General features: G+C 38.0%; 2 protein-coding genes across 2 annotated transcripts; both read right to left on the bottom strand.

Annotated features, from left to right (window-relative positions):
- Window positions 1-3,035: 3,035 nt before the first annotated feature.
- LOC140232857 (bactericidal permeability-increasing protein-like) lies at window positions 3,036-26,041 on the bottom strand. The gene is made up of 16 exons (XM_072312970.1): window positions 25,847-26,041; window positions 21,774-21,885; window positions 21,384-21,515; window positions 20,564-20,637; window positions 16,453-16,549; window positions 15,648-15,711; window positions 13,903-13,966; window positions 13,245-13,333; window positions 12,087-12,263; window positions 11,521-11,586; window positions 10,167-10,334; window positions 8,915-8,982; window positions 8,309-8,351; window positions 6,401-6,464; window positions 5,603-5,679; window positions 3,036-4,447 (listed from the first exon to the last, which is right to left on the bottom strand). Exons 1-16 carry the CDS (start codon window positions 25,995-25,997, stop codon window positions 4,406-4,408), a joined length of 1,488 nt encoding a protein of 495 aa, XP_072169071.1. The 5' UTR covers window positions 25,998-26,041; the 3' UTR covers window positions 3,036-4,405.
- Window positions 26,042-34,426: 8,385 nt separating this feature from the next.
- On the bottom strand, window positions 34,427-97,101 carry LOC140232767 (O-acyltransferase like protein-like). Its single transcript, XM_072312881.1, has 18 exons — window positions 96,474-97,101; window positions 94,675-94,813; window positions 93,509-93,566; window positions 57,231-57,462; window positions 54,625-54,767; window positions 53,738-53,825; window positions 51,294-51,393; window positions 50,499-50,722; window positions 46,773-46,946; window positions 45,714-45,807; window positions 43,991-44,083; window positions 42,498-42,666; window positions 41,506-41,585; window positions 40,600-40,701; window positions 40,163-40,310; window positions 36,394-36,568; window positions 35,450-35,592; window positions 34,427-34,565 (listed from the first exon to the last, which is right to left on the bottom strand). Exons 1-18 carry the CDS (start codon window positions 97,099-97,101, stop codon window positions 34,452-34,454), a joined length of 2,904 nt encoding a protein of 967 aa, XP_072168982.1. The 3' UTR covers window positions 34,427-34,451.
- Window positions 97,102-144,179: the final 47,078 nt, after the last annotated feature.

The following is a 144,179-nucleotide window of genomic DNA, read 5'->3' on the forward strand; positions in this document are numbered from 1 at the left end:
TATAGGAAATGCCATTTTTGCTTTTTTTTTCATTATTCTTGACCATTTGCAGTTTATCATGCAGCAACAGCACAACATCAATGCAAACAAAAACAAAAACATGATAGATACAAATTCACACATACATAAACACCCATACACATACACATACACATACACACCCACCCACCCACACACAAAATCACAAAATATAACCATAATATCTTTCTGAGCGATGCACCTCCTTAAAATTTTTTTCACTTTGTGCACAAAAAAGCCAAAACAAAAAACAAACAAACAAACAAACAACAACAAACAAACAACAAACAAAAAACAAACAACAAATAAACAAACAAAAAACACTTTCCTTTATCAAGCACAGTTCCAAATGTGATGTCTGAAAATTCTCTCATATGCTTTCATAATGAGTACATCGCACCTTCGACTCTACTCACCATTACCCCGCTCACTCTTAGCCACTTCTGTTGACTCAAGAATCTCACCTTGTTTTCATCTCAACCTCAACTTAACAATCCCCATCTCAACGTTTCAACAATATCTAACAATGTTCATTTCACCAATTTACTGGTTCTCCACTTCCTAATCTATACACCTCGATTTTGTCTTTAACTCATCAATCCTACTCTTTCGTCTATCTTTTGTCTAATCTCAACTCACAAAATCTACATCTCAGTCTTACCTACACTCCACTCACAAGAATGAAATTGGAATGATGTGATTGTAAAACAATAACCGGCAAAAACACATAAAAAGTGTTATCAAATAACTTGAAATATCTACATTTAAACGTGATTGATATTGTTTGTTTATCCGTCCTTCATATCAAGTCTGCTAGTGCACTGATTATCCAGTAAATTCTTTGTCTCGAGGTATGCGATCTTGCTCTACACATATCCAGAGGCATGTGGTAATACTGGAGCTGTTTATCAAAAGAATAGCGAACAACACATTGCAAAATGAACACAGCTTGATACCTATCAGATACATGATGTCAGCCTGCCGAACAATGGTACAGTGGACCGTAAATGCTATGCATATTGATCAACAGACCATGATGTGCCAGTTTACTAGCGCATTCAAATCCATGGTCCTTTTCCATTCCAAACTATTCGATACATCTGTACATACTTAAAGGGATAATTTACCATTTGCAGATGAAACAAAAACCTAGCATTAGCAATTAGTGCTTCAAAATAGATCTAGAATGTGAGTGGGATAGAAACAACCAATTATGTAAAAATTTGAACCAGTAGAATCAATGCTAAGTATATACAAAATGTGAACAATGGTTATGATAAAAATGTCTCCAGACTAAACCATCTACAGTTATGGTCTAATGAGAAAAATAGTGATATATAGGCTTTATTGCAAAAATTTTACATAGTAGGGTTTTTTATGATACAACTGACGTACACATAATGCATCAAAAGTGATATCTTGAATTTTTTTTTATAATCACTGTTCCCAAAGGTAAACAGGACCTTTAATACAGATTCATAGGCTCTATGCTTAGAACGCACTTTAAACATGCATTCCTTGCTGCCACAAGGGGTAACCTCAGACAAGCATTCTTCTTTCTTTCAATAGACTGTTATAAAATAGAGGTCATAAGTATAAGATTGGAATATGTTAGTAAAGTGGTCTCTTCAGGCTTGGTAATCTCTCGAACACTTGGGTGCCCAATAACTTGAATATCACAATACACGTGTATTTTGGTTTTGTAAGATACAGATCTTCCATGAGCAAACATACATAGACTCACATTGACAATTTTCAAACGTTAAAAACAGGCATAATAATAGTTTCATCAACTTTCATCAACTCTCTAAATATGTTTTTTCTTTCTTTTTTTTTTAAAGTGAGTGTATGCGTTTTCTGTTTTTGTGTACATCTATTCTATGTGAGACCCCAAAGTGTCTGTGTGGACCACTTGTTATTCTGATCAAAAACTTCCGAGAAGGCTATCATTTTTATTTGTATCCGGTATTTATATGGTATCCCATAAAATAGTGATGATTTTGTGTTCCTTCTCTTTCTCCTGAAATTGCACTTTCAGAAAATGCAGATTATTTCTAGCGCAAGAAATGTGTGCATAAAACCGAACCAGTGTAAGTAAGAACATTATCAATGACCTCGAACTCCGAGTTCAGAGATCGCAGTAGAATACCATTGTGGCTTAATTGACAGGTAGGCAACCATCCCATTAAAGTAATCCAGGATATGTATGATTATGATCGATAATGATCATGACTATGGAGGCATAATAATATCTGCATTTGATACAGTGAGGGGCTGAGAGGGAGTGAGATTGTCCCCTGCTGAAAAAGAAAAAAAGGTTTTAATTCTTTTAAATCTCAAAATAATAACGTTTCAGTAGTACTAAACCATGTTGTAAACATACCTGGGCCCCGTTTTATCAAAAGATAAACTCGATTATAAATTTCTTTACCTCACAGGCTGCCATAAACTTCCAGTTGAAATCAACTATATAATCAATTTTAACTCTTCATTAAACAGGGCCTGGGATTTATGTCAATGAATAAGACATGCAGACATACGTAACATAAAGAGAGAGAGAAAGAGAGAGAGAGAGAGAGAGAAAGAGAGAGAGACATACGCAAGTATATAATATATATATATATATATATATATATATATATATATATATATACATATATACACACACACATAGTGCTGTCCGAAACGTACGCGATGCCTCATTGTGAGTAGCATATAGTGAAAGGAATTACACTTGAGGCGGACGTTGCTCTCTTGTTCTCCCTTTTAATCCCTTTATGTGTTCTGTTAGTAGATCCTGATGAAGGCCTGATGACAGGCCAAAAGCTCAATTAAATGGGAGAACAAGAGAGTAACGTCCGCCTCAAGTCTAATTTCTTTCACTAATATGTATGTATTTTATAGGCATATAAATATATATATATATATATATATATATAATTATATATATATATATATATAACGACACCTGCATATTCAACAAAACAATCAAGTGTATAGTTATGTTCAAAAGGCATTTTATTCCAGCGATAGACTATAAACGTGAATCAATCATTACAAGATACTCGACTGTATAGACTTTGTTGTGAAAGAGTGCTGGTGCAGTTGTCACTATTATCACCCAAAAGGACTTTTCAAAGTTTAGATATTATACATATGCGCAAAGAATGCATTCCATAATTTTCTAGGATTTTTATTATTACGTATACATTACAGATCAGCTATACGTTTATATGATTCCGATCTTACAGATAATTAAATAGCCCATCGATTCTGATCTTTTGTAGGAAAACATCAAAAGTTGAAAATAAGACAGTGTACACCTGCGGTCAGACAAGCCAGAGGATGTGAATTCTGTCGAACATCGTACTTCTTATCACTACTCATTATTTCGTTTTGATGGAATGTCTGCAACGAAACAAGTCGAAGAAGTCGGCATAATATAATGACTTTGAACAATTTTGTTTTCAGCCAAGCCTACAAACATCAATATGAACATCTTGCAACCCTGTCATTTCAGTCTAAATGCCGTAAATTCAGAGGTATATAGGCATACCTATATCACCATATAGTATTTATAATGGACCATACAAAAATACAAAATCCAGCTGTTTACTGCAGTAAAGTTAGAAAAATACATGTGTATTACAACTATCATCAGTGATCTACATAAAGAGTATACACACACACCCAGCCAAACATGCTGTACACGTTTTTATCACGCAGTCAGTCATTATCTCCATCTTTTGTTTATACCTGTACATTTGTGAAAGACGGTGAAGAAAGTACAAAAAGTCAGCCTAATTTATCGCAAAGGAGCGACCTAAACATAACATTATCTACAACGTGAACAGTGCATCTTCCTTTATCAATATATTTTGGATTTAGAAGAGCGCAGAAAGTTATTTTTGTGATTACATGATAAAAGTACACTGAGACCAACTTAACTGCATAGAAGACAACCGTAACAGCGGATAACGAGAATTCGCACACACCACCTCAACCTCAACCCTCAAGAGCCACTGATTGAAGTAGCACAAACGGTCTTCTATTTCTAGCACATGATTGTCATGAATAATCCTACATTTCTGATTGTTTTTAGATCAGTAAGAAACAAACAGCAAAACTCTCTCAATTTGGAGAGATTTGCTTTCTTCTTTTTAGAACGAAAGTGTGAATTGAAGATAGCTTTGTCGAGTGAACCCTGTGCAATAGATTACACACAAAAAAAAAAAGAAAAAAGAAAAGCCTAGCTGTGGAAACAATGTGGAAAATGACGTTTTTTTGTTTTGTTTTTCGTTGCTAGTCGTGATCGCTGTGTTTAGACTCGGAATGGGTGACATCACTGTGACGTCATTTATAGTCGTCATCCTTTCCGGGAAGTGGGTCACTCCTTAAAGATCAGGTCCGTCCCAATCTTGATGAAATTCTGGAGTAAAGAAAAAAAAAAGAAGGTATACCATATTATGTATACAAACATAATTATACATACGATTATAGATATAATCATTGTGATGGTTACGTTTTGTTAAGTATGGAAATCGTTTTTCATTTCTTGTTCGAGAAAATTGCAAATGTCAAACAAAACAATAAACAGCATGAAATGAAATCACAGAATCATAGAAAATGATGTGAGAGTGTATGTTGTTATTAAGTCAGAAACATATCATAATATACAAATGTACGTGCGTTATACACATGCAATGTGGTCTTATATCATTTAGGCCTCTCATGTTGCAGAAAACAGATGCATTATTACAATATTCATAGAAACACTCAACTGAGGTTGTCATTGTAACCCGGACCAACCAATGAAAGTCGAGCCAATTGTGTTCTCGCTTACAATGGTTTTAAGTGGTCGCAAACGGACATTCACAGAAGACGCAATCAGATTGAAAACAACCATTAAAGGGGATGGCTAGTAACTGATCAGTGGGGATCAGTGGGAATGCTGGGGGATGATTGTTCCAATCCTTGTGGGATTCATTTAAGAGTATATTATGTATCTATTGTTGTGTGGAAATTATTTGCTTCAGAATGGTCTCATATTCAGGTAATGTGCAGTTTAATGTTTCCAAGTTAACATGCCTGTACAGTGACGGGGCTATTAAACTGCACATTACTTGAAAATGAAACCATGAAGCAAATATTTTTAACAACAATAGATATATAATGTACTCTTAAATGAATCCCACAAGGATTGGAACAATCATCCCCCAGCATTCCCACTGATTCCCACTGATCAGTTACTAGCCATCCCCTTTAAAGCGAGGCTATCATTACTCTAGATAATAATGACATGATGGTGATAAGAACCTTAAGATCCACCGTCACGGAGGTTGAGAGACTGAGAGAGGTTGAGAGGAGTAAAGCTTTTAAACGCACTTCAAATGACTTTGTTGTACATGTATTGGATTTTGAAAAGCGAAGATGAAAAGAGTCCTTTGTAGATAATATTTCTCCCTGTGTTTGTTGTCGTTGTTGTCGTCGATGTTGCATTTTTTCTACATCAAAAGGCTAACCACATGCTATGAAAAAAAGGCGGAAGATAACACTTGCACTGAAGAACGTGAATGATTCGTACCTGACCATGGGTCACAACCGGGTTGCTGAAATCAAGATCATCTATCTGTGGCAACGGCACCCCAACTCCGCCAATTTCTGTACAGATGAAGGAGTAGAAACATACCATGAAGTGTTTGAAAAAACAACAACATATTTTTGTTGATATTTCGGCAATTGCTGAGAAGCCATCTCTTGGTTATTACATCAATACAGTAATGATAATCATGCAATGATTTCATGTTAAAGTATAATCTATATTTTGTTATATTTAAGTGAATAAGAAGATGATCAAGGTTTGAGTACAATCCAATGTGAAACTTGAACGGTGATACATCTCATTAGTGCAGCTGAGGCAACTTTTTAATAGAATTTGAGAGTTGAAATGTCACATCTTTCTAAACTTACGTCTCCGACGTTACTAAAAGTTCTATCTTTGTATTTACGCCTATTTCATATTCTCTATTCATCAAAGTCATGGAGCGCCATTGCATATTACGGCCTGTATAAGAGGTTGTCACGTCTTTCAAAAAGGTTTGATAACTTAGTAATCATTCGGGGGTTATATTTTACAGTAAAACACAAGTTAAGAAGGGACATGCAGTTCGAGAGATGCTGAAAAACACTGTTATGCAATGCTGATAGTGCCCCACTATTTGGCGTTCTTTTTTTCTTTTAGGTAATACACCTATTTCATTTTTGAAATGTCTCTCAAAGCAGCGCTAAATGAAAGTGATTGGACAATATTACGCTATATACAATGATAAGGATACGGAGAAAAGGCTTTTGGTCGGTTATACGAATGGCGTGGGCGACTTACGGTTCATGAGAGGCAGGAAGTAGAGTGTGATGGCCGAATTTACTGCAACCTCAAGTAGGGTACTCTGTCGCAATCATAAACATATAGATAGACATAAACAAAATGTTAGAATGATGAATATACAGCTGTACATGATTACGAATAAATGAATAGGCAGTCAGTCGGTAACAAACTAAAATATGAATATATATATATATATGATCAATAAATGGATGAAAAATAATTTTCTCCCACACAAGATTATCTCTAGTGTTGGTTTGATCTGTTTATTTGGTCCCGGGTACAACATTCTCAGGTATCATGTTTCATACAAAATATCAGAATGACTTCAAGTGTATGCATGATCCTGATACCAAATGAAGAAAATATGTGCACCAGAGGCAATTACACACATCCAGATGGAACTTGGAAGCAGGGTGTGAGTGATTGCTTGCTATGCCATTTATCTTGAGGAATCCTCATTTTGCGAGCATTGCTTTCTATAGTTGCCGCTCCCTCCCTCCATTTTATTTTCCCGCAGAACATAATTAGTTTGTCATCAGACTTGCAAAATGAATGGCATAAAACTTGATTCATAAATATCATTAACATTTTGAGTATTGGCAAAATACTGTTTTCATGATGATATTGTGTTTGAAATTAAATTCTCAGTTGAAGTAAATATTTTGTTTCCCTTACAGTTTTGGCTGCAAGTGCAATCATCTCCTCAAGTTTGCGAATAGACACGATAGCCAATGCATACAAATTTGACGTTATTTCTGATGACATAGCCATTTCAAGACCAATTTTCATCAAATAAACTGTAAATTTCGCTATGAATTGCATGTTCTTTCAAATTAAGAGGTTTCTCATTATCTCACAAACACACACACAATACAAACTTGGAAACTTGCATCCCTATCTGAACCAAAACTATGTACATACCAAGCCTTTAAGCTGAAGAGCAACCCCGAGTATTTCAATGTGATAGCTGCATATCACACTTCGAAAATTTTATTAATTTCCTTCTCGGAATTGCTAAGATATCAAAATTGAGCAAATTGTAATGACTGCTAGGGATGTGAACGGCGAATATTTCTCAGTGTTGTAATTTCTCTTTGTATAAATTCCCTTTCCGTAGTCACTCCGCATACTCTGAAAAGCCAGCAAGATGTCACATGTGATAACTACCTGTAATACACTCCGATGCGTATCATTCAGATTGTGTGGAGAGATGTAATTCATGATTCTTTGTCAAAAGTTTTGTCTAGAAGAGCAACAGTATTTAACAATGTTTTGATTTTCATATCACTGAATTAATTTGTGAACACTCAAATATTTTTTTTTCTCCAGAAAGTCATGTAGTATTCACAAAGGGTATCCCTCTTTGATTATTTGTATTGTGTATATGTGCAGCAGGCATTTTACCAAAATATATGCAGACTGTTAGGTCACGGTTTTGTAAACAAAGTGTGTCAGGTGATGCCTAATTATGGATACCAGATAAGTCTAGCTGGCGCTAGAATTTTCTGGAAGACTATATAGATAAGGCTGGCATAGTGCAGAATCTTCTGGAAGCCTGGGCTTAAGACTAATATCATATTAGCTGAGTTGTCAAGAAAAGTAAGGTCTTGGAGGACTTGCTCGTGAAAGGTTTATCATCGCCTGCTATCTGGATATTCTGCTTGGATGCTACCATATTTTTTAATATCAACTGGTATTTGGAAGCCTATGTTTACAGCTTTATTCTGGCACTTGGTGGAGATAGAGTACCCTGGAGATACCCTGGCAAAGTGTCGCCATGTAAAGCGTGCCATTTTCGTATGGCCTGAAAGAGGAAACACCTGGAAAAGAGTGTCGCCATATGATATGAAGCGCGCCACTTTTGTATGAAGTGAAAGAGGAAACCTGATAAATGAAAATACTCACACTGAACCAGCCTATTTCCGTCTTCACCCGGGAAATATCAGTGCTGCATAAAAATGTACATAAAATATCATATATTCATCTGTACATTCATTGACATACACAGAGATTACACTTCTCAAATTATGTTTCTACATAATACAGATAAGTACTCGTATGTGAATACAATGCTTTATACATGTATAGCTATAAAACTCGCTCATCTGTAGAGAAGGATTTCTCATACTAATACATGCATTGAAATAGATATCATGGGCCAAATAGGTGAACTGGGAGATTACTTTGATAAAGTGAAAATTTTGCTTTTTTAACGTTGATGGAGACACATAGTATTTGCATTTTTTTTTTTTTGTGAGGGTTGAACAAAGTGTAATATTACAGCCAACACCAGTGCGGTGTATAGGGTTGCAAAACCTAGATCATACTTATTTTAACAGGCAAACACGGGGAGATTTCGGTGTGATTTGCAAATGACAGTACTGTGTACTTTTCATTTGTCTCAATCCCAAAATCAAAGGTTAGGAGAAATATTTAGACCTCAGAAGTTCAATCGTACGTTTCAATCAACGGCCATTACCGTATTGTCATTAAAATGCCTATGGGACCTACCTAAGTGAAGACAGTGACCACGTGATGTTGTTGTCTTTGAAACTCACACTAACCTCGGCAGCGATCGACTGCAAGACGTTTGAAAATAGAACGGTAATAATGTCAAAAAGAAAAATAAGTGGTCAACAGTCACGTGATGAATAAGGCACGTCATGGAGAAAGAGAACAGTGGGGGTGGGGTGAGAGGAGACAAGAACAAGACCATTACTATGTTACATCATCTGAACTGATTGCCTACGGGAGATAATGGAGCTTTAGATTTGCAACGCGGACATTTAAGACGACGATTCTCCTCTCTCCCTGAGTTATGTTGCCAAGTAGCTTATTAAGATTACGCGAGGACGCAACCTACATTCCTCTAACAGAGTAAAATGGCGCCCCCATAGAATCATTGCAACGAGTTGCTCTCTGCAGTGTGAATTTGAGTGCATGGACGGAAAAAATGGGCTAAAACTATAAAGCTCCCTGTTTAATATGTTGAATGCCGGCAAATAGATAAGACATGTTGAATGTACAGTTACGCTTGGGCGATGAAGGATCAAGAAACAAACCAGAGAGAATGGTTGTTACAAATTTATTACAGAGTCATTGATTATTAAAAGATCAAATGCACATTTAAGTCCATGCAATGAAATTCTCTAGAAAGTGGAAACATATCGTTCATGGCCATTAACGTCAAAAGACTGCTGTGTGTTACCAAGAATACTTTTTTCTTTCTCTATATGTGTCTATCTACAAATTAAATATCATTCATTTATTACGTATCATACAGAGATGTTTGTATCTAATAATCCATTTAGACATAAATTATGATATCGGAAAAGATGAACATTCACAATCAATTTTGTCTCCTTATGATTACGTGTGTATGTGTGTGTGTTTCGCTGCTGTGTTTGTTTGCTGGGTGTTAAAGGGGTATAAAAATCAAGGTTTTTATTCAAAACATCTGTGATATAACGTGCTGATATCGTTCATAATAAATTCATACCAAGTTACGGAAACAAATTATGATATGAAAGAATGTATGTTTTGTTGTTGTTGTTGTTGTTGTTGTTGTTTATCCACCAAGAATAATTATGTAGTTTTTCAAATATTGTGTGATTTGTGTCTATGGACTCTATTTTCATGAAGTGCACATACCGTGAATCTCGCTGTGTGATGATAACATTATGACCTGGATGAAATCTTGATAAACATTAAAGATTTAAGCAATCTCACATAATTCACCAATTATAGTTAGTTTGTCACTTACCACTTTGAGTGTGAAGAGGTATGCCAGGGTCTTGTTGGGCAGGATGGCGTACGGGGAGAACTCCCCCACCAAGTTGGCGGAGATCCCGTTCTCTTTCATCGTTATCACGGGTGGTTTCGTGCTTTTGATGTTGATCTGCATATCCATACTCGGGTACATGAAGTTCAGCTGAAAGCAAACATTGATATTAGGATAACCATGCCATTGATTTTATTCTCACATCTATAACACATATGTCATTTCTGAGGGTTAAATTGAATAATGAAACAACTAGAAATGTAGCTCATGGCGACTGGTATGCCTCCGCAATAATGCATGGTTCACCTAATAGGTCTGCAGCAAGTCTTGACAATGTATTATGACATTTTAGCATAATTGGCAAAATATTAAAATGTAATGTTCGTCTTAAATGTGTTAAATGTTTCCTTTCCTTGATTTAGATTCAATTGGATGAATGGCTATATGATTTTTTTTTTTCCAAGAGAGCATGCATTTGGGGATTTTAGGATTTTTACTTGACTTTTGACTCTTTTAATTCTTTTAATGCATTGAGTAATTTTCAAGGTTTTGAGAAAAAGTGTAATTTCAGTTTCAAATAGTAAATTGTTAGTATTCTAACTTGGCTTTTTACCCTTGACCTTTGACTCTAAAATTCCCAAGAGTATCACGGCCAAATACAAATATGTACTAAGTTTCATGACGATACTTTGAGCCACTTCCTGGAATGGAAGAAGAAATGAAATTTAGCACTTTCACTTGACCTTTGACTTTGGCAAAAAAAAAAAAAAATTCCCAGAGAATCTCTGTTGTCTACTACATGCATACACTAAGTTTCGAGAAAAATCCTGCAGAAATTGCATATACAGTGTACGAGGGAATAAGTGAAATTTTGAGGAGTTAACTTTGACCTTTGACCCATGGCCCCCAAATTTTCTAGATGATCACGGGCAATCAGACCATGTATAATATTCTATGTACCAAGTTCCATGAAGATACCCTGAACCATTTCCGAGATATGGAGAAAAATATTTGTGAACACGCATGAAATCTTGAATAAATAAATAAATAATTAAATAAATTTTGAGCAATCGACCTTGACCTTTTACCTTTGACCTTGAGCATGAGCACCCCAAAATTAATAGATACAATTTTAATTTCGCCCACCCATACATAGCAAATGGCAAGTTTCATCAGGATACTTCAAACGTTTTTTTTTCTTCTTTTTTTGTTTGTTACGCTGTCCACAGAATTGACGAACGGAAGGACGGACAACCCGAGAACATGATGCCTCAGGCGACACGTGACGGAGGCATAAAAGCAATCAAATAACCAAAATATTCAACCTGTTGCTCACCTGTGGAATAGCGAATTTGTATGCAAAATTGCCTGTGTTCAAGTAATCCTTCTCGGCTTCGGGAACCTGGATGAAGAAAAAAAAAAGATAATGCATAGTAAACATTTTGGAGCAGGAAGATCTGTCAAGAACATTATGTTTGTTTGTTTGTTTGTTTTTCATACTTAGACCATTTTTTTTCACACAGCAACATACATACACACACAAACACACAATGTATCGATAACCTGTCAACACTATGGTGAGAGATTCTAACACGTGCTCAAAGAATTGCGGGTATTATTGAAATACAGAGCGGGACAAGATGGAAATTATTGCATACGGATAGCTGCACAAAAGTACCCAACATTCCCAGAACAATGGGATATAGCCATTCAAGCTGTTGATAACTGTAAAATACGGATAAATTGAAATGATTATTGCCTGATTCTTGTTTCTTCCAATCGTACCCTCATAATACTATGACTCCCGACTATAGTTATCGATAATGAAATACAAAAATAATAAGTGTGTAGATATACAGCCTTGCAAAATTATTCAAAAACACCATCTGTTAGTACACTCACGTTGTCCTTAGTCACGTTGTACTGCAGGTATCCGACTTCCTGGAGCACATAACCGGCCGAATTGGGCAGGTAGTCGGTTATCCATAGAAACACCATGCGCGACGTATCCGAATCAGCCCGGACTCCGGGCACGGGAAGGGGACACTCCGTCTTACTGCCATGGGCATACACTTCCCCCTGATGACGTCAGTGTATGTTTAACAACAACAATATATATATATATATATATATATATATATATATATATATATATATTCAATTATTATCATTTTTTTTTTTTTACAATATGCTCCTTCTACCGGCAATGATTATGAAAGTCAAAATAACAGTTATCACAGTAAAATAACGGTAATCATTAGTATTTCTACGGTCACGGACATCATAAACATCATCACTTTCTAGTGCTTTTTGTAGAATGACACAAACCTCCCTCCTTCGACCTCACTGAAGGAGGAGATACTGATCAAATTCAGGGATATTCATACTCACTCAGATAAATTGCTAATTATAATTTTTATAGGCACCAGAGGTCATTTTGTGACATAGTTTTCGATCACAGACTAAAAGTGGGATAATGCTATCCTGGATCACGGCAAACGATGAAGATGTGATATGTCATGATATACGTCATAATGTGTTATTGAAAATAAAATTTTATATACATTTCAATTTGAATAATGTAATTCTTTTCATTCATTGTTGGCAGTGCAAGTAGGCCTACCTATTCAATTTCAATTTCAATTTCAATGTTTAGGGACAACATAGAAGTAATTCTGCAAAGATATTCATTAAAATTCGAACAATGTGGTAGCAAACTGTGCTCAGCATCTCTTTTATAATCTGGTATATGCACATAGTAAACTGTACAGACTCCTTTTCCGTTCAGCAAAAAAAAAAAAAAATCTGAAGCGTATAGCGTGGAAGTTTTTTTTTTTTTTTAAAATGTGATATCAACATCTGTTCATGAATTCAATTATTATCAGGGTATTTTTGTTGTTGTTGTTGTTGTTGTTGTTGTTGTTGCTGTTGTTGTTGTTGTTGTTGTTGTTGTTGTTGTTGTTGTTGTTGTTGTTGTTAAGGCAGATGAAGCAATTTGACGGGAGATAATCAGTGCCTGCAGTATATCATTATGTGCAAGCACGTCTTCGGGCTGTATACCTTGTGAGCAGTGTTCACCGACCCATTGAAGACTGGAGGAGCCACCAAGGTGTAGTCTATGTCTGCCACATGCAAGAACCGAGCTTCCACTGTGTGCAACCACAATAAATGAATGAATGAATGAATAAATAAATAGATAGATAGATAAATAAATAAATAGATGAATAAATAAATAAATAAATAAACCACAAAAGAGTCACAACGTAATTGTGTTTGACATTGTTATTAATATCCTAGATGTCGTTATCGAAAGAACAAAGCTAATCGACGCTACTACACATCGTAAAAATCCAACAAAATCAAACATGTAACAGGAAAGTTTATTAATTCAGATCATTTCATAGTTTCGGGTGTTTCTTCTGGAGTGTGTACGGTCATGACTATTCGTATGTGACAGCTTGACGATTTGCTTGAGTTTCTTATTGAACTCATAAATTAAATCTAACTCATATTCATTTTTAGCATGTGTGTAATAAATGACATGGAAAGGAGATGATCTTTCAAATAAGATATTAACAAATATGATAGCAAGTATTTGCGCGGATACGTAGATTTTTCAGTCACACAGAGAGATAGAAAGACATTGCGAAAAAGAGAGTGAACAAAGGCTGAACATGAAGTGTACAAACGACCCTAGATACAGAAATGATGGACTTACTCTTCAATGTTTTCAATTTGTTCTCCAGCTGGATGTTGACAGCATCCAAAACTTCTGGACACACCTGGGTGTGAGAGGAAAAAATACAGTGATATTCAAACGTCTCTCCTAAAAACGGTAATACATAAAGAATCACTCTAGCTGAAAACATTTGTTGTTGCTGTTGTTGTTGTTGTTGTTGTTGTTGTTGTTGTTGTTGTTGTTGTTGTTGTTGTTGTTGTTGTTGTTGTAGAGGTGAGGGGAGTGGAGAACACGAAAGTGGTGATGAAGTCGAATAGCTGTCACCATGAGAATGATAAGATGTTGCGTTTTGAAGGGAAATGCCGAAAGTGCATAATAATGCCGATAATGTACTTTGGTAATGTAATTATCGCAACATGTCATCTATATATAGGCATGCAACAAAACGTTTCACCCTCAACTAAACAGATGCAGACTTGAAATTTGTGTTCATGTGGAGTCTCTTTACACGCATGTAACAAGTAACAATTGTGGTATCCTGAACATGACACTGACGACTAAAACACATACGCAGATGATAATATTATGATACTGACGACTGACACACAAACGCAGACATATTACCCACAAACCAGGGTATATTGAATACAGAGTGACAGACATAGCTGTCTGTGATGTCTTTAGACTGCACCATACCAGCACAAAGAATATCTAATTCAAAGGAAATTCGACGCCTCTGTGATGGACCCACTTTTTAACTCCACTCCATATTCCGGTTGACTTTAAAAGAGCAAGGGAAAATGAGTAAAGTAAAAAAAAAAAATAGGTAAAACAGACGAAAAATCTCCATCAAAATCGGTCATCGGATGGATATCTATGGAATTATAAAATTTTAGAGTGTTTTTACGAAACAACAATGTTCGTCTCCAATCGGCCGTTACACAATGTCACCAAAAACAGAATAGCAGCCGCGTCTAATCTACATAATGGATAGCTGTGAACGATCTGCCATTTCGTAATGACTTCAAGTAACATCTACAAATTCCATAACCTTTTATTGTCATCTTTTCTCCGACATTTTTTTCTTCGCAGTGTAACTTTTACAATTTCGTTCTTTTGATATTTCTCTATTAATCAAAGTCAACTTGAACGTGAAGTGATATTTGACCTCTCGTCTCGCACCAGAGATGGACAGCGAATCTATGTAGGTTTTCAAACCCGTGGGCAAATTTGCTCCTCACTAACATAGGGTATCACCTTTGGTCATCATGGCATCTCGCCCAAACATGCTGGTACAGAAAAATGGACATTTTCATCAGTGGAATCTAACATAACTACTTTGGCGCAGTGGCTTGAGTAACTTTGATAATATGAACACGTTTTACCCACTCCGACTGGAAATTTACTACCGAGGGAGCCGTTTAATATGCAACAAGGATGAGAGTGTCAGCCGTGTACGCCATCAACATTTTGACACGTTATACGTTTGCCCAGTCCCAGAGCGCCCCGATGTCAATAAACCTCCTACCAATACATGTATCTTCTTTTTTTTGGCCCGATATAAAAGATTTGTGGATAGTTGTTTATCAAGCGTCTTGGAAGCACTCAAACTTGTACCTTGTGGATAAACCAAGTTATGTGTTCAATGATTTATATGTCATGTATAATTTGAGTATCATGGCACATATATTATATTCTTTCTTATGATTTAAAAACGCAGAAATAAAACAAACAAACAAAAAATGTAAATCCATTATCCATCGAGCAGAACCACTTTCACTTACCTTCTTATTGACAGAATCCTTTAAAGAATCGGCGATTTTATGATCGAACAGGTTGTAGAGCCAACTGTGAAAAGCAGCGACAGATAGAGGGATCTTAATGAAGGCTTCTAACCCTACCCCCACCTTTTGTCACTGTCGGTAACATGTTCTCACAATTTCACCAAATCTCCAACAAAACGAGTGTGTTCTTCCCAACAACACTATCTCAGCAACAATTTTGATTATTTAGTACACAGCTCCTAGGAACTGTTTAAAAGATGCAGTTTATACTTTAACTTGCCTCATCAAGTGTCACTATCGTGGATCCTTCATAATATATAAACGCATATAATTCATAGTAAATTGTGTATTTACCACAAAATTTATGATTGGTCGAATTGCTGCCACTTGGCATTTATTGATTTCGTTCTAGCTAAACAAACAGTTTGTTATAAATCTGTGTTGTAAATACATTTCATCTTGTTTAATATAGCAAATTGAAACTGCTCTTTTTATGCACTATTCTAGTCAACATACACTCCAATTAAGGCATAATAAATCCTCGCGCAATTCAATTTCATCCCGGCATTCAACCTCGGTGAAATAAATCTGTACATGAGGTAATTATGCTTTAACGTAGTACATAATCTATTTATTATATTTATTCAAGATCACGCACTATTCACAATATATACATATTTAATGGACAGTACCCATATTTTGTTCTTAGTCACCTGTTATTATATTTCTAAATAAAAAGAAGACGATAAATCAGATTTTCTCACTTCCACAGCCAATAAAAACTTAATTACACAATGTTACAAACCTTGCCCCTCCATGAAGATCGACATTCATCCCCGACACATGAAAGGAACAATCTGAGCGCGCGGAAGAAATCGTGGGACGACCAGTAGAGTCCACGCCTATACGATATAATGATATCCCGCATTGTTTGAAAATACTGAAAACAAAGAACTTCAGATAGTCTTATTTTCTAATCGTTTTTTCTTACTGTATTTTTATCAACGTCATCTTCAATATCATTATCATCATCCCCATTATCTTTATTATCATCATTATTATCATCATCATCATTATCACTATCATCACATTTCTCAACAATGCTACTAATGGCCAAATGCATGGTACCCAGAAAAAAAAATAGAAGAATAATTTGTTTCTTGTCATGAAAACGGGGAGATAACGACATGCTTGCGGCCTATGAAGATAACAAAAAAGTGACAGAGAGAGCGAGAGAGGGATGGTGGGAAGAGACGGGAGAAGAGAGATCTACATAATATAGCTCCCCGTATAAACCATTCAAACACGGTAAACCACATTTGACAAACGTCTCATGGATGAGTAAGTGAAAGTGAAGGCAGTTTTATGTATAACAAAGACATGTATATGTATATATTAACATGTATATACTCAGTATTAACATGTATATATTAACATATATTAATATGTATATATTAACATGTATATACTCAGTATTAACATGTATATATTAACATATATTAATATGTATTTATTAACATGTATATACTCAGTATTAACATGTATATATTAACATATATTAATATGTATATATTAACATGTTTTATGTATATATTAACAAAGACATAATTGCGTTTTTTTTTTCATCTGCTTCTCATTTTCATATGTATTTTGTCAAATCATATTCTGCAATTATTACAAATATCCTGTACATAATTATGCAATGTATATAATTTCTTTGTTTATTTGATGGAAGTGAAAATAAATTTGAATCTTTAAAGGGGCCCTGAAATCCAAATGCATGTTGATCTGTGTTGATTTATAATACCTTCAACGTCACTTTTGCGGTGAAACGAATATCTAGAAACATTCCATATATTTTTAATGATTTTTCTTTTATTTTTCTTCAGATTACTTGGGAACGCCCACAAAAAATCCTTCCAGACCAATCGATATTCATATTCTTGAGATGACATCAGCTGTCAATCATTGCTAAAGTGCTGAAATGTTTAACAAAAGACATTGGAATGCACCTTCCCCTCGACTCAGCATAACTTGCATGTTCCCTCGCCATGTCTTTTGTTAGTCACATTAATATGACAGAAACATGCAAGTTATGCTGAGTCGAGGGGAAGGTGCATTCCAATGTCTTTTGTTAAACATTTCAGCACTTTAGCAATGATTGACAGATGATGTCATCTCAAGAATATGAATATTGATTGGTTTGGAAGGATTTTTTTGTGGGCGTTCCCAAGTATTCTGAAGAAAAATAGAAGAAAAAATCATTAAGAATATATGGAATGTTTCTAGATATTCGTTTCACCGCAAAAGTGACGTTGAAGGTATTATAAATCAACACAGATCAACATGCATTTGGATTTCAGGGCCCCTTTAATCTTGAATCTTGAATGATAGTAAATGCCCTGTGAAAATTTCTGTTTAAAATTAGCCACTTAAAGTGACAATCCACTCCTTAAAGATGACTTTGATAAAGAAAGAGCAAGCATACAGAGAATGGTATAGAAGGTTGATTGACTTTAAACTTTGTGTACATAAGAGTTACATAACTTTTAGTTTCTCAGTATTTTCATGAAACAGCGACACGGAGGATACGTTAGCACCACTATGATGTATGCGAATTCGATATGGCGATGAAGGCATCAATTCATTACTTTTCCCGTTTTCTTGTGGATAAAAACAAAAACTGTAAAAGAAAAAAATGTAACCTAGAAATTTTAACGTTAAAAACATTAAAATTCCGTTATACTCGAAGATATGAATCTAATCATATTCCAAATCAACTTGAATATTAAGTTCAATTCACTTTATCCTTAAAGGTCTTGTTTACCTTTGGGAGCAGTGATTTTAAAGATGTTAAAGAGATCACATTTGATGCATAGGTCTGGTGTATCAGAAAACATCCTACCATATAAAATTTTTGCAGTAAAGCCTAAAATATAAGGAGATATCAGTATTTTTCTCATTAAACCGCAACTGCAGACGGTTAAGTCTGGAAACATTGATATTATGACTATTGTTCAGATTTTGTGAATTTAACAATACTTAACATCGATTATACGGATTCAATTTTTTACAGTTGTTGTTTCTATCCCTAACTCACATATTAGAACTATTTTAAAGCACTAATGCTCGGTTTTTGTTTCTTCTGCAAATGGTAGAATATGCCTTTAAGCGCTGGAGATGTGAAGTTTCAAAAATAACACTTAAAGGTGATTGACGTTTGAAAAGAGTGGCATGTATTATACCATAATGGTAAGTTTTACTTCTGCTATGGACAATAAGGCATTTATAATCGTATCATAAATCGCTGCTTTCGATACAAATAAGAATAGCCTGTATGGGAAGTTCTTCTTTTGACTGATTTGATGCTCACACGCAAGGAGGTCAGCAAGACCTTCGTCTGTACTCGTAATACTTTATTTTCAGAGCCATTTATAGTTCAAAATGGCGACAAAAGGGTTTATTCGCGAGAATTGATGTCGGAAAAGAGTGGCATGCATTGCGCCACAACGGTAGGTTTTACTTCTATTATGGATTATATACGGCATTTATAATCGTATCATAAATCGCTGCTTTCGATAAGGGAGTAAGAATAGCCTGTATGGAAAGTTCCTCTTTTACTATAGTAACTGATTTGATGCTCACACGAAGGACGGTCAGCACAACTTATGTCTACTTGGGTTTAGTCAGAGGCATAGTTCAAAATGGCGACAAAATGGTTTATTCCCTAGAAGAAATCAAAGTGGTACAGATTGGGCTCCAGTCTTTTGCAAAACACCGCATCAATCATTTATATTGCATCAGAGTTTCGAGTCAAAACCATGTGTTTGTTGAATCTGAAATGTCAACTATAGGCCTGCTAGTACTTTATTTGTCGCAATACATGTAGTAAGGGAGCTGACCATCCAGGTCAATAATTGACCAGAGAGAAGTCGTGTTAATATTCAATCTATCCAGCAATCATTAATAAACCATAAAACTTAAACATGATGAAAACTTAATAAACGGAAGAAAGATAAATAGGCCTATTTGAAAAAAGAGTCAGGATTCTCAAATACTATAATGAGGTGTCATTAATCGAAAGCAAAACATAAACTTTTGTTATGTATCGGCGTTCCGTTATCGTTGGGACAGCATATCATCGCCCTTGTGACTTTTCTGTACACACTGTTCCAGGTTTTTACGATATGAAATGATATTATTCTTTGCCGGAGTATAACCTTTATAACCAACTTCAAAACTGTCTAAATATGGAAGAAATGAAATGAAACATGAAACGTTAATGCAAGCATAACAGAGTAAACTGGCCGTCTTCATTTATCGGACTGCAATGAATGACGAAATAAAATAGGTATGCAATGATATGTCTTGATTATATAGCAATCAGCGACAGATATCAATGGAGTCATTATAACCACTATAAGTTCATGACATCGTAAGATTTCCCATTGCCATTCCACAATCCCAAAGTGAGTTGACGATTCACGATTTTACTATAAATCTCTCTGAAAAAAAAATCGAGTGAAAATATTCACTCATGAAGGAGTGAATAACAGAAAAGAGTGAGTTTAGAGTAAAATTGAAGGGAATTTTGAGTGAAAATGTTTATTTGCACTCATTTTGGAGTGACCTCAGGGATCACTCTAAAAATGTTCGAGTGATCCCTGAGGTCACTCAAAAATGAGTGTAAACGAACATTTTCACTCAAAAATTCCCTCCAATTTCACTCAAAACTCACTCTTTTCTGTTATTCACTCCTTCAGGAGTAAATATTTTTACTCTATTATTTTTTGTTATTTATTTATTTATTTTATTATTATTATTATTATTTTTTTTTTGAGAGAGAGAGAGAGAGAGAGAGATAGTTCATTCTGGGCTTCCCTCGTCCTGCTTGGAATAAAATTGATTTCGCTTACCGACTCTAATAGAGAGTGCCATACTGATGGATGAGGCGCGAGCATCGAAAGATCCGGAGTCAGAAACGTGGATGCTTGAGAGATAAGAATATATCAAAAGAAAATTGGGATACAGACGGCAGATAAGATTCCAAAACTGTACACATCAAGGATGAAAAGAACTATTTAGTTATCATGTTTATGTTCGCGTATCTTGTTAGGTCACTGTCACACACTGACATTGTGAAGTTCTAATTGTGAAGCCTGCATAGGAAAAAAAAAACAACAACTTTAGAATGAAGCTGATGTTGCCTATTACAGTATTGTTAAATCCTCATATCCCTTTACCAATATTTTTACTATTAGTACAGATGTGTATTAGGCCTACTATGCTCTTTACGTCTCAGCTCCTGTAGAACGCGCGCAGAAATGGTACGGACCATGGTGACCAGGATACCGCAAAATATTCATGATAGTGGGCGACAATAAAGAGCGATCTGAACTCCTATTGACTTCATCGTTTTGCTTTGCTCTCTCTGGTTGTTGTTGTTGTTGTTGTTGTTGTTGTGTTTTTTTTTACTGAATAAGTTTACAGCAGGCGTATTTTGTGTAGTTATCATTGTTGAATCAAGTGATAGAGAGATAAACTGCAGAAATTAGTGAACGAAAAATGCTTGTGCGTGAACTCTGCGTCTTCTTAATATCCTGATTGACAATTCATCATCTTCATCTTCATCAAGGATCGCCATCATTCTTGACAGGCCTTCAAACAGTAAGGTCCATGGAAACGAATGAAAAAATAAGGTACGGTTCACTTTATGTACAATGGAAAATAACTTACAAGCCAGTCGACTTGTAGTGCCAGTTCCCGTGTACGGAGAGGGAGATTCCGCTGGTCGTTAGGCGGAGCCCTCCGGCTGATGGGTTGGTTGTCAAGAAGGCGGTCGGAATGTTGAATGACGTAATTCGTATGCTGGTATGAGCGAGGAAAATAAGGGGGACCATTTTGATATAGTGCTATAATATGACGTAGTTATTCGTAAAGATAAATTATACTAAAATCATCGCTATAATCACGTTAGGCTTTTTCCCGGTTACAGCATATACTTTCATCACACTCATGTTGAGAATCAAATAGACTTGTGTGGTATATAACACACACACAAACGCACACACACACACACACACACACACACACACATTATATTTAAACATTTACTGTCTTACGTACTTCTTGACCTCATAGTTGATGTGGCCGACTTTGACACTGGCACGGCCACTGACATCGGGAATGGTCAAGTGCTGAATCTTGTCCCGGAGTGTCTCCAATCCCAAATCCCGCACTACGGATAGGAGAGAAACGAGGAGTACATGCACTATAGATACTAGAAAACTGTTCATTCAGCATCCACGTGGTTTTTGAGCCACAGCAAAATGAAGGATATACAGGCAGTAAAATGCGTTGAAATCAACGCATGTTTTAGTCAAATGCGTTTTAGTGTCAAATGTGTTTTAGTCAAACACCGGGACCATGTACCTTTAACACCTCACTGTTAATATCACTGTGAAAATTCATTAGCACTTTCATCCCTGACGAAGGGGGAGGCCCCCGAAAATTCGGATTTTGAATTAAAATCAAGGCAACTGGCATTTAATGCATTCCTCTATTGTGACATAATTATTATTGCTATTTCTAGTACTGCCAATACGCGGAGCAATTACAATGTTTGGAATATCTATATATATATATATATATATATATATATATATATATATATATATATATATATATATATGTGTGTGTGTGTGTGTGTGTGTGTGTGTGTGTGTGTTTGGCAATTTACATTTGTTTCCTTCCTTTTGCTGCACATGAATGTGCGAATAGATCCCTGATGTGCAACGCATTAACGAATAAACTGAAACACACAAACAAAGTGCGATTTCTTCCATATTATTTCTTTATGAATGATTACTGCAGCATGAGGTCCTTGCTTCACTTCAGAAGTGAAAATCATTTGAGCTTTCATTGTTATTATAAAATCGGTCTTTGTGTATAAAATAAGCCCACTGACTAAAATGTGGAAGAGTCTGTGAATGAAAATAGCTAACTGTTGTGTTGAAATACGTTTTCCTGAGGCACACCAACGAGCATATCAATCAAAAAAAAAAAAAAAATGTCGCATCAAGAATACTCACTGGAATATACATGTATATTATAGTCTGTTGTTTGCGTCCCTTTGACGATGTACAGACAGACATTCATATACCCGCAGAGATGAGGAGTGAATGTAACGAGCGAGCTGACAATGGTCTTGGCAGTGTTTCACTATATGAACGTCCCCGACTCTCATAATGAAAACGTGTTCTGCTCTTGCGATATGAAACGTTGACTACATGGCCAACTCTAGTAACAGACAAAACTATAGCTATATGCGCCTGGTATTTGCGAATGACGTCACTAATCGTCCGATTTTGTACAATTTTGATTAGGCCTTAGGCCTCTTAACTGTTCTCCCTTGTGTCAGTAGGCCTACTTAGCATCCGATAGCGATCATTGGGGTGTTGGGCGCATGTCACCATGGATCAAAAGTAAATCATGTTTCAAAAATGAAATACACAATTACGCCGATTGAGCTTATACTTCGGTATGTGCTTCCCTCAGGTCAGTTTGACGGATTTCAATGAATCGCTTTGCAGTCATTTTCACTTTTGCTCTCTTTTCAGATTTACACAGTCAAGCATCCATTCATATAGGGGCCTACTCAAAATACAATGACCAAATACATTTCTTTTATACCTCACAGTGCTGTAGATGATATAGATTTGTGCCAACTATATTATTAGTGCAAGATACTTGCCCGTGTTTAGGGCGTGCAAAGTCACCCTCACTGTACGCGGATTAATCAACTCAAAAGTATCCGTGTTCATGCGCCATTAACTCCATGGACCATGTTGATTCTTTTATTGTTTGGTTATTGGACACTTTATGTGAATTTGATTCGTTGTTATTCTTTGGCAGTACACCTGTGAAAACACACGGTTACACACACATACACACACATATGTACATATATATGTATATATATATATATATATATATATATATATATATATATATATATATATATATATATATATATATAATCACATATTCTTAGCTGTAAAACAGCTAATATGGAACAGGAAGAATTATTCTGAAAATACATTCCATATCACACTTTTCTGTAATATCAATACATGATATCCTGTAATGGGAGACGTGGAAATTTCTCCAAAACCCTCATGAGCATTTCCCTGATAATACCAACCATTTTGCGCAGTTTATCTATCACAAAATTGCAAATGATATCATAATAATGAACTCCGTGTATGCTCTGGTATCATCTCTCCGGGCCCAAACACAGATGTAACGGAGCTGTCCCCTATATACATAATTTATGACCTTAAAGAAAAGTTAACCTAAGAAAAACACTCCGTATAAACATAAAGATTTAACGATTTTCCCCCTATATTTCTTAATTTCATAAAATACAAAATGACATTTTTTCCATGTTTCAAATCTGTCAATATTATTCTATTCATATAGGACAAGACTGTTGGCACTATAGTACAGGTAAAAGCGGATAATCGGGCTAGCCGAAGTTCCTCCACATTATCTACTTTGCATTTTATTGGCCATATCTTTTCGAAATTCATTAATTTCGTACTCATTTTGTTAATCACTTAACTGATGTTGCTTGCAGCATTCATATTTTCCACTTTGCCCCTATGGATCCATTAATTTTGTACCAAAACACAAGTGAAAAGGAACATGTAGGAATCGTGCATGTGGTGGGGAAATACATGGGTTATTGTACATGTAAAATTTTATACAACAGTCTGTAACACACACACACACACACACACACACAAATCACATTGAATTCAGAAAATATCTCTGGTATGGTAAGTGTGGGACATCATAATATCCCTTCGTTGATTCTAGTTCATCATCGATTTGATACTTCACTGCACTTTTACATGTGCCCATCAGCTTGTTATCCATTTGACTATATGTGTATGTCTGTCTGTCTCTCAACTGACTATACACATAAATTCAAGGTTAGGATATTTCCATTTTCGTTTCTTTTCATAGCATGTAATATGTGCATGGCTGTATATTGTGACGTCACCTAAACACCTGTACACTCTCGTTCGATTTTCGTACATGTGATCGACTATATGAAAGACGATTTTAATCATAGTCATAACATGACAGCGTATATTAGTGTCTGAGTGCAGCGAGGAACCAATTATGTGTGTGTGTGTGTGTGTGTGTGTGTGTGTGTGTGTTTCCATCTGCATCCTTGCTAAGCAACAGTGTGTGCTAAAACAGACAATTCATGCACAGACAGGTCATATCAAGCGTTACCAGGGCGATAGCAACGTTGCGCTTTTTTTTTTAGTCGTCTGCATGTGCATTGTATTGGAGAGTAACGGAGACTGCATGGTGTACAATCAGACGTATCATTACCACTTTAAGCTATACAGTCATGACTGAATTAAAGAGCAAATGAAGGACAATGTTAGCTGTACATTATACTGTACTCAAACGCTACTAACGGGTTTTGTTTTGTTGTTTTCCCCCTTTTTTCTTTGACCTTTCCCCAGTTCGAACTGTATAACCAGTTTACACTTTTGGTTAATGCATTTGGCGACTAAATTCAAGTTATAACAAAATCTATCTCTACATGCAGTACAAATACATAGTTAGGGCCTACCACGGAAGTAAGGTTGACAGATATATCCATATGGATACGTACATATGGATATACAGAGAGCTATACAGGATACATAACGTATGTATATTCATATAGATTATAGTAACATTACGTGCAAATTGTTACTATGAATTCAGTCCATTCCATGATTTCTGCAGTACAAATCTATACGCACTCTTCTATAGTTTTTGTTACTGGTATCCAATCATTAATCGCTATAATGACGAATTATGCTAAAAACAAAACAAAAAGTGACATTGGCACATACAAATGATGTAAAAGTAAACAAAGATAGAGGCTATATGTTTGAAATACCCTTAATTTTGAAATATCCCATAGAGGACGGTTTAACAGTATATTGTATTGCTCTTCTACTTACAGAATCGTATAAGTTTCCGATACGCACATATATTTCTCGAAATTAACGATTGAATAAGCTATCAAATATTCTTGAAGGCCATTGTGGTTTCGCAAATTTTTAACGACAGCTTTGTCAACGACGCTGATTATTGGGCCCTATATTTTCAACTATCTTCATACTCACGGAAATTAAGGCCTTTCTGAGTGATGCGAGCTTTGAACCCAGGATTCTTGTTCCAGTCCGTACCGGCCAGTCCGGAGGCGACCCTCGGGAAGCCACTGGCCTGGAGGATCGCGAGGGACAGCAGCAAGAAGGCACATCCCACCCGCATCATGCTGATATACCCAACGGAGTTTTGAGTATCAATGAATCCTACACACTGCGTGATCTACACGAGATCTATACACTCCGACCGTTTGGCACTCAGAAAGTGTGCAATACATGTACGTATGCTGAATGGATACAGCAAATGAGCAACGCAGTGTGTGAAGCGGAGATAGAGTCGGAGACGTGCCCTCAGCGCTTTTCTTTCAAAGTTATTCCCGCCCACAGAAATACAGTACTAGTATCTGCATTTTCTGCGCACGGAAGTGTTTTTGCATGGCAGTGAGACCCTATCTTCCTACATTTCGAGGAGGTACAATAGGAATGAGGAAGTGCTAATCGCGAATATAACGAGAACTGAAGGGGGAAAAAAATAATGTTTACGGGATACTCTTCGATCGCGACGCCTGTTTACTTTGCCTCGAGTTCTTTCGTAATGGGGGTTCCCCTTTCTACATCCCTCATTACACAATGTAGATAACGGGTCTTTAGACACTGGCGGCAGGGGGTTATTCTACACCTCAATGTTTTGACGAAGAGAAAGGGCGAGATTATGTTATTCGAATTGACATAAGACAAAACTTCTATTTTCGACACTGATGTGAAGATTTGACCCCTCTCCCAGTCAACTATAAGAGTAACACGCAATCAAGCAATGAGACAGTTCCATTTATTAAAGCGAAATACACGATATCAGACGAAATGAATGAACTAAAGATGATTGATAATTGCGTGAAGATTCGTGTATGGTTTGCTCAGCACAATGAAGCATTTCCAGTCCTCATCAAAGATGTAGCTCAGGTGCAGAGCTGAGATTGAAAGTTTTATTGAGAACATACGACACTTATATAAGAACTTTGATAAACGTAAATTACTTATATGTCACTGTCATTATCTGCAATTCTTTCTGGAGAATCAAAATCTCAGGATATTCATCATGGTCTTACACTAGCTCATAATCATTCGTACATGGAAATCCCCCTTCTTATAAGTGAATTTCAACGTGCATTCCATGGTTTATTATCTTAATTGTGTTTATCAAATGCATCATCTTCACCATTTTCGCCACCAAACACTTACAGTAGGCCTACAATGTGTGATTACGATGAAAACGTATCATGTTCTTTTTTCCTTTCATTGTTCTCCTTCAGCAGCCTATCAAACACAAACAGCGGCAGTGATAAATATACACTTTCCCTCACAAGTATCCATACACACACACACACACACAAACAAACAAACAAACAAATCTCAAATACAAACTACGTAATATTCAATAGTATAATAGGCCTACTTCTATTACTGTTAACCTTTTAGAGACTATTATAAGTACCATCTTGGAATGCTATTCACTTTGAGCACAAAATTTGGGCACAAAGTTTGAGCACTTTGAGTTGCCGGCGGCACTGACTGGTTTAATCATGCCAAATAACACATTCATTAGTCGAACGCATTTCTCGATGTAATAATAATAAAAAAAAAATGCTCTTAACCCTATTCTAACTGGGGGGGGGGGGGGGGGGGGGTCAAATTGACCCCCCCCCCTCGACGTTTCGCGCCACGATTTCGCAACGCGCAAAGCTTTTGCCGCGTCTTTTCACAACTTTTTTCATTGAAGTTACGTAATGTTTTGCATATGCATGTCAACCAAAAAACAGCTCAAATTCATGATATCGTGTGCAAATCCAATGCAAATTGTGTTTTTTGGTTAAATTGATACAAATTAGATTATTTCAACTTTTAACCATTGAAATTAATCAATTCTACTGTAGAAAAGCCTGAAAAAGTGCCTGCAACAAGTTTTGGCAAAAAAACAATAGAAAACAAAAGGTTGAAAAAACAATAGAATACATAAGAAATTAACAAAACAATAAAAAACAAAAGAAATTAATTTCAATTGAGCTATTTTTTTACACAAAAATTGTTTGATGTGTCTTGAGGAATTCTGACACAAAAATTTAGCAATCCTCCAGTCTTTTTAATGGAGTTATAGGTGAAAATATGATTTCATGCACAAATTTGCATAATGAATTTATTAAAAATAGAAAGGCAATATTTTTCTATTGTACGACAATGTAATCTTGTAGTTGACATCCAGCTCTATCTTCAGGCAAAATTTCACGGCGATCGCGCTATCGGCGGCTGAGATCTGAAGGGGGGGGGGTCAAATTGACCCCCCCCCCCCCCCCCCTCAGTAAAAACTTGGTCTCAAATAGCCCAGTTAGAATAGGGTTAAACTGAAAGGGGCTCAAATACATGTATATCCGAGCTGGGCCAGCCTTTCCCTCTCCATGGCATCCCAACGCTACTGGGTCCTCAACTCATCAATTCCTAATTCGATCTCTCATCTAATCTCCTTTAACTCATCATCTCTATCTCAATCTTATTTACACTCCATTCACAAATCTGTCCACCAGTCTCGATTAGTACCACCCACTCCTCAAACCACACCCAAATAAAGGGATGGATAGTTTTTGTTGAGAAGGGGATTCAAAACCTAACTTTTTGTAAGATACAATGTACTTAATGTTCTACATAAATTATCAAACAGCATACAACTCTACGAGAAATGAAAAGTTTATTTGATGAAAATCGGTTTCAAAATGGCTGAGATATCCAAAAACAAAGTAAAACAAAGTGGTCCTAATAAAAAGTGTGTGTGTTTTTTTTATAATCTCAGTAATTTCAAAACCGATTTTTATCAAATAAACTTTTAATTCCTCTTAGAAGTGTATGCACTTTTAACATTTTTTATATGAGGTCCTTGCGAAAAGTTAAAATCTGAATCCCCATCTCAACAAAAACTATACCATCCCTTTAAATTTATCAAGCCCTTCATTTGCAAATTGGGAGATATTATACCTCTTTCTGTGTCGAAGGTTTTCATACATATCATGGCACTGGGTGACATATTCTCACTTCAAGACTCAAGATGGACTAAATTACTACAAACTTTCCTATATTGGTATAAATTGAATATAATTTCATTCTTTTCAAGACTGTAATATCATCTCATTAACAGACAAGTCACGGTACAAATGATTCAAGATCATGCATAAAAAAATGAATGAGATTTAACTGTAAAACAACTATTGGTAAATAAGCAATCATTATATTCATAAATAGAGTCATATCTACATTTAAACATAATTGGTGTTGTTTATTTGTCTTCTATACCAACTCTGATAGTGCACTGCTTACCCAATAAATTCATGGTCTCGAGGTCCAACATCCCGACACATATTCAGGAGAGGCACATGGTTATCCTTCAGCTGTTTGATTAAATAACAGAGAACAGTGCACTGCAGAATGAACACAGCTTGATTCCTATTGGACACAAATGTTATCATCTAAGTGAACACTCAGTGGACTGTAGAAGGTATACAAACTGCAAAAAAAAAACCACAGTGTATTGTAAGGGTTAAGCATAAAATTTGAATGTGTTGGTAAAACTGGTCTGTTCAGGCTTGACAATTACTCTTTAGTACTGATAGGTGCACAATAACTTGCATATCACATCGTTCTTGTATCATCAAAATCCAGATCAATGTATATGACATTTGCTATGAACAAACACCATACAAAGACTCACTTTTACAAATTTCAAATATTAAAATCTGCATTTATATGTTCAGATACATCACAACTTTGAGGGCGGTAGAAGAAATCTTGATATGTATTTTTTACTACTTATGAATATTTGAAATGATGGGGGGGGGGGACAAGAAAATAAAAAATAACCCCCTAAAATAAGCAAAAAAGCAAATAGAAAACTCCCAAATAACACAAATAAATATCATGAAAATATGTCCTTGATGTCCCCTATTCAAAGCTTAATTCAGAACAGCCCAGGTTTCAAACTTGAGAACTGGAATTGATGCTCTGCTCATCTTTAAAGACTCTTTGAGAGCTGAATGTTATACTGTGATGTTGTTAATCGTAATGTACAATAGCATTATCGTAAGTGCGAACCAATACCTTTGTACCCCTTCCCCAATAACAAACAAACACAAAATGACGCTCTAAACTGAAAAAAACAAAACAAAACTGAAAGTCATAAACAGGGTGATATGAAGTGCCTCAAAGCTCCTTGCTTATTAACATACTTTGGACGAATTGTGAATACATGAAAATGTAGGCATCATAACTGAATTGCCAGCTGACATTTGATTTTCATCTACATATCAATGGTAATTAAACATGTGAAACATCTTGAATCCTGAGATTCAAATGCCAATATCAGCAGCAACTCTTTCAAACCATATACTGTACAACATGATATATTCGCGACACGAAATTTTCGCGAATTGGAGCCGGCTGCCTCTTTTGTGGCATGAAATTTTAGCGAATTGCCACTGGCGTGCAATGCATACAGTTCAGACACAAACTTTCACATACATTTTATTTTCGCGAATCTTGGCGCTTGTGAAATTAAAATGCACGCAAACATTCCTCGTTTTACAGCACAATGTATTATAATGAAATCATCCATGTTTTTCTCTTTTTTTTAAAAGCTCACACTGTATATGATTGTAAAACCTTCTAATTCCTGAAAATACACTTACTCTGATAGTTTGCAACATGCTACTTGCATGTAGTATGCATATTTTCTTTTTTCAGTCACATGATTAAAATGCTAACAAAACAAGCAATGAAAGACTAGGTATCACTGGGCAGTACAATTGGTTATTCAAAGACTTATAAGCAACTATTCTTCACTATTATGCTAGCTTTACACGATGTTTCCATTGGCCATAGCAATTCATATTTAAGGCTACTGTGAATTGAATGGGACGGATGTGAGTCAGAGCGGGGGGACCGTCCCTACATTTAAATGCAACGAGCTGTAATTGCAGTGGATGTTGTCACAGATTTTTAAACCGCTTCAAAATTTGCCACTGCAGTCACAGTGTGGATGAGAAACATAGTATGCAATAGTAAAACAAGGTAAATGACACATTACCACACCAGGGCCCCGTTGCAAGAAAGTTGCAATCAATTGCAAATAATTGCTAATTTTGAAACAACCATTCTGATTGGCTCAGGGTCTGCCCTATTAAGAAGACATGCATGCAACAATGATTTTGATTGGCCAGTGACAATCAGTTGCAAGTTGCGTTTAAACGCAAAGTTTCTAGCAACGGGGCCCAGGACCCATAATATCAAGAAAGAAGATCAAGCTGTGAATCAGACATTCTGCTATACAATGTATCAGTCATCATTATGACACGTAATCTGCAGCATAAGGTACAATGACTGAAAGTCACACTATAATTTCTAATACAAGTACATCTCTTCAAAATGATTGCAAGTCACATTATAATTTGTAATACATATACATCTCTTAAAAAGTAGACTCCCACATTTGGGAAGTTACACAGCTTATCATATAAAAAGAGGAATTTGAAACTGCCCCATTGTGCAGTAACTATTAAAAAAGGAAGGAAGAATCAGAGCAGTTTGCATGGAGATTTAGCTACGTAGTTTCCTTTGTGGCCCTAATTTGCTTGCATGAGCTTGTTACTTGCTTGGTATTAACCCTATTCTAACTGGGCTATTTGAGACCAAGTTTTTACTGGGGGGGTCAATTTGACCCCCCCTTCAGATCTCGGCCGCCGATCGCGCGATCGCCGCGAAATTTTGCCTGAACATAGAGCCGGATGTCAACTACAAGATTACATGGTCATACAATAGAAAAATGTTGATTTCATATTTTTTAATAAATTAATCATGCAAATTGATGCATGAAATCATATTTTCACCTATAACTCCATCAAAAAGACTGAAGGATTATTAAATTTTTGTGTCAGAGTTCCTCAAGACACATCAAACAATTTTCTTGTAAAAAAATAGTGCAATCAAAATCATTTTCTTTTGTTTTTTATTGTTTTGTTAATTTCTTATGTATTTTATTGTTTTTTCAATCTTTTGTTTTCTATTGTTTTTTTGCCAAAATTTGTTGGAGGCACTTTTTCAAGCTTATCTACATTAGAATTGATTTATTTCAATGGTTAAAAGTTGAAATAATCTAATTTATATCAATTAAACAAAAAAACACAGTTTGCATTGGATTTGCACACGAAATCATGAATTCGAGCAGTTTTCGAGTTGACATGCATATGCAAAACATTGCATAACTTCAGAACGGTGTACCCGGATGTCGCAAATTTGGTCTCAAAATATGCGGGAGACTTCAGTGAAAAAAGTCAAGAAACGACGCGGCAAAATCTTTGCGCGTTGCGGAATCGTGGCGCGAAACGTCGAGGGGGGGGGGTCAATTTGACCCCCCCCCCCCCCAGTTAGAATAGGGTTAAACAATGGGAGGACTTCACAATTATAGACTTCCTTGTTTGCATCTGTTAGTTAATGACTGTGGAAAAACAGTATACAAGACATGGGAAAAAAATAAACTAAAGCTGCTCAGACTGACTTACCACTTAATGAATCTTCAGAACTTAGAATAAGCAGAAAAAAACACAAACAACAGTGTGAAAAAAAAAGATTGTCTAACTTACAACCATCTTTGGTTTGAATACCAGCTATGCCATTTGGTGATCTCTATGTGAATTATAAGAATTTGGTGTAGCAAATTATTTTCAACACAAAATCTGACACTTTGGTTCTCCGTGAGTACTAGCTAGGTATAATTATATTCTCTTTGGGGAGTGGCTCGAGCAGGACTTAAAAAATACTCTTCCCTGGTTGCCAATCAAAAGAGACATGTCTCAGCAGGCTGGCTTTTGGTACACAAGTTATGCATTTTTCTGACAGTATACGTTGATAAAATTGTGATAGTGGTGTAAGGAGCAGTGTTTACACTTGAGCAAAATTAAGTTCTATTAGGCTGGTTGCCAGGGAATTGCTCTCCTTCTGAAAATTCCCTCTCCTTCATTTCCTAAAACTCAACTCATCCCGACTCCCCCACCCCCCCCCCCCCAAAAAAAAAAAGGAGGGGGGGGGGGGAAATGATAGGTAATATTCTGTCACACACTCATGTGCTTCCATGGTCTACAGTAACATGGAACGGATATATATAAGTGATAAAAATTACATGAATGCAATTAAATGAAAGATTAAATGCTATATGTACACAAACTTTGGCTTTAGAATTTGTATCTTGGGCTGTGACTTCGTTTGCACACATATTTGTTGCTGTGCGGTTTAATGAAGGCAAAGCCCAGAGCAACCAGCAGCAAGAGTGTGGTTTGCCATGGCGGGTGACCTTTGACACTTCAAGAATGATGGCTTTACAGGAATACTAGGACAAACCAGTCTCTTCAAGCAGAAGAGAACAAGGAATTAGAGGTGAAATCAACTCTGTTTTTTCTCTCTCCCTGATGATCTGACAATGATGTCCTGAATATCACTACCATCATCAAATTATAAAATGCACTGCACAGTACATTACAATGTACAAGTTACTTTATCACAAACTTAGCTCAGTGTACATAGCAAATCAAAATTTACAGGTATACCACTAAATACTGTTGATCAAGAATCATTTTAAACAGCCCAATTGCACCTATTGCTATTCTTCCACTATGTAATTTGAGCATACAGCTAAATATGAAAATATATATGTATATAATTACAGTCAGCTGATGTTTCATTCCAACACCACACACTCCTAGTGAATCAAGTAACTCAACATATTAACTTTTCAGTTTACATTCACACATCTTTCACATCTTTCTTTCTCTCTGTTTCTCTCTCTTTTTCTCAATGTCACTAATCTAACAAGTTCCTACCTCAAATTTTAAAATTCAAGTCAATCTTATGCAAGACCCACAGGCGTCCAGTAGACCTATAAAAATGAGAGGCACACGAAAGCCAGATAAACTTGCCTGATATCAATACTCTGACTTGGTACACGACCCTCAACTTCAGTTTTGGCACTAACATGATTTGATATATTCCTATTCAGGTTAAGTTACAATTTCCCCAATGGGAAAAAACTACCAACTCCCCTACTGGTTCATAGGTTAAAATATGTTTTAAAAACATTTCTTTTGTCAATAATGTTATAACTACAAACAACCCCATTCCCTCTAAAAAGGAAGTCATCACTGTATAATTTGGATAGCTCTAGGGTGATGTTTATATTCATTTTGAATACAGAAATTCAGCAAAGCTTATGAGTGCACATAAATGGGAGGGTCATGAAGCATAGTAATATAATCAACTTGTCTATTGTGGTTGACTGATTGTGTTTTGTCCTCCATAAAAAGCATTTTGTTAAAACACTGCGATATTTCTCTGATATGATACAGCTACATTTTAAAACTCCTCTGACATCTAGGAAATGACATCTCATGTTAAAAACTGGTACGTGATTCATACACCCAAGATCATTCCAGACGAAAGAATCGATGTGTGTGGAATGCCTCAAAGATTTAAAAAGAAACAATCACACATGAATTTGGTCATACATCCAGTGCTTAACCGTGCTTGCGACCTCACATGCTCAGCGGGAAGGCATGAAGAGCTTCTCCATGTTGGCAAAAGGGAATTCTATGAAGAGTGCCATCACGACGGCTGCAGCATACGCCAGGGCGAAGAATCCCACAAAGTATGTCGGCTACACAAAGGGCATAAAGAGAATGTGAAAGAAAAAGTCATCTCACGTGCGTTTCATTACTGAATATTGTCATTAAGTCAGTGCTTGCCATTTTCAGTTACGACGTTACACACATGAATTCATACACTTTCATCATCAAGTTTAGGAATCACAAAATCAGAAGTTGGAACACTTTTTGGGAGGGTAAAAAACGTGTGCAAAAGTGCCTGTAACTACATGTAATGTGAAGTCCCTTCAACCAGGGTCCATGGTCTGCTTGTAATGGCTCTGGACGCTCGGGGGTTCTAGATGCTCTGAGCGTCTATAACTCATTTAGATAACTGTGTCAGAAGTAATAACACTCCATGAGTATGTTGATTTTTTGTAAATGGTGTCCACAATTTTTCACCTAATCACAAACAATGAATTTGTCTTTCCAATTTGAAACTGCTAAGAAAGCCAAATGTAGTTGGGGTGTGGGGATAAGATATTTAGATGAGAAAATTCCTTTTTTTTTAAACTGCTACATTCTTACAGCATTCAGTATCATATCATTATACAGCATTACTGTATAAGCTGTTATTTTCATGCACAGGTATTTTCGCAAATGAGGAGGTCACAGACATTCCCATGAGTTGTTTTCGCAAATTGACGCCAAGGCTATTGTAAATGCTCTATTACCCTATTGCAAGGTAACATTTTTGCGTCTTGTTGAATTTGCAGTCCAAAAGTGATTTGCGAAATTTGAGAAAAAAAAACACCCTGGCGAAAATGCCAGTTTATACAGTTGTATCAGAATAATGTAGCAATGTACCTCAGCTCCAATGTACCACCCAGTGCATTGCCATCGTATTCCCCCCCCCCCCCCCCCCCGTTTCATTCCCTTCAGATGGCATTGTACTCACCATGATCCACAGAGATGCCATAAACGATGTCTTCAGGTTGCCGTAGAAGATGTAGATGACGATCGGATGGAGGAGGTAGGCAGAGTATGTCACTCTGCTCAGAGGGAGCCAGGCGCTCCACGAGAGGATGTCGTTTACCCAACCTGTCAACAAGAGACATGTGGAATCCAGCTGAAACATTTCCCTTCTGAAGGTACATGGAATGAGGAATGAGGTACATTGCTTATCAGACAGTCAGGAAAACATTTAGTTACACACTCACTGAAACAAAATTCTGTTAGACAAATTTTGGACATGCCATTTGCATCCATTGGATGACATCCCATTTCAAGCTCCACTTATGATGATTTTTTTTTCCTCCCATTTATGTGTGTGGACATGCTTATTCAAAGGTAGATTGTACTTTTTGTTTTCTCTGTAACATGTTAGTGATGCAAAATTACAACACACTTTTATGGAATGGACTACTTTCAAGTTATTTGTGTCACACAATGTGTTCAAATACTTTTTAATATTGCTACTGTACATGAGGAGAATGCAGCAATAACTGAAGTATTGACTGAAGAAAGGCAAATATCATAATGCTCTCTTTATGAAATTCTGTCCTAAATCTCCATATAATTCATCCAATTAAGATATATTTCTAGCAACATTTTGCAATGTACAAATCATTCATGTACATGATCCCTGTGTAAATTAAATACATTCCAGACTGTGCTGATTACCAACGAGAGAGAGAGAGAAAAAAATCACATTAAACAAACATCTGAGTTATCATCATAATGGCGCTTTAAATTACCTGGGTGTACTTTGCCCACCACTTACTCATAATCTGCCGTCATATATTATGACATCACTTGATGAACATCTCTGGCAACCACATACTATTCAAATATTGTTACATCTTGGTGGCATAGGTTATATAATTTCAAAATATGGTATACCTCCATAGCCTTCTTTGCAGGCAAACACCACCCAGGAGAGTGCCACTGCCCAGGCAAAGCGGCTGAGCATCTGATAGAGGACTGATCCAGCAAGCGTGACCTTAGCGTGAAACAGACCGTACACACAGCTCATTCCGACAGCGGTGGCTATAGTCCAGCCCAATGCTACCAAGACCTGTAAATACACCAAAATGAGAAAAACAAAATATTGAAAACATATAACAAATATATATGTAAACTGCAAAAGCACTCTGAGAGTGCAGACCTCTACCAGACCAGATTTTCTCAGGTTTCTCCATCACTGATTTTGTTCTTCCCTTGAGATCATTGATTTCCACTCATACGTGCATGCTGAAAGTAGCCCACTTTCCCAATGTAGACGCCTTTTGTTATGTCACCAACTTTCAGCTGCCAGGCACCTTGCCCTAGCAGAAACTAGAACATGCACTTTAGTACGCGCATGCAAACCTAAAATATGCGCAGCTTGAACTCTAAGTTCATTGACCCTACCTGCCAAAATGTCAAAAAACCTTCATAAAATCCATGAAAATTCCCAGATCACTACCAAAATATTATCATCTGTTACTTGTGTCATTCTCAACCTTTTCTGTAATTTTCATCCAAATCTGTGTACTACTTTTTGAGTTATTTTGCACACAAATAAACAAACAAACCAATGTGATGAAAACTTTTGCAGTGGTAATAGAACAACCACCCCCCCCCCCCCCAATTGAGAAAACTGTTATGTCCATTATGTTGTTTATGTATTTAAAAAAAAAAAGCATACTCTTCCACTAAAGCAGCGTGCTCCTTCCTAAAAGAAAGCCTGCCTACATTTGCATTAAACAGCAATTACTAGTTCATGCAAGAAGAATCAGGACAGAAAATATTGAATGGGAGTAGGCTGCAGTAGGTGAATGGACTAGCTTGTTCTTAGATTACCACAGAGGAAAATCCCTTTATTTTAGGATAACTTCCCACTGCCTTGAGGTAGGAAACCCAGAAATCAAAAGTATAGTAGCTTTCTCATTATTTGTTTGTGCTCATTTTGCACTCAGGAATATGGGATAAGACCCATTCCACTGGCAGAGGAAGAAAGTAGATGAAAATTCATCAAAATAAAGGTTAGATATCCTCTACAATGACTAGCTGGCAAGTACACAAAGAAGCAATCCTTCAAATCAGTGAAATTTCACCCTGAGTAGCAGCAATAAAGCTCTATTAAAAGCAGAAGCGACCTTATCACTACTTCATAGCAAGATATAAGTGTTCTTGATTTAGATATTTACAACCTCTACAATATCTAAAGATGGCTTTCATACATTCAACGATCATGCCAGGGCTCTACAGGGATTGTTGTTATTTTGTGTTCTTTCCTGTTTCACCATGCCTTTGCTGGCCAAGCCTATGGCATGATCCTTGGTGTACAGGCATAGTAGAGACAATCCAGAGGAAGATATATGCACACAATTTTATAAACAGTACTGATGAAAATAATCTGGATTTATTCAAATTCATGAAATTCTTCCATTGAGATGTTTTCATTGCAACTTATTGACAAATTGCCCTACGTTGATGTAATTGTTATTTTCTTCGATATAGGGCAATTTGTCAATCAGTTGCAAATAATCTGGATTTAATGCAACGGAATGTGTATTGCTCAGTAAAAGGACCAGAAAAGGAATGGGGGATACTGTGCTCTTCTGTCTAATCTGGTTTTGTTCTTTATGTTTCTCTTGACATAAGACATTGCTACATGAACTCGATCATCTGTATAGGTAACCATGCTTACACCTCTCTGTATTTGTAGCCTATTCACGCTACTGTAAAAGTGGATATTTTTGCACAAGTATTAAATTTCTGGCGCTCGGCCGGGTAAGGTGAATTTTGCGTGTTCTTAATTACGCGGAATCATGACATTACCCACTGGAACATACAGCATGCAAAAATATTTGCATGCTTTTATTTTCACTCTAGCTTCTGGTTGCGCAAAATGCATGAAAATTTCCACACCGCAAAAAATTCCACTTTTACAGTATCACATGACTGCCCCCCCACGGAAGAAAGCAGTAACTGCATAACTGCTGAGCTGAGATAAATGCGATTTTGTGTTTTTTTGCAGATTCTTTAAAAACACAGAAACATTCAAAAATAATTTTGTGGTATGATTATGCACCATACCTAGTTGTCTAAAAATACCTAGAAAAAAAATATGTTTCCATTATTTTTTAAATGTTATTTAGGAAAATGCAGTTACTGCGGTGGCTCACCCTTGTTTCTGGGTAGTTTCCCCACGGAAAAAAGCAGTAACTGCAGACGGCCAGGAGTCTGCTGTTTTCCCCATGGAAAAAAGCAGTAACTGCACATGTCACATGACCATAGGAGGAGAATTGTTACCACCACCAGGTTATAAAGTTCTTCTACTTTCTGGTTAGTCTAGATCTATAAGATCTAGGACCTAACGCTAGACCTAGACTAGGTCTTGTCGATTGAATGGCATTCTGTGTAAAAATAAGGCCTAGGGCCTACCCTAATTGAACTTTGAAGTGCCCGGCCTTGCCCCTGACACATGACCCTGGACTAGACAATAAAATATCAAGTCTCTTCGTCTTAGATCCTAGTCGAACTCTGACATTACACTTAAGCTAGACTACAGATCTATGCCCAATGTTAGTGCTAGACCTAGATCTATTACGTTAGATTAGGCCTAGGCCTACTGACATTTTATCTAACACTAAACAGTTAACAATACTAGGCCTAGATCTACTCTGTAACGTTAGATCTGGTACGCGGTAGACCTATAGGGCCTACATCTAACGTTAGACTAACGTTAGTGTATTAATACTAGTGCTCATCTCCCTTCAATATATTTTCAGCTCACCTAGATTTTCTGGTTCTGGCCAAAGCCATGGCTACCATGACTTTTCTTCTGCCATTCATGATAGATTTACAGGCATGCCTGGACCGCAGAAACTGTGTGACAGCATGGTTAGCACTGGCATGATCACTCAGACTGTACCAGACCTGAATACTGTGCAAGTGATGACTGTGATGTGATGCAGTGTTTAGCTAGTTACTGTGCAGTATGCTGCAGAATTTACGCGCATGCAGCTAGCTGCACGCGTATTCTACACTCTGAGCGCGCTGAGTCTGCCAGGTTTGCTAGTCTCCAGAAAGAAGCTTTTTCTACAACTTGTCATATGATTCCCTGCGGGCAGAGTCAAGTTACTGGTGAAACAATCTTTTTTATATCTACTCCCCTAAATTATGGAAGAAACTGCTGTTTACATTGTTAAAAAAAAATTAGTAGAAAAAATAAATGGTATTAGGGAAAAAATATACAGGAAGGACTATACAGAGTCTGAATGATTAGACTAAATTGTTAGTTACTGCTTTCTTCCGTGGGCTTTGTTAGTTACTGCTTTCTTCCGTGGGGAAACTTGCAAAGTTGAATCAACTGGATGCAGTTACTGCTTTTTGCAAAAGTGAAAAATTGCATTTTTGGTCACTTTCATTTTTTTTGTGTGCAAAACTGACCTGTTAACATTGGAGAGCATTGGGTAAACTATTCATTTTTGCAAAAAAGTAAACATTCATAAAATGTCAGTTACTGCGTTTTTCCGTGGGGGGGCAGATGATGAGACAGAGTTGGGTGCTCAACTTGAGCAGCACGGATCAATGTCTACCTGGATCCATTTTGTGATCCTTGAATGTGTGAAAGCTACTTTTAAAACAAATGAACTGACACAGAGACACTGGTCCTACCTACCGGTTTAAGGCGGATTTTCCTGTCACCTTGGCGATACATCAGGAACCCTAGGAGCATGCCCACCAGGTAGGGAGGTATCCGACAGTACGGCTTGCTGTAGATTACCGACGAGAAGTCCATGGTAGGCTTGTCATAGCCCGGAATTTGTCTGTATGCAACAACATGACAGGTGTGACAAATGCCTTTCAAATCTCAAAGAATAAGAGGATTGGAGGGTGGGTGCTTGGGTAGGGGCATGGGATAGAGCTTACCTGAGCTTCAAGATAAATTTGAAATTGGTGCAAGTATGAGGAATGAAAATGAAAGAATGGATTACAATATGAAATAGATTTCAAATGGGGAAGAACAGACTTTAGAATATGCAAGAAGAAAGGAGAAAGGAAAAATAGTTTCCCCCACTTGTACCAAAAGTGCGCGAAAGGGTGATGAGTACTTACGCTCCACTTGGGCCAAACTTGTAAATTCCAGTCAGGGCACCGGTCACGCCAAAGCTTGCGAAGAGAAGGAACCCAATGAGGGACAATCCTAGTGGGGGGAAGCTGGAGGAAAAATGCACAAAATAACATCGTGGTCAGATTATATGCATTGATAGCTCTTCATGCCAAGGCTTGGCAATCTCCATAAAGATTTGGTCTCTATGCACTGATCAGCTTCACATGAAAAGCGTAGTTCACACCATATCCTAGCCCACATGCCTTAATTATCTGACGTTCAATATCAACAAATGTGCAAATAAGATGTAAATATTTGTTGGTGTTGTCTGCTTATTTTATTGGTATCAGGCTGTTTCAAGTTATATTGCCCCATCTTGACCTGGTCCAAGAAGTGTGTGGGTATGTCGGTCGACAGGAAACTCTACAAGTGTACATTATCATATTTTTTGTGCATCCTATGGGGTAACATAAAATATATCCCATGAACATTACAAGCTGGATGATCACTCAGGTACCTATGACGATGTAATACTTGAGTAATGGGGTTGATGGTGATGGAGCACAAACAAAAACAAATCACACATATACATACAAACACATTATACTCTTGGACACAAACACTTTAATGTGCATAATATGTATACCCACTCTAACATACATATATGCAGGCATTCGTATGCACATATGTTCACAAGTATACTCTGGCAAAGCCCTTATAAGGGGACATTCCCGGACTGAGATTTCATATGCACACACACACTCTAATGGGCATAAAATATATACCCACTCTAACATTCACATACGAAGGCACTCATATGCAAATATGTGTCACAAACACACTTAGGCAAGCTCCCTTTATAAGGAGATATTTGTTGACCGAGATTTCACAAAATAACCATGGCTACTTACTAGTACAGGGGTAAGATTATCAAAGGACTGATGACAAAGAACTGCATATCATTTGCCAGATACCACACCCAGCCGATGCACTGTAAAGTAGGAAAAAAAAAAATCAGAAAAGAGAACATTTGACTCTAGAAACAATCAAGATATCTAGTAAAATATTCTGTAAGAAGTGACAATGATAATAAATCTACTACTACAACTGTCATTAACACCATTAACTACTACTACCACTACCACCACCATCACCACCACTACTGCTGATAATATTGATTAAAAAAAAATCAACAAGAACAAATTTTAGCATGTATGCTAAAATCCAACCACATTAATCTTCAGCTTCCTACAAATTTTGCAGTGCTATACAAATTTGTTGAGCAAAGTGCAGTTGATAAAGCATGTCCCTGAAGGACAAATTAATAAAACATTACCAGGCTCAAACTCTAGTACTAGTCTCCTCATCAAAAGTGCAGTGTGTAATCCACTTGGCCATGTATTCACACTGAACAGTTTTGCACATGCATTATGTGGGCATGTGGAGGTGTCAGTGACTGCACTTTCTGCTACATGAATATCAGCAATCTAAAATTTCTGCTTATCCCCAAAAGATGTACAAATCCTTCTAAGGATCAGTGGCCCCCCTAGTTTCAGGCATCATGGCTGACAAAAGAAATGTGCCAATACTGCGGGGGTTTTTTTCCGGGAATGTGTCCTCATTTCATGTACTTTTCACAAAGCAATAACAAACATGCTAAAATAGCAAACAGAATGAAAAATAAGTAGCACTAAAAGAAATATGGCACTTCTTAAATCTATTGAACCCTTTTCTTTTTCCTTTTTAACTCTGAAGCATCTCAAATTGAAATCTAATTCTTCTTCTTTAGAGCACAGGCACTCTGCACTCTAAAAATTTCTTGCTGAAGCATGAATGAGTGTTGTGAGGTACCCAACAGAACACACTTATTATGACTCTTTGATTTTTACTCTCGTAAACATACCTCATTCATGAACATTCTGGGGTAAAAATTGTTGATGTACAAAATGTTGGTCCACCAGTAGTTGATGCAGCTGTCCACATTCTGGTACATGTTCCACAGTGGTGCATCACCCATTACTGGTTTGATGTACATCCATATAAGTATTGTTGTAAGGACTGCTGGAGTAAGCCTGCATAATCATGCATACAAAAAAATGAGACAAAAACAAAAACAAAAATCTCTACATTTGGTTGCAAATTCCTGATTTTTCTCATATTTTGATTGTGTGGGTTGGAGGTGGGGGAAGAGGGTAGCAAAAGCTAGCCATATGTACAATCAGATCAACAACAGAATTTTAAGCAAAGAGCAATGCATAACCGATTTTGTACTTTAGCAGTCTGTCAGTACATTCAGGTACTAGTTACACAAATAATATGCTCTGGTTACTAGATCCAGACAATCCTGCTGCACGGTAACTCCAAATTACAAGAAGTGCACAAGTAAACACCACAAACGTGATCCTGCTTGCCCTCCGCATGTTATGCATAGGTGTGTGAGATCACCTCATTCATTTTCAAGTTGCATGCGGTCAAGTTTGACCACTAGTGACAAAATGTCTACATTTATATGCGATAGGGAGGATTACCACAGCCTGTGTGTATCAAGTATGCATACAGTTGGCAGCAAAATTATTCAACCCCTCTCTTACATTTTGGACACTCTGGCATACTGAATTACATCATAACTGCAGATTATTACTAAATCATACAAGTGGTGATCAGATAGTTTGTTACAAGTAAATAACAGATCAGTAGCCTTTGATTTGCATATAGTTACAAACTTTGATCATTCATGCATAAAGAGATATGGTCCAGTGAGCACATTTATGGTCATTTTCAGTCCTTTCGGTGATCACTGAAGCGTAACGTGAAATGCTTCATTAAACATGGTTTGTTCATTCAATGTTTTGATAGGCGACACACTATGACTGAATTTGATATAGGATTCTTAATATTTCAATTGGTATTTTTCATTGTACAAAAATATCTAAATGAACCAATTTCTAGTGAAAGTTGCCACCATAGAGTTTGTACAGAGGTTTAGCCATGATATTAATAATTCAAAGTTTAAGTCATGTCAAAATGAATATAACCCATTGAAATGCTAAGAGTTGTGTATAGAATGGCAAGATATTATTTAAAATTCCATAAAAACAAAACAAATTTATCATGATCATCAGACCATAACGAGTCATGCTTCAGTGATCACAGAAAGGTCTGAAATGACCATAATGTGCTCACTGGACCATATCTCTTCACGCATGAACGATCAAAGTTTTTAACTAGTACATATGCAAATCACAGACTATTGATCGGGTGAGCATTTGTTATAAACTATCTGTTCACCACTTGTATGATTTAGTAATTGCATGATGTTATTCAATTTGCCAGAGTGTCCATAATGCAAGGGGGTGGAATAATTCTGCTGCCAACTGTAGATACTACAAGTCTCACCTCCAATATCTGTGAAAGTAGAAGAAGCCCCAGGGGATACGTCCATCTCTCTCACTCATCTTCCTCAGAGTGATGAAGGTCAAGAGGAAGCCACTGCAGGTGCAAATCATTGACATATAAAAATTCTCTGTGCCGTTCAGAGGTTGGTTAGAACAGGCTGAACTGGTTTGCTTGCATTTAACTTTGCTCTGCAGCAACACTGACATGACTACAGGTCATCAATGAGCACATTTGGACCCTCCTAGGAAATGCATTGCAGTTTGTAGGGGAGGCATATTTCATTCTTCTCCTTTGTGACATCGCGATGGCAGAGTCTCCGTCTTTGCTCTATTGATTATATACTTGTGACTGCCAGCATTCATATCATATTCAATGATGACTGCCAGTATTCATATCATATTCACAATCTTGCTCCGTTTAGATATGACATGTGAATTACTGTAGTGCCCACACACTCCATTCTGTGTGGTTTGTTTCATACAACTCAAACTTGATTCCCACTGAATGAAACCGTTACTTCAAAGAGCAAGTTTTCCCAGTGTGTCCTGGTAATTCTAAGAATGGAGCTACTAGATTCCTTCCTTTCTATGCATCAGAGAAATTTGCCCAGAAGCATCCCAACTGTAGCTTGATAAGGGCTTGATGCGATGATTGCCTTGAAATAATACATCAGTGGTCATAGGTGACAGTTTTCATAAATTCAACTGAACAGTATTACTCTGGTCTACGTAAATTGATTTGAAAATATTTTCAGCCCACCATAAAACAGAAGGAAACTTGAAGGCTGCCTCGCTTAAAGATCACAACACACACACAAAAAGAAAAGCCATTGCCATGGCAATGCATTAAGCGATATTAACAAAAAAGGTGTCTGGCACATCTACCTTTGATAGTGGTCACACATTGCCATGGCAATGCATTATGCGATATTAACAAAAAAAGGTGTCTAGCGCATCTACCTTTGATAGCGGTCACACATGCCAAATTTGGGGTCAATTGCTCAAAAAATGAGAGAGTACTGTAAAGTGGAAATTTTCACGGTGTTGAAATTTTTGCGCATTTCGCGCAACCAGAAGCTAGCACGAAAATAAACGCATGCAAATATTTTTGTGTGCCATATGTTTCAGTAGCTAATGTCTTGATTCTGCGGAATTAAAGACATGCGAAATTCTTCTTACCCAGCCAAGCGCGATAAATTAGTCACATGAAAATATCCACTTTTACAGTAGTTCGTTCCACAACATTTTGTAAGATTTTTAAAAAAATTGCCGTTGCCATGGCAACTCATTATGCAATATGAACAAAAAAGGTGTCTGGCACATCTACCTTTGATAGTGGTCACACATTGCCATGGCAATGCATTATGCGATATTAACAAAAAAAGGTGTCTAGCGCATCTACCTTTGATAGCGGTCACACATGCCAAATTTGGGATCAATTGCTACAAAAATGAGAGTAGTTCGATCTACAAGACTTTGCAATGGACCGACCGCCCGCTTCCCGACCCCCCAACCGCTCGCCCCCCTGGCCACCTGACCTCAGAGTGACTCCTATATACCCCCATACACACTATGTGTGGGTGGGGGTATTAAAAAAAAAAAAATGACAGTATACTATTCTGATTCAAGTGTCGTCTCCCCTTGCACTGATCAAATTTGTGGGAAATTATGACAGAATATGAACAAGCTGATAATACTCGTTTTTTGAGGAATGAAGATCTCACCTAAGAAAGAAGAAGCTATCCACAGAGAAGAAAGCGTTGCTTATGACCTGAAAGCCGAAGTTTTGATACCAGCCATAGGCAAATAAAAAGTTGCCTGTGTATAGGACACAAAGGGAGAAAATGAAAAAAAAAAGGGGGAAAACAATAAAAATACATAAAACATACAAAGCCCCAAAACTGAGATCACACTGTTAACTGATATTCCTCCCACCACTTACCTGAGGTTTCCAAGTAGATCTCATTGTAAGGTTTTAATTTTGTTTCTTTATAATGAAATTACATGGCTGGAGATATACCGTCTATATATACGAAAATATTGACCACGATCCCGACATAATGCAACATGCACTCATACCTGTCTCCACTGATTACTGACGGCCCTTAGTACACGATCGCGAATTTCACCACTCGCAAAATCATCGCGAAGTTCTGATTTGCAAAAAATTAGACTGTCTCACTATATGGCTCATACAGGTATAATAGCGTACAGCAACAGATTACTGATTGGTGCATGTAGTAGTGTTTTATTTTCACACTTTTCTTTAGTCCATGGACTTCATTTAAACCATGGTCTATTGTACCTTTTTGAGTTAGGGTTAAAAAGGCTGAACAAAAAAGGGTAAAATGGAGAGATGCTTGTGAATACTGTGTGGCACTGAACTCTGTGATTATGACACGTGTGATAGTTATGTTGATATTTTTTATGACCTTAGTGATCAAAAAATGTTTCAAAAGCAAGTGAAAATCTATTCTGGAAGGATATTACATTCCATTCCACCTACAGATGGTAGAATGCTCTTGTTTTTTTGTTACATTCTGCATTCGTATTGAACATTTCCATTTCAGTAGGGGCCATTTTGTTCGTTTCAACTTCCAACTTGTATTTCAAACTGTACCACATGTTACACAACTTTTAATACAAGTGCAGATTCAATCTTGGTATAAAATTGATATTCATGTTGGTCAACATTTTGTTTTATGCCGTGTTGCCTTGGCTTTTATGGGTCCGTGGAGCAAGAAGTTCAGTGGCAAAGATAAACAGCCTTCTTGCTGACTGACCTGTGATCTCCATCTCCATAGCGAAGAAAAAGGTGTGGCCAAGGATTACCCAGGCCATGCTGAGCACGCGGATTCCGTTCAGACAGGCGATGCTGCGGTCCGACCCTTTGGTGCTCATCAACTTTGCCAGGTTGCGGTTGAAGGCGAACCCGAGGAGGAACTGCTCCCACTTGGCTGCACGGAGGACAAAGTGATGTAGTCATCCATTACAGCACCCGTAACTCTAACCATCTTTAAACAACACCTAAAACGAATGTAGCTTTCCCATTGGTTGATTGCCCATCACGTGACATTTAGTTAAAAGTTCCATCGCACGCTGTGACTGTCAGCCATGCAATTTTTTGCTCGCATCGCACGCTGGGGCTGTCAGCCATGCTTGTGTGAGCAAGAATGGATAGCGCATGGCTGATGTCACCAATTTCCATTGACGCCTGTGTTGAACTCACGTTTAACTCGAAATTTTTTGTGCCAATACACGGCTCTGATGTCACAATAAACAATTATTATTTGCCGCCCACACTAAACAATTACAAGTGCGCTTACAAGTGCGTATTTGGCCCTCAGTTTTGTAAACAACTTCAACTGATCAGTTTCATGAATGTACGTGTGCACGGCCGACTGTGACTTGCTACTCAGTCGCCTTTCAAGGAAATGGTTGCCATTTCTATGCTAAGTTCAAGGATCAGACAACATTTGTTGATGTCCAAGATGTTGTACGTATGTGTTTACTAGTGCAATGGAACAAGATTTTGCACACGGTGAAAGATGAGGCACACTATTCAACTTGGCGTCGCTTCAGTGAATAGAGCACTTCAATCTTTCACCTCATGCGAAATCTTGAACCATTGCACTCTTGACCATTCACTATATGTATACTGATGTATGGAAACTGTCACTGTTGCTACACACAACTTGTGGTTATCTTAAAATTACTGACTGCAATAACGAGTCTAAATCAAGCCTAACAACAATGATCGCACCCCACTTTGTGTTGAAGGCACCCTTTGCATTTGTTTATGTGGCATTTCTCTTTATTTTGTTGAAAAAGAGAACTTTAAACAAAATCTCTTGTTGTAATATCAAAGGACAAATCATATCATCTCATTAATCATACGGCACTCACGTAACAAAATACACCTGCATAACATCATGTGCCCTAGTTTTAGTTTTAGAGTGAAAGCCCATTCACACTACTAGCATGAGGGTATTGTAAAAACCATTTGGTGGAAAGAGTTGCATTGCGATATGTAATTGACCACTCTTTCATCATATGACAAGGAACAAAACCATAATTTGAAGGTATGAATGTTTTCTTCCCAAATAAATTGCAGATTGAAACAATGCATTTAGAATTTCTCTAGCTCTGACACGGAGTCAGACATGTGAGAGAAGTTTCAGTTTCAGCAGAAATAGGAAGAGTGGTGGTGGTGGTGGTGGTAATTATCCACAGTCAGATTGAACTTGATACCGAGTTCTCTACAGCTTTGCAGTGTCATGATGACCACGTTTAGAATATCAGTTTCCTGTGGCTTTCAAGGTGTCATAACGGTGTCTCTGCATTGATTTGTTTTGAGTATATAGTGGACTCCCATTATAACTAAGTGCTCGAGACCAGCATTTTTCTTTTGTTATATCGAAATTTCATCATAACCCAAGAAATTAACACTAGAAAAACATAGAGCTGATAATGTTGGAGCCTAAATTTTTGCTTTGTTGTAACCAGAATTCTGTTATAACCTTGTTCATTAGAGCGGGAGTGCACTGTATCTAGAAATGTAGAACTTGGCTCCATGGAGATATTCAATTCAAGTGTAATTGATCCAACTCAAGGAGACACAGTTTCACAATCATGAAAACTCCAGCGACTGTCTTCAGTTTCCCCTTGCCTTAATGGGCACCAAATATGAATCTTAAAGGGGATGGCTGGTAACTCAACAATGGGAATCAGTGGGAATGCTGGGGGATGATTGTTCAAATCCTTGTGGGATTCATTTAAGAGTACATTATATATATCTATTGTTGTGTGAAAATTATTTGCTTCAGAATGGTCTCATATTCAAGTAATGTGCAGTTTAATGTTTCCAGGTTAGCATGCCGGTACAGTGACGGGGCGTTAAACTGCACATTACTTGAATATGAGACCGTTCTGAAGCAAATAATTTTCACACAACAATAAATACATAATGTACTCTTAAATGAATCTCACATGGATTGGAACAATCATCCCCCAGCATTCCCACTGATCAGTTACTAGCCATCCCCTTTAAAACAAAACTCTTTGGGACAGGCATCTATGGTGAAGACATTGGAGCACTGAAAGTGCAATCCCATAGCACGTTCAAGTTGCCTAGAGTACAAGGCCAGAGCACAATCAAACAGATAATTTCACATGAATAAGCCACAATCCTATTGGTATAGCAGACACAATGGCATCACTTTCTATGGCATGGGAAAAATGGATGAGAATAAATGGCATATCACTTCTTCTACAGAAATAATACACATGTATCAAGGATAATAACCTCCTTTCAACTGAGAATGCCTCATTACGAGATGACAGTGGAGATTCCTTAGAGGCGGAAACTGCAATTAGCGAATCGTTACATGTAATACAATACTCTGCTGGTGATTTTCTTTGAAGTAGAGACTAAGATTTATGAGCCTATCACTCAACCTGATTACGGCTATCCAATTCAGAAGAATAGTAGGGCAAGAATGAGTTATCTGCACACCAAAGCTAACTTTCATGGTCATAAAAGATAGTGTTGACATAAGACATTTTTCATGTGTATTGCACATGTACCCAGTAAGTGACTTCTTTTATTTTCATTATTTGTTTTTCTATTTATTCATTCATCTTCTTCTCATTATCATTATCATAATTATGAACATTATTATCTTTATTTAATTTATTTGATCATTTTTATTTATTCATTATTAGTATTATTTTGCCATTATTTTTATTTTTTTCTTTTGCAGAGCTACCAAGATTAAAAGGCAACAGTCAGGGAGATTCATGGAATTTGAATCAGAAATCCTTGAGATATTTATCAAATGCACACAGCCAGGTGGAAATATTTTTTTTTTAGCATTTACACAATCAGCAAGATTCTTTCAAGTGATGTGCTTTCAAACCAGTTAGTGCTTGATAGTGCATTTACAGAGAGTCTCCGGTCAAATCAGAGAGATTTGTCAACCCGGCAGACACATACAAACTGCAGCTCTCTGACATCTGAGAAATGACAACTGTACAGGAGTTGTCGTCGCTAACAGACTGTCATAGTCTCATCAAAGCCACATTGTCACTGACACCATGAACCTTTGGAAGGCAATGGTTTCTGATGCAGTGTAATTCATAGGTAGGAGATAGTTTGGGCATGGTCATGTGGTATGTGCACAGCACTTTCAATGAGAAGGTCTAGGGTTCAACCCCTGCCTTGACACTTGTGTGTGTGCTGGACCAGGGCAAATATTGCCCACATTGCTTCTCTCTAGGTAGGGTGCGAATGATAACCAAGTAAGGAAAAAAAAGACCTTTTTGTGGGAGGATCTAGTAAGTATGTATCAGTCAGTTATTGATATTCTGCTTGGAAAGTTTCCATGGCAGTGGAGTGGAGGGATTGTACTCTGGGACTGACTCCAGCAACAAAGGTGGCACTAATTTGTCAGACACCCTGAGCGCCATGATGTCGTAGTAGGGAAGGTGCAAACTTAAATCAATACTACCTGGTTTTGGTGGTATGGGAGCTGATATGAGGGTCACATTATCTGCGCTGGACTCTGGCTCTTTGTCGTCCAGTGGAGCCTCGGCCACTCCATTCCTCTCCCTGTTAATAGACGTCACACTGGTGCTGACCAAAGGCCTGGTGCTCTTCTTTTTGTTGTAGCGCACCACCAAGTCGTACAGCGCTCCCAGCAGCATGAGGGCAAAAATGAAGCTAAACAAAAATCTGTATGACGAACAAAAACAGGGACAAATGGGAACAGAGATCATTTTGGGTAGACTTTGTGTGCATTCATGCCAAGATCGCTGAGCAACAATTCTGCTAGATCAATAGTCCCGTGTATCATTGTAACGATGATAACTTGCTGAAACTATTATGATAATTTCCTACAGTTTTGCTGCAATTTTTGACATTCCATAGGTCTACATACAACTAGAAAAATAGGACTCTTTCATATAAGAACTAGAACCTAATAGCTGGATAGAATTTCATTTGGAAGAACCTCAAACTTTTGTGGCTATAAAGCATTTTACATAGAGAGAGAAACCACTGTAAAACAATTTTCGCGGCATGAAATTTTCGCGAATTGGAGCTGACGGCCTTTTCGTGGCATGAAAATTTCACGAGTTGCCTCCAACATTCAATGTGTATAGTGTAGACAAGAACTTTCACATGCATTTTAATCTTGGCTCTCGCGAAATTCACGAAATTAAAATGCACAGGAACATTCCTCGTTTTGCAGTTTTCGGTTTCTAGTCAAAGGTGATCACGGCCAACCCTTATCACAGGTACTTACATTGTTCCAATAAAGCCAGCACTGAATGGCTTGTGACTTTTCTCAGTGCAAATGACTGCGGACTCATTGCTTGATGGTTTCACAGGTATGCCAGCACCGTCTGTATGAACAAGATCAAATAAGACTTGATCATTCTTTCTCTGCATATACTGAATCCACAGCTTCATACCGGAACAGCTTCTACAATTTTTTTTTTTAAACAGTTGCATTTAATTTCAAGAAGCATTATACTGTGGGCGTGGTGTTAGACCTGCATAACATTTAAAAAAAACTAGAAATGTCGCTGTGGCGACTGATGCCTCCGCCATAATGCATGATTCTGCCAATAGGTGTATAGTACAATGTCTTCACAATGTGTGATGACAGTTTCACATAACTGGCAAAATATTGAAATAACAGGTTTGTCAGAAATATCTTGAATGTTCACTTTCCACGAACTGGGTTTGCTATAATTGTCTATTAAAGAGTGCAGGTACACATATTTGGGAAATTTTTACTTGACTTCTGACCGACCTTATTATAAGTTTATGCATTGAGTATAATTTTCAAGGTATGAAGAAAGAGTGTAATTACAGTACAAAATATATCTTTTTTTTTTCATTTAAACCTGACCTTTGACCCTTAACCTTTGACCTTTGACCTTCTGGCTGGAAATTTCCAAGAGAATCTCCATTAAGTAATACATGTACATATACATGTATTAAATTTTAAAACTAATAATGCAATCATTGCATATCCTAGTATATGAGGGAAATAGTAACATTTTGAGGAGTTGACCTTGACCTTTGACCCCCTGACTATTGACCCATAACCCCTAAATTCCCTAGATAATCCCTGCTAGTCAGTACATGCATATGTACCAAGTTCCATGAAGATACATTGAACCATTTGCGAGAAAAGTGATATTGCAACATTTTCACCTAACCTTTGACTTTTTGACCTTTGACCTTATGACATGAAACTCTCTCTGGAGAATCCTTACGCAGTAGTACATGTCTACACTAAGTTTCAAGAAAATAACTGCGGGCATTGCATAGATATGGGGGAAATAGCAACATTTTTAGCATTTGACCTTGACCATTTGACCTTTGACCTCTTGTCAATGTCACTAGAATCTACTCAACTAATTGTCCCATCATACATCATCCTTGGACCAAGTTTGGTGAAAGCTGCTTCATTCAGTTTTGAGTTATCACATAAACAGATAAATTTTAGGATTTGACCTTGATCTTTGACCTTTGACCTCTGTCCGATTTCACTGAGAAACTAATCAAGTAATTGTCCCATCATACATCATCCTCCAACAAAGTTTGGTGAAATTTGCTCCGTACAGTCTTGAGTTATCGCGTAAACAGATACAATTTCATGATTTGACCTTGACCTTTGACCTTTAGCCGATTTTACCCAAAATCTTATCAAATCGTTGCCCCATCATACTTCATACTTGGACCAAGTTTGGTAAAATTCCAGTAAATATTACTCAAGTTATCGCGTAAACGAAAGCGGACGGACGTACGTACGGACGGACGGACAACCCGAAAACATAATGCCTCCGGCACCACTTCGTGGAGGAGGCATAAAAAGCTCAAAAGAATTGAATTACAAACATCAATCACATCAACATGTCACTTATTTTCTTTGTCCTATTTTTGTTGTCCTTCTGGAAAAAACAAAAGAACAAACAATTGAAATGTGATGTCAAATGGGCAGGTGAAGTGACCATAAATCCATGGCCACCTTCAAAGTTCTGACCTATCAATATGATGGGCATTGTTGTACTTCACTTTAGATCGAGATACTGTTAATCCTCCAAATTTGGGAAATTCCTCTCTTTAACTTGTACAAAACACTCCATCCACACATCATCATGGATCATGGCCCATTACACTAGGAACCCATACGTAGCTCCTTTTTTTTCTTTTTTTTTTTTCAAAACATAACAGATAATATACAGTGGCTTATCACTACAGAAAACTCACACATTTCTCTATTCAAATGTATATCTCATCGATTGTCAAACTTCAATCGTACCGTACTGACATTTTCACTTCCATGACAATGAAATTCTACGGTACACACAAGTAAATCAGAGAGCAGAACGCAACAAGCCCAGAAGGACAGGTGTGGTGATTTTACAATCTACAGTAACATACTCTCGGTTGCTAACCTTTGCAGAAACAAAAACAAACAAACAAACAAACAAACAAACAAAACAACAACATGCTGATGCAGAGTTGGAATATATTTTGAGGGCAAAAGTTATATATATATATTTTTTTTAAAGGAAAACTTGCTTATGACAAGCGTGCTTTATCTATTTTTGGAAAAGATTTCCTTTTCCCTACCATGTATAAAATTTTTTTCTCATTTTCATGAGAACAAAAACAAGCACAATAAATACTATATGAACATAATAATCAGTAGCTTTGCATACTAGATCTTACCTAGTAAAGTGTTCAGGTAGGTCTGGACATCACTTTGTGAACACTGCTCAGGTACACACACTCCCAAGGTCAGAGTTAGATTCACTGGCTGTTGATGAACAGAAAGAAGAAGAGTACTTTACAATTCATAATCTCTTGAATATGCAATCAATTTTACACAGTCCCTGTTTATTTGTGTCTCCCCCCCCCCCCCCCCACCACCACCACCATATTAAGCCCTCCTCCCCAAGATTAAATTGACTGAATGGAAATTTCGAAGGATAGTGAAATAGTCTCCTCACAGATAAGCCAAAGCATACATTTCAAGCACACTACTTCATGCACCACTGTCTACTGTAAATGCAATATAGTTTTTCTTTTTGTGGATTTTACGAGTCAAGTGCTATTTGTGAATTTTAAAAAACACATTAAAATAATATCTCTGATCCTGGCATGAATGTGACATGCGCACATACATTTCTCTGTTCAGTACTGTGCCCCACGATCACAAATTTAACCACTCGTGAAATTGTCAGGAAGTCCTGACTAGCAAAGAATTAGACTCGCTAAATATTTGGCATATACAGTATGTTTCCAGTTAACTAAAGACAGGAGGGGAAACCATTCATACAGAAGTTAACAAACAAAGTAAGGATGTTTAGATGGAGGGGAAAAAAAAAACCCCAACTACTCTGAGTAGTAGACTCCGCTTATTTATAGCGTCATGAAATAAACAGACTGATTTCCAAACACGTTCACCATTTATGAATGTCTCTATATAACAAACGAAGCTTCTCCCGACAACCGAAAAAACTTGCCTGAGGCTTGCTCGAGGCTTGCCTTACATTTACTTAATGTACTCAATGTACAGTGTACAGATGCATGTCATATCAACTCCTTGTTCTCACCAAAGAGAGGGCACTCAGGTCGCCTGTGAAAATGGTGGCACAGTATCTGTAGGAGGGGATACCCTGACACTCGTCATAGTGGCCGAGCCATCGCCAGTTCATTTCTAGGAAACCCGCCTGTGGTTTTCCATAGGAATCAAACACTGTTGAAAGAAGAGAGTGCAGAGCTATCATTGCAAGATTTTCAGTTACGCAGGCAGTAGTAGAGAAGAATGGAAAATTGCATGGAATTTTACAAGAATACATGGTATCAGGCATGAGACTACCTGATAATTGAACAAACCTAATTTAGACAGCAAAGTTAATATACAGTGCTTATCAAAAGAGGTAATCCAAATTTGGAGGGCTGCTGTTTCATAATGGTCAATTATGAAAAGCACAATGTTGGTTGTGAGGAAAGAAGAACTCTTCTTCTTTCCATTGATACCTGATTATGTTGACAAATGCCGTGCATGACTGACCACATGAACTTTAAAGACAACAATGACAAACTGTACTTTTTCCACGTTTGAGTGTTACCATGAAGGAAAATGAATGTTTCACTGAATAAATGAGATCTGTCAATGAAGGCAGCCAAATATTTAGGCCAGCCTTTATGAATGCAGGTTTGTGTTTAGGGTTTGTGTTAAGGGTTTCTTCTAACATGCTATGGTCCATATCCTTTAACATGGCCACCAGTCTGATAACTTTGTCACTCTCACAAATATCAACCCAAAAGTCCATTTTCTCTGTTCATATTCAACACATAGCTCACAGCAACAAACCACGTTTTGAACATAAAGAGAAAAATATGGATAATGGGTAAGCCTTTTTTTTTTTTTTGAGTGACCATGTTATCAACAATGTGGCCATGTTGAAGGTAATGGACCATAAAAGGTTAGAAGAAACACAAACCCTGCAGTTGTGCAGGCTGGCCTGATAATTTGATCACTTTCAAAGATGTCACCCATTCACCGAGACATTCACTGTTCCTTCACGGTAACACTCAAACTTGAAACAAGTGCAATTTGTCACTGTTGTCTTTAAAGTTCATGTGCTCAGTCATATATGACATTTATCAATATTATTAGGTATCAACGGAAAGAGGAAGAGTTTTTCTTTCCTCACAACCACCATTGCACTCTCCATTGCTGCAAGTTATGAAATAGTAGCCCTCTGAAAGTTGAATTAATGTATCAAAAAGTATCAAAAATGTATCAAAAAGTTTATACTCACACATCACATAAAACTGAAATAAGGTAAAATCCAGGAAGCAAGTTATTATCAATATATTGTACCCACAGAGTTTGAGTATTCCACTTCTTGTACAAGTTAACTTTAGTTCACAGAGTCAAATAAACTCAGGAGAGATAAAGAAAGATAGAGAGAAAATGGTAGGAATTTTATCAAAGCATATTTGAACTATATCAACAGAATTTTTGTGTCTTTTATCATAATGATAAACTGGTCACTTATTGACAAGCACATATCTATTTTCTTTATTTTCTCTTTTTTAGTGAAAGTTAAGTAAATTCATTGTATTTTTTGCAGCACTTTTTTGTTACGATGGAATATATTTAAGCACCCGTGACATTAAAAAGAGTATTAAAGGGGTTGTAGTAACCAACCCATTAAAAAAGAAGAAGAAGAAGACATGTCATCTTAATCATCCCTGATGCAATCTGACAGAAGGTCAGTCAGGTCAAGACATCAAAGTCCCATCTAATTTGCATACATCTTGAGCAATACTGATGCCTTGTGAATGACACTATAAGATTTGTTACTTTGTGTCCAATTCTGATGAAAACATCTACTGATCTATTCATTTGAGTTTTGCATAGTAATCATCGTCAATTTGGACATGAGCAGCATTTCTTTTCAAGTGAGTGGTATCACAAAGTTTGCACTGATACAGGGGCGGATCTAGCTTTTTATAAAGGAGGGGGTTGGGGGTGGTATGCAAGGGAGCGTAGCGACCGAGCCCGAGCGAGCGGAGCGAGCGAGGGGGGGGGGGGGGGGGCGGGAGGGTGATAGGGGGGACACCCCCATCCCAAAGTAGGGAGAATTTTTGAAAATCTGTGTGTGAAAATGGCGTTTTCTTGCATCTAAAACACCACTATTTTTGGTATAGAGGTCATTGCCATAAATAGAAAAAGATAAAATTACAAGTTAAAAAAAAAATAAGATTTTAAAAAAAATGGTCCCCGGATTTTTTTTTTTTTTTTTTTTTTTTTGGGGGGGGGGGGGGGTTTGCAACCCCCCCCCCCCCCTCTACATCCGCTTCTGTGATAACAATTCAGGCAAACACCAGTGCATAAATTAAAGTATTAGTATACTACATCATGAAAAGTTGACACTGTTGATTGAATAAACACTGATTATTTAAATGACCTCCAACCCCCAGTGATGTTTAAATGTGATATATTACCCTCCTCGGGGAGCAAGAGGGCAAATTTCCTGCCATCACATATCAAGGCAGATCCTTGCCTTTTGAACGCAACTGCAACTAATCTGTAGTCATTTTAGTACTTGGTTTCTTATATTTTTATATTCAAATGAATAATTCATCTCTTAGCATGACATGCTTCAAAAAAGGAAAAGATATTTTAAAAAGGAATGTCCTATACCATATTCCTTCAGCTTTGCTGGACTATGGAACAGCAGGTAGTCTATAGCATCACTGCAGGCTTTGGACACGTTATTGAGAGACTTGGCTGCAGTCCGAACTTGACCTTGGGCTACAACCTGCTTGATGACGTCCGGAGTGATGGCTTGGCTGCATGGAACCAACATGACCACCACAAGGAGGATGAGCAGGGACACCTGTATCCCGTGTTTTTCTGGCTGCGCTGAAGTCATCTGAAAGACAAGTGTATGGATGAGCATAGCTATACAATTTAACAGGAGGTTCATCTCCAGGACTGTCTAATCTCTGCATTCCCGAAAAATACACTTATGCACAGCAACTATATACAGGTTATATATCAATAAAAAAGCTTCAATAAAAGCTGGCTCTCATAAATGGAGTGTTTACATCAAATTTTACACAGTGTACCCATGCAAATCTGCCATTTGTTTTGCATGCAACGGTGGACCTGGCCATGTTCCATTCACACTGCTTTTAACTTGAATACAGTCATGATTAAACAATGCAATTCAGGTGAATTTTTATCCAGTGCTTCTCCTATAAACACTGGATGCATCAGGGCCCAGTTTTGCACTTCTGGTCAGTCTTGCATGATTCACAGCTTGGCATCAACTCTTCCCTACAGTAGTGATCTTTCACTTGGTCTACTCGCATTTTGTCTTATAGCCATTTAGTCTCGACCCACATGGTCTAATCCTGTTTCGCCTACAACCAGTTCGTCAAATGACCATTTCATCTAATTGCCACTTTCTTAGGCAGTTGGTCTACTTCCAGATGAGCTATGCCCATTTCATCTAATACCCACAGTTTCTTCGACAAAATGGGGAAAAAAATCCAAGGAGACAAAATTGCAATTAGACCATCTGGTCATTAGACAAAACGATAATTAGCCAAACTGGGCATTAGGCCAAGTGAGAATTGGACCAGACAGGCATTGGACAAAATTGATAGAAGACCAAATGTGTTTAGCTATAGTGGTGTTAGACGAACTGGGAAGTAGACCATCTGATATCAAAGCAAGTGGCAATAAACCCCCTACAGTGTATAAATGCACTAGCTTGCAAGCACCAACAAAACATACTTGTATATAGGCACGCACAAGGATTATCTGTTTTTGGATCATGATGCAAGAGGTAATTCTTTAAAATTCCTGCAGCCTCTACACACACACTGCACAATGCCTATCATTGCAAAGGATTTCTTTAAACGATAATAACAATAATGAGATGGATTGATTTTCTCGTAATGATGTCAGTTGTGCACTCATTTTCAGGTCTGTGTGGACAGGTCCATAGTTCTATGTCTACAAAACACAGCCTGGAACCGCCCACTGGCAACCTACATGTATTTACATTGAACACCTTGATAAGCTCAGTCTGCAATTACAAAATCACTATGAGCATATTGACCTCTTTCTTTTTTTCTTTCTTTTTTTTTCTTTCTTTCTCCCTCTTTGAATTGTCATTCTCAATATTCGTGTCCTGTAAAATCTGCTCTTTTCCTCATCACTCTTGGCAATTTCTTGAACTCATTCTACATGTATATACAATGTACAATTCTCATTTTATAATCACTCTGTTGTCAACACAAACCACCAGATTTTCTCAGAATATGCCAGTACAAATAATTTTCCAGTAAATGAAAACTGCTCTGACTTGAATGCTTTAAAGTCTTTCTGGCTAAAAGTAATCGGCTAATGCACTCTCCTGCGTTTATGAGTTAGCATTTTACATACATTGTACATACATTGTACATACATGTACATTTTTCTACCGATTTTTGTCTCTCCTGTTCTCTGCACAAAAACTACTGTAAAACACGATATTTTCGCGGCATGAAATTTTCACGAATTGGAGCCAACGGCCTTTTTCGTGACATGAAATTTTCGCGAGTTGCCTCTAACAGTCAATGCGTATAGTGTAGACAAGAACTTTCACATGCATTTTAATTTCGCAAATCTTGGCTCTCGCGAAATTAAAAGCATGCGAACATTCCTCGTTTTACACTACAGTAATTGCTGCGAAAAATATTAGAAGGGACAGCGAACTGCTGCTCACTCGGTTTGTTGTGATTAAGGAATGACGCATCCACAAACAGAAGTGTTCTCTTTGGACATTTTTTATTAACACCTGCAATACAGTGCATTATAACTTCTCTGCAGCAGGGAAAAAAAAAATATTGAATTGTGGGATTTACTAGATTTGATGTACATTGTACTCTGTATCATTTGGCATTCATTTATTGTTGTGCTAAGATCGCTAGCACAATAAAATCTTCTTGCATAATGACAAGAAATGTCCTATAAATTACCTTCACTCATTCTTTGCAACCCAGAGTACACTGCTGTACAAAATACAGTTGTTACATAATTCAACAAAATGGTAAATTTCTAGTTGGTGCCCCAGTATACATGTGTACAGTGTACAACAATGCTTATCAATGCGAATATATTCATATCTACATTGCATTTATTGTAAAGATGTTACATTCCACACACTACACAAAACAAACAGAACAATGAAATGATAATGCCGAAGCATCTACCGTGTATATACTGTACACTGTATTACCAGGTACAGTCATATCTCAATCTCTATGCACAGCAATCTGCATACAAAAGCTACAGAGATTGATACAAATGGTATGCCATATCCTTCTCCTGAAATTACAGAAAGTATGTTTATGACATATCCTTAACCACCTCATCTCATTAAAGGGGACCTCCAGGCTAAGGGAAACTTTTGTTTACCTCGATAGAACTATTTTGGGCTTTAAATGACGATATAAACATACAGCATGAAATTACAAGTTCAATCTTAATGATTTCCTGCAATCAGCTGTAGTACATGTGTATTTTGGACTGCAAGCCTCTTTCTACCTCCTTTGACTATTTGCCAAATAGTGATATGTGATGCGCTCCGTCGGAATGAGTCAAAAGTCGCAAAAAATGAAATCGTAGTTATGCCTATATGTGAATTCTACAGACTCTAAGCTTTACACTGATATATAATACAACTCATTTCGACATCCCTATAGATCATAAAAACGAATATTAACTACGCTTATGATGTCAGTCCATTTTCTAAATAACGGAGAAAATCGCTCTCAAAGTTCAGGCTATGTTCAAGCTCACGACCTGTTTCTTTCACGGGACGAAACAATACAACAGTCCTGCCTAGCGACGGCGTTTACGCTCCATCGCACGCACTTCCATATAAGGCGATTGCTTGGGTGTGTAAGATAATTAACCAATCGCAGGACAGGTCTATCATTAACGATTCTGACCAATACGGCAGCCCGAATGTAAACTTCGGTGCGTTTGTGTCCGTGCCGCTGCCGCCGCATGAATGAGTCGGTACGCGTTGTGTGTCGGCTGCGGTGTAGTTTGCCGCAAGTTTTGAACTCACAAACAATAGGAAACAGTAGAAAGAAAAAAAGGCACGCAATGCGTATTACGAGAAGCGTCTTTTAGTGAGGGCGTTGATCGCTTCCATTCTCCTCCCATGGTGTTGTCAATGGAAACGTTTAGCAAGTACTAATAGCTAAATAGAACCTGTGAACCCATTGTAGGTGGGAGTTCAAAAGACAGCATCGGTAGAGAAAATCAATGAAGTTAATTAACGATAGTCGTCTTTTGAGATCGTGTTCTTTGCATGTACTAAAAACCCTCAAATTATGCACATGGTCGTAATGTTGCAGAGCATCAAAGACTGCTTTCGCGTCTGTTCTGCTGCAGCTGTATACAGTCGTAACATTCTGAATTCCCGCCATATTAGGCACATTCCTTTATAGACGTTGCGTCCACAGTAATTATCGCTTATCACACTTGCCAATGCTGCACATACTATACGTATCAGAAGCAAAGGTTGATGTAGGCCTGAGAGCTTCACGTTGGGTTTATATGATTGTATCATAAATATACTTCTTATTCTCGGTCACTTTTGTAATACCATAGCATATAAAGAACCATTAACTTGTGGCTTAAGCTTAATGTTTTTTACATCACATTTACAGTTACAATCTTTCTGCATTTGAGATAGATAATTATACTGACAAATATTCGGAATTAATAATTAGGCCTTCCTCACTTCGTTTTGTATTCACAAACCTTACTAAAATAAAAATGATTGCTTGATTACTTTCGGGTAAAGGAACCACCGGAAAAGGAACCGCATTTGATTTTCTTGTTAACGAACCTAAGCTAATAGCGAACCATATTTCATTGTGTGATTAACGAACCTTCAGAACAAGCAATTGTATTACCCCCCCCCCCCCCAAAAAAAAAAGCATTTCAATGTCATGCGTTGTCAATAGTGATAGGCCCGTTTTTATTTCGTAGTGTGTCTCAGTACTCCTGTGTTTATCTTTAAGGATGTGCCTCTCTTTATGATTGCGATTGATGTTCAACTATTTCTTTCCCGCAAGCTTGAAAAGGAAGAAGCTAAAATTGAGGCAAGGAGACGAGTTTTCTTCCATGAGATACAATCATTAAGACATACATTTATTCCCGAAAGTTGTGTGTTTGCTTATGCGCTAAAGAATTATGTCCATTACATATATCAGGCACTATACAAAACGGTTGAAATGTGCTGAAAGTCGAACTTCGTTTTTGTTTTTTTTTTTCTATTTCCATTTCAAGCGGGGATAGACTAGAAATTTGTTTGTCTATACTGGCAGCAGCCATTAGTTTTCCAGTACATACTCCGCATTTAAACAGTCGCCATATTTTCGTGGTCAGAATCGGATAATGGACACGTTATATATTATAAAAATGAAAATACAAAACAACGAACATGTCATATGTACAAACATTATGAATTTATACTTACCTGTAATATTCTGCGTAAAAAACAAGCACGCCAATTAAATAATAGAATTAATAGAACACACTGTACACAGCGATATCATGCATGGCAGATCAAATCAAGTTCAATTGGTGAGAAAGCTAAATGAAGTTAAAAAGTTGACTTCTTTACGTTTCTCTTTCAATTTATGAAAACAGAATTACATTGTATGAAGCGGATTGTCTCTGTTGCGAACGATCGTCATACATGTATATAGCATTGTTAGTCTTCTGAGCAAATCCGAAACCCTAAATACTTTAATTTTTGCTTGATAATGTAATAACCCTTATAACTTTATAAAGGACTCGCAAATTCAAAGTTTCAAACCGTACACTAAAACATTACATTGTACACGATGTATTTTAATGCGTTGATCGTTAGCATGTTAATAGCATCAATCTGCCTTTTAATTTCCGTACGTAAAGCGCACAGAAACGTAACCAAACGTTACCAAATACAGTGGAATGCATTGTACGGCGTGGTAATATTACAAGTATATCCCATTCCTTTTTACTTTTATTTGCTTGAAGCAGTAGTCAAACCATGTGTCATTTTCGTAGCGACACCACTTAGGAATTAGAATGTATGAAGATAATCGTTACTTAATTATTTTGCGCTAATAGCATTTACATTTTCCAAATGTTATTGACAGGATTATGTTACTGTGACGGTTACGATTACGAATGTTGGTTATGAATTCAAAAGACCGGTTCATTAATCGAACTATAAAGGTGATAGCCGTTTTGAAAGTAGTTCGGTACAAGTTCAAAACGCAATCGAAGTCATCGTCATAGGGGGAACTGATAGCTCTAGAAAACTTGTTTAGGCCAGTAAAGATTGCCGTATGCAATCTTTGTAGAAAGTTTTGACTTAGGCCATCTTTTGAGTATTTTGAGAAATTATATAAAGAACTATTAATTTTGTTTTGATTATGTCAAGAATTAGTTTGAACTATGAGAATAAAAAGGCGCGGTTACCTCAACATGTCGTAGTGCGATTAGACATGATGGGTAAAGTGAATTCATGACTTGTTGACTTATCCTTACTGAATTGATGATCACTTCTGTAAACCATCAGTTAAGTCTTGTAGATGATACCTCTGTAATCGTAGTCAAAATTCTTTTGAGCGATGAGACGAAAACCAACAAACAAAATGTCATGTATCATCGCTCGAGTTTCCAACACTTGGCGTGACCCGACCAACAATAAGTGCCGAATCAAATGGAACATTATATTGTGGGATAGCAGACTGTGTTACGATTTTTAAATATTGTGAGCAATTGTTAAAAAAAAGAAAGAGAAAATGAGGCAAAGTTCAAGAAATTCGAAAAAGCATGTAAATGCAGGCAATCATGTTTAATATTCAAAGTAAGAGATTACAATCGGCCATGCGGATGTATATGATTGCCTTATTTACATGTCTGATTTTTGTAAACTATGTTATATTCAAATTTAAGTTCCCTTCCCTCGATAAAAGTTGTGTTGGGTTTTCGCTAAAGGCATTTATTAGGAAACGCTATAAAAAAACGACAACAAATGCCTACTATACATCAAGAGATGACCTATACATACATGAAACACACAAATTCTGTACGTTCTGATATAATGCAACTGCTTGTTTGTTTCTTTGTTTTGAATTACCATGGTCTTTGTCGGGGTAAAGATGAAGAAAAATAGTAGAGTGTATCACTCTCAATTCCGGATTATTGCGATAAGTGTGTATTCCCGCCCTTTCTATACAGGTAAACGATTTAAGCTTGGTATGTTTTTACAAAAGCCTGGTGTCACGCAGAAGAACTGATTCCGCGATCGCTTTTAACCTTTCATAAAATTCACGTTTTAAGATATAGTAACGATAGCTTGTAAGAGATAAAGTAAGTTAGCGTCCCTGACTGTGGTTCTGAACACAAAAGGGGACTGAAAAATTCTTTTACAAATTAGCAGACATAATGCCGATCCTCCAACACTGTTGCTCTATTAGAGTATGTCACTGATTCTGCTATCAATGGCGAAGAAAGAATACTGGTTGCGTGATTATCCACCCCTTGATAGCAGGAAGTTTACCTTTCATTGTTCGAGGCTTCGTTGATGCGGAGTTTACTCGGATAAAAGGCGTGAACAGTGTCGCCCGAGTTCTTTCATTCGAATTCCTCACAATACACAATTCAATAGGCAATTAGCGCTGCTACTTCGCAAAGTTGTTAGCCAAATTCTTTGCAGACTTAACCTCTCACATGTCAGCTACACGTAATACACGACAAACAGCTATCATTGCAAACATTCTGATAAAAAAAAAAAGAAAATGAAAAAGCACACTTTTGAGTAGCGACACAGCTTTCTGTCACTTTCTCAAATAGGTCTTACTTCTAAAAAATACACAGATGACAAGAGTCAGAATATCCTCCAAAGGGAACACGAGCTATTTGGGCATAATAATAATGTTTGTCTTCCGATTTCTCTACATGCCGTCACGGCCCAAACCATCATAAGTAAATAGGGCAATAATTTTTATTAACCAGGGAAATAATATTACGCATTACATACGTTTGGCTAATTATCACACGAATTTTCGACTTTATACACACGAGAATAATTGAAAACTTAGGCCCTACTATATCTCCAAAGATGAACTTTAAACAGCAAGTCACATACCAGGGAACGAAAGTTATAATCATTTGAATGAATTCATTAATGAGGCCAATAACCGTTGTAAAAGTACACACACGCATCACTAGAGAGGTTTCAAGTTCGATATGTGATCATTTTAGCTCATTGATAAAGTATCATAAATTTTGCGTGATCGTCGTTGGAATAAAAATTTTCAGCGCCATTTGTGCGTCACATCAAGCACCACTTCATGAATGTGGTGCATGTATCAAACGCAACTCGCTGGTCATGCAATTGATAGCCTTGGTCAGCTCACTGTTATTGCGTAATTCTAAAGCCCTCGCCGCCGCCGCCGCACGCACCATGCTTTGTTTTGTCTTCAATGGGGTCAAGAGCAATGCTTCATTAGCATACGCCCTAGCAACGGAGGCGGAGTCTTGATCGGGCGAGAACAATAGGTGCGAAACGCAACGCAAAGGCGAGCGTTCGAAAAAAATGTAACCGAAAAAAATGGTCTCAGAAAAACTGTGATTTGGGACACTTGTACTCATTTTTACACGCTGAAATTTTCTGTACAAATAGATAAAACATCAAGGAATCAAAATCCGTCATAAAAAAATTTCGACCCGAGCAGTGCTTCCCCTTCATTTTCGGCTCATTACGGGAAAACTCCCCGTGCGACTTATGACTCATTTTGTTGGAGCGTCACACATATTCACACGGAAGCTGGTTCATCTTTGGATCAATGCAAAGTTTGCCAACTTTGACAACAGTCGAGCCAAAAGAGAGTTTTACAATGTAACTATTCTATACAAAGGGCCATTCATTTATATTGTCTATGTCACTCTTTCATTAACTTGACATTTTCAACCACATTATTTCTTCTGGTTAGGGTAATGAACAGCCTGATAATAAAAGGTAGCACCCTTGCAGAGTGTACAATTGTAGTTTGTGGGCCAGTGAAAACATTCACAAGCAAGCTGGTGGTAATATTCTATATCCCTGCAAGCACTGCTACACTTCTAACACTGTTACACATACAATCTGTATGAATACCACATTGGAATGAATTCTTAGTTTTGTTTGTATTACTTTGATTCCATTCTTGGTATATCAGTGGTTTTATCATCAATGACAAGGTAACTGTGTGAAAATATCCAATATCTTATTGGAATACAGTTTCAGTAACATACACAAAGAGCAAAGACTTTTCTTTGCCTTCATTCTTTTAGTATTTATCTTGATTTTTTTTTTTTTTTTTTTTGGGTAGTGTTGTTGGGACAATTGAGTTACTCTAAAGTGCATGGGCAAAATTGATTTTGATCAAGAGGACTACACACAAGTTTCATGACAGATCTACATTATGTCCCCCAAAGATTACAATCGGGTTTTTGCATTGATATTAAACTTCCAGTGTAACTAAACTGTCTGAATGCTTTATTAGAATCTAAAAATATACTTACTATTTTGCAGAAAACCCCATTCAATTTGGTTAAGGGGTCACAGAGAAATATGGATCATTGCAAGGCATGTCATGGGTCTAATTTTTCCAGGTTTAGCACTTGGATGCACTTGGAACTGCATACTAACGTGTGAACACAATGTACAAACTTGGAGGGAAGGGATTCCTGACATGCTCTATACAAAAATCCCCATTTCTCTTCAACCACTGAAGTAAATCAGATGGGGTTTTCTGTAAGATGTGGGTAATAAGTTTATAGTTTCATATCCTGAAATTGTATTTGGATTGATTCACTATTTTTAAAGTTATCATTGTGGAGGGTCCCACTGTAATCTTTTTGGAACATACATTTAACATAAAAGATATAAACTTACTTCCTTATATATATTCAAAAGGCACTGAGGGAACACACACTGAATTGGAAGATGCACCATTTTCTGTTTCAAACATGTGTGTGTGTGTGTGTGCATGTATTCATTATGTGCATGGGGGGGGGGGGGGTGAAGAAGAAAGAGACTGGTGAGACTGGTCTCATGACAGTTAGTCATACAGTCTACGTCAAATGCTCCTAGCAGCATCTTGCACCATAATGATCACAGTGCAAACAGGAAGATTTTATCGTCCTGCACTCGACAAACATAGGAGTAAATTCACTATGCAAATAAGTGGCATATATGCTCTTCTGTACAATATCCTTTGAACTTGAAATGGTACTCTCGGAGGCGGAAGAGTACATGCTATGAGTGACTGCAAGGTGAAAGTCCATTCTTTATTCAGCTGGTATTAACAACACTTTTTAGCCCTTTTTAACTTGAGGCCCACTTTGGCTCCTATCAGAGCATTTTTTTCAAGGCTCAGTTAGATAGAATAGAATAGTATACAAATAGTGAATGGTCACGAGTGCAATGGTATGAGATTTCGCACTAGATGAAAGATAGAGGCGCTCTATTCAAGGAGGCGACGCTGAGTTGAATAGTACGCCTCATCTTTCACCGAGTGCGAAATCTCGTTCCATTGCACGAGTAAAGACCATACACTATTTGTTTTATACAACACCTCGAACGTCAACGAATTTGGTGCTCACAGATTCTTGAATTTAGCACAGAAATGGCAACCATTTTCCGTGAAAGATGAATGTGGAGTAGCCTCACAGTCGCAGTCACCGTGTATGTACATGTTAACGTGTACAGTACATACGTACGTATACATGCGAAACGTTGTGTACAAACAATAGTGACAAAAGTATGCGCTTGTAAGCGCGCTTGTAGTTGTTGAGTGCGCGCGGCACATGTTTGTTTATTGTGACATCAGAGCGCGTGCAATAGAACATTTTGATCGAACCAAAATAGCACGCTAAGCCAGCCAGAGCGTGCAATAGAACCTTTCACTAAATGTCACGTGATGGGCAATCGACCAATCGGATAGCTACATTCTAAATAGGTGTTGTATAAAATAGAATAGAGTATACTTCACCCAGAGTGTGTCAGATTGTTAAATTTCAGTTCTGAAAATGCAATAGTCTATCTTGCTTGGGACTAGTTGGGAGGGGGAATACTCCCCCCCCCCCATACCCTCCCCCTTTGTGCCCTTTTTCCCTAGCCTCAGTACACTTTTCAGATTGACAAAATATTCTGAATAATTCTGAGTGCAAAAGACTTGTCACCTCAATTACAAAAACAAAAACAAAAACTCAAGTTCCCTCATGTACAAGGGGAATATCCTCTTTTAATTTAATAATCTTTTCCTTAGTCAGTTCCCCTCCATCAGATTTAGTCCATTTTTCTTTGACAAATTCCCAAACATTCCATGCGTACGTATGCTAGATCTTTGTATTTCAGTTTCAAAATTGCAATTCATCCCTCATATGGGAAGGGTGGGAATAGCCCCCGCTCCTTGTAGAGGATAAAGTTTTGATCCAACAATACGTATAAATATCAAGAATTTTGATAGCATCAAACCACAGAAACGACAGAAATATGGTTTCTCGGACTTAGGGGAATTTAAGGGCAGTGTTACACCATGTTGAGCCCGGCCATTTTCTGACTTTACTCAATGAATATGAAATGCTGGTCGACTTGAACATGCTCTGGAAATGCTCTTTAAACATATGGCATTATAGCGTAGAATGGTTTCTGAATTTGTATTGCACTATGAAACCCACAGACGTATTTCATGGTTGTTTAGATTCTCCATTACAACATACACATACAATATCATAAAACGTCTACTCGATATGACAGAGTGCACTGTGATAGTCAGAGTCAGAGGTAACATAAGTAAAGCATTCATAATCATACATGTTTGATAAATGATGTTGCAGGGTCCTACTGGTGGAACTTGGTTTCTATTAGAGTTGTGTACATCATGTGAATATACGGCCTAAGGTACACTGTAAATGAGCGTATAAAATCCATGAGGTAACTAGGTACTAGACCGATAAATCTGCCTCTTGTTCGGTGGCCTCTTGTTAACTGTATGGTGGGTAATATGGTGAGTCCCTCAAAAGAGACAGATATCTTCCATTCACTCTGCTGTGCAGACTTACACTTCATGAAGGATAACAAGTAGGAAATGGGGTTTAAAAATTAAAATTTCCTGTTTATCTCCTTTTTTCTGTTATAAAATAAGAGATAAAGAAATTGGCATACATTCCTCTATATACTCAAGGAACAAAAGTCAAGCTCACAAATTTCACTACTTATTCCTCTTATGACACTATTTCATGTGCTTTATCGGGTAACAAGACTTTCAAGTTCTACTCTCCATAGCCGCACTCGAATCGCTGAACGCGTGTGCACAAATGAAACACAGTCTGCACAGCAGAGTGAATAGAAGATATTCTGTCTGTTGTGTGGGGGTGACCGTATTATGACCATGCAATTAACAAGGCCACTGAACAAGAGGCAGATTTATTGGTCTATCTAGGCACCAGTGTACATGTATGCTCTCTCATTCATCAGCTGGCTGGTCTTATGAGTGTTAATTGATGATGTACATCGATGTCTCTCCCAATGAAAATCAATTCTTTTATATTCTGCGATAAAACTCCAGATCACATTCTGTAGAGTTTCTAGTCTACTGACTATGATACTCATACTACAATACATGTATGTAGCCAGCTGAGGTTTGAGCATTCATTTAAAGCATTTCTTCTTTTTTTCTCTATGCACCATATATCACCAATATGAAGTGGCTATAAATTCAAAATGAGTCATGTTCTACATCACACACAAACATTTAATTAAACTTTCATACCATTGGCATAACATAGAATAAAATTTACATAGCCTATAGTATAGGCGGTCTACAGAAACACTATAGTATCATCTTTTTTTTTCTTCTAAAGATGTCCTAGTCCTACTTGCCTTCATGAGATCCCTAAGCCCCTTTTACACTTTCATGTCCAGATCACATCACGGATGACCACAGATCGTCATCTGTGGTGTTCTAGCATGCAAAATATTGCTTTTCCTCTCAATGCCGGTGTGAACACGATTCCAACTGGGTGTCCACACGGACAAGTACAGGGTCTACATGATCAAGTACAGTGCCTACACGGACAGAAGACAAGCAATGAACGTGGACCACAGTGCAAACGATATGGAGCTATAACACGAATATCAAGGAAGAGCATGGATGAAACTGCGTCCCTTTGCGGTCCTTAAAAGGATATCCCCAAAATATCGACAGATGACTTTTGCTTAAAACTGCTTTTGATACTTTATCATTCTCGGGCGATATGCCTCCAGATCTAAGCATAACAAGCATATCAGAAAATCTACAGCAGCCTACATGAACGCCTCTACTTGTCGATATCATAAAGGCAAATCTCCTTGTTGCAAACTCTTATTTTGCGGGAACATCATGACATAAAGAAAGTGAAACAAAACATAGCATATCAAATCACACACACAAAAAAAAAAAGAGCAAGGAGATGTATGACTATGTGGGTCACTGAAGCTTCTGAGGCGACCACTATACGAACATTATGAGTGGTTGATGGCTGTACTGATGGGGGAAGATGTGAGCAAATTTCATGGACTTTTGACATGAGCTTGTATTGGCAAAATACACAAATTTTTTCATCCCCGATGGAGCTGATGCTAATACGGATGTCCTGATGTCTTCACAGATTGTCACGGAATAAGTACGGCGGCAACATGGAGTAGCCAGTGCCTACAAGGAATACGGAGCGGAGGCAAAATGAAGTAGATGGTGCCAACACGGAAGAGTTCATATTGATTTTCATCCGTGATGTCTGGGATGAAAAATTAAGCAAGCTCAATTTTTTCCGCGGATACGCCAGATGACTTCACGGACTTGACATGGACATGCCGGAAACAGTACGGATGGTCCCGGATTGACGATCTACATACATGGTCATCCGTGATGCCATCCGTGAAAGTGTTTTGTAAAAGGGGCTTTACTTTAAAGAGTATTTTTAAAGTCAGTTGAAAGGGGCATATCTTAGGCCAGTTAGGGCAGGCCTGTATGGGGGCAGACCCACAGGTACTTGACCGAAAGATCGGTCTGTATCTGATCGTCGGGTATACGTTCCGCAGAGACTGCATCTGGCTTCACACAATCCCCTCCTAGTCCTATACAGAGAGCGATAACATCAAAAAAAAAAAATAAAAGATCGCTCCTCCGGACAGACCAGACGGATCTTTACGTCTACATGGGTAACATTAGCAGGGTGCCATGTTGGGCTCTAACGTTACAAGTAGCGTACTTGCCAACTCTACCGCATTTGGCTGTAGACTACATACTGCCTTTGAAAGATTTCATTAGCATTCAAGCTAGCGCTGCTCGCATAACCCGCGCATATAGGCATCCTGGATTCTACCGCTTTCTCAAATGAAAATGTTGGCAAGTATGATATATTAAACAGTTAGACAGCAATCAGCATTTCGTGACCAACGACAACGTGAGGGTTATTGCGCATGTGGAAAGACTTCCTCTTGCTTGTCCGCCCCATCCATACCCCCCCCCCCTCCATAATTTGGTCGTGGCTAGTATAGGGTAGCCTAACTATACACAGCCCAGTCGCTGTACATGGTACGTCGCGACAGGGCTGTACGCGCGCGACCACCAATCACTAGGAGAGCGACGTAATCGTATCACGATAGCTTTGACTTTTGATACTTACGATCATTTTTGTCACCTCAAACTCATCGAGTATACTCTTCAATATTTACTCTACATCTGATGCTATATATATTCAAATGTACGTAATGAAACTTACCGAAATTGATCATCATATCCAGCATGTCCACACCGTACACAATCTTTCACACCAGGCCAAGCTTAGATATCGGGTGGTCACGTGATGTGAATGCCCTTTCAAGCAGCGTACGCACGGTTACTAGTATACCGTACAGCTATAAACTGTACTGGTTTGTTCGACACTTTCAACGCACACGCGCTCGCTCTGGAGCACATCCGGTCACGCATGCGCATAAGTCAAGGCGCCATTTTGAATCCTGCAACGACGAAGCCCGACGGTCAGGAATTGCGCTAGAAAGTGTCATTTATTTGTTCACGGACTTATCGCAAGTGGTCTCCATGGACCCAGTGTGGCGAACTATTCTTCTGTAATAGAAACATGCATTTAACGTGAGTAAAGTATTTTGTTTAAAGGAGAAAAGTATACATGTTCCTAAGTTTTGTAGTTGTGTTGAGGTTCCTCACTTCGAGGCTGCATGCCGTGCGCGTCAGACGCTGTTTTCGCATAGCGTAACAGTGTCTGGTCGGGCTAAGGGTAGCCCAACCAGATGTCGCGCGCTACGTACGTACAGCGACTGGGCTTATGACGCTGAAGCAAGGATAGATCTAGAGATACTTGTCAGTGAAACATCTAAGCTGTTCTTCATTTATATTCATAGACGTACACTAAAGTCTCAAACGCTATCCGAGGTATCAGCATGCAGCAGTTAAAGCTGCATGCCCTACCGTTCCCCTAACCCCTTTGACCATGTTGACAGACACTGTGCATATTAAAGGGAACGCAAACCCAAAGAGCAATGTGGATTGAGTGAAAGCAGTAACACTAGTAGAACACATCAGTGAAAGTTTGAGGAAAATCGGGCAATCGATGCAAAAGTTATGAATTTTTAAAGTTTTGGTGTTGGAACTGCTGGGTAAGGAGACTACTAGAGGTTATGACGTATGAGTGGACTACAATATAAAGAAAAAATAAAGGGAATTAAATAAAAATTCATTTTTTCATGAAAATTACACATTCCATCAACTTGATACTGACATATGTTAGGGGTAGCACTTATTCCCCCTGCTTTCTGAAAGCGGTTAGTCAAGTACTCTTTCATTTTGCCAGAAAAGTGAATTTTTTGTGGAATTTCTTTCATATTTTCTTTATATTGTTGTCCACTCATACGTCATATTTGAAACCTCTAGTCTCCTCATCCAGCGGTTCCAACACCAAAACTTTTAAAAGTCATAACGTTTGCATCGATTGTCCGATTTTCCTCAAACTTTCACTGATGTGTTCTACTTATGTTGCTGCTTTTACTCAATCCACATTGTTCTTTGGTTTGTGTCCCCTTTAATGGCAGTGCAATGATGTATGATCGCGTACTCTCTCTGGCCTGTCCGGCCTCCGACGACAGTACGCGATACGCCTACCTGGCCACTCGCACTGTACTGGTCCCTGTTTACACTTGTTTACTGTGGACGTTTCAAAGTAGGCCTAAGCCTACAAGAAGAAAACATGATATCAATTCACACAAAAACACTGAAAACACTTACCATCAGCGTATTCTTTTATTTTCTGAGCAGGCAAATGCCGTCAACAGAGCATGAGAGGTTAGTCGCAGTAGCAGTCAGTCACAGTCTCTCACCTCAGAGCGCTTAGACGACCGCAGCGCATAGCTACTAGCGGCGGGCGGTGATGGTACCGATTCGAAGCCTTGCGGTGCGCAGCTCGACAAGCTGCTAAGTGTAATGCCCAGCAGGAATCCTATAGAACCTCTTTGGATCCTATTCAGTGCATGTGCGTCAGCCGCTCGCTTTCATAACAGTCACATGATATGATGTCAACAGTAAGTCTGTACAACCGCAGGTCACTGAGGGGTGCAGCGCGCGCGCACAGCAAGGAGGTTCGACCACTTTATTATTTCGTTGGATTTAGTTTATTTTATATACCCTTTGCGTGATTATTTTGCATCAGGCAGTGCCTGCATTGTGCGTAATTCATGTGATAGTTTTACATTTTATTTTGTATAGTATATTATTTATAACATACTTTTATGCAAATTTTATTTGAAAAGTATGTTGATATCTTGTATATATTTGTATTATATTTGTATATATGTTCATTCTTGTTTGAAATTTTCTATTTTGTGTATTTTCAATTGACATTGTACTCCCATAGCCCATGAGGGTCGTTGAGTAATAAATCAAACTTCAAACTTCAAACTTCAAACCAAAGAGGTTCTATATGTATAGAGCGCGCGCTCGCATATAGAAGCGGGGCCAATTGAACGACCCGCCGCCATTAGCAAAGAGGTCGACTCCCAGAAGACTGAACCCGGAAGTGCCTATAGTAATACACGTAAAGTACAGCTTCGAAGGTGGGGTTGGGTTGGAAAAATCATTCTAATTTTAAGGAAAATCAATATTTGTCCATATGCCTCCGGATTTTATAAGAGAGATACATTCTCAACACAGTATACGTGTTTTGATGAAAAAAGGACTTGCTCTAACGTGTCAAATATGTGCCTTAACATGAAGCCAAAATTGCCAAACAGGCATTCATGCATTCATACTACGTATAAAGATTGCAGAAAGGTAAAGTGTATACTCTTTGGTATGGGAGTACTGATTTCACATAATATATGTCACTTAGAAACATCAGACACACATACAACACACACTCGCACACACACCCACAACAAACACATATACTCACAACAAACACACACATACGCATTGTTGTTGTTGTTGTTGTTGTGTGTGTGTGCGCGTGTTGAAATTGAAAAACAAAAAAGTGTTTGTGTATGTGTGTGTTGTGTGTGTATGTTGAAATTGAAAAAATGTGGTTTGGTGTGTACGTGTGTGTGCGCGTGTGTGTGTTTGTTGTGAGTGTGTGTGTTTGTTGTGGGTGTGTGGGTGTGTGTGGGAGTGTGTGTTGTATGTGTTGTATGTGTGTCTGATGTTTCTAAGTGACATATATTATGTGAAATCAGTACTCGCCATATCAAAGAGTATACACTTTACCTTTCTGCAATACACTTGTACAGATGTAGCATGAATGCATGAATGCCTGTTTGGCAATTTTGGCTTCATGTTAAGGCACATATTTGACACATTAGAGCAAGTCCTTTTTCATCAAAACACGTGTACTGTGTTGACAATGTATCTCTCTTATAAAATCCGGAGGCATATTGACAAATATTGATTTTCCTTAAAATTAGAATGATTTTTCCAACCCAACCCCATCTTCGAAGCTGTACTTTACGTGTATTACTATAGGCACTTCCGGGTTCAGGCTTCTGGGAGTCGACCTCTTTCGTGCGCGCACGCCAATTGGCCCCGTTTTTATTTGTACGCACTGAATGGTGAGCGCTTACTCTATTACATACTTATACAGAACCTCTTTGGGTTCGACAAAACATTCTACAAGTGGAACTTCTGTGGATTCTGAACCTCTGAACAATACTGTACCCACAAATTAAAAAACGCCAACACAGATATTTTTACCGAGAGATCGTGACAGATGCTGTGATTCCACGTCAAAGGGTTCTGTTGAATATTAGTATCTTTGGCAACGGCGTAGCCAGGATTTGATCTTGGGGGGGGGGGCGGTTAGTCTGCGAGCGGAGCGAGCGAGGGGGGAGGGTGTTGGAGGGGGTGTCCCCCCTCCCACGGGAATAAATTTTTGCATTTTGATGTTGTAAATGGTGCAATTTGATGCATGTATTTGCGCGTTTTATCGACGTGAAACAGTCCCACTTGTTTAAGGTAGCAGTATATTTTAGAATAAATTATTATTGAACAATTTGCCTATAAAATGGTCTAATTTAAATACACTTCTTGTATTAATTCTTTTCACTGAATCATGAACGCGACTGAACCCGAGCGAGCGGAGCGGGCGAGGGGGGAGGGGAGGGTGTGGGAGGGGGGTGTCTCCCCTCCCACAGTAAGAACATTTTGCATTTTGATGTTGCAAATGGTGCAATTTGATGCATGTTTTTGCGTGTTTTAACGAGTTGAAACAGTCCCACTTGTTTAAGGTTGCAGTATATTTTAGTGTAGATTATTATTGAACAATTTGCCTATAAAATGGTATAACTTAAACACACTTCTTATATCAATTCTTTTCACTGAATGTCATGAACGCGACTGAACCCGAGCGAGCGGAGCGAGCGAGGGGGGAGGGGAGGGTGTGGGAGGGGGTGTCCCCCCCCCCCTCCCACGGTAAGAACTTTTTGCATTTTGATGTTGTAAATGGTGCAATTTGATGCATGTTTTTGCGCGTTTTATCAACGTGAAACAGTCGCACTTGTTTAAGGTAGCAGTATAGTTTAGTGTAAAGTATTATTGAACAATTTGCCTATAAAATGGTCTAATTTAAATACACTTCTTGTATTAATTCTTTTCACTGAATATCATGAACGCGACTGAACCCGAGCGAGCGGAGCGAGCGAGGGGGAGGGGAGGGTGTGGGAGGGGGGTGTCCCCCCTCCCACGGTAAGAACTTTTTGCATTTTGATGTTGCAAATGGTGCAATTTGATGCATGTTTTTGCGTGTTTTAACGAGTTGAAACAGTCCCACTTGTTTAAGGTTGCAGTATATTTTAGTGTAGATTATTATTGAACAATTTGCCTATAAAATGGTATATCATTTAAATAATCTTCTTGTATTAATTCTTACACTGAATATCATGAACGCTGTCTGCAGTTCAGCAATCAAACAGAAAAAGCATGCACACGAGGGTGTAGATAGGGGCATATCCCCTCCCACACGAAGGTGATTTTGCGTTTTCTGACCTAAAATTCAGCGATCTGGTGCAAATTCTTGGTGCAATACTTTTTCATCGAAGTGTTAAAATCACGGAAATTAGCTCTTATTCCGAATGTGCACCATCTCTGTGTATGTATAAAGTCTAGTGAGGTAGAGCTTAGGGGAAGGGGGATTCCCCCCCCCCCCCCCCGCTCGCGGAGCTTTTGCGTTTTTAGAATTGAAATAAAGCGATCTGGGTATAGCCACAGTCTACTTCTGTGCATGGCGGAAGGGGGGGGGGGGGTGCGGGCGAGCAGGGAGAAGGCGCGGGTGAGTGTTATCTCCACCATTCCCTTCCGATGGAGCTTTTGCCTTTTTAAAGGTTGAAATTGAGATATCTCGTATACGCATATCTGATGGAATCAACATTTGGGAAATCACAAAAAAAAAAAAATGATGGGGGGGGGGGGCTGAGGGAGGAAAGGGTCGATTAAAAGGGGCAATTCCCCTTATACATGAGGGAACCTTGAGTTTTCGGAATATAAGTGATAAGTCTTGTGCACTGAGAATTATTCATATTTTTTTGTAAATCTAAAAAGTGTAGTAAGCTAGGGAAAGAGGCACAGAGGGGGAGGGTTTGGGAGGGGGATACCCCCTCCCAAGCACGAGAGATTTTGCATATTTTGAATTGAAATTCAACGATCTGGTGCACACTTTGAGTGAAATATTCAAAAAAAAAAATCTTATTTGATGAAAGGTTGCAAAGGAGACCCGCTTCATGTGCATGCATACAGTATACACGCATTTTTTTTTTCTCAAATCCCCGGTCCAAATCTTAAGGGGGCGACCGCCCCCATCGCCCCCCCCCCCCGGCTACGCCAGTGATCTTTGGTCCTCCCCGTCAGTTGATTGATAACCTGTATACCTGTTTTATAACCTGTTTTATACCCACCCAGATCTTTCAATATATTTCAATTCAAATTTTACTTCATTTTTTGAAAAGAACATTAGGGACACAATATTTCACTTTAAATTTCTTTGGTAACAGAGAATAAGGTTACGTAATCAAAACAAAGTAAATTGAGAAAAATGTAATTGTGGAACCTTGGAGTAGGCCTATCAATACATGAAAGACTGACTGAAGTGATAAAGACAATAAATAAAAACAAAACGCAAAACATCGAAAAATGGAGAGAAGGAGAGACCCACTAAAAAGACAAAGCTTGTAGAATTTTGACCCCTCAGGTACAGAATGTCAAATAGAAAAAAGAACTGATGCAAAAAGGGGAAAAAGGCTGGGAAAAAGTCAGGGAAAAGTTTGGAAGCCCACTAACAAGACAGAGTAGCAAAGAGACACACCACACACGCCTATAAACATTAAACGAGACTGGGACGACGAAACTAATAAAGGGAGACTATGAGACAAGATAAAATAAGACAGACTACATACAACTGCAATAGGAAGACAATACAACGGACAGAAAGGCAACAGATCCAGCGATCCTCGACACAATTATATCGACAAAATAATGGGATGCGTGAAAAAGATACGGAGAAATAGAGGGAAATACAGTAGATGCAAAGGTAATATAGATAAAATCAATATACTCTGTAAGTGTTTCAAGACAACAGGGACGAGGACATATCGAAAATGAAAAGCCCTCTATTACCGCTCGCACCTGTAAATAAATTTCTTTATAGAAGGGAGTTTGAAATTAGAAAAGCATGCATTTATTAACAGTTACTCAATAGATGTAGGGCCTAAATATCTTTTGTGTTTCACACTTGCACGATCAAGACTAACTTTCAGTTTTCAGTTTCAGTTTTTATTCACCATTCAGCAGTACTCATGCAATAAAAAGACACACAAAGATACAATATAGTGAATACAAAGTAAACTTAAATCAAAACAAATCAAAACAAAAACAATTGAACTTGATGGTGGGAACTTGTTACACTTTAACCTTGAAATTTGAAAAAAAAATGATATATATTCAGCGGATCGTATTTTTTTTTTTGACGTTGCCATCGACCGCTTATATCTCGTTTTGGGGTTTTTCTTTTTTAATAAGGAAAACCATGCAAAGAGATTAATAAAATGGCATCAGTAGGTCTGTACATATCCGTAGATAAAACACAACAGTGAAGGTTAAGAAGATAAGAAAATATGATAAAGTCATGTTTTTATGCCTCCGCCACAAAGTGTTGACGGAAGCATTATGTTTTCGAGATATGTCCGTTCGCCGTCCTTCCGTCCGTAATAACTGTGGACAGCGTAACTATCTAACTAACTAACTAACTAACTAACTAACTAACTAACTAACTAACTAACTAACTAACTATCCTCTATATCTCTATAAAATGATGGGATCTTGTATTTCTTACATAAACAAAACATATCTTTTGTGGAACAATTTATCACAAAACATGTGGGAGGTGTTGCAACTTTTTGAAGCCAGAAGCTAGCAATATCAATGACAATAATATTGATTACAGTAATGATGATAGTAATTGTATTGGTATCCTCAAACATATCTTTGGAAACAAAATTACAAGACATTTTCACTCAAAAAAAAAAATTCCAGTGGACGTGATTGTAGGCTACATAATAGTCTATGATGCCCGGATACCGATAGCATTTTACACACGCGATCGATGATAATACCATGATGAATATGACGTCATATTCATGGTGTAGTGCACTATACCATGAATTTGAGGTCAAGATCATCTTGGCTTTAACATAGCTATGTTATGTTTTGTCACATGACGCTATGTAGACCAATCGTCGAACAGGATTTATTTAATGAAGGATAATCATCATTTATTATAATTATCATAATTTGCTGGCATTTGCGGTTTAACGAACTATGAAAATGAGACCCTACATATTATGCACAAGACCGACAAAGTAAAGTCGTACTGGTTGATATTCCTATTGACCTGAAAAAAAAAGAGTACATTCAGGTATACATTATTGTATATATTTTTTTCTGTTTTCCGACAGTGTTTTCCTATCCCTTTGAAGTTTGAAATCATAAGATTCAATCATAATCTTTTTATATCAAGTAATTAAGTGTATACAAATCCAGGCTGGCTTTGTTATTTATTTTCACCCATTAGGAATGTGGTGCACAAAACCCTCAAAAAAGAAAGCAGTCAGCAATACCTTTTATACACGCATACGTTGTTATGATTGGTGTACCAACTTTTAAACCCGGTTTTTTGTTTTTTTTTTTGTTTTTTTTTTCAACACATGCTTTCGTGGATTAAGAACACACTGCAGTTTGATAAGACAAACATTTGAAGACCTGAATATAAGAACGACCCAAGTCCAATTTTTGGCCAAATTCAGTTTGACATGGGAAATTGTAGCTTATGCATGGACTCATCTTGTTTATAAATGATAAATCCTAATTACCCCCCGGAAGTGGCTTAAATGAATGAGTTAAATCTTATATGAATGTAAAAATGAAGGACTTGGGTCATTCTTACATTCATAGCGCCCTCTCTCATCCTTCTCTCATCTCTATAGCAGAATATCATGTATATGAATCAAAGAACGACCCAAGTCCATATGATTCAAAGAACGACCCAAGTCCGTCAACCAAAATGGCCTCTCCACAATTATGTAAATGTTAATTGTCATAATAATATATGTTCTAATTTGTATATACAATGTTGCCTTCCCATCACAGTTAAATGGAATATTATTGGACAAATAAAAAAGATATTAAGTTTTTTAAAGTTTACTCGAAATGGTCTTCCATGGACTTGGGTCGTTCTCATATTCAGATACTCATTTCATTTGAAGCTGAGAGTCTCCTCTTTCATTGAACGCAATAAAATTTGTCGTTGGCGACATGGTGGGTCACAAAAAGTCCTTAAACGGAGGGGATGTTTCGTGCGAATTTCTTTCCAACAGAAAAGTACCAGTTGAGAATGTTCTGCTAATTATCAGGATCCTAAAAGATAGCAAAGATATACTTTGACTTACGAATAAATATTTGATTTCTTTTTGGAAATGTTTATATATCTGTATATAGAGAGTTACTTCCAGCAAATAAAGTCTTTCATGTTGTGTTTGTACATTTCCTACTATATTGTAATACATGTTCTTTTCTAGACAGGGGATTTTTGTCTTGTTTTCATTCCATATTTGGGCCAGAACAGGTACGCCTTTCAAACAAATTCAAAAAAGTTGTGGCCGTTGATACGAACAGGGTGTTTACCCGGTGTTTACCCGGTGTCTACCCGGTGAAGTGGTCAAGCCTCACATTCAACTGGGCCCGTAGAAGACCAGTTTAGTCTAGCTGAATATGGGATATCCAGCCATCTTCTCAGATGGAAATGAACAAACAAACAAACAAACAATGTTGACGCGACTATCTATATATGGAAAATTCCTCACGATAGACCAGCCGCTTTTTATTGCTATACAATATATACGTCACACAATATTTTGTACTTGTGTAAGCCTTGGTAAGCCCTTCGGCACACACGGTCTCACAAAAGGTTACAGGTATATTGTATACGGTTGTTGAAGTTCGTTATTCCGAAGGTTCGTTATTCCATGTAGGACCTAGGTCCATTGTCTGATTGTTAATCCGAATATGGGGGGAGGGGGAGGGAGGGGAAGAGAAAAAAAAAACCGCAATCAAAAACGTTCTTTAGGACCATCGATATTTTTCCGGTTTTTTTTTCTTTTTTTGTGAAAATGTAGAGAAACATGGAAAACTGTAATTATGTAGTATAAGATCACACTGAAATGCTGTTAGTGTTGTAATATTTCCCTTTTTCGACATTATTGATAACTGAAAGAATGGTTTCAGGATTGAATTCACTTATTGTCAAGCAGTTATAAAAGATACTGAAAGGCAGACAAAAAAAAAAAAAACACCACTCAACCGGTTGGCAACGACTTCAAGATATATTATTCATGCAATTAAACATGCCATGTTAAAAGCTCTGGCTTCTCCAGCTAATAGTCGACTGTTATTCTGAAATGTATCATTTGCTAAACAGCAGTTACTGTTAATAACAATTTGCACTTGAGATAAGCAGTCTGCTTTTATACCACTTGACATTGGGAAAAAGTATATTAATGATCATTTACGATCAATCATCCCTCCCGCAGATCACAATACGTGTTTTGTACTGAATTTCATGAAAAAAAAGAAGTAGGAAGATAGACACAGAAAAAGAAAGAAAATGTCGACAGACTGAGACAAAAGTAGTATAGTAGTATAGTTGGTATAGCAATAAGCCTTCTCAAGCCTTCTATACCTTTCGCATGAAAGTTATTAATTCTTTGAAGCCAGTCAGATGAGTACAAGCCACTTTGACATGAAGGGGGCCATCTTGATAATTGTCACGTTCTGTGATCTTGCTGGTGAGTCTTGTTATGTTTCTTGGATGAATATTTGGTTATAGTAGGGCCTATACATAGTTGGAAATTCTATCAAAGACACAAATTGATGGGGGGCATCCCACGAGACCGACACCCACGAGTCATACGGTCCACGAGACCGACATCATAAGTAGGTTCATGAGTCATACAGCCCACGAGTTATACGGCTCAGGAGTCATACAGCCCATGAGTTCGACACTACGCACAAAAGGCTCGTGAGACCGACACTAAGCGAACATAGCCCACGAGACCGACACTAAGCAATAAAGGCTCATGAGACCGACACTAAGCAAAGAAAGCCCAAGAGACCGACAGTAGGCAAAATAGGCCCATGAGACCGACACTAAGCTAAAAAGGCTCACGAGACCGACATTAAGCAAAGAAAGCCCACGAGACCGACAGTAGGCAAAGAAGGCCCACGAGACCGACAGGACAAACAGCGCCATCTACATGTCAATCACCTGTACAGGGTGTTCCATGAACGGAAAAATAACATACTGGCGGGTGTAATTTCGTAACACTATTAATTGAAAGATGGTGACCATCTACATAATTATGAACGTCATCAAATATGTATTTCTACATACTTCTGGGGAGGGAGGGGGGGCAAGTGTGTCAGGGAGCGACATTGTTATCAGTAGAAAAATTGAATTGTACTCTTCATGCCCCCGCCCCCCCCCCCAAAAAAAAAAAAAATAGAAGAATTAGTATTCTTCATCACCCCAAAAAAGAGACAAAAAACACAAATGAATTTTAAAGAGGACAATAACGATGGATGGATTAATTTTAGAGCTTTGATAATGCCATCGTGCTATTTTTGATAGGCTTTCCCAGTTTTAATTTAGCTAGAAGATGGACAAGACATAAATTTTACCTCTTCTGTTTCCCGATTCACTAGTTACTTATTCTATTTTAGATAGTCTACCCTCCTGCTTTGACGTTTTGCAGTAAGATCTATTTGTAATTTTCTCTGTAACTATAATGTAATTCTACTGATTAAAACGTTTTATATCGCAGGGATTCACCTCAATTTTGTGGCTTGTGTTATTCTCCTCCGAACAGTACATTTTATCGTGAAATACAATAGCTGTTTTTATGGATGCATCTGGTTTTTTCTGAATCCCTAACGCTACTTAATAGACGATTACGTTATTTTTTATTTTTATTAATACTAAATCAACACCCTCGCTGGTTTATTGTGGAAAGATCTGTTACACACTTTTACTGTACTTTGATTATTTTTTTTCACAAACACACACCCATGCAAACACAATTAAAGATCCTGATCATTTCAGGGGGGGGGGGGGGGGGCAACTGATGGGGTAACACCCTGCCGGAGATGGCAACTCTGCTTTTCCATCTCTCATATCTTCCTATGCTATTATCAGAACACCCTATACAATTTATTGGTCTATAGGTGGCGCTGTTCATCCTGTCGGTCTCGTGGGCCTTCTTTGCTTAGTGTCGGTCTGGGGAACCTCTTTTGCGTAATGTCGGTCTCGTGAGCCTTGTATGCGTAGCGTCGGTCTCGTGGACCTTTTAAGTGTAGTGTCGGTCTCGTGGGGCTTTGTTTGCTTACTGTCGGTCTCATGAGCCTTTTGTGCGTAGTGTCGGTCTCGTGAGCCGTATAACTCCTGGGCTTATTTTACTTGATGTCGAACTGGGGGCTGTATAACTGGTGGGCTGTATGACTTGTGAGCTGTATGACTCGTGGGCTGTATGACTTGTGAGCTGTATAACTTGTGAGCTGTATGACTCGTGGGTGTCGGTCTCGTGACGTGCACCCAATTGATGTGAATATTACGCTTTGAATGCATAAGATATATTCTTCGTAATTATATCGTCAGTCATGGAGTCAGTCGTAGTCCATTCGAAAGTATAGGTCCTAAGTTTGAAGTCAAGGCTAACAACGGACTGCGTTAACCCTTAGCATGCTATAATACTATAAGACTTGTTTATGAGATTTTGGACAAACGAAATGACTATAATATTAATATGTGAGAAAAGAAAAAGTTAAGGTATTTGTTATTCATGGAAATGACGCCAGCATTCGATGACCCAATAGTATAGGATCCTGCTTTCTGTTTGATTTCTTTTAAAGGGAAAGTCTCAATCAGTTCAAAGTTATTTTGAAAAAAAAAACCGTACTATTTTAGAGGTAAACAAGTGAAAGGAAAAAAATAATCACAATCGGATAACAATATAGCGAAATGAAAAAAAAAAACTCGAAACAATTATTGATATGGATATACGAAATGAATGAGCTTATGATGTTTATGTTACTTTAACATGGTACATGTGAGGTGATGAAATCATCAAGTCACTTATTTGCATTTTCATATTATACTGAATGTTAACAAAGTTTTAGTGAAACTTGGCGAATCTTCACCTTTTCACATAACTTCCTTGATTATTATCCGATTTTGATCAAATTTCTCAAGTTGTCCTTATTAAACTTTCACTCTTTTCTATCATACTGATTGTCCGGAATTGCCTTTCTCAAAGTCGCGTAGCCTCGCAGCAGTGCGATGAGATAACAACGATCTGCGACAAGAGAAAAATGGTTGATGGAAGCACCGTACAGCTTTTGGCGAAACGCTCATCCTCACAGCCAGCAGGTAACGCAGCCACACCGGCATCGCCTGGAAAACAGTTGATCCTCTGCGAGGAGAAAGGTAACATGTTTATTTCTTCGACTGACGTTCGGTATTTGATAGATAATAATGATTATTAAAAAAAAAAAATATATATATATATATATTTTACCCAAAACCCATGTGCTTGTTAATAACCGTGGGAGATACAGGTTACAGGGGGACGACTATCTTGGAGGGATTAATGAACAGCAACCAAGTTGTGAGAGTAAAATAAAAAATACCTTTGTATAAACAACAACAACAAAAAAAAAAACTTGTTTATGAAACGTTTCCTCGGCTTTGCAGCCTTTTTTTTTGCAACAACAACAAAAAAATCTTCGTAATCACAAAAGAATTAGAACCAAAATCAGGACTGTGTTTGGGACCATGCAGTGGCAAACAGTGGATCTTAATATATCTTGTATGTCACCGAAAAAAAAAATCCCATATAAATTATAGGTCTACAAACGTTTCCTCGGCTTTGCAGCCTGCTTGCGGAAAGAAAAATTTCGTAATCACAAAAGAATGAGAACCAAAATCAGGACTGTGTTTGGGACCATGCAGGGGCAAACAATGGATCTTAATATATCTTGTATGTCACCCAAAAAAAAAAAAAAAAAATCCCATACAAACTTGTTTACGAAACGTTTCCTCGGCTTTGCAGCCTGCTTGTGAGGAAAAAAAATCTTCGTAATCACAAAAGAATGAGAACCAAAATCAAGACTGTGTTTGGGACCATGCAGTGGCAAACAATATTCTTCTATGTCACCATCGCGTTCTGAGTATTAGGTTTCCCGGCCTAATGTGTTTGTCGGTATAATGAACATATACTCTAGTAAAAATTCGATTTCAAGCCGAACGTCGATGGCTCCTCCATTTCAGACCAAATATTTTATGACTCTAGTTCCCTTCTCTTTGCACGTCAAGTTTGGAAGGCTTTAGCATATCAATTCCGAGAACTTCGAATCCCCTTGAAAAAAAGATTGCATCGTGTTTTCAGTTTTTTCAGCGGGCGTCCACTTTAACGCAATTTGATCACTCATGGAGAAGGTATTATACATGTATTAGCGATACTTGGTAAATTCCTTTACTATACGTTCTTGATACATATTCCTAGTTTTTCTTTCCTTACCAGCTTCCGTGGATCGAACATGCTTCGCCTATTGATGTCAGATATCCAGGAATGCCTATAATTCGAAGTTATCCTTCGAGACTGACACATACGAGTAATACGGTCCACGAGTTCGACATCTTTTTTTTTTTAAGTCCATGAATCATACAGCTCACGAGTTATACAGCCCACGAGTCATACAGCTCATGAGTTTGACAGTATTTTATAGGCAGACAAGGCCCACGAGTCCGACACTGGGGAAATAAGACTCACGAGTTCGACACTATACGCACAAAAAAAAGGGGGGAAGGCTTTTGAATCTGGCACTACGTTTAAAGAATAAAAAAAAAAAAAAAAAAGGGCTCACGAGACCGACACCAAAGGCAAGTTGATAAGGCCCACGAGTTCGACACTAAGTAAAATAGGCCCAAGAACTCAAAATGAAAGATGAACAGCGCCGTCTTTATCAACATAGTATGTCTGCACAGATGTTGCATAATGATGACAGAAGAGGGAAATGATGAAAAGGGGCAGTTAATCTGTGGCGCTATATGCCGAGAACAATGTTACCAATAAAAATATTACCTAGGCCAATATGAGGTAGTTTTGCGGGGCAATTGTAGTTGGTATTTTGATCGGTCGTCGAGGTCAGCGAGCGATATGTTAGTGCATATGACCCTTCATCCGGGTCTCACCATTCACTTTACATGTAAACATCTCGGTCAATCACAAAGAGGCGACATTCAGAAATCCGGGTCACGCGCACTTCAGAAGAACGCCAATAAATCAACTCATAGAAGGTCGACCGCTTCCAGCAGCACTACGCCCCAAACAATGACCGAGTCCATTTGTGCTTAAAGGACAAGTTCACCTTCATTCACATAAGGATTAAGAGAATGTAGCAATATTTGTAGAACACATCATTGAAAATTTGAGGAAAATTGGACAATCCATTCAAAAGTTATGAATTTTTGAAGTTTTTGTGCAGTCACCGCTGGATGAGAAGACTACTGCAGTGTATGATGTCACATGCGTACAACAATATAAGGAAAATACAAAGAGAATTTCACAAAATTTCATCTTTTGAAAAAAGTACACATTCCCTTGACTCGTTACTGACTTATGTTATGGGTAATATTATTCCCATTGCCTTTAGAAAGAGGCAAGTCAATTGCTCTTTTATTATGCGAAAAAAGTTAAAATATGTTGAATTTTCTTTACTTTTTCTTTATACTGTTGTACTCATAACATCACGAGCCTTAGTAGTCTCCTCATCCAGTGGTTCCAACACAAAAATTTTAAAAATTTATAACTTTTGCATCGATTGTCCAATTTTCCTCAAACTTTCACTGATGTGTTCTACTAATATTGCTGCATTCTCTCAATCCTTATGTTTATGAAGGTGAACTTGTCCTTTTTAATAACTGCACAGTGACCATCAGTTAATATTACAACTCTCCAAATTGAAACAGAAGCAAAAACAAAGTGTAAATACGTTCAGATGTTTAAAGTTCGCCTGTTACACCTGCATATGAATCTTGGAAGTTGGAGTTGAATGATGTACATTGATGAACAATTTTGCAATTATTCGACATGTTGGTGATAATCTACAGGAAAGTCAAATGTGGCTTGATCTATATCATAGTGTATAGCCGTATTCACATATTTTCCTAATTTACCTAGGGGATAGGTAATAATTATGATCAGTTGATAAAAACATTTCATATTCATTCTCGACTTGTTATTTTTGTTTATAATCATTATTATCAATTCGGTAAATTTTAAAGAAGAAATAAATAGTTGTTTACACGGATGCATTTTCTTTTCCTTTATAATTACAGATACCTTGATAGACCCTTTCGTTATTTGCTGTGTATCGATCATTGAGAAATAAGGGTTTTGGGGACGAACACTGAAGTAGGGCTTTCTATAGCTCAGTCGGTAGAGCACCGGGCTAGCATCTGGAGGTCTCGGGTTCGAATCCCGATGGAATCCCATTTTCTCTAGTCAATTTTCCACTAATATATTAAATTCACACCTTTGATGAGGATTACACGCACTCAAGATCCTTATAAACATATGGGCACTTTCACATGGACCATTTTGTGAAATATTTCATTGTAAAGTTAATTTCACAATTTGACCTGTTTCGAGCATAGACTGATCTCGATATACACGTAAAATACACTTCTCCCCCCCCCCCCTCTCTCTCTCTCTCTGAGTAGTTGATGTTCTTCTGCTGGGAGGGAGGGGACGTCTTCGGGGGGTAAGAACGCCACCAGTGACTTGGTTTTATGGTAGGCCTATATTATAGTAGATATGTGAGATATGATGAAGGAGAAAAGAGTGCTTATAGCTTCGAATTATTATTTCTCTCACTGTTCCTCTTTGTTGTTGTTGGTTGTTGTTGTTTTTTTTTTGTTTTTTTTTGGGGGGGGGGGGGGTGGAAAAAAGAGCACGAGTTTAAAACTCGGTCTCCGCCGGTAATCGAACACGGGCCTTTGGCATGGAACGCCACCGCCTTAACCGCTCGGCCAAGGAGACTTCATAGCGGTTCAGGCAGCCCCGGAAGGTGAGTCACCTCGGACTACTCGGAGCTCTCCGCAGTTGGTCCGCACCTGACACTACCTCGCCAGTAGTTGCCAGGAGGTGCGCACGCAAGTCCAATTTAACCGCAGCCGAGTTTTGAGCATGACTAAAACTTTTTCCGGGTGAGTCCGGGGATGCCCGGAGAGGTTCACGCAGAACGCTAGTAGGAGGCCCTTAGCGGCAGCGCCTTGCAGGTAACTCCAACGCAGGTATACTTCGCAGTCCCCGTATGCAGCCAAGATAATGACATTCTGTGGGACTTCTGCCAGCCTTCAGAAGAATTCCTTCACTGAGTTGTCAGCCCCCAAGCGCCTGGCACACAGGTCACACAGTGTACCCGCAAGTAGAATTTAAGTAGAACGCGTCCAGCAAGTAAAAGACACATGCACTGACTCGCCCAGATCCTTGTCCTCCCTCAGATATTGTCCGGTATGCTGGAAAATACCTACAGGCAACAAGCCCGCGTAGCTTGCCCGGAAAGGTGTGACAGGGCCTAAACATGGTTGCGGGGAAGATTTGCGTGCGCACCTCCGGGCGACTACGAGTGAGATACGTGCTAGGTACTGTCATGTGCTGGTCATCTGCGGGGACCTCCGGGTAGTAAAAATTGTTCTTCGCAAGTCGCATGCAAGGCTTGCCCGGAAAGGTGTGACACTGCCTTTTAGGCCGCACTAATTTTCACAGAAAAGAAGTAATAAACTCGGGATGCGGCCTACACGCCAGCACAACCATGGTTCAACCTAGAGCATAACTGCTGAACCAACGCACGTAATCATACAGTAAGGCCCCATTTAACGTGTCAATGTTAAAGCAACTAAATATCACTAATGAATCAATCAATCTTAATAGACAACGCTATGTTCCGCAATTTTTTTGTCATCACCTACCAAATGCTGTTGTTCCCGTGCCGATTTTTGGGCAGCGCGAACACGTTGCTTCGCAGAGCCGTCCTAGGGACTGCATTACAATAACCTGTCCTGCACGCATAACTGTCATCATACAATGATCATAGCTCTGCAACTTATATCTCATCACCATGCAGCACAATGCTTCGCTATTGTACAATAAACTGTGTGAATAAATACACAAACGTGCATGCTCTTTTTCATATAAGTTTTCTTCCGCAGTTTGATACATGAACGGGGCACGGAGCTTGCATCATTCAGTGTTCATACCGTCAAAACTTAGATTGACACACACACACACACACACACACACACACACACACACACACACACACAAAGGAACTAGGAAACATGCAAAACCAGGTGGAAATACATAGGCATACGAAGTTTGTCTTCGAAATTCAGAAAAAAAAGTGAAAGTTTTGAAAAGAATAAAATCCTTCCTCATATATTTTGGGGTTTTTTTTTTTCTTCTTTTTGTCGCCAAAGTCGGGGTGCGGCCTATGCGGAGGTGCGGCCTTATCGCCGGAGAATACGTTACAGCTTTTATCTTCTGCTGAATATAATTTAGATATGTCGAATATGATGAAGGAGAAAAGTGTGCTTAGCTTCGAATCAGTATTCCTTTTACTGTTCCTCCTTTTTTGGAAAAGGGGTACGAGTTGAAAAACTCGGTCTCCGCCGGGAATCGAATCCAGATCTTTGGCATGGAACGCCAACGCCTTAACACTAGCTGCTCGGCCACGGAAACGTCATAGTGATTCAGCCTCAGGCCGCCCCGGGAGGTGAGTCACCTCCCTGGGCAGACCCAAGCTCAATTACCCAGCGGACCAATTATTCTTCAACCCTTTATGTGCGTATTCCTTTTGGGGGCGGAGACATTTTTATGAATAATAACCAGCCGCGTGCCTAAGCTGGATCTGGTGCACACTTTTTTTGTGAATTTTGTTATCTTTCACACACACACACACACACGCACCCACACGCACGCCCACACTCACACACACTCTCTCACACACACACACGCACACACGCACATAAATAATGGGTTTGAAAATGTGAGGGAGGGCAACTGCTGCTGCGTGCGGCCATGGTAAAATCCTGGCGACAGAGAGTAACGAAGCTCCCCTCTCCCGTCCCTTCTATATGCTTCAGTTTGACACACTGTGTTACTTACCACAGTCTATTACAGTATGATATTTCTGTGGGCAGTACTGTGGGGGATTATGTGAATGTGACACACTGTGACAGTTTCAGATATGTATGTGGTAATGACACACGTTACCGCGGTATCCACCCTGTGATTTTCCACAGTGTGATAATTACACAGCATTACCACATGTTCTAATTTCACAGGTAACCACAGTGTGACATAACTCACTGTGTTTCACACTGTGAATCACAGTGTGTTTTACTATGTGGCAACACTATGACTGTTCCATAAGGGTTATGTCTCTCTTATGTCATTAGGACAGTCTGTACAACTAATTAACTTTGAATTAATATATGAATGGTAATGTTCATCGGCTCGTGGGCCTCTTTTTCTTTTTTGCCTCGTGTTGAATTCATGGGCCTTGTTTGCCTTGTGTCGAATTCATTTGCCTTATTTGCCTATATTTCGACGTTCTCGTGGGCCTATTTTACCCGATGGCGAACTCATTATGTGCCTTGTTCTTAAGTGTCTATAACTCGTGGGCTGTATAACTACTGGGCAGTATGACTCGTGGGCTATATGACTATTGGGTGTCTCATGACATGCACCCCCTGATTGGCCATTGTGGGTGCATACATGGATTAGGAGTGAAACTAATACCTAAACTGACGACGACGAAGGCGAAATGAAGGCTACAAGCTATGAATTTCATTAAACACTTTGTTGAAGTGAAAACTGCAAAGTTTTTAATGCTATGATACCCCCCCCCCCCCAGATTTGCCTCTGGAAGAGGATATATTTGCAGTAATCGCAAAGAACGTTTCGTTTCTCGTCATTCACATTGACATGATACCACGTCCACAACATGCAACAATTGGCGCGGTCGAAGTATACGAGTGGATACCGCCTTCAGCAACACCCGGAGTTCTGTGATGTCATCCTGTTGAGAAGACTGTGTACTGGGTTCATAGTGAAACAAACTCAGTGTTGCGGACTTCTCTGCTGGACACAGCAACAACAAGTATCACTGCAAGTAAGGAAAGAGTTTGCATTTGTATTGCAGAGCTGTAGTGTTCATGGCATTTTCTCTTTTCCCATTTCTTTTTCGTTTATTCTTTTTGTCTGTGTTTTTATACACAGATGTGTCCTACAGGATAATTGTTGTAAGGGGAAAAAGATTTGTAAACACTCATTGTAACTTTCATTTGCTGTCTATGAATTGTTGATTTAGATGGATGCTTGTATAATTTCATATGCAGATGGTGAATCTAGTGAATCGCACATTGTAGGCTTTTACTGTAAACTGAATGTATTTTGGCCTCTGGGCTGCTTTTTCAGTTAATAAACCACATCAAATCAATTCAATTATCTCTCCCTTCTTTTCGAAATTGAATATAATGTGCATCCCTGCATCAAGAAGTACGTGTATAATGGTATATGGGTACTTGTATTTCCCTTTTCAGTTCCATTATCAACAGCTATTGCCAATACTATCAAATAGATATAAGTTTCTTTATTTCGCAGTGATGATTACCGAGATTTCATGAAGTTACAGTAGTCAACTGAATTGCTGCATTCCATAAGTATTTCTACAGCCCTAAATATTGCTCTGTAGCTAGTAATATCGTATACCCATTTACCCAATAATTTGAAGATACTATGTTTTCGTATATTCGCATTTAATTTTGGCAACGAGCATCGGTGTAAAAGCAAGAAAGAAACAAACAAGCGACAAATGTCATACTTCTCATGAAATCAAATTGCCTTGATTGTAAATTCCCTTTACGAGTACATGCAGATGCAAAATATCTAAAGTGGATTTCGGATGTTTCTTTGCATCAGCTACTCTCCCCTTTTCTGCTCTTTCCTTCCCGGAAGTGAGCATGCGTAAAATGGAGTTTTTATGAACTTTTCTTTGGAGGTCTGCCTGGTAAGGTAATCTCGTTGTCTTTGGATCATTCGGATAGGAAACTTTACTTGCTCAGCCACAATGAAATCGCAGATACCCTGGTAGTGATTCGAACTGGAATGGACAGGGGTCCAATACGTGTCATCGTAAGGCTTCGCAATCCAAGTACGCTCCGTAGAATGGAGCTTGACGTTAAGAACAGGTAATTTCATGAACTGGAATCCTAATCTAATAATCACGACCGGTCGTGTGTGATGCAGTGTCAAAACGATGATGTTAGCAAATATTGTTATTTCATAAAATCATTCCGAACACCTTCAGAATCTTTATCAATCATTGATTCGAGTGAGATTGTCTCATCTTGTTTAAAAAGATTGAAAGAGTTTGAATTGTCCTCATGGATATCATCGATCCCCCATCAATTGCGTGTGAGTACTAGTATAAGAATGATACCATCTTATGTAACTGAATTGATATAAAATACAATCTTATTCTGTTATCTTGTGTGTAATTTTGGTCGTTTGTTTGTTTGTTTTTCCTATTTCTAATTTCCTTTTCAACAGGAAACTACGTAGTTTTTGTGTTCACGGTTATCGAAATATCATTTGACGGATGCAGCAAGACTGTGATTAATTCAGAAAAGTCGCATCTACCCAATGAACGCATTGCATTTGAAGGTAGGCGCAGTTTACATAATTGTGTATTTTGGGTACTTTATCAGATTTTTCAATCTGAAACTGAGCGAAGGTTTACCGATACGTTACTCTCTCATGCTAGAGACAACACTGTTCTCTCTATTCATGCTATTACTTCAACTGCGTATGAGGCACATCTGAACTCTCTTTTGGAGTTACGAAATATTTTTCTCTACTTATTGACAATCACATGAAGTTCACTATTCAGTAGCACTCCTGCTTAAATGATGAGAAAAATGACAGTTCAGAGAAGTAGTAGATGAATGTCTGCATTAGAGAGGTAAGATTCCCAAGCAGTATCGGCTATGGTGAATGATCGCTAATTGCTGGGACATAACCCTACCAAGTATGGTGCATGAAGCCAGGAGGTGGCTTCAACCATTGCATTGTCATCCAGGACTGCATTGGGTATTTTGGTTCCTGTTCATAATCATGTTAAAGCTGCAGCACAAAACAAACAATACACACACTGCGCATGCAAGAACGGTCTAGGATCATTTGAAGCTGCGTTCACGCTATCCCGAAATATACCAAATGAGACACTCTGAATGATTATTGTTATGAAATTAAAATTTCGTGCGCAGTGGCGCCGAACATCGGCAATAGCCAATCCTTCAATACATAGATATGCTAAACGATGGCACCAAACCACATGCGAGGCCACATGAATATGTGAACTTTTATCAAGAAGTTTACCCGAACTACTGTGGAGCCGGGAAATGTACAAACAACGGGAAATGTTCAAACGTCTCGCAGGAAAATGTACAAATCTATAAAACTGCATGAACAGGAAATGTGAAAATATGACGCCGGAAAATGTACATACGTTCAAATTTGATGGAAAATGTACAAACGCATCCGGCATAATGCGCAAATAATTTGCTATATTACTATAATTTGTATTCAAAACTGCGCGTGAACTTTTGCCATATTAAAAAAAAAGGAAAAAAAAAAAAAACCCGGATTCTCACCTTACTTGGTAGATAGCCTCATTAGGGTAATCGTAGCACTCCTCCCCCACCATGGTCCCTAATCTATGGATTTTTTAAAGATAAATTTCTTCTTTAGAAAAAGAATATAGATATACAGTAATAGGTTTGTGATATGAAGACATATAATGAATGCAGTTCAGTTTCACGTTGCTCAGGGTGGAACCAGGTGTGCGGGGGGGGGGGTTGGATGGGGCAAAACTTTTATATTTTCAGCTCCTTCTTGAAAACCATATGACAGATATTCACCAAACGTGGCAGGTAGCATCTCTGCAATAGGGTACACGTAGTAGAACACCATTTGGTCGAAGAGGAACCATTGAATAAGATAAAAACGTGAGATTTTAACCTCAATTAATAATAAAATAAATAATAAATATCATTTATAAAGCGCTTATTACAATGTTTCTAAGCGCTGAAGAAAATTAGGAAAGATAAATTCAGTTATGGAATATAATTATACAAATTGAGTTACGATGAAACGCAATACAAAATACATAAAATAAACATTGTAAGTTATAACTTATAGAACGAACTTAAGATTATACAGACTGTCACTATAATAAATCAATACAAATTACATGACATGAGAGAACAGATGAGTTTTCAGTGATGATTTGAAGGAGTCTACTGTTGGAGCTTCACGGACGTGGATGGGCAAGTTGTTCCATAGTGGAGGTGCAATAACACTGAAGGCACGGTTGCCATAAGGCTGCGTTCACATAGAAGTATTCGGTATTCGGTATTCGCTATTCGCTATTCGGTATTCGGGCACCAAATACACCATCACCCGCACCGTCAACTCACCATCCCATGCAGTGAGGATTTCTTCCTCCTACATCCCAGCAAATCTTATTAACAATTTCTAAACTGCATCAGAATGTCAGTCTACATGCTTATTTTTGCTAAAGGGCAAATCCAGACCAAAAGTGTCATTATTTCATAAACGAGAGACGGTATACGCTGCAAGAAAATCGAACAAGCTCGATTCCCACTTTGCTATACTTTTCGCAGCTATTCGTACTTTCGAATAGTGCCCTCTTATGTGAACCGGTGTGAGGAAATCCTATCGTTCGATTCAAGCTATTCGCGTGCCCTCGAAAAACGAGCCCGAATACCCGAATAGTATACTTCTATGTGAACGCAGCCTAACGGGTACGGGTGCGCGGTGCCGATGTGAGTTGAAGGTGTGCAGTGGAGTGAGAACGAAGGCGTCTGGTTGTTGAGGAAGTAGATATAGTCCGGAGGGAAACCAGATGATGAAGATAGGATGGTGCTAAGTTGTGGACAGTCTTGTAGGTGAGGAGTAGAACTTTGAAGATAATGTGGTCATGAATTTGTAGCCAGTGCAGTGATCTGATGACAGGTGTGATATGTTCATGCTTCTTCGTGCGTGTGATGAGACATGCAGCGGTGTTCTGGATGCGTTGTAGCGGAGCAAGACAGGAGCGAGAAAGACCAGCTAGGAGGCTGTTGCAATAGTCCAAGTGTGAAGACACAAAATTATATGCATGTACCAGCCTTTCTGTAGTTGACTCATTTAGGAATCTCCTTATTTTCCCAATCCTAGCAATGCCAGAGGAAACCAAACTGCAGACATTCCGAATGTGATTAGTGAAAGTGAGATGCTTGTCGAGAGTAACACCGAGATCCCCACACAGTCAGAGGAAGAAACGCATTCTCCAGCCATATCCAAAGAAGGTTGAAATCCCGATTGCTGCCTAAACTGGGATGAGATGAACAACAACTCAGTTTTGGCTTCATTCAGTTTGAGATGGTTGCGGGAAGACCATGACTAAATGTCTAGGAAACAATCATGAAGTTTCTGCACGGAAGCAGCCCGATGGTCGTCATCAGCGTTCGTTATGACATACAACTGAGTGTCGTCCGCGTAGATAGCGTGCTGCACTCCATGGTGTGAGCCAATGATGTGGCTCAACGGACCAGTGTAAAGGGAGAACAACAATGCGGGACGCCCCAATGAAGAGGGAATGACCTGGATTCCTCCCCGTTCACAACGATCTTCTGACTACGATCAGTGAGGTAAGATTCGATCCAGCGAAGCACAGATCCATCCATCCCATAGTGCTCTCTCAGGCAGTTGATGAGGTTGGTGTGGTCTATAGTATCGAAAGCCGACGTGTAATCCAAAAGAATAAGGACAGCTTCAAGACTCTTGTCAATGGCAAGCAGAAGATCATTCACTACCTTTATCAAGGCAGTCTCAGTAGAGTGACACTTCCGGTACGCAGACTGATGATGAGGAAACAGATTATTTGTCTCAAGGTATGATTTAATTTGATCTGATACAATCTTCTCGAGAATCTTGCTGATGAAAGGCAAATTTGCGACTGGTCTATAATTCCTTAAGTCATTCTTGTCAAGCGAAGACTTTTTAAGGAGCGGTGTGATGAGTGATGTCTTGAATGCACCTGGAAGTATTGAAGTATTGAAGTACTGAAGTATTGCCCAAAATCATTGGCAAGATCAGCATCAGACAAATGGTCTGGAAAAACAGATTCGTGATTAGAGCAGGTAAGTCTCTTGACAATTCTGAATAGCTCCTTGCATGCAATCCGCAGAAGCAATCACACCAGTCCAATGTTTGGACTTGGATTCGTTCAGGGCTGCATAGTATGAGTCACATTGCTGGCGATAGATGTCTTTATCAACTGAAAGGCCAGATTTCCGCATCTTACGCTCGGCGTGCCGTCTGTTCTGTTTAGCTCTTCTTAATTCCTGCCTGTACCATGGTGCTGGTGGCCTAGTTGTCACCGTCATTCTGTAAGGGCGCATGTTTGTCCAAGAGTGTAGTCATTGTATGATTGTAAAGATCCGCAGCATCAGAAGGACACATAGCTGCCGAAGATGATAAAGCAGACTCGCGAATATCCTGCTTGAATGATGATATATCAATATCTCGAAGCTTTCTGAAAGATACGTGTTTCGTACCGTTACGATGGCCCATCATGTTGACAGTGATGACGATCGCAGAATGATCCGAAGGGAGACCGGTTTGAAGGGTGAGACTAGAGACAACATCATCCACCTTCCTGGTCATTACTAAGTCTAGTGTGTGCCCCGCGATGTGGGTAGGGCCTGCTACATGTTGATGGAAGCCAAGCGAATCAATGGAAGACATGAATGACTGAGCTTGGACATCCCTGTCATCGTCAACGTGGAGATTGAAGTCTCCCAGCAGGAGTGGTGCGTTATCCGCTATTACTGCTGATTCCAGCAGCGTGAGAAATTCATGCAGGAATATGTTATATGTCAGTTTGTTCCTGGGCGAAGGTGGTGGTCTATAGACGGCGTAGCATCTTAAAACCGATGCCGAAGAGAGTCGGATACTGAAATCCATGTGCTCAAAGCTCTTGAAATCAGTCACACCATGCACGGTAACATGAGCTGAGGAGCGATATATCACACATATCCCTCCCCCTCTGGAGCTCTGTCGTGGGCACTGGAGTAAGATGTAGTTCGGCAGAGTTGTTTTGATGTCCCCAAAGACGAGTTCATCTCTTTGGTTTCCTTGAAGCCACGATTCAGTCAACACCAAAACATCAAGGTCGCTCTCCATGATGAGATCATAAATACAAGTCGTCTTTTTAGACATCGAACGGGCGTTCCACAATCCAACGCGGCATTTACGTTGAGTTTGAAAAGTACTTCGGGAAAAGCCTGATGGCGAAAATTAGGTTTGTCATGACAAATAGGTTCATGTAGATTTTTCTCAGCATGCTCGTTTCCAAGGGAAATGACACAAGGTACATCATATTTAGCAGCCTTCTGTCCGCCACGGCAGACTCTCTTTGTACCGCGAGCAACGTTCAAGTTTTCCAATGCTGCCATTCACTGCGTGTGAAAGGCGGAGGATGACCATGAATAGCGACTCTTCTTCCAACATTCAAAAGAGCTTCACGCGAGTACACAAGTCTTGCCATGGTCAGTGCACACACGATCAAGGCGACAGTTAATGTTGTAATCAGTGTACATGAAATGGCAGGTGTAAAGCCTTGGCTTCGACGAAAATTGAAGCAGGTTAAATACATCTTTCTCGATATTGTACAACCACGAAACCGGTACAAACAGCACCACAACAGTCAAAATAATGCAAACTGCGGTATCGTACTCACGAACAGTCATTTACGAACGTATGAAATCAGGGTGAAAATGACATTTAAGTCAGAGCGACAGAGAGGTGCAGCCATGAGGGAAGAGCGCCACCACGACTTACCCCAAAAGTCCCGGAACTGGGCCCGAAGATGGCACCCTGGGATTAATTTGCAGGCACAAACCTTTATTGGTCGTAAAGGAGTCTGCGCTTAGGTTATCATCTGCACCAGAGGCTACAGGGCCTATGGGATAGTGCCAGTGGTGCATGTAGTAGTCTCGGCGCAAACTCATTTACGAAATGCTATATTTTTTTTTATTATTTCTATTGTATCTATTGTTTGATGCCTATGTCATAGAAATATAAAGGAAATGATGAGAAGACCATTTCAGGGTAATTCACGACCATAATTACTTCACATTTTGGTCCTTCAGCATATTACAGCGAAGAAAACCCTCATTTCATGAATTATCATATTGTTAACTGAAATTGGAACAGAAAAACCTGCCAAATCAGACCTACATGGTTGTCAGTTTACGGTCACCATAGCAACCAGCAATATCGGACATAGGTAAATTATTTATCAAAATGTTTGCAATAAGATTTTAGGAAAAGTCACCAAATTTGGTTGAAATCGGATAAAAGATATAGGAGTGGCAAATGAAAATATCCCCCCCCCCCTTTGGGCTTTAATAGGGTTAACAGAAGCAGCGCTCGAAATTTTCTTTTGATTCATCTCTTCACAGGTATGGACATCTACTTGTGCACTGTAACCCCCGATGTTATATTATTTTATGTCGCGAGTTCGGCAAGGGCAAAATATGGGACAGACGCGCAGGCTACCCGGTAGCACCTGGTCACGGTGCCACATGTTGTGAGGTTCGTCAGTTGACCGGATACTCTTTCATGTTATATTGTCCAACGGTGTTAGAAAGTACCTACACTTAAGATCCCGATTGGCCTTACAAGTATTTGAAATGGTCCATTGGGGTAGTGTCAACATACACGATTATCTTTCAGATGGGGTAGTATGGCGTGATATTGTGAATGTACTTGATTGATATACATCTATACTCACGTACAAAATGATATAGGAAGTTAATTATGATTTTAAAAAATAATAACTACAACATTTAAGGGCAGGATACCAAAATTATTATATGAAAAGAGGCAGAAAACAGCGATGTTTAAAAAGGCACTATGAAATTGCTCCTGCAAGATTGCTCCCATTAAAAATCTGCAAGCTAAGCCGACACAAATTCTACCCATAAGCATAACCCTATAACCCTATTTTTAATCCTCACATCAAACTGAACATAATACCCTATATCGCTACCCTAACCCTAACCCTATAACCCTAACCCTAAGTCCTTGAAGAAAATAAGAGTAGAGCAATTGTCGCAGGAGCAGTTGTCGTGTCACCGTTTAAACAAGATATACAAATTTGAAATACAGGAAATTATTAAGGAACATACATGGGGGTGGGGAGGGAGGGGATAGCGACTGGAAAATTACCACGGCACCAAAGAAGAGATGAGGTCTAATTAAAGACCTACTAAAATGATTTCAGAGTTATCGAGTATCTGCTTGAACTGTCTCTAACTAGTTGTTTACGTGTTATCGGTTTCAAAGTCTTCTGAAAATGTATCTTCGCAGAAGACGAAAAAAAAAAACCCACAAAAGAACGAATCGTGTGTCACATATATATTTTCAAGGAGCTGTCAGAAGCAGATTTCACAAACAGTCGTTTCATGTGGACAACCCTACAAAAGTGACTGAAGACAGTCATGAGTCGAGATAAGAACCAGGATTTGTAAAGACGTCGGGATTTGTAGAAATGTCTCGGCGGGAGGAGGGGGAGGAGGAGAAATGTTCACATTTTCAGCATGTTCTTGGAAAGTCTATGACGGATTTTCACTCCCCCCCATCATCCCCTCCCTAACAGGGCACCCATGGATTCGCCATAATCAAACATTAAATTTCAGTCATTAATGTCTTCATAGCACTAACTTAGCTCTATCTTTTTCGGTTCGACAGAAAAAGATTTAAACAAAAATCCAGAGTTAAGGAGCTCTAAGACAGGAAACGCCCCCATCCCACCGCCAATGGGGGGGGGGGGGGGGGGATGTTGAAGCCTCAGAGGGGGACTCATTTAAACAAATTAAGGTCATGTAACCATATATACTATCTGCCAAGTTTGATGAAAATCCGTCCTGGGGTTTACAAGAAAATGAAAACGGTAACGGTTCATGGGCAGTTAACATTGTTAGACATTGAGTTCATCTGTACGTACTATATACCATCGGTATGTAACACCGTTGAAGTACATGATTTCGACATTTCCCGGCAAAACTGAACGGTCTTACATTTCCAGACGAGACGTTTTTTATATTTCCTGTTGATGCAGTTTTTCGAAACTTTTACTTTTCTCGGCGAGGCGTTTTTACATTTACCGGCGTTTTTACAAATTCCTTCGAGACGTTTCTACAAATCCTGGCGTTTTTACAAATCCCGGATCCACACGCGTCTGCGAGTGGCTGGCGATATACAGTCCCTAGATAAACATTGCCAGTCAGTACATGCATATACCTTGAACCTTGATACCTTGAACCTTGATACCTTGAACCATTTCCAAGATATGGAGAAAAAAGTGAAATTTCAACATTTTCACTTCACCTTTGATCTCATATGACCCGAAACTCTCACCAGGGAATCTTAATTGGGTAGTACATGTATACACGAAGTTTCAAGAAAATATCTCCAGGCATTGCATAGATATGGGGGAAATAGTGAAATTTTGAGCATTTGACCTTGACCTTTTGACCTTTGACCTAGAGCATGTGCACCCAAAAGTTGTTAGGCACAATTCACCCTCATACAGATACATGCCAAGTTTCATTAGTATACCTCAAAAGGTTTTTTAGTTACGCTGTCCACAAAATTGATTACGGACGGACGGACGGACGGACGGAAGGACGGAAGGACAGACAACCCGAAAACATAATGACTTCGTGGCGAAGGCATGAAAAAAGGAGGAAGGAGGAAGGAGAGGTTTGACTGCTTTCAGGAAAGATATATCTCTTTGGTCACACAAAATTACCTGAATTACAGTTTAGCGTACCGTGGCACGATTTTCTTTTCTTTTTTTTTCACCCAGGTGCAGATCAACAGTTTTGTATGCCAGGTTTCAATGAGTCGGTCATGATTATGGTTACGTAAAATGATCAAGTGCTGTTATTTAGTTATTTACAAGTTGAAAGCTTATGTGCAGCACACATGCATCAACATATTTAAGGATCGTTGATATCTGGAGAGCAGCATTGTTTTCACGGCATTCTTAAAAGAATATATGTATAGACTTATATTTTTCGAATAACAAGAGGAAGAGAGTTCCAAATATCGTGTTCGATGTGTCTGATAGATTTCAGAGCCATCACCGTCTAAGGATTACGTAAATAAAAATTTCAGATTGTCTAGTAGGATAAGAGTGTATAATTATCCTTGTTCAATTAAAGGGGATGGCTAGTAACCGATCAGTGGGAATCAGTAGGAATGCTGAGGGATGATTGTTCCAATCCTTGTGGGATTCATTTAAGAGTACATGATATATCTACTGTTGTGTGAAAATTATTTGCTTCAGAACGGTCTCATATTCAAATAATGTGCAAATTAATGCCCCGTCACTGACCAGGCACGCTAACTTGGAAACATTAAACGGCATTATTTGAATATGAGACCATTCTGAAGCAAGTAATTTTCACACAACAATAGATATATAATGTACTCTTAAATGAATCCCACAAGGATTGGAACAATCATCCTCCAGCATTCCCACTGATTCCCACTGATCAGTTACTAGCCATATCCCCTTTAAATTATAGAGAAAAGGGAAGCCTGAAGGCACTAGTTCCTGAAATTAGTTTCTCATGAAAAGAAAATAGAATTAAAACAAACACAGAGCTAAATGATGCTAATTACATTCTCGTCATGGACTTAGAAAGCCTTGGTTACAACATTACTTACATAATTCAAGATGCAGCTTTGTGTTTTTTTTAGTTCCTCTGCATCCTCTCAGTATCACCTCTCTTTGTTTCGAATAGCAATGTGATGATTTTAAATTGTTTTGTTTATTAGTGACTTAGATACTGTAATTGGCTTTGTCGTGCAATTTGAAAATTAAAATTTAAACAATTTTATTTCATTCATTCGTGTCCTAGTCAATATCATTTTTCGAAACGTATGTTATATATTCATTTGTGTGTGTGTGTATGTCTGAAAATAAAAAAAAAAGAAATGTGAAAATGGAAGGGGTTATCAAATAATTTGACTTAAACTAATACATTTTTGTTTTGCTTTTACAGTGTACTCCCTTTGGATATTTAGACGAGTACACATTTGCTACAGTTATGCCATTTTTTCACATGGTTTTTGTTTACTCTGCACAAACACAGACAACTATGATATGACCAAGTAAAAGCGGAATTCTGTCCAGCATTAAAATAGACCCTTATTATTGTAATATCCTTTTTTGTTTTATTGACGAATTGCCCCCCCCCCTTGTTTGAGTTACGATACTAAATTCTGGAATGGAAACAAGAAGCATGCAAACAAGATGCAGGAGAAAAATAGGGAAGAAGCGAAAATGAAAGAGCGACCATAAATGAACTTGATTTATTTAAACATGATATGAAAAATACACGGAAAGTCGTTATAGATGTTATGAAAAAATCTGACAATACTTCTAAGATTTCAAAAATTAAATGGGGTTATTTGCCACTGTAAAGGCAATTGATATAGCTGAAAATTTCAACAAATATATTTTTCTTCAGTCGCTAAAAATCTATGTAATGTTCAGTCGTCGCCAAAGCATTTCAACGACTTCTCCGTGCGCCTAACCTCCGATTTATATATATATATATATATATATATATATATATATATATATATATATGTATGTATAGTGACAGCAATGGACTAATCCAGAACATGGCGGGGTGGTGCAATATGTGAATATATTGTCAGCAAAACTTGCACGAGAGACGTGGCTGTGATGTTGAGTAGCAACCCCTTTAATTAAGCTTTCGGGCTAATTGCCCTTCTTCAGAATCTACAATGACAATGGTCAACTTCACAGCCACGTCTTTCGTGCACGGTTTGCTGATTATATACATTTTATAAGTGCGCCGAGTTGATTTTATATAATCAACTCAGCGCACTTTTAAAATTTGCATGTGATCTTTGTTATAACAAAAGTTCTGGTTTTGATTGTGTTGATTACTGCTCACTGAAAAAGTATCACATTTTATATTGTTGATCCCGTTCTTCATATCTTTAATTCATCTATTTCTATGTTTAAATTTAATTTTATTTAATTGGTTTGCATTTTTTCCTGCCAGTTCCTTCCTTGTTTTCGTTCATGTCCTTGTTATAATTTTTTCTCTCTGTCCATTCCATCTGACGTCCTAATGTCAAGATTTTTATACATGGAGTCTTTGACTGATCTCGAGATCCCCTTATCTTCCAGAGTTATTCACATTCTAAATTTGGCTATCATCTTTGGAGACCCTTTGCGAAGTGATGCAAAGGTACATAATTAGTCAATGAATGTTTTACATTCAAATCTTTATAGATAACATTCCACTAAATGAGAAAAAAACTAAAAACATTAGAAAATTAATAAATGATTTCCATTTTTCTAGATTTTCTGTAATGGACTTGGGTCTTTTCTTTTTAAAATCAGGTATTCAAATTTCGATTGCTTGCTTAGTTCACTTACAGAAATATAAAGACAAATTACTCTGCATTATGTATTTTTGTGATTTGTGTGATTCGAAATTCTTTACTTATGTAAGCGTCATCTATATTACCTTAAATTACATCATAGATGGAAATACAATTATTTGAATTGTATTGAATTGAATTGAATTGAATTTAATTGAATTGAATATGTTAAGATGTATGACGTTTAATTTACAACAAACTTACAAGAATCCAATATCAGTACAACAGCTCCACGATCAAATAGATGCTAATATTTGTCAATATACTAACATCTTGAAATAACACCTGTGTGTCTATAATTCATATATATATCATGGGAAAATGTCGTAAATCTTGGTTAATTGCCAAGCTGTTTGAGCGGTTAGATTCAAACAATGTTATGTTCAATAACTTTGTTTAACTGACTTCGTGTATAACATTGATGCATTTAAAGCAAATGCAGAAATGAAATAAACCAATGAATCTATATCAATAACATGGTATATGTTTTCAGAAACGCTAGCTGATTCACCATTCTTATTCAATATTGTCATCATAGATAAGTGTTCATAATTATTCTAGCGGTATAGGAGTCGGGCAGGCGTAATATCACAACAAAAAGTGGAGGAACAAACTGGAGTTCCTAAGTGTATCCCTAATGTTCATGGCAGGAGTGGAGACGTAATCATTTTTAGTCATATAAGTCTTATCTTTAACGGCGTAGCCAGGATTTCATCTTGGGGGGGAGGGGGGAGGGTGTGGGAGGGGGTGTCCCACGGTAAGAACTTTCTGCATTTTGATGTTGCAAATGGTGCAATTTGATGCATGTTTTTGCGCGTTTTATCGACAGTCCCACTTGTTTAAGGTAGCAGTATATTTTGATGTAGATTATTGAACAATTTGCCTATAAAATGGTATAATTTAAATACACTTCTTGTATTAATTCTTTTCACTGAATATCATGAACGCGACTGAACCCGAGCGAGCGGAGCGAGCGAGGGGGGAGGGGAGGGTGTGGGAGGGGGGTGTCCCCCTCCCACGGTGAGAACTTTTTGCATTTTGATGTTGCAAATGGTGCAATTTCATGCATGTTTTTGCCCGTTTTATCGACAGTCCCACTTGTTTAAGGTAGCAGTACGTGTATATTTTGATGTAGATTATTATTGAACAATATGCCTATAAAATGGTATAATTTAAATACACTTCCTGTATTAATTCTTTTCACTGAATATCATGAACGCGACTGAACCCGAGCGAGCGGAGCGAGCGAGGGGGAGGGGAGGGTGTGGGAGGGGGGTGTCCCCCTCCCACGGTGAGAACTTTTTGCATTTTGATGTTGCAAATGGTGCAATTTTCATGCATGTTTTTGCGTGTTTTATCGAGTTGAAACAGTCCCACTTGTTTTTCTGAAGCTCTTTCTTTTATTCCTTTTGCTGATGATACTAATGTATTTCTAGTTCACAGCAATATTGATGTCCTTGTACAAAAAGTTAATAGCGAATTGAAGAAAGTAACAAATTGGGTTAGAGATAATAAGCTTTCGTTGAATGTTCAGAAAACGAAATAATGCTCTTTAGTAATACTGTTGGCACTTTAAGTACTGACATAGTTTTGGATGATACTCCTTTAGAAAGAGTTTCACATTTTAAATTCCTTTGTGTTATTGTAGATGAGAAATTTTCTTTGAAATTGCATATCGATTATATTGGTAATATAATTTCACGTAATATAGGCGTTATTGATAGACTAAAATTGTGTTTACCTGAAAAATCATTACTTACGTTATACTCCTCATTGATATTGCCTTACCTTAATTATGGAGATTTAGTCAGGGGCAACACGCACCAAAATTTATTATTTACCATCATTCATTATTCTCCCATACGTTCTTATACAGATGCACTGTTTGCCTCTAATAAGTTGTTAAAATTTAGAGATTTGTTTTTATTTAATTTAGGACAATTTATGTATATGTATAACAATAACTCTCTTCCTGATGTTTTCCATTCCATGTTCCTAAAAAACTGGTCATTTCATGAATATCCAACTCGACGCTCTAATGAATATCATTTACCTCTTTTTCGTACGATTTTAGCAAAGAACACATTTGTCTATACTGGCCCGAGTTATTGGAATTCCATGCATCCCGATATTAAAAATGCCTCCTCTGTATACTCATTCAAGAGGAAATTGAAAGTCTTTTTATTGCAATCTTATAATTCTACTGAATAGAATTAACCAGCTGTTATAACTTCTTTTCTAAGAACCTACGTTTTCACGTATTGATTGCCAAGTATACTTTAGCTCCTGTATATTTTACTCATATAATGCTACGGTATTTCTCCGATTAATATGTCTATTACCCTGTTCTTTCTCGCGTCACTTTTTCCCACTCTCTCGACATACTTCTTACGAGATCGCTGTCTCTGTACAACGTTTTTGTCTGTTCTGTTCTTTTCTATTATGTTAGCTTTGCTTCATTTTGTCTCGTCTCATGGTCAATTTTCCGTTGTACTGTTACTCCTACTCCAGTCCAGTTTCCAGTTTATTTGTATGTACATCTGTCTGTTTTTGTTGATCTCTCTTTCTAGTGGGCTTCCATACTTTTACTTTGTTCTCAACCGATGTTTTTTTCTCTGAGGGGCCCACATTCTACAAGCTTTGTCTTTTTAGTGGGTCCCTCCATTTTTCGAATTTTGCATACTGTTTAGTTACTTCTAATCACTTGAGTTCTATGACAGTGTATAATTATTGTAAGGTGGTACAATACCTTGTACATTCTTTTCATGTTACATAGTTTACGCAACTCATTTTCTTTTACCCAAAAAGTGATGTTTATATTTCTGTCGAAAAATGGAAATAAAACATTGAATTGAATTGAATTGAATTAAGGTTGCAGTATATTTTGATGTAGGTTATCATTGAACAATTTGCCTACAATATGGTATAATTTATATACACTTCTTGAATTAATTCTTTTCACTGAATATCATGAACGAGACTGAACCCGAGCGAGCGGAGCGAGCGAGGGGGGAGGGGAGGGTGTGGGAGGGGGGTGTCCCTCCTCCCACGGTAAGAACTTTTTGCATTTTGATGTTGCAAATGGTGCAGTTTGATGCATGTTTTGCGCGTTTTATCGACGTGAAACAGTCGCACTTGTTTAAGGTAGCAGTATATTTTGATGTAGATTATTATTGAACAATTTGCCTATAAAATGGTATCATTTCAATAATCTTCTTGTATTAATTCTTACACTGAATATCATGAACGCTGTCTGTTCAGCAATCAAACACAAAAAGCATGCACACGAGGGTGTAGATAGGGGCATATCCCCTCCCACACGAAAGTGATTTTTGCGTTTTCAGACCTGAAATTCAGCGATCTGGTGCAAATTTTTGGTGCAGTACTTTTTCATCGAAGTGTTAAAATCACGGAATTTAGCTCTTATTCCGAATGTGCATCATCTGTGTGTATGTACAAAGTCTAGTGAGGTAGAGCTTACACTGTAAAAACATGGGTGTTAGATTTAACACCACGGGTGTTAAATCTAACACCGATCAAACTTCAATAAAGGACCACACCCACAGGTGTTAAAAATGCACTGTGATGGTGTTGAAAAGTGTTCACCTGACACTTCGTGGTGTTCATTTGACACTGTACCAGGTGTTATTTTGACACTGTACTGGTGTTAATTAAAAAATGACACCACATGGTGTTGATTTGATACTTGTTGGTGTTAATATCAATGGTTTAACACCCGTCCAGCTTCAATAAGGGACCACACCAGCTGGTGTTACTTTGGTGTAAAATTATTTTCACATTTTTTCAAAAATCTAGTATTTCAACGTAAAATTCTTGATCGTCTTGTTTAAATTAAAAATCAACAAGAAGTGCAGTTACTAAGAAACTCTTCAAAAAACAGTTTAAAATTTGGAAATGACACCCGGGGGTGTTAATTTAACACCATAAATGAGCACCGAAAATTTAACACCAGCTCGGTGTTCACTATTTAACACCGGACTTTTTGCAGTGTAGGGGAAGGGGGATTCCCCCTCCCGCTCGCGGAGCTTTTGCGTTTTTAGAATTGAAATAAAGCGATCTGGGGCACACCTTTTGTGGAAAATTCGGAAATTGTCATTCCCAAAAATGTACCAAGTCTATAGTGGGTAACAAGCAATGAATGGGTGGCAAGATACCTCTCCCATATTCAAGGGAGCCTTTTTTCAGTTTTAAGCTTTTAGAGCTGAAATTCAACAATCTGTCACACACTTTTGTCTTGTTGGAATATCTGGAAATTTGTCAATCAGAAGAGAAGTGTAGCAAGTCTGTGGAAGGAGATTCTGTATAATTTTCTGATTGCAGTTTAACGTTTTGGTGCGCACATTTTGTGTCATATTTGGAAAACTGTTTATGTTCAAAGTGTAGCCACAGTCTACTTCTATGCATGGCAGGGGGGGGGGGGGCTGGCGAGCAGGGAGAAGGCGAGGGCGAGTGTTATCTCCATCCTTCCCTTACTATGGAGCTTTTGCCTTTTTAAGGTTGAAATTGAGATATCTCGTATACGCATATTTGATGGAATATTTGGGAAATCACAAAAAAAAAACACACAAAAAAAAACTGATGGAGGGGGGGGGGAGACTGGGGAGGAAAGGGTCGATTAAAAGGGGAAATTCGCCTTGTACATGAAGGAACTTTGAGTATTCGGAATATAAGTGATAAGTCTTGTGCACTCAGAATTATTCTTTTTTTTTTTTTTTTTTGGGGGGGGGGGGGTAAATCTAAAAAGTGTACCAAGCTAGGGAAAGAGGCACGGGGGGGGGGGGGGAGGTTGGGAGGGGGATACCCCCTCCCAAGCACGAGAGATTTTGCATATTTTGAATTGAAATTCAACGATCTGGTGCACACTTTGAGTGAAAGTTTCAAAAAACAAATATGATCTTATTTGATGAGAGGTTGCAAAGGAGACCCGCTTCATGTGCATGCATACAGTATACCCGCATATTTTTTTTCCGCCTCCCAAATCCCTCGTCCAAATCTTGGGGAGGGGGGGGGGGGGCGACCGCCCCATCGCCCCCCCCCCCCCCCCCCCCCCTCCCCCCCTGGCTACGCCAGTGCTTATTCTGGTTCAGGAGAGTAGCCATTCCAGTTGGTCGCATTCATTTGCGGAGTCAATAATAGCGAGTGAAAATTTACACTAATACTTCAAAAGGTTGTTTACAATAAAGCCGGATTTCTTTCTTTTGCTAACCAGCTGTAACCGAGTCTTGACCGAGAGAGAAAGACACAGGGAGAGGGGGAGAGAGATGGGGAGAGGGGGAAAGGCTAAAGAAATAGCTGGACAGAAAAGGGGATGGAAAAATTGATACAATTTAGAAGAAATGCAAACGTGCATTGAAAAAAAAAAGCGGGTTCCTACAAACCAGCAGGTAGAAATGCCGGTTGCCGGTTAAAGTGAAGAGATAGATATAAAAGGTAACATCACTTTGACAGAAAGGGAAACATAAGAGAGAGGACGTAATATTAGGTATTCATCAACATAGATATTGTCACCTTTATATTGAGCTCAGTTTTGAGACATGACTGTAATTATTTGGTATAGGATGATATTATTTTGGTAATTGATAATTTAACAGTTGTATGTCTTATATGAGCTCCCTCGTGGAGACTTAATGAGCTCCTTTGCGGAGACGTCCATTATGAGCTCCCTCGTGGAGACATGGTATATTTGATATTTTTGTTTAATATCTTTTAGATTTATGTTTGTCTTCTGTTAGTATTGTCTGCAGTAAATTATTTGTATAGAGCCCCAATTTTTTCTCTCTCCTCCTTTTTTCTTTAAAACAACAACATACGTATATATACATCTATACATTTTTCATTGCAAACACAATCATTGGTTTAACTCTATGAAGAAAAAAAAATATTGAATATCACGCAGATGAGAGATATAATTATTCAGTAGCGGGTACTCTCAACAAGTTCAGTCACTCCAACATTAGGTGTTTGTGTAAATATTTATGAGAGAAATGTTAAGATGTTTATGAGAGAAATGTTAAGAGAAAAAAAAGAGAGATTATGGTTGAATATTTGAGTTGTATTATGTTGACATGGAGATAGTAAGATAATAAATAAAATCCCTATACCTCGTCATTATGACATTTTAAAAGCGATCTCCGTAACGTAGAAGCAGGCACATACAGAAAATCGATGAAAATCTATCTACAATCCGTGGCAGCCCCCCCCCCCCTCCCCACACACACACATAAACACAAGGTAAATTCCCCTAAAATAAATATCACGTGAAATCATGCCTATTATTTTAACGGATGTTCCAAGTTTCTAGCAATTGACCTGCTGGTTATCGGGCTTCGTGGAATAAATCGCAGTCGATGCAGGATATGGAAGAAATTTCCTGGTGCTGTGTTACACACTAAACAATTCTATAGGACAACACTAAAAGGAAGGAGGGCCATGAAATGCATCCGACTGACTGCTTCATCACGCAAGGCAACACCTCCGTTTCGCAAAGTACATGTATACCGTTTCGGAGGGTTGTCGCAAGGCACCGGTATGAGCTTCACAGTCGTGTGATCTTTGCTGTACAGGGGAGATTTGTGATACTGCTAACCAAGAGGGTAGATGCGATACCTCGTGTGAACTTTCTCAGAGAAACAGATTGACTAACTCATTCAGTTTTCAGGTAGTACAAGCAAACAGAGATAAACAGTTCGATGGAATGTGCGTGGATAGTACGAATATTGCTGTTCATATCTGCGGTATCGGACCACTTCGGAAATGGTAGGTCCTCTAACGTTAGTCAGACTCCTGCAGAGACGTTTTGAGTTTATTTCTTTTCATCTATGTACATACAAGACTGGTATTTGTGTATATTTCACTATCAAAAGTGATAATATGTCGGTCACAAGTCTTATATCATATTTGTCTCGTACTCTTTTTGGAAGCCAAGGAAAAGCACCATGCTAATGTTGGCTCTTAATACAAAAAACAAAAACAAAAAACAAACAAATATTTCTATGTAGATACTTTTACCAGTAACGTCTGTCAGCAATGGTCAGGGTCGAATTTGTTCGGTTCGGTATGGTCAGATAATTATGGTCAGTGGATGGTAAGAGAGAAAATGGATGGAGGCACAAGAAATCGAGAATTATCTATTATAGCAGGAAAGTACAAAGGGCGATTGGACATGTTCGAAGAACTGAAGTTCTTTGAAAAAAAAAAAGAGATACTACATAAATGAACTTGTTTTATTTAAACATGATATGAAAAATACACGGAAAGTCGTTATAAATGCAATGAAAACATCTGACAATACTTCCAAGATTTTAAATATTAAATGGGGGTATTTGCTACTGTAAAGCTAATTGATATAGCTGAAATTTCAACAAATATATTTTCTTCAGTCGGTAAAAAATTAGAGACTGTTTAGCCGTCACCAAAGCATTTTAACGACTTCTCCGTGCGCCTAACCTCAAAATGACATATATCTAATACATACATATATATATATATATATATATATATATATATATATATATATATATATGTTCATCTTGGAATTTTCCACGTGTTGGACTTCGAATGTTGTAATGTTGTCGTTGGATCCATGGCGTACTTGAGACTCTTTCTTCTAATAATTATATATATATATAGCGAAGAATCAAGAAATAAACTAGTAATGCATTATTTCGCCAATAAGAATGAGTTTATTGAACAACTCAAATTTTCGGTGGCCTCCACCTTCTTCAGGAGTCTCGACGGGGGAAAGAAGAAGGTGAAGGAGAAGGACTCCTGAAGAAGGTGGAGGCCACCGAAAATTTGAGTTGTTCAATAAACTCATTCTTATTGGCGAAATAATGCATTACTAGTTTATTTCTTGATTCTTTGGAGCCAATACGTGAATTCGCAACATGTTTATATATATATATATATATATATCTATATATATATATATATATATATATATATATATATATATATATATATATAATAGAGTATGTACGTAACAATTGACTAATCCAGAACATGGCGGGATGGTGCAAGGACAGTTGAATATATTGTCAGCAAAACTTGCACGAGAGACATGGCTCTGTTGTTGAGTAGCAACCCCTTTAATTAAGCTTTCGGGCTAATTGCCCTTCATTGAGAATCTACAATGACAGTACTCATCATCACAGCCACGTCTCTCGTGCACGATTTGCTGACAATATACATATATATATATATATATATATATATATATATATATATATCACATGCAAATTTTAAAAGTGTGCTTAGTTGATTATATATAATCAACTCAGCCACTTGTAGAATTCGCATGTGATCTTTATTATATTTAAAGTTATGGTTTTGATTATACTGATAACTGCTCACTGAAAAAAAAAAGTATTATAGTTTATATTGTTGATCCCGTTCTTCATATTTTGTAATTCATCTATTTCTACGTTTAAATTTAATATTATTTAATTGATTTATTTTTTCTTCCAGTTCCGTCCCTGTTGTCGTTCATGTACTTGTCGTAGTTTTTCTCTATGTCTATTCCATTTGACGTCCTAATGTCAAGACTTTCATACATGGAGTCCTTGACTGATCTCGAGATGCACAGTAATTCACACATTCACATTCTAAATTTGGCTATCATCTTTGGAGACCACTTATGAAGTGATGCAAAGATACATACTAGTAATCAGTCAGATGAATGTTTTACATTCAAATTTTTATAGATAACATCCCACTAAATGAAAAAAAAAACAACCTTAAAACATTAGGAAATTATTAATGATTTCCATTTTTCTAGATTTTCTGTAATGGACTTGGATCGTTTTTATATTCAGGTATTTAATTGCTTGGTTTCATTTACAAAAATACAAAGACAAAACTACTCTGCGTGCATTATGTAATGTTGCAATTTGTGTGATTCGAAATTCTTTACCTATGTAAGCATCATCTATATTACCTTATACTACATTATATGAAATACAATTATTTGCATTGAATTGAATTGAATTGAATTGAATATGTTAATATGTATAACGTTTAATGTACAACAAATTTACTAGAATCCGATATCAGTCCAAAAGCTCCACGATGGAAAAGATGTTAATATTCATCAATATAATAACATCTTGAAATAGCACCTGTGTGTCTATAATTCATGTATATGTTATATATATATATATATATATATATATATATATATATATATCATAGAAAAATGTCGTAAATCTTTGATTGCAAAGCTTTTTAAGCGGTTAGATTCAAACATTTTTGTGCTCAATAACTGTTTAATTGACTTCGTGTAACATTCTTGCATTAAAAAGCAAATGCTGAAATGAAATAAACCAATGAATCTATCAATAACATGGTATCTATTTTCAGAAAGGGTGGCTGAATTCGTCATTGTCATCATAAATTAATGTTCATAAATATTTTAGCGGTATAGGAGTCGGGCATGCGTAATTTCACAACAAAAGAAAATGGAGGAACCAATTGGAGTTCCTAAGGATCGCCGTAATGTTTTTTTTTTTCTTTTTTTTTCTTTTTTTTTATCTTTCAATTTTTTTATAAAGAACATCAAACAAAATTACAGAGATCAAAAACATGATTATACAAATAGAAATAAACAAAAAAAAAGAAATAAAAATAAGAAAAAGCAGCATACAAAAACCAATCATGTCCATTATGAATTACTAAACAGTATACATTCTATCAAATAAAACAGTGTTATAACGAGGTTTTTAGGAACATATTTTTACCATTAACCCTTTGCTTCATCAGGTCCGTAGTCTATCAAGATACAAAAACAAACAATAAAACGGGACCAACAAAATAAGTGACACATCCGGGACTCCGGGTTCAACTACATAAATAAGTTAAAATCCAGTAGGATCGCCCTAATGTTCATGGCAGCAGTGGAAATGTAATTATTTTCCGTAATTATGTCTTATCTTTATCTTACGCTTCTGGTTCAGGAGAGTAGCCATTACGACTGGCCGCGCATTCGTTTGCTTAATCAACATAGCAAGTGAAAAATTACACTAATACAATGTACTTCAAAAGGTTGTTTACAATAAGGCCGGATTTCACTTTCTTTTGGTAACCAGCTGTAACCGAGTCTTGACCGAGAGAGAAAGACACAGGGAGAGGGGGAGAGAGATGGGGAGAGGGGGAAAGGCTAAAGAGTGTCCTCCTCGCGTGCATTATGGTTTCTATCTCATCCTCTTCTATGGTGGTGAATTTCTTGGCCCACCATAGAAGAGGATGAGATAGAAACCATAATGCACGCGAGGAGGACACTCCTGTTTGACAACAACAACAAAGTATGGGAAAAACAAAAGGGACGAAAACAGTTCGATGTTTCTATGGGGGCTTTTGACGGAGCCGAGATATGCGAACTAGTTGGATTACATGCACTCTCACTCTTGAACAAAAAACTGAACACATACAGCGTAGGATAATACAGGGACGATGGCCTTGCAGTGCTCAGGAGAGCCTCTGGGAGTAGAGCCGATAGGGTGCGAAAAGACCTCATTAAAGTCTTTGATGAGCTAGGTCTGCGCATCACCGTCCAAACCACCCTCAAGGTAGTGGACTACCTAGATGTCACCACACTTAATCTAGACACTGGCACCTTCCAACCGTACAGGAAACCAAACGACACCCCCTCTACGTCAATAGGGACTCCAACCACACCGCCCTCTACACTAACACAAATACCCTTAGCAGTTGAAAAACGCATATCGACATTGTCTTCAAACGAAGACATATTCCACAACGCAGCGCCACTGTACAACGAAGCCCTGAAAAGAAGCGGCTACGAGAAAAACATCAAGTACTCCAAACCGAGTGAAGAGGGAAAGAGAAGAAAAAGGAAAAACAGGAGCAGGAATATCACATGGTTCAACCCACCTTACAATGCAGCGACCAAGACAAACGTGGGGTAGATTTCTGAAGCTCATCAACAAACACTTGCCCAAAGGGCACAAGCTGAACCCAATATTCAATAAGAATACGTTAAAAGTGAGCTACAGCTGCATGAAAAACATGGATGCAGTCATAAAATCCCTCAACCAAAAAGTTATCAAACAATCCAAGTCACGTGACACCGAACCCAAACCCAAATGCAACTGCCGCCCAAAATACCAGTGCCCGTTGAGAGGAAGATGCATGGAAACGGCTCTTGTGTGTAAGGCAACCGTCAAGCATGACAACGAGGAGAAGTGCTACTACCGGCTGGCGGGGGTACCTTCAAAGACAGTTATAGGAATCATGTTAAATCCATCAAGAATGAGAAATACAAAAACGAAACCCAACTCTCAAAATACATCTGGAGCCTGAAAGAAAAACACGTATAAACTTCACACTGACATGGGACATCAAAAAAAAAAAGTCAAACTTAACTCTAAGAAGGAGTGGCCTGTGCAACATCTGCCTCGATGAGAAAGCCATCATCATCCGAAACAAAAATGCACTCAGTAAAAGGTCCGAACTTATATCCAAATGCAGACACCGGAAAAGAAAAACCATCCATGCGTCAAACCGATCCACCGCGCCACATGAGCACAGAAACACACCACTTTGTCAGTCTACCTGAGGGTCGCGACAGCGTGAAACCGCCGGTAGCAGACAAGGCACCAAAACACAGGTACGCCTAATATGCTCTGCTTTATACAGCATCGATCACTTTTCAATCCTCAACAAACTACATATTCCCGACGGATATATACCAAACGGAGTATATATATATATGATGTCAACATGCCTATCATTTTACCCGATGTTCCAAGCTATAAGAGATTGCCCTGTTGGTTACCGAACTACGTGGAATAGATCGCAGTCCATGCATGAGATAGAGCAGGAGGGCCATGAAATGCATCCGACTGACTGCTATCATCACGCTAGGCAACACTTTCGTTTCGCAAAATATACCATTTCTGAGGGTCGTCGCAATTTACCGGTATGAACTTCACAGTTGTGTGATCTTTGATGTACTGGGGAGATCTGTGATACTGCTAACCAAGGAGGCAGACATACCTCCTTGTGCGAACTTTCTCAGAGAAACAGATTGACTAACTCATTCAATCTTCAGATCGGATACAATCAAACGGATAAACAGTTCCATGGAGTGTGCGTGGATAGTACGAATATTGCTGTTCATATCTGCGGTATCGGACCACTTCGGAAATGGTAGGTCCTCTAACGTTAGTCAGACGTCTGCAGAGACATTTTGGTGTATTTCTTTTTATCTATGTACATACAAAAGTGGTATCTGTGTATATTTCACAATCAAAAGTGATAATATGTCGGTCACAAGTTTCATATCACATTTTCTTTATACTCATTTTGGAAGCCAAGGAAGAGCACCATGCTCATCCAAATATTTCTATGTAGATACTTTTATCAGTAATGTCTCTCAGCAATGGTCAGGGTCGAATTTGTGTCGGTTCGCGGCGGTATTCAGAAACACGCAAACTAAAATCATTGTATAATTATATAGGCTGACTATTATTCATAGTTACCGTACGTAATCATATAGATTATGTACCTACAGACGTTTGTTAATCCGAAATGAAATATCCACAAGGTCTGTTAATCCGATCATTGGGTAATGTTGCTCAGAGGGTTTGTTATACCGAAAATAAAAACAAAGTGAGTCCGAACAAACCTTTAGAATAACGAAGAAACTTATTTCATTTTCGTACTAATGAACCTTAGACAAACCTTTAGCAAACGTTCGGAATAACGTACTTTCGAATAACGAAGTGAATAAGGCTTCCTACAATTTCAGGGGCTGAATAATCTATTTTGAGAACATCGGTACTGACTGTCTGTTGAAGTTGAATTCTATACAGACTTTGTACATCGAATAAGCGACGGCAGTTTCCATTTATCATTCTGTATGGATCTATCGCTCTTCTATAGAGTAAAACGTATTTTCGAATGCTTACCCCTTTGCAACATTTCCAAAGCGAAACCTGTAATCACCAGCTTTTTCGGAGAGTACCTTATTTGCAGAATTAAATTACTGGCAGGAGTCTGATTGATTGTGACTTCTTTTAGTGTAACATTGTAATAGCATTTATCAGTTTTACTACTTTCTCACGGAACATTCTTTTTTCATGTTCTATTCAACTTTGTTTATTTTGTTTCTTTAAATATACGTTTGTAAAAGTTAATACGATTTCTTTACAGACTTGTAACTTTCATAAACCTCTTTGTTTTCTCGTACATTCATTCTGTTCAGTCTTTTAATATTAAGTCAGATCTGAACACATCTAGGTTATCACCTTGGCCCTTTTAAAGACATTTTCTGTGTGCGTATGTGTGCGTTTGGGCGGGGACAGAAAAAGACAGCACTTTGAAACAATGACCACTGTTGTATACACTTGTATTAATATATTTCCATGTTTGTATCACGAATGTTTATATGAAGGTACTTTTCGTATCAATTTCGAAGTTATTTGAATGTGTGTATGACATATTGTGTGCGTTTGTTTCAATATTCTTTCGTATGGGGGATGCGATTGTTGTTGAAGGGTTGAGGTCTAGTTGAGGGTGAATTTAACTCGTTGGAAAGAGGTAATTTTTCCATGTTTGCTTGCTTTGCTCGAATATTGCCGTTTTATCACATTATCTTTTCATGGCAAAAAGTAATAAAAACAACAAATCATGCTTTGGTCCCTGATCATGCTGATGAAGCCATCTTGTCGAGAACATCGCTCCCGTACTGTGCATTATTGACGTTATCAGAAAGCATTATAGTCATTAACAGGGGAGAAATTTTATATTCTCCTCTCCTTTTCCGTCAGGCTTTAATTTCTACGTGGTATACATTTACCGGTGACTCATAGAGTGGTGTACTGTTGAACTATTCTTGTATAAATCTTTACAGGGATTCCAATATGTGTGTAGCTCTCTCCAAATGAGATTATAGGTCATTATTTGGAGTTATTTTAATGATTATTTTTTATTCAGATATAAAATACTTCAGTGAACAAGTATGCACTTCTGGTAAAAAACGAGATATTTCCTATTATTTCTAACAGCCATGATTTACCGCCATACGAGTAGTTCCTATTTTCCCCTCTTGTTTCCCATTGGGAAATCCGCGAGCGGTTTTTTTTTCAATGCCGTAGTACCTCTCGGTAACTGCTTACGTTTACCCGTGGCTTTTGTTTTCCCCTGACTCGGTGGGCCGGATATATGGAATGCATTGTCTGATGATCTTTGACTCAGTCCTTTCCTTCAATGTTTTAGAATCATCTTACAAAGAGTTCTTCTCGCATTGTGTGTGTGTGTGTGTGTGTGTGCGTGTGTGTGTGTGTGTGTGCCTTGCTCCTTTAAATAAAAAAGAGAATTACAAGATACCATATCTCTCCGAGGCCGCCATCCAGTCAAGCAAATTGCTTATTGATGACGGTCTTTTCCACTTTTACCTGACTACACATCTGTGTTCTTTTGCTAGTCTCATTTCGATATTGATGAGATCGTCGTTGATATGTTATGCTGATTTCTTTGTGCAAGTGTAGAAATGAAAGAAACTGAAAGTAGGGGGAAAAGTTTCAGTTTTTCCTAAAATACTTTCCAAGATATGATTATTTCATGGGATATTCACCCCCCCCCCCCCCCCCCCACCAACACACATACACCGGGACGGAGAAGCAGCATGCGTGTTTCCAAAATGTTCTGGAAAGGGGTACTTTTCGGTCAACGAAATTCGCCCTGAAAATTGAAAATAGGAGTGTTTTTTACTTATTTTTACCAGAGATTTAGTTAAAAAGGGGTCTGTTATTCTCTCTTTGATCTCTTTGGAGTCTTAAGAATTTTCTTAAAAAAATTTAAAATAAAGTGTCAAACGTATTATGGCAAGAGACTTTAATTCGATTTTGTTTTTGTTGCTTATGACAATAATAGTATGTGAGTTCTGAGATTTTTTTTTCTTTGTAATTCTTCAATCGAATTTCGTTCAATTCATATCACAAAATTCACGTTTGCACAAACAAAAACAAAACATTATACAAAGACAAACTGCATTACACACAAACATTATACAAAATAATGTCAATCTTACATTATACAAAGACAAAATGCAGTCTGTATGCACAAACATTGTAGAAAATAATGTCAATCTTACATTATACAGAGGCAAAATGCAGTATACACAAACATTGTGCAAAATAATATCGATCTTACATTGTGACTCTTTTATTTTTAACCAAACAAACGAAATCTGTTGTGTGTTTTTTTAACACACATTATATTCTCGTAATTGCCCGCCTAACGGGGACATGATAGTTTGCTCAAAACAACTGGGTATATTCCATTACTTGTTTCTCGAAAGAATAAAATCGAGGATATTTGCGAGAACATACACACACGCACACGGACATCCCACACCCACACACGCCAACATGCATCCCCTCCCCCACCCGCCTCTTTGCCTTTAGCTCTCAAGTTTCCGGTTTTATTCTCACTAGAATAACTCTGGCTGACGTGTTTTGTTTTTTCTCATATGATAAAATATATCCTAATCACAATGTGGAAGTGATGTGGAAGTAGTAGAAACAATAAAGAGGGGGAAAAACCGACAAGGATGTGACATTAACTTGCAGACACGGCAAAATCAAGACATCCAAAAAAAAATCAAATGCATTCCAACTGTTCCTCTTTAAATCGCTACCTTATTTTTTCTTCTTTACACATCCTAAAATAACATCATCAAACTTTGATACCTTCCCTTCTGATCTCGCTAAATACAAAAGAAATTTAATCATTAATATAATTGTAGTCCATCCTATAAATGTTTACCAGTTTCCCCGATATACCAGTATATAAAAGAACTTCCTGATTCATATTTCCCAGTTCTTCTAAATTCAGTTTCTGAATAATAATTTACCACAATTCTTGCACTTTGATACACTCCCAAAATAATTGCAATAAAGACTCAGTCCTTTTACTGCAGAAAGAGCAGAGATCATCCGAAACAAACCCAAACTTCAACATATTAACTTTTGTGTAAAGTGCACCATGAAGGAGTTTAAACTGAAATACCCTAAGCTGAGATACCGTTTTTAACACACACACACACACACACACACACACACACACACACACACACACACACACACACGCACACACTCACACACTCACACAGGCACCAAACAATATCTCCTATAAGGAAATTGTCCGAGGGGTGTCTGTATTTCAGATAGGGGGTTGGAGTGAGAACTCACCCGAGATAGGGGTGCATTGAGCAGTGTTCCTATGATTGAGGGGGTCCCCAAGACAGAAGAAGCCTGCAGAAAGCTCGCAAGATGGGGGTTCAGAAATTTTGGCAGTCCTGAGGTAGAGGGGAGGGGAATAGCATACGCGTAAGGAGTTCAATCCTGATATAGCTTTGTATTAAAGCCAAAGAAAAAATCAGAGAATTAGATCAGACATATTTGGGGGATAAAATCAGACACACACACACACACACACACACATAACTTATGACCTGTTAAAGTAAAAAAAAAATGGTAACTGTGTGATGTATAGGTGTTAAGAAGCTCTTAATTCGGTCATTATTCTTCCGAGGGAAAAAAGTTTTTGTTTTTTTTTTTTTCAGTCAGACCTGTTTGCTGGTATATCGTACGATTAATTCATTTTCGGATGTCCTCCTCGAAGAAAATGTTCTGTCTGTGCCTAAATATCAAATTGAGAAGAGTGAAAATACGTCGTGTTTTGTATGCAAAACAGACGTTTCTGAATCATATCAGGTTCCAAATTTTTGCTCGAAATTTCGCCGGTGTGTGGTTGACCTTTTAAGAGATTAATACATAATTTGAAATTCCAGTCTGCATTGTTGCGATGTTTTGTTTATTAGTTACTTGTTCTTTTTTCCGCGGTGATATCATTCATTCATTAATGTTTGATTTTCGTTTCCAAACTATATACATAAGTAATACAAACGTCAAATGACAGAATTGTTAAAATGTCAAATGTCAAAATGATAGAATTCCAAGTAAGGATATTATATTCTCTAACTGGTTCTTGGTGTTAAAGGTCTTGTCTACGTTTGGGAATAGTGATTCAAAAATGTTCAAGATATCACATTCGATGTATATGTGTAGGTCTGTTGTATCACAAAACATCCTACCATTTTTTTTTTTCAATAAAGCCTGAGATATCAGTATTTTCTCATTAAACCTTAACTGTAGACGGTTTAGTCTTGAAATATTTTTTATAACTATTGTTCACATTTTGTGTGCATAACAATACTTGACATCAATCATACGGATTCATATTTTACAGTGGTTTTTTCTATCACTAACTCACAGTTTATAACTATTTTGAAGCACTATATAATGCTGGGTTTTTGTTTCTCCTGCAAATGGTAAATTATGCCTTTAAGGAATGGATTTGGAAGTCCGACTCTTCGGTGGTAACTCCGACTATGAGGGTGGACTGATGGTGCGTTACATGGGTTTTTGGGGGCTTGTGTGTGACGACCAATGGGGCATCAATGACGCCAAGGTGGCCTGCAGAATGCTGGGCTTCCTCGGGGCAGAGTCGGCCATCGCCAGGTCGGCTTTCGGCGACGAACCATCCGTCGTTGTATTGCACAGAGATCGGTACCTCTTGGACGACGTATCGTGCAGTGGAAATGAGGACAGCCTGCTGGACTGCAATCACAGCGGACTCTGGACCAACAACTGCGGTCAGACTTCCAAGACAGCAGGTGTTGTCTGTACAAATAACACAGGTATTTTCCTTTTCCCGTTTGTGTGCGCTAATGTCTTGTTGCATGAACTATTTCAAGAAAGCATCAGCCCATATACTTTTCATTCTGTATTCCATCAAATAACAATCCACAATAGCTCCCTCGGTGATACCCCTGCTCAATCAAGAGATTTCGTAAATACACACCTTGATCGAGAGAAGTAGGATACAGTCACGTGACAGTGGGTGGAAACATCCGGTCAAAAGGACGTTATCACAAAGACAGATATACAGTTTTTAGATTTAATTCACTTTAATCTTATTCATTTTTGTGTCCATCAAAAAAGGTGCTACATAATACTAAGTATACCTATGTCCACTCATATTTTTGAACAATAAAAAAAAAACAACCAGAAGATATCATGCATGAAATATAATGCGTAATGCATACTATAATAATAATAATAATAATAATAATAATAATAATAATAATAATAATAATAATAAAGTCTTATTTACCCAGGGTAGCCTCTTCAATGTTGCCACTGCTCTACCAGAGGGCCCTGTTATCATTTTTTCACCCTACATAGTATATCATCATAACCCCCCCCCCCCCCCCCCAATGACAGGCTAGCTAACGACACACCGCGCTAATTCTTGAAAATTCAATATTTGAAAGTAAGAGATTATTAAACACAAGGGTAAATATACGCATTTTCTTCAATTTGTCTCTCACTAAATTAAATTTGTAAGATCGCAACTGCTAATGTTCATTTGAACAAACATGTCGGAAAAAAGGAACCACCTCTAATCGAACCTGTTATCTACTGCTTTCTGGGCAGCGACACTATCGCCAGGATATCCCTTGTTGCCGGCAGTGACAAGATGAATTTGGAACAATTACATAAGCTCTGAAATTCAGACATTTTTGTGTTAGGCAGTCTAAGGCAGACAAGGTATATCATGAGAAAGCAAGAGACAGTTAAGGAGGAAATCCAACCAAAAACAAATGCCCCCACCCTCCCCCCCCCCCCAAGAAAAAAAAAATGCGAGAAAATAATTCCCGACAGAATGTTCCAAAAATGGCAAAAATGGGATAAGAAATAAGGAAGATAATGTTATAACATTATGAATTTTTTAAACACATTTTTTGACCAGTCCTTATGAATATTCAAATGAGCTAGCTAATGATGTCATGCCCTCACAATTTTGCATTATATATGTTGTAGATGGCATATTATATATTACTTCAGCTAATGCAGGTAAAAAATATTCCTTTACCATATTACATAAGTTTAACACGTTCTTTTTTATTTCTGGTGGCTTAAAAGCATGTTTGTACTCATGGAGATGAAATAGGAGATCTTTGTTAATAATCTGTATGTGAAATGAATAAGAAATTTTGAGAGCATGGCACCATCAACTTACTGATTTCGATATTCATAAAGACTAGTCAAGAAGTGTTTTCCGAAAAATTTCTGAGATTTCAGAATGTCATAACTTGCTTATTTATTATCCGATTTTGATTATTTTGCATTGTTCTACAGGTTTTTCCTCTTTCTTTTGAAACTGATAACATTTTGGAGTGGATTTCTTATTCAAGCAGAAAAGTGAAGATAAGAGGTATAAGTATTCTTCATGTTGTCTGCCTCATTTACAAATGTTGACATGACGAGAATCTCTCCTTTCTCAAAATAACCCTGTTCTCTGTCACCCATTCTTCTCCTGCTTCAGTGTTATATCCTTCATGCTTACAAGCAGACTCGTGATACCACAGCGAAATGCTTTCAAGAAAGGCCATCTCCATCTCTTTATGGAATCGTTTGATAGCATCGTCATCATCACTTCGTCAATATTACTGGCACTCTTAATTCTTTCATCGAATCATGTTATGAAAATTCATTTATGAGATGCGGTGGCTTAGATGTGTGCATGTGCACGTATGTGGATTAATCAGAATAGTGAGGGTATGGAGAAGTTTCTGTTAGTTGGAATCCCTTGGACATTGATATGGATCTGCATAATAGAGTGGGTTTATTGAAGAAATTGTGCTTATATCATTACCAATAAACCTCCCGAACATGACATTATTTCTTTTTGTGCTATTGATTTTTTTTTTTTTTGGGGGGGGGGGGGGTATGAATGTGATTAATGGTAATATTGTCATTTATGCTGAGATCATCGATTAATCATAACGATTATTGTATTGCTTTTCACAGTAAGTCTGGTCAACACCAAGTACCAGTGGGCCCGTCAAGGAGGCAAGGTCCAGGTCTATGCGTCGGACGCCTGGCGCAGCGTGTGTAGCGACACTTGGGACATGGACTATGGGCAGGCACTTTGCCGGGAGCTGTCGTATCCAGGTCTATTTCAAAATTCCGATGTGGAAAGTTCTGGCAGCGAAGAGCATGCGAGCATCGGAAACTTGACTTGCAAGAGCGATACTGAAACGATCTTATCAGAGTGCAGCGCAAGTGTGAGTCAAACTGGATGTCCAACTGGCTATGCGAGCGTAGAATGTCAACCAGCAGGTATTTCCTTACTCATTTTCTTTTCGTTGATTTGCTTTCGTTTGTCTTGTGCTGTTTTGCCTTCATTTCATTTCATTTCTGTATTTTATTCAATAACACTTATTTGATGTTTTGTTTTGTTTTAATTGGTACGACCAGTTAGGATATGGCCTGAAAAAATATTTGTATTTCATACTTCCCCTAATCTGATTTATCACGGGACCTGCGGCTGTACAAGCTTGCTTTAACCAAGGAGGTTCGAGAAATGGATTCACAACAGTCTTATTCGCTTTGATCCTATGCTCGAAGCCGCCGCTCAAAAATATCTGAACATGCTGAAGTATGTGTCAAACTGGATCTGCCGCTCAGATGCGAAGACAATTGACTCGTGTCTCATTGCATAATGACCAGCCACTTTCCAAGGAAGATATGTCTTTGTGATGGTAATTACTATTTGCTATCCCTACTTACAAACGATGGGCGGTAGACAATGGTAAAGGCACGGGGGTGCGCGAATAGAAATTGCTCAAATATTGCTGAAATAGATATCAAAATTACTCGAATGTACGTGATTGTACGCTAATCTGACATATTAATTCATAAAGAACTATACTTGAAGATGATACCATATTAGTTTCATTTTGCGGAAATAAAGAGAAAAGTGATAAAACCGGCTTTCCATGAGGGTAAAATTTCAAACACTTTCACATAATACAGCTCAGATTTACACTTTTGCACATGTTTTCGAACGGAATTGACTTTTGTTTTATATGCTTTATCAATAGGTGAAATTTCATTGCATTTAATATATAAACGAGCAGCATATACCCGATATTATGTTAGCGTTAAAAAATGAATCTTCAGATTGCTCAGAAAGATGACGGCTTCAAGCATCGAACATCAAAGGCACAAATGCACCTGTGGAATTTTGTTGTCCATCCATAGAAAACTGACAGCTGATTGAATGATTATAGTCAGTTGTAACTCCATCTTTCGAACCTTCTTGCTTTAACCATGGACCTACAAAATTGTACTACACATGGACATTCATCATTTCCTTAATTGATGCATGCCTCTGTCTATGTCAAAAGTGTCACAAAAGCATTTTGAACATTCTTCCCTGCTTTGATTTTATGAGCTCCGCCGCCGGCACGCCTGGGCAAAACAAAACGCAGCTTTGAAAAAATTTTGTAAACTAAATGCGCAGAAGATAACAACTGTCTTAAATCAAGGAAAATGCATGTGCAGTTGTGGTATGTATAAGCCAGTTCGGAGTTAGCTCATGGGCACATTGGTACGAATGACCTTTCTTTTTTCTCAGTTGGTTAGGGGCACTTCACTCGTTTTCAGAGCGACATAATGCATAAGCTTTACGTAACAATTTATGGATTCATCAATCCCGTTCAAACAAAGAATAAACTTGCGTAGACCAGATGAGCAGAATGATCTGTCAATTCACACTTGAGAAAGCATCCATTTCATTATTTTGCATTGGATGTATTGACAATCTCTTTCTATTGATATTGCCAAATACCACTTTTGCTGTCAGGTGGATGTGCTGGCAAGCGGCATTTATAAGGATTACATGAATAATCATTACATGACAGATGCTTATCCCAGTGAATTTAAAAACCAATATGCCTGTTGGTCCGAATGACCTTGTTTCTGCTCATGCGCAAAGTGGAACTCCGAACTGGCTTATTGGTACATCACCGCTCAGACATTTTCATTAGCGAAATGCAGGTACTTTTGAAGAGATAGCTAAGTATTTAGGTGATTGAACATGATTTGTTATCTCATTTTCCACATTTTCCGCACATTTTTCCAGAGTAAAAACAGAGAGCAAGGGAAGAGGATATGTCTGTCTTTCTATTAGGCAAAGTTATGTGTGAGCGCTAGCGAGCGAATCGGTAATTTCCAATCCAATGAAACGAGATCAGTCGTGTTCTGAGGTTTGCTGCTTCTCATCATTGGCGTTTATTCAAAGGAGCTTCAGTTTGAAAAGGAGCACCAGCCAAATAAGACCAGAATTAGGGAAACAATTTGTTTGTCAGTGACGATGCATGGTTATGCAATCATCATTTTTGAGACACCTGTGTACGTGCTCATTGAGATGCGCATAGTCAGGTGGCGGCGGATCTCGTACTTCAAAGTGGTAGGCTTCGTTGAAAGTCCATTCGTTAGTAGGTCCATGCTTTTACGCAGACCCCATCATATTTTTCGCATCATGACCACAGTTCAACTCGCATGTATACAGACCATGTGTTTATACCGAAACATACTTTTGTACATTCAGGTGAAGTTTCATCTAATTTATGTTTTGTATAATCTTCGTATTTATGTACTTTATTGTGATATATGTGAGAAATATGAAAATAAATCCAAATGAAATGAAATTTCGTTTTTATCAAATTTTGAAACACCAATCTTTTGTAATCAAGTCTAATACAGGACTCGCAAATTTTAATTTGTCTTTCATCTGTGGAATGTTGTTAGTCTAGATGCTTCACAACATCATCATGAGAGAGTTGTTGAGTGCTGCTGGCACGATGTGAAGATAGTTTACATGATTATAGAAAACTCAATTCTAACGATAACTACGAGACAAAGTAGCAGTTGCACCAATTTTCCGACTGGCATTACACCCCTACTGTCGAATGACCAGAACAAGAGATTATTTCAAATTCCGATGAACTGTTTACTTTAGTATCGTTCATTTCAGTGAAATTATTTGGTACTGTGTGAAAGTACACCGTAGGAACTATTTTTTGGTAATAGCTGTCTTAGCACTTTAGCGATACAATAACTTACATCGCAATCAGGTAACGATGTAGATCAGAATTGAGGTCAGAGAATGGGCTTTGATCTTGGCCAAAGACGTAGTAATATCTTTCCGTTAATTATTTTCTAGCTTTAATTACATGTGTGTGTGTGTGTGTGTGTGCGCGCGCGCGCGCACTTCTTCTCCCCTACCTCTTTTTGAAGCCCGATTCGCAAGCTCTACCGAAGTATCGGGCGCGGTCGAGGTTTATCACGATGGACAATGGCGATTCATGTGCTACGGGAGTGGTGACAGCGCCGTCATGGATTCCAACGCCAAGCTTGCATGCAGAATGATGGGACTTCCCGACTCTCAAGTCCTGGGATCAGGGTCCTTGAACATCACGGGCGGAATCTTAGGCATGTCCTACACCTGCACTTCTCCGTCTTCATCTAGCAGAGATGAGCGAGATCTCCGATTCTGCAAGAACGATCGACGTGATTACTGCGCGATGGTACTTAGAATAGCATGTGGTACGTATAAGTTCTAATATCATGCACGTATGCATGAATATTTTACATCATTACCTATACGAGGTAGTTTTGCGAGGCAATTACAGTTGGTATTTTGCAGGGTCGGGAGTTAAGCGGGCGACATTAGAGCATGTCACGAGCATCCGGGTTTTTACATAATACAGTGGACTCCCGTTATAACGAAATCCTCGGGACCGGCAGTTTTCTTTCGTTACATCGGAATTTTGTTACAACCGAGCAAATAAACAATAGAAATACAATATAAATACATAGAGTGAATGACATTGCAGCCCAAATTTTTACTGTAAAACACTGTAAAACAGGGAGGTGGGAAGAGAAGGAGTGGAATCTATTAACCTCCCTGCTTTACATGTAAACATTCCGATCGACCACGAAAAGAAAACATTCAAGGAGGTCGCTGCGTGTCGATTACACGCACCGCAGAAGAACGCCGATTAAAATCAACTCATACAAGGTCGACCACTTCCAGCAGCACTACGCGTCTAGTCCGTTGGTGCTCAAAAACTGCACAGTGACCATCAGTTATTACAACTCTCCAAATTGAAACAGAAGCAAAAATAAAGTGTAAAAGCGTTCGGATGTTTGAAGTTCGCCTGTTACAACTACATATGTATCTTTGAAGTTGGAGTTGAATGATATACATTGATGAACAATTTGTCAATTATTCGACATGTTGGTGATGATCTACAGGTAGTCAAGTGTGGCTTGATCTATATCATAGTGTATAGCCGTATTCACATATTTTCCTAATTTACCTAGGGGATAGGTAATCATTATGATATTGACTGGCCTTGAGGGAGATACCAGATAAATATTGCCCGCACTGAAAGAATATTTTCTGGTATCTCCCTCGAGGCCAGTCAATATTATATAAAGGTGTCCGTGCATACATGCGTGGGTGTTTGTGTATGTTTGTGCGTGTGCGTGTGTCTGTGTGTGTGTGTGTGTGTGTGTTAAAAATTAATGTGTTTGTTTGTGAGCACGCATCTTATGCATTGAATTTGATGAAATATACTGTACATAGTGAATTCTTGCTTGAATCCTGGCTTTATTGATGTACGTACAGAATACATACATAATTTTATACTTTATCATATGGAATTATATCGCAGTTGTGACTCAGACAGCCACAAATGAAAGAGTATGACTGAAAGAAATAAAAGAAATCATTTTTAAAGAGATGCGTCTAAACTAAAGAACATCTTTATCTTATCTAAGCCACTAACTTGGAATTCTATACCGAAGATGGGAAAATATAGGAATCAATGAACTTTGACTACCTTGTTTGAAAGTCTGCAAGGTGATGTAAATGAAGAAGTCTAACAAATGGAGGGGAACTCTCGATAGATAAAAATATTTTACCTCAATAATCATTGAAAAAAAAAATCATCCGACGTTGTCAAGTATGATAATCAATGATCATGAAATGTATGGATATTTAAACCGACATTATTCAGTTAACATTGATCTGTATCTTCAAGTCATTTACAAGAATTATTTTTCAGACCTCTAGCTAATCGGACCTGAAACATTAAACCTGTGTATTCAAAGGATTTGTTCATTTAATGTACATTACTACGTTTGAGTTTGAAATATTGAATCACATCCCAAACAAAATTTCAGAGAGGGTATTTTCATGGGTTATTTTTTAGGCTTTTGGACATAAATAAGTTTGAAAAGTAATGACCAGAAAAATCAAAATAAATGTATTAATTTTGGTGGAAAACGCACGAAGCTGTGTCCATGCTGATCTTGATTAAAGATAAGAAAATAATCATATTTATTCAAAAAGTCTTCAAATTACATTGTGCTATACTTCGTACCATAGCTACTTATGTCATGTCAGGTAAGTTCAGTTGAGCGGGATTCAGGGGAAATTATGCCTAGAATTTACTGAATAATATCGATCACATTCTTCTCCTTTTCTGTTCCAGCCAGTCCCAGTGATTCATTTGATAGTAGCGACATTTCAGGTATGCTATTTACCTTCTCGACAACTTTTCGTGTGAATTGTAAATTGAAAATATTTTTTTTCCGATCTATGTATGATCATCAAGAACCACTATTGTCTTTAGTCCAAGTCTTTACACTGTTAAAATGATGCAATGCGAATCATGAATTATTGTATTGCCAAATTTCTTCATGTCTCATAAGTTTCAATCGGCATTTTGTGAAAAACTACCAGCGAATGATATCACTGCATCATAGAAAACATGTAATTTGGTATGACGCCTAAAATTTCTTGTTTATTAGATTTTACTGTTTAGTTGTTATGGGGTTTTGAATAAGCTTTGTAAATTCCACTTGAGCGTTGAGCGTACGGTGTAAAGTTTCTCTTCAAGCTGTCACTATGGAAAAGGAGGAATTCAAAGATTTCTTCCGTTCACTTAATTATATATGAGACAAAGACTAATAGGTTAATTTGTTTATCATTATGATACGAACTTCTTGAAAAAAACAACACCAATAAAGACTATATACAAGTCAGCCCAGTAGCATGCCCAAACTCTGTAGGTTTCCAGTCTTGCACGTCGCTTTAATTAGTGCAGTCCGCAGAAATCGAAGTTAAGTAATAATAATAATGATAATTATTATTATCATTGTTATTATTATTGTTATTATCATCATCATCATCATCATCGTCATCATCATAACAATTATGTAGTAATTTCTATAGTGCATTTCCAGTTAGCTGATCAATGCGCTTAACATCTAAATTCAAAGTAAAAAAATCAAATTCTTTTGAAGTATTGATACAGAGGGTGAGAGGCGAAGTTCCATTAGCAAGGTATTCCATGCTTTTGGCCCATGAAATTAGAAACTATGCTCACACCAGCCTTAATTATTACATGTTATCTGGAGTACTGTATTATCCATGGCAGAGCGCAATTTATAAGCTGAACGGTGGGGAGAGTGCAAAAGCTGTGATAAGTGTTTAGGAGCAGAATCATGGAGGCAAAGAAAAAAGAAAACAAGCATAATCTTATATTATGTGATTCTTCTGTCAATAGGCAACCAATGCAATTGTTTGATAAGTGGTGATGCACAATCATGCCTACATGTTCCAAGCACAAACACGAGCTGCGGGGTTTTGGATACGTTTAGAGGTCTTGCTATCCCCTTGTTCACACAGTAATCTAACTCACTGAAAAACATTGAAAACAATACCTGTTTGCATACATCCAATGTCAAAAATGTAGCATCTCTTGAGATGAGGTTTGAATTTTCTTCAGTTTTTCTCCCTCTAACAAATAAAATTTGTAAGATCATTGAAAATATCAATATGATGGTCAAATGTTCGACCGAGTATAGGTCCTCACTCATTCGAGAATGAATCTTATACGTGGTGCACAGGAAACCAACAGAGCTACATCCCCTCATCATGCCAATGTTCACAAAGTGCGATTCAAACCTATGTGGATTCTCCTCTTCAGACAGTCTGCCAAATTCCTGGAGTGAAGTTGATACGACGACGACTCCTTCGACGACGACAGTCTTTCCTGACGATTCTACTCCCAGAGACGTCAGAATAAGTAATTGACACTCCTTCCAGTGGTCGTAGTTTTCATAGTGTGTGCGTGTGTGTGGAATCTGTGGATGTGTGTGTGTGTGTGTGTGTGTGTGTGTGTGTGTGTGTGTGTGTGTGTGTCAGAGACACAGAAGGGGGGCCCGATAAAGGGGTCCCTCTCGCGATGGTGTCCATTGGCTATGGCTTCGGGAACCACTCTACGTCGTGTTCGGTGTCGTGAATTAATCAAGTCTGTAGGATTATGCCATGAAGGACTTTTCATTCACACTATAAAAATTAATTGTAGATTTTAGAAGACGTCCTTCAGTCTTCATAGAGGACTGCTTGAGGGAAGAAAATTCCCGTAGAGTATTGAAATAAAATCTTCGCCAATTTTCATTCTAATTTCCCCATAAGCGCCACTCCCTTTACGTGACTCTCTACCATCTACGACGCCAGCTGCTGGGACTACCTTACTAGGGGAAAGTACGCGCTTTACCAGTCATTCGTCTACCGTGACAACACGTACACAAACGACAGGTGATTCAGTTTTTTCCATCTTTCTTAATTGTATCTTATAGGCCTATCCATCTTTCTTGAAGCAAGTTTTGGGTTTTATTTACACCAAAATGGAAGAATTTACTGAATGAATTAAGGTCGTAGTCATCCAAATCTACCCCCTTCAATGCGTGCACACACACAGACACACAAGAAAAACAGTTTTGACTAGCCCCCTTAGAGAAGAATTCCAATCCAGTTATTAGTCAGTAAAAAAAAAAAAAAAATAAATAAAAAATCTTACGAGTGCAACAGTAAAAATTTGATCAAATCTTAGAGAAGTTATCAAATTGTAAAGTTGCGATAATATCTGCAGAACAGTTCTCATACAGTTAACATAAATTAGCAGAGGAGTGAGGTGATGATGTCATCAACTCACAATTTTCCATCGACTGTGCATTTATAAAAAATGATAAGAATATTGAGGAAAATTAAGTTTCTGTTATCAAAATGTTTAACATGTTTTCCTTATTGAATAACTTTAGTTAATACTATCATTCATACATTAATCGAATTTCCTTTTAGTAATATCACAGGACACATATTGATATCATGCGGAATACAGTAATTCGAAGAAAGAAAATAAATATGTACATTAAATCCATTAACTAAATTTGTTTTGTATTACAAAATTTCAAATAGATAAAAAATTATGCAGAAGAATTAAACGACTGCATGCCACTATAAACAGTTGCTTAAAATTACTAATAGCAAACTGTTACCACATAATAAATATGTATGTAGGCCCTACTTTAAACACTTATTATCAAAACACATAACAATTTTGTATAGACCGTTTAGGGTGAAAATGGATCTTCAGGTCGGCAGCTCCTCTGTGGACTAGCCGAAAAATAACACATTTCAGCGAGGATTTTCTTAACCTTTTTCGTCTACTTTCATTGTCATTTCTTCAGACGACTCTCTCACAACGCCTCCACTGGCGACAATACTGGATTCTTGGACTACCTTACGAGGGGAAAGTGTGACAGCTACCAGTCGTTCGTTTATCATGACAACTCCTAATCAAACACCTGGTAATTCTGTCTTTTGGAGCCTACTCATCCAGACCCGGCATAAAGTCTATATAATTATTTTTAGGATTTAGAAATAAACTAAACATAATTGAGGAAAGGGAGTACTCTGGGAGAGCTGTGCTTACACTGAAAAGTCCACTCCTAGACAAATGAGCCTACAGTATTTTCATCATAAGTATTGATAAATGTTATCATTATCATTAATGGTGATAATAGTACTGGTATAGTTATCTTCAACGTAGCTGTAAGAGCTATGTAGTCATATAGTTTGATAATCGTCATTATTATTCTCGCTATCGTTGTTTGTAACGCAGGAGCAATGTATTACACAGGTATAAAAACGGATGTCTTTGTCATGATACTCTTCCACATTTTGATGACAGTGGCGACGTCGTGTCCACGAAGCTCCTTCGTCCTCCCTTCCGGTGACCTCGTGACCTTTGGTGAAACGGCCATCGGCTCAACGGCCAACAGCTCTTTCACGTGTGTTCTGAACTCTACCACAAGTAAGCACAAACTTATTTTTTTTTTTCATAAGACATATACATATATGTTCTTTCATTTTAAAACATATCTTGCTGGGCTGCCATAACTGACAATAAGCGCAGCGCATTAACATAATCTTCTCTCTTTTTTTTTTTTCCTTTTGTTGGAAAGAGAGAGAGAGTGTGTGTATGTGTGTGTGTGTGTGTGTGTGTATGTGTGTGTGTGTGTGTGTGTTGTGCGTAAATGCTAAAGCTGAATTACTTCTGTCTGTCTTTTAAAAGACAAAGCCATTCTGTTCCTTGAGGATTTGTTTTCATTGTTTTGTGAAAGAGCATTTACACGGTGTGATAGCAGATTGTCCTTTTTTGCATCTTAACAGAGGGACAACTGTGTTCATATTACAGTCATGTAAGAAAAATCTGCAAATGAGCAAGTGTTTACTTTCTCTCTGTGCTGAGTGTGTATATATATATATATATATATATATATATATATATATATATATAATATATATATATATACGTGTATATAAACATATATATAATAGGCATGTTATATATATCATGTATAATTATGTATGTATATAAGCTAAATCGTATATGATTATAGATGCAATCGTAATTCTTCGATGAATGCAAAAAAGAGAAAAAACATAAACACCAACAAAGCGCAGATACCCCAGTGCACTGCTTCAAAGAAACTCCAAGCCATCTCTGTAAGAAGAAGAAGAAAACGTTTCCATCTCTAATCTATGTTTCTAAACCCTGTATCCTCGTGTCAAGGAGATTGAATTGCATGTCAAAATTAGTATGCCCTGTACACACTGTAAGTGATCGTAAATCATAACATGCAATCAGCTTCACACCTTCATGGTAACCCTACTCCCTATATAATGACACAAGTTTTAATCATGGCATTGGGTGACACAGATGATTGGGTAAGCGACCGCTCTGAAAAATATGAAAGCTGGCTTCGATTAAAGTTACCAATATGGTAGCAGCATTTTTGTCTAAACAGAGAAATCTAGAGGGAGAGAGAGAACAAAAAGCTTAATACATGTATATTTATGTCCCCCCCCCCCAAAAAAAAAAAAAAAATACAACTGGATATCCGCATTGATAACCTTCAATATCAAAATTGCCTGAATGCTATTTCAGGGTCTAAAAATATAACACCTTACCTATATATTGCAGAAAACCCCATTCACTTCACACACACACACAAAAAAAAAATTGGGAAAATGAAATAAAATAAAACACTGATTCTTCCTCTTCAGAAGACATATTTCATCAACCAAATTCAATATGTGTCACAGACAAATGTGGATCGCTATAAAGCATGTCATCGGTCATGGGTCTGTTTCTTCCGCGTTACGCACTTGGATGCTCTTGGAAAAAAATATGCAATTGTGTGTGTGTGTGTGTGTGTGTGTGCGTATGTATGAACAGGAATATCTGACTACTTTGCGTGAACATGTGGAAAAGATGAAGGGCATGAAAATATTGAAGCGGCATCAATGACACGGTAAAGTACCAGCAAAAAAGAGGACATATCTTAAGAATAATAACTTTCTTTGTCATATGTTTCTCTATCGCTTCCTTGATCAAATAGCGGAAGAACACTTGATATCCAGACTGTGCACCCGGACCGTTAATGGCGAGGCGTTATGGCTGCAGCCCGTTTACGCGTCCTGTGAAAAGCTACCCAACACACAAGATGCTATAAATCGTTTGGCCAAAGTAAGGACTATACATGAGCGTCGATTTTTTTTTCTTTCCTGTTGTTTTTTTTTTTTTCGGGGGGGGGGGGGGGGGACAAACAATCACCCTTTTTATTTAATGATAGCAGCATAATGGACTCACCGGTACCTAAGCCACCTCAACTTACACTTGTACCAATTGCCAAGTGTACGTCTCACATCGTTACATTAAGGGGGCCAGTCTGGTAATCAGATTTATTTTTTTCAATTCTTATTTTTTTTTTTATGTTTTATGATGGTTTGATATGTGCTCTACAACATACAGTTGTTATCTTTGTGATATAAAAAAATGTTTAGCTGTATTTTGGGGCTAAGAAAATGTAAGATCAAGCTAAAAATGAAACCGGAAGTGCATATTTTTGGTCCAAAATGAAAGAAAATCTGATCAAAATTGACCCAGATTCAGTGATTCTGTGATCAGATGACAGCTGAGCTGTATGCTGCCCTCTCTTGGTGTATAGGGGTATCCATTTGTACTGCTAAGATGGCTGCCTCCATGATGGAGTAATCTTGCACCGCTGAAACTGGCAGTTTTACCTGCGTTTTACCTCATTCTAGATCAATTTTTCTTTCTTAAAAAGTGACTTTTGAATGGCTAAGATGCCAAGAAAAGGAAAGGAAAAGGTTTTCAAAGGAGTCTCAAGCTGGGAAAAGGGAGAAAATCAGCCTAATTTGGTGGAGATGGCTTCTGCTAGTGACTACACTACAGCTGAATCAAGTGACCTGCCAGTTGACCCCACCGTTTTACATGTAGAAACTGACTGATGGAATTCATTCACTTCCATGTAATTTAGGAGGAAAATGAATCAAAATGTGATGAAATGCAGTTCATACTCATATATATAACTGTCATAATGTTGACAGTGATATAACTTGTCAAATTAAGACCCTTGGGGCAGTTGGAAGTACCAAAATATTAAAATATATTCGTTTTAACAACTTTCTTAATGTTTTCCTTGATAAAATGCTAATTATCTCAAAGTCTAAAATTTTGGACAAAAAGTACTAAAACTTGAAAAGTAATGATCATATTTACCTTAAACTTGGCAGGAATATTTGTTTCTACACAACAAACAATCCTATGTTGGATTATTTCTATAGGTACCCCACAAGCAAAGTTATTAACACAGATCAAGTCAATTTCTTGTTTTTCTTTAAAATATTATAATTATCTGTAAATGATGAAAATTATGCCAGTGGTCTCATACGATTGTTAAACATACCATGTGGTATCAAATTCCGTTTATACTATTGAGATAGTTTTGAGAAGTAGTGTGAAGACTATGCACTACAATTTGTTGTAAATATTTATGACCTTCAGAAATTTGCATGTAATTTGCATATAATAATGATATAATTACAAATCTCAAGAAGATTCAGATTTCCCAATGTCTAATCTTTCTAAATATATATAGTTTGCAAGAGTGTACTTCTTCAGGTAAAAATATATTCCTAATTCTTTATTGCCATGAGATTCACACCATTTTACCAGACTGGCCCCCTTAAAAGCGGACCAGCTGCATTAGCCCCATCGATTTCTCGTACCAAAGATATTAAAAGAATACTGGAGAAGAAATTTAGAAAAGAATAAGCCAAAACAGACTGTTAAAAGATTATTAGGTGTGGCTGATGAATCATAAAAAAGCTGGACACTCTTTCTTTTAAAGCTATGTTCGTTTCGAAATACATATTAAAATTCAGAAAACTCGTGCAGTTTTGGTGTCAAAAAACTGTAGTCTTTCTCTCAGGAGTCTTTTTAACAATGTTAAACCCAATCGAGTGTCTGCGTAGAATTATTCACAGGTGTGGGACCTGTGCATGATAGTCTTGTCCAACTTGTCCAAAGTATAATTTCACTAATGATCCCAACAAGAAAGAATTTAACCTGGCAAGGTAAATTTTAGGATAATGAATGATGACTGATTATCAAAACGTTTTACAAAGCTTCTTTTATGATTAGTTCTTTTTTATTATACTTTTTACGAAAGGGTGAACAACGGAGATTTTTTTTTTTTGGGGGGGGGGGGGGGAGGGGCAGTGGACCTGTACAGACTCCATGGCCTCTTGCTACACTTACATCGTAGAGTTATATACATTGTATTTCTTAGTGATCTCTACAACTTACATGCAAAAGCACCTATATCTGTGTGCACGCACTGTGGCGGAAGTAGATTAGGGTCAATAGGTCAAAATGACAGAGCTGTTTTGTGTCTGTTGAAAATGCCAGACAAATATTACAAACAAAACAATAACAATAACAATGATATTGACAGCTTTATAACGATGAGGATGATTGTAATAAAATCAATAATGATACTACTATATACGACTACTATTGATAATAGTAACATGGAAACAATGATAGTTAAGAAAAGATATGATGATTAATGTATCAGCATTACTGTTCCTATTATGATTATTTTTCATTTTTATCGTTATTATTTTTATCATCATTATTATCGTTCATTATTGTTTTTATTATTATTATCATCATCATCATTATAATTGAGTGATTGACTAATTCAGTGCTTTATCCACTGAACCAGTGCTTCAGAAATGCCGCTCTACGCTCTCAATCTTTATCTCATTTGCCGATTATCTTTTTCAGGAGAATATCACTCGTGAAAATGCCGAAGACGTGTCGGAGGGTCTGGTGCAACTGACAACCAACTTGACGGATTTGAACGTTGAAGAATTATCCGATGTAACATCCGTATTATTCAACGTCACGTATCTTGCGGCGGAGAAATCTGAGGTAAAAAGCATTAGCAATCAATGTGAATCAACGAATCCAGACCAAAACAAAAAATGTAGATGCGTCTTTGTCCAGTCTAGTTCAAGAAATGAAAACATTATTGACATTGATGCAAATCATAATATAGGTTATGCGGATCTACAATTTGAACATGTCATAAAAGTTAGTTGAAAAAAAAAAACATACGTAGGCAATAGCAGATAAGCGGGTGTAGGGGTGAGTGAATGGGGGGCGGGGAGGTGTTGTGATCACCTGGTAAATGTACCTTTCTAGCCTGGTATCAACGTGTAAAAATAATTAGATAGGCCTAACAGGCAAAACAACGATTTGTCAGGAAAGATAGTTTCTCACTCGTTTTCTCATACCCATAAAGGTGTCGCAAAATGTCCTTGAGGTGGTGGACAACATACTTGATGTTGCAACGAGCAAGGAGAGGGTCGACCCCGAGTCAAGCATCGTCAGGAGTGGCGTACTGTCCACAACAAATGCCCTAATTTCCGCCATCCAGCGCGGGACGAGCGAAAACATCACGTACAGCGGAGACAACATCGATGTGGCGGCCGTGAAAGTGGTCAGACACAATTTCCCACTGACGGCTGAAATTCAACGCAATAGCTCGTCGGAGAATGATGCCGTCATGTTTAAGGCTAATGAGGCCGTAGAGCATGACCCGGAAGACATAGCTTCCGTGGTCCTTCCTGATGCCATCTTGGACTTCCTTCCTGGCAAGTTCCTTGAGTCATTAACAATTTTGCTCTTCTAAAGTGCAGCGATTAAGTTTGTCATTGTTTCGTCCTATTTTTTGTTGAATAAACAGACCGTAATATATTTTTATTCCCAACCCCAAATACTAGTAGAGTTCAAATTAACAAGCAAACAAACAACAACAGCAACAGCAACAAAATGCCGTTCGATTGGAGTTATAGAACTTATTGGAGATAAAGAACTTATTTTTCATATGTGTAACATTCTTATTATATGATTATGGTTAAGTTATGAAAAAAAAAGAGAGATAGATAGAATGCACTTACATGATCTATGATTACTGCTTGAATCATTTCTTATTAGACATGTATCTAAAAAGTTTCGAACATGCTATCATGAAGATGCTCGATTTTCCTTTGTCCGTCAAAAGTGACCTAGCAGTGCGAGGTCGTTCCTGCACTTCTCACAAAATAATACCATCATGTACTCCGTGTTCTACGTCTTTTTCACAGATAATGACACCACTCTTTCCGTGAGCATCTTTGTACTACATTCTTCGAGTTTATTCCGAGAAACTCCTCAAAATTCTTCTTCATCTCAGCAGCAAGAGCTGGAGAGGGAAGTAGTTTCTCCTATTCTCTCGGTCACGATAGAGGGCGCAACAATCTTTAATCTCTCCGAGCCAGTTGTTTTGCGTTTCCGTACTGAAAGACTCAAAGAGGTCAGAAGATTGTTTTATTACCGATGTAATTGTTTTTGTTTTGGCTTACATAGATGTATATTTTTGAATTTTAACACAAAATTGTCAGTGGTGGTTGATTTTCGGATTGCTTAGATATGGGGCAGAAAGAACACCAGCTGTAGTCAACTTCTTTTAGAGTTTGCTCAATGTGTCAATGTAGTATTAACAGGCCCTTGCAGGCATATGTAGCCCATCTTTAGCTAACTATCTGTCTGGAGTTGCTGCTTTTAGAGTTCGCTCATAGGAGAAACCATTACTTAGGAAAGTAATGGTAGACTGGATGAGAAGAAGTTAATAATATTAGCAGTTATATAATTTCAGTTTGAGTCGAACGTACACAAGCTAAGAATCAGTAAATATATTGGTTCAGTGCTACGCGTAAACTTGTTCAAACTGATGTTTTTAGGGGTTATGGTATTGCATTTCTGTTGAGATCCCATTACATTGCAGAGCACCCTAAATTGTAGTTCATTCTCCAACAATTTGTGGTCTTGGACACTTTGTCGTGCATCAAATATAAAGATAGAATGGTCAGATAAAGATCCCTTCCTAAATTTGTTTGTGATTTAGTCTCCAATGTGTGTCGCTTGATGTGGCTTTGTGTCTCAGGGGGTCCGAGTAAACATGTCGGTGTCTCATATGCGGATCCAAACTGTATACGCTGATCCAAATCCGAACTTTTCTATTCCATGTTTCACTTTCCCGCCAACAGAAATTGTCAAATGCCATGCCCTACTGCGCCTTCTGGGATGTCGAGGCGCTGGGAGGGATGTGGTCCGGAGAGGGGTGCGAGACCGAATACCTGTCCAGGAATGGGCAAGTGGTGTGCACCTGTTCTCACCTCACAAGTTTTGCTGTCCTACTGGTGAGTAACTCTAAATCATTTTGTGTGTGTGTGTGTGTGTGTGTTTTATGGATTTCTGATAGTGTAAAGATAGTGTAAAGAGTTGGTCGGTGTTTTTTTTTTTTTCTTATAAATGATTTCATTCTAGATTTGTATAATGTATTTGGTTTTATATGCCCTTGTAAGTGAGAAGGAATCACGTGAATCAATATATCCAAGGGATATAGTTTTGGTACATGTCAAAACTTTCTCGTGAAGAAATCGTTAGTAGGGTTGACTTATAATTGAGTTATCTATGTTGAAGAGAGATTATTTGCAGTATAAATCGACAAATGGATTTGTTTGTGTTTTGAATTGCATTTGTACCGTTTTTGTTCATGTTACACCCAGAATGAGTTGATTTATGAATGATTTGAAAGAAATCAATAAATATCAAGGGAAAAACAAAAAAAAGTAAAGAATCGTCAATTGACTACGCAGGTGACCATGTTTCAAAAACATTTGCTCTTGTCGTTACTTCTTGTTGTTTCCGTTTTACTGATAAACGTTTCTTCTCTCCGATTGCTTCACATTATAAGACTCTTCCTTCCTCATCGATTTTTTTTTTTACCAAGTTAACAACAAGAGCGAATTATCTATGTGATAATAATAATATAATGTCTGTCCATACAATTATATATCATTCGAGCTATTGTCTATTTATCGATCTATCATTTATATATCTATAATCTATCCATGTAATAATCAGACAGACGGGAGGAGTGACGGAGACAATTACAGAGAAACAGAGGATATGGGATGTAAATGATATGCACTGATAGATGAATATTGAAACTTCATGATACAGGACAAACACGGGGACGTGATTTCAAAACCTGCACATATCATCGGTCAGATTGGCGTGTATATCTCAATCGCCTGTCTCGTGATGACCCTCTGCATATTACTTGGCTTCAGGTGAGATCATAATCACCAGTAGTAAGCTATACATTTTATTAATATTCAGAGCTCAACGTCACTAACAGTTTTCTCTGGTGGTCCGTTTGTTGCCCGATCAGGCCACCAAATGGTAACCTTTTTTTTTTTCTAAGTTTGTGGCATTACATCAATTTTAGTGGCCCCGGGCCACCGGGCGTGTTTTTGCTTATGCGTTTATAATCTTTAACCTTTTTATGTTTGATGGCCGCTGCATTTGTTTTGTTATTTTATAGTTAAGATTTTTTTTTTTTTGGACAGTAAAGTGATAACGATAATGACGATGTTTTGGTTTTCTCGTGTACTTCGAAGGGGTGCTGTTCGTTATTCCGAAGGTTAGTTGTTCCGAAGGGTCGTTAATCCGAAACACGCAAATTCCCTATACCTAGAGGTTCGTTAATCCGAAAATTTGTGTTATTCCGAAGGTTCGTTATTCCGAAGATCGGTTAATCCGAAAATGAAATTCGGAACAATGAACCTTCGGAATAACGAATCTTAGGAATAAAGAGCGTTCGGAATAACGAACCTTCGGAATAATGAGCTGTAACCCTTCGAAGCTACACGAATTATAGAAATGGGTAACCATGATACGGCAAAGTGTACTCAGGTGCATGTGTTTTTATGCTTCCGCCACGAAGTGTCGCGGAAGGCATTATATGTTTTCGGGTTGTCCGTCCGTCCGTCCGTCCGTCCGTCCTTCCGTCCGTAATCAATTTTGTGGACAGCGTATCTAAAAAACTGTAAGAGGTATCCTAATGAAACTTGGCCTGTATATGCATGAGTGGGCGAAGTTGTGCCTATCAACTTTTGGGCGCACATGCTCAAGGTTAAAGGTCAAAAGGTCAAGGTCAAATGCTCAAAATTTCACTATTTCCCCTATATCTATACAATGCCTGGAGGTATTTTCTTGAAACTTGGTGTATACATGAACTAGCAAATAAAGATTCCCCAGAGAGAGCTTTGGGTCATGAGGTCAAAGGTCAAGGGTCAAGTGAAAATGTTAAAATTTCCCTTTTTTCAATATCTCACAAATATTTTAAGGTATCTTCATGGAACTTAGTATATATGGATGTACTGACTGGCAGTGATCATGTAAGGAATTAAGGGGTCATGGATCAAAGGTCAAGGGGTGAAAGGTCAAGGTCAACTCATCAAAATGTCATTATTTTTCTCTATGCCTGCAGGATTTTTTCTTGAAACTTAGTGTATGCATATATTACCAAATACAGATTCTCTTGGAGGTTTCTTGCCTAAAGGTCAAGGTCAAAGGTCAAGTGAAAATGCTAAATTTCACTTCTTCTTTAAACTTATAAAAGGGTCAAAATTTGGGTACAAATCCTCAAATCCCCAAATACCTGCACTCTTAGACAGTATAGCCATTCATCAAAATAAACCTAGTTCAAGGATAGTGAACACTCAATGCATTTGTGACAAACCTGTCATTTTAATATTTTGCCAGTTATGTGAAGCTGTCATCACACATTGTCAAGACATAGTGCTATAGACCTATTCGGAGAACCATGCATTATGGCGGAGGCATACCAGTCGCCATAGCGACATTTCTAGTTTTTTCATTTGTTCATTTGTCTTGTTGTTTCTTGAAATGCGTGAGTATGTAGATGTGAATACAGACGTGTGCAAGGCGATTCGTGTTACGTGTAGAGTGGTTTTGTGTACTTGAGGGAGGGACGAGTTGGTGGCTAAAGGGTAGTTGCAGGCGAGAGAGGTATATTTTGGAGAGTATATCCCTATCAAATATTTCATGGATGGGGGGGGGGGGGAGGGGAGGTAGGGGAAAGAGGTATCAAGGGAGTATAGCTAGTTCGGCTGGTAAACGTAGCAAGCATACACGTGTTATATTGTTATTCTTTTCTTTGCACTAATGAAATAATCAAGAGAAAAATTAGTTTTTCGTCTGTGCATTTAACCAGCATTAATTAGTCTGATCAATTCATCAAAGTGAATGATTGATTGTACGACTTTTAGTAACATGCATACATAGTTGTAGGTCTTGAATTCTGTGTTTGTTTTGTTTTGTTTTTTGCATGAATCAACAAATTTTTGGTGAGACGAAATCGTCGTCATTTCCTTGGTAGCAGCTACGAAGCGTGCTTTAATTATAGCGATCTAAGTACATGTAGTTCTTTCTATCAAACCGTTTGATGCAATTAACGATAAGATGATTGGGGTTTTTGATATGATTGATGTGACACAAAAGTCATGAATATGTCACACTGTGCGCGTTTGGTAATCATTTTGTTTCCACTGTGTGTCATTAATGTGTGTAAAAGGAAAATACGACAGAAGCAACCGCACCAAATCCAAGCCAACCTGAGCTTGGCTCTTCTTTGCCTCTACGTGGTCTTTGCCGTGGGTGTAGATCGAGTGGAGTGGGGTGTGGGGTGCATCGTGGTCGCCGCTCTCTTACATTTCTTCTGTCTCTCCTCCGTCCTGTGGATGGGCGTGGAGGCTTTCCACATGTACCTTCTCTTCGTCAGGGTTTTAAGAAATTACGTCTCGCGTCTCCTCCTCAAATGCTCACTTGTCGCGTGGGGTGAGTTTCGATTAATTCGATGTCTGCATTCAAAGGGATATGAACATCTACACGCATTAATAAATAGTCAGTATACTGAATATAAAACCTACATATTGCAAGAAAGACCAAAAGTTGATATATATCAGAACGAGCAAATAATATTGTCCGATATTCTAAATAACCAATGTAGAAGATCATGATGATGGCCTTGAAAACAGATGATTATGATTATGATAATGATATAATAATGTGATAAACATGCTACACGAGATTTACAGAAAAGAAAACCACGAATAGTCCAACTCCCACAACATGATTATTGCAAAGATTCGCGATAGATACATGTAGCTCACATTTAGGCCTAATTTCATCTATTCTTTTTTCGAATTTCAGTCGGTTTTTTATGCAGTTTTTTTTGTACTTCTGCCTCTCAGAGCTAAGTCGTGTACCCTATCTAGCTTCTCTCGTTATGAACATGGCTTGAATGGAATAATTGAAATGTCGGAATTTCGAGAAAGTGGAAAAACAATAAAAGTTCAGCAATAATCAAGCGCTTTGATTTGGTTTAAGACCAGGGTATCATTTCTCCTTCTTTTCTTTGTCTCTCTTCGCCATTTCGGCACAGGTCTACCCCTGATAATCACCGTGGCATCAGTATCGTCAAAATGGACGGCCTATGACAACAAAAATTAGTAAGTAGTTCCAATTACGTAAACAGCCGCATTAAAGGGTGTGTACAGTTCTGGTCGAGGTGAGGATTTAGCTTTTGTGTTTTGCGAGATATTCAGAAACCACTCTATGAGATGTCAAAGAGCATGCAGTTCGTGTTGTAAAAGAAAAGTCCATCCTGGTACCATGTTGTGTTGCGTATCAATTTTTAATTTTGGGATTAACGATAGCTGGAAATAACGAAGCTTATTTCTTATTAGGATTATCAAACCTTCGGACCATTGAACAGTAAACGTTTAAAGTAGCAGTTAAGTATTTGAAATAGATATCATACCTGCGCCCATAATCGTGCGTAAAATATGTTTCTTTTTTGTTTCCCTTGAAGCTGTTACATGACGCCAAGTCCATCTCTGTGGTATGGTCTACTTCTACCTGTGGCCCTAACTCTTGCATTCAACTTCGTCGTGTACGTCCTGGTTATCTACAGGCTTTCGTGTGGAAGGAAGATGTTAGCCAATTCCAAGACTGGGGGCAGCTCTGCGGGCGAGCCCGCTGAAATCCTCCGCCGGGCTAGGAATGCCATCGCCATTGGTACTCTGGTTGGGGTGACGTGGGTGTTTGGCTTTCTGACGATTGGCGGGGCCCGCGAGTTTTTCCACCTGCTTTT

Source organism: Diadema setosum, chromosome 9, assembly GCF_964275005.1.
Source record: "Diadema setosum chromosome 9, eeDiaSeto1, whole genome shotgun sequence".
Lineage (NCBI taxonomy): Eukaryota > Metazoa > Echinodermata > Echinoidea > Diadematoida > Diadematidae > Diadema > Diadema setosum.

Coding starts and splice junctions, on each gene's coding strand:
- LOC140232857 (XM_072312970.1), bottom strand. CDS start 25,997: ATGATGCGGGTGGGATGTGCCTTCTTGCTGCTGTCCCTCGCGATCCTC. Junction 10,335..11,520: donor ACAAATTCGCTATTCCACAG/GTGAGCAACAGG, acceptor GTTTGCTTTCAG/CTGAACTTCATGTACCCGAG. Junction 8,983..10,166: donor ACCTCTTCACACTCAAAGTG/GTAAGTGACAAA, acceptor AACGTCTTGCAG/TCGATCGCTGCCGAGGTTAG.
- LOC140232767 (XM_072312881.1), bottom strand. CDS start 97,101: ATGGAGAGCGACCTTGATGTTTTGGTGTTGACTGAATCGTGGCTTCAA. Junction 41,586..42,497: donor CCAGAATGTTCATGAATGAG/GTATGTTTACGA, acceptor CCTACTTTACAG/TGCATCGGCTGGGTGTGGTA. Junction 40,702..41,505: donor ATAATCTTACCCCTGTACTA/GTAAGTAGCCAT, acceptor TTTTTCCTCCAG/CTTCCCCCCACTAGGATTGT.